General features: G+C 49.5%; 4 protein-coding genes, 1 long non-coding RNA gene and 1 pseudogene across 10 annotated transcripts; 3 read left to right on the top strand and 3 right to left on the bottom strand.

Annotated features, from left to right (window-relative positions):
* The first annotated feature begins 27,783 nt into the window (after positions 1-27,783).
* On the top strand, positions 27,784-44,186 carry HJURP (Holliday junction recognition protein). The gene is made up of 9 exons (XM_027056321.2): positions 27,784-27,959; positions 28,294-28,360; positions 31,389-31,444; positions 32,666-32,783; positions 35,201-35,262; positions 36,575-36,667; positions 37,499-37,577; positions 39,726-41,292; positions 43,906-44,186. The coding sequence occupies exons 1-9, from the start codon at positions 27,864-27,866 to the stop codon at positions 43,943-43,945; spliced, it is 2,178 nt and encodes a 725-aa protein (XP_026912122.2). The 5' UTR covers positions 27,784-27,863; the 3' UTR covers positions 43,946-44,186.
* A 3,350-nt stretch (positions 44,187-47,536) lies between these two features.
* On the bottom strand, positions 47,537-93,225 carry MROH2A (maestro heat like repeat family member 2A). 5 transcript variants are annotated; one of them, XM_053215988.1, is made up of 42 exons: positions 92,714-93,224; positions 92,063-92,161; positions 91,647-91,831; positions 86,796-86,927; positions 86,351-86,513; positions 84,113-84,211; positions 83,192-83,343; positions 82,576-82,719; positions 80,569-80,661; positions 80,256-80,334; positions 79,986-80,099; positions 77,223-77,299; positions 76,156-76,275; positions 75,744-75,854; positions 74,800-74,947; positions 73,975-74,015; positions 73,393-73,534; positions 73,155-73,207; positions 72,606-72,713; positions 69,189-69,308; positions 68,789-68,911; positions 67,629-67,781; positions 66,355-66,477; positions 65,336-65,415; positions 63,785-63,893; positions 62,892-62,981; positions 60,255-60,359; positions 59,453-59,576; positions 58,760-58,878; positions 57,758-57,910; positions 57,199-57,353; positions 55,068-55,227; positions 54,795-54,988; positions 54,311-54,448; positions 53,733-53,847; positions 52,283-52,429; positions 51,951-52,133; positions 51,341-51,496; positions 49,774-49,905; positions 49,026-49,128; positions 48,702-48,767; positions 47,537-48,119 (listed from the first exon to the last, which is right to left on the bottom strand). In XM_053215988.1, the coding sequence occupies exons 1-42, from the start codon at positions 92,754-92,756 to the stop codon at positions 47,998-48,000; spliced, it is 5,073 nt and encodes a 1,690-aa protein (XP_053071963.1). In that variant the 5' UTR covers positions 92,757-93,224; the 3' UTR covers positions 47,537-47,997. The 5 variants fall into 5 exon arrangements, with proteins under 5 accessions (XP_053071963.1, XP_026902981.2, XP_026902976.2 ...); XM_027047180.2 differs by having other exon boundaries at positions 62,886-62,981; positions 63,785-63,890; XM_027047175.2 differs by having other exon boundaries at positions 62,886-62,981; positions 92,714-93,223.
* On the top strand, positions 83,293-85,766 carry LOC113595891 (uncharacterized). Its single transcript, XR_008295649.1, has 3 exons — positions 83,293-83,448; positions 83,689-84,147; positions 84,563-85,766. It is a non-coding gene; the product is annotated as an uncharacterized LOC113595891 (long non-coding RNA).
* Positions 93,226-95,929: 2,704 nt separating the features above from the next.
* LOC106968403 (UDP-glucuronosyltransferase 1A1) lies at positions 95,930-121,441 on the bottom strand. Of its 2 annotated transcripts, none has more exons than XM_015064753.3 (5): positions 120,444-121,441; positions 100,709-100,840; positions 100,008-100,095; positions 99,500-99,719; positions 95,930-97,098 (listed from the first exon to the last, which is right to left on the bottom strand). In XM_015064753.3, the coding sequence occupies exons 1-5, from the start codon at positions 121,305-121,307 to the stop codon at positions 96,801-96,803; spliced, it is 1,602 nt and encodes a 533-aa protein (XP_014920239.2). In that variant the 5' UTR covers positions 121,308-121,441; the 3' UTR covers positions 95,930-96,800. The 2 variants fall into 2 exon arrangements, with proteins under 2 accessions (XP_014920239.2, XP_014920240.2); XM_015064754.3 differs by lacking the exon at positions 120,444-121,441 and adding an exon at positions 108,751-110,840.
* Positions 114,585-115,518, top strand: LOC113595908 (dnaJ homolog subfamily B member 3). Its single transcript, XM_027047238.2, has one exon. It carries the CDS (start codon positions 114,662-114,664, stop codon positions 115,382-115,384), a length of 723 nt encoding a protein of 240 aa, XP_026903039.1. The 5' UTR covers positions 114,585-114,661; the 3' UTR covers positions 115,385-115,518.
* A 9,440-nt stretch (positions 121,442-130,881) lies between the features above and the next one.
* Positions 130,882-134,237, bottom strand: LOC128314153 (UDP-glucuronosyltransferase 1-6-like; annotated as a pseudogene).
* Positions 134,238-141,530: the final 7,293 nt, after the last annotated feature.

Here is a 141,530-nt window from a genome sequence, read left to right as displayed (position 1 = left end):
GTGCCCAGTTTTCCCATTTGTAAAAGGGAGATCATAATTACACCCTCCTCATAGGTATGTTGTGAGGCTTTGTTAACACATGTAAGGCATGGGAAATGGCACTTGGCGCCCAGTAAGCATTCAGAAACCAGCCACTCATGCGAGAAACCCACCCTGATCTACGGCCCATCACTCTGTCACATCCCCTGTCTTGTTTTTCATCACTGTGTTGACCAGTACTTACATTAGCTTCTTTACCACGAAACACGGTAGAAGAAAGCCTCGAACTTCCCCTTGAATACATCATCCTTGATCAATTGCAGGCTGTGGATGGAGGTCAGCCCCCGTGTACCCATTTTCGGCCTTCACACAAAGAAGGTTACAACTCTGTCCATTAACATGGAGCCCCGGGAACCACGGGTGAATTGGTGGGTGGCCCCTGACTTTTGGCCCCTGACTAACTTTTCTTGATCCTAGAACGAGATAAAATAATTCAGACTCAAATATGATCAATGCCTTCTTGTTCATTTTCTTACAAACGACGAACAAATGGAAAATTAGTGACTGTGTGATGCTATATCTCAGGTTTAGAGAGGGTGACAACGTCACCATCCCCGTGCCTCCCGTGGCTCCTGGGACAGCCAGTGCCCCATACATAGTGGTCGACTGATTCATCAGGGACCGCCAGTGTTCCTCCCAATGGCATTTCTCTAAAGAGAAACTAAGGTCCAGTACGTCCCCTGCCTATGTTTCCACGTCCGCAGAACATGGGCTCCTTTCCGACTTCACTTGAATATAAGAAGTCTCCTTCATCGAGAGACTCTTGTTTGCAAACAACTCTGTTTCTGGGCTCAAATCACAGAAAGTCATCAGTTGTGGACTCACAACAAGTCCACGCTATTCAGGCTGCAAAATGGAACAGAAACGCATGCGAGGACTTTTCTTCCCGTTGTGATTCTTTTCCTGTGAAAGACATTTCCTTCTCTCTGTCTGCCTCCGTCTCTCTGTCTCTCTCTGCCTTTTCACTCCTCATTCTGTACGTTCTCTTTCACCAGTGTGTCGGGACTCTTGGCACTTCTAATAACACCTCTGAGCCCAACCACTGATGCTCAGACTTGAAAGTTACTAGATCTTTCTCCACCCTCTGGGGCAGATCTATCAGATTAAAGACTTGGAGAAACTTGACTCACCAGATCTTTTAAAGGGATCGGTGTATAGGTTTGACTCTCTACTGCAGATAAGTGAAAACCCAACCCAAACCTGAGTTAGTATAAGTAAATGTGGGATCTATTGGCTCAGGAAACTCAAAGTGACAGAGTCATACTGTCTTTTTTTTTTTTAACATTTATTTATTTTTGAGAGACAGAGAGAGATAGAGCACAAGTGGGGGAGGGGCAGAGAGAGGAGACACAGACTCTGAAGCAGGCTCCAGGCTCTGAGCCATCAGCACAGAGCCCGACGCAGGGCTCGAACCTGCAGACCGCGAGATCATGACCCGAGCCGAAGTCAGACACTCAACCGACTGAGCCACCCAGGCGCCCCTACAGGGTCATACCATCTTAAGGATCAGCTTGGTCAGGGGCTCAGATTACATCACCAGGATCCAGCCTCTGTCTATATGTTTCTCTATCTGGGCTTTGTTCTCAGATATGTTTTTCTACTCATGATTCTAGGATGGCCGTGCAGATAGGCCTACATCATCTCTTATGCAAAGAACACAGCGGGGAAAGTGTCCACTCCCCAGACCACGCAAACAGAAGTCTCAGAATTGAATCTATAGGCTTCTGATTGGCCTGACTGAAGTCATGTGTCAACCCTAACCAATTACTGTTCTCATCAGCTGCAATTCAATGATTGGCTTGTGCACAGATCACAAGCCCATCTTTGGGGGTGTTTTAGAGCAGCAGTCACCAGCTGGGGAGCAGGTGGGCTGAACCCAACCCAAACCCATTTTTCGTTAGGCCGGTACAGTATTTTAAGATCTTTCACTTGGGCACTTTTGGCTGATTCCCTCAATCTCTGGTTTCCTGCATCTGCTCAGCCTGACTACACATTGACATCACTGCCTGGTCTTGGCAGATGGTTGAGTTTGCACACTATCATAGATGGAACTCAAGAATTCAGTGTAGCTGAACCAATGATCTTTGAGCACCGATTCATCTGTCTTCAACAAGTAGCAGTGCCTCACACAAAGGCAGCACGTAAAAATGCTGATTTATACTCATCAATCTACCAATCAACAAACAGAAAGGACCTTCTCAATCAAGAGTCTACAGGACTTGGGGATTGGGTCCCACTGAATCATTGACCCAAAAAAAAGTTTATTTTTTAAACTTTTTTGTAAAGCTTATTTACTTATTTTGAGAGAGAGAGAGAGAGAGAGAGAGAGAGCAGAGAGGGGCAGAGAGAGAGGGAGAGAGAATCCCACACAGGCTCCGTGCTGTCAGTGCAGAGCCCAATGTGGGGCTCAAACCTACAAAGCCACGAGATCATGACCTGAGCCAAAATCAAGAGTCAGACACTCAACTGGCTGAGCCACCCAGCGCCCCCCCCCCTCAAAAAAAAAGATTTGAAAAATGTATTTCTTCCTGGGGCACCTGGGTGGCTCAGTCAGTTAAGTGTCCAACTTCAGCTCAGGTCATGATCTCATGGTTCATGAGTTCGAGCCCCATGTTGGGCTCTGTGCTGACAGCTTAGAGCCTGGAGCCTGCTTTGGATTCTGTGTCTCCCTCTCTCTCTGTCCCTCCCCCACTCGTGCTCTGTCCCTCTCTCAAAAATAAATAAATATTTTTTTTAAAAAGTTTTTAAATGCATTTCTTCCTCATGCCCAAGTGGAGTGTGGGTGTTCAGCAGACAGCTACCCACGTGGTGTTCAAGAACCAGACTCTGCTATTCTGTGGCTCTGCCATCCCCTGGGCCTTGAAGTCCTCTGTAAGGTCATCTGTGAAATTCAAGCAGACAAAAGGGAAGTGAGAAATTGTGAGGCCGGGCCTAGAAGTGACAAATACTGCTTGTAAGTACATCTCACTGACCAGAACCCAGTCCTTGGTCACAGCTACCTTCAAGAGGGGCTGGGAATGTGGTCTAGTTATGCGACCAGGAAGAAAAGAAAATAGGGTCTACGAACAACTAGCCAGAATCTACGAGAAACTATGACACAAATGGAGGGTCTCATTCACCTGGGTCATAATCTCCACATCCTTATCCCGGTGACCTCCGTATGACACTTAATGTTCCACATGCACGCTAGGAGACAGGTCTTCTCAAAATGACCCATTTCAATTGTCCTGATTGGCTGTGAAATACCAGCTTTTAGTCATTGTAGCAAAAGCTTTGGATATTCGAGTCCATTTGGTCTCTGAACCACCCCAGGGAGCAGGCGTCATTATTCCATTTCACCGATGAGGAAGTCGGGGCTCAAAAATAGGAGGTACCTTGCTCGTGTTTAGCTACAAGTGTCGGAGCCAGAAAGCAAACTGCGATCTGTCCAGTTCCAGAAACCATGCTCTTAATGACAAAAGTCAGTTTCCAGATCAGGACCAGGTTTGGGTTGTTGTTGTTTTGTCTGGATGATCGTTTTGGCGCAGTTAATTCAGAACCCAAGCTGAAATCTCAATCACCACTTCGGAGATTCATCTCACTGTGGAATCATACGTCTACGCCGTACCCAATGGAACCGTCAGTCAGCTGGACTGGAAACTTGCTGTCGTGCCAACCCTGGACTTGGCTCCTGCTTCCACAAACTTCTGAAGCAATAGACATCCCCCCTGAGCTTGGTGGGAGCCATGTTCAGAGTGGGAGGAAGCCGAAGTGTTCCACAGGTGTCCCTGGTCATCCCGATTTCCTTCTTGGGTATCCCAGGTGAGAGTCAGGAAGAATCAGAAGGTAAGAAAGGAGCGCCCAAACACAGGCTTCTCCGATGCCCATTTTGACGGAGAAGCACAGCCATTTGAAAGCAGTTGAAAGCATTTATTGAAAACAATTTAAATTCTGAATACACTGAATTTTAGAAAAAAAAAAAAGCTTCAACGAAACGACACGTTTATGAAAAATATATGAGGTTGCTTCCAGTAATTATAGATCAGTGCGGATATGTTTCTTTCATTGGCCATTAATTTATATCAATTATTTATCAAGTCCTGTGATGCTGTGTGCTTAAAACCACTTAGGACTGGGTGCTTTAATGTGTTCTTTAAAGGGACAGGTTATAGATTCCACTTCAAGGTTTTCTTTCTCTCCTGTGGCTGGTGTGGAAAGAAAGAATAAGCTGCTGGGATCAAAATCAACCTCATGCTTACAATGAAGTGACTTCCCCTGCCCTCCACCCTCTAAAGTTATGGCGACAATTTTTACAATTTTTTTTTTTTTTTTTTTTGCCATTAGCTTCCTTGATTACAGAAATGAGGCTATTCTTAAGAAGATTCTTGACAGTCCAACACAATGGGCATCTTAGTCATTGTCCTGGCTCAGATACATTCCCTATTAGATGGCTCATTGGATGTCCTGGCCACACCCACAACTAGAAGACCAGACATGGCCCAGGTTTCTTCACGACATCTGGTCAACCCCCCATGGGCAACATGAACTCGAAACTCAAGCCCAGGGGACGGTATTTAACATACAGCTGTTTTATTCCCTTTTTACATTTGCGGTCCTTTCTGTTCTTGAATTTTTAATGGTAACTATGGCGCCTACTCTACACAGAAAGGAAACTTCCTGAGTGTCAGGGATAAGAAGAGGGGATGGCAGTAAACATGTCATTGGTGGGGAAGACGCTGTCACTCCAAGACGGCTCAACTGCATGCACCCACTCATGGGGAAAACTATTGGCCAGCCTGGCTCAACCTACTGAATTCCAACCCACCTTCTGGCTGTGTTTAAATACCAGCGAGCTGGCTGGCCATGGCATCCCATCCCCTTGTTTCACGACCGCCTTTGGTCTCATGCTCCCGATGGCTGAACAACCACGGCCTGAGGCGTTATCTCCTCAGTGTTTTGCACGTCGGCTTGTTCTCTCACCAGGGCATTTTCTCCCCCACTTTCTCTGCCTGGCTAATGCCCACACTCAGCCTTGAAGGGCCCAACTCCAGCATTTCCTGTCTCAAGAACCTCTCTCTGCTCCCACCCTTAGCTCCCCTGAGTCATGCTTCGTGTGACCATAACAGCCACTACATTTGTCCCCCCACACTGTGTTGTGACTTCTGTGAGGACAGGGACGACGTCTTCTGGCATTCTCAAGGCATTCTGGCATGCCCAGAAAAGTCAGAGAGAGGGTGCTTGGCATAAGTGGTGGAATTGACGAACTTCGCCAAAACCCAGCCAACAAAGCAACCCTGGACGTACCTAGGGGAAAACTCTTCTTGTTGACAAGCTTAGAAGTGCCTCATCAGTTTCAAATCTCAGGATGTGAATTCCTTTCTCCTGTGTGATTCACACGCTAGATTCCTTCTATCCCTCGGTCAAATCATGGATTCCACTCAGTAAAAGAATAAGATTTCAAATGGGAAATCGTATCTCCAGAAATAATAATTTCTCGTAATTAAATAGTTCCTTATCAGTCACAAAGAACTTTTGAATATACCGTGTCTTTTTATTTGCCCGTATTTCGGTTACATGCTGGCCTGGATGAAATGAAACCCAGGTGTCTGGGTATTCAGCAGAGCATAGAGGCCATACAGAGCTTGCTTAAGAGGGTCGCGTTGAAGCCAGGCTGCCTGTGTTCCAACTATATTCGCATTCGTCACAGACAGCTGTGTGACCTTAGGCAAGTTGCGTAATCTCTCTATGCCTTAGTTCTTTCATTTATAAAATGAAGATAATAATTGAATCTTCCTTTGGGGGTTGTTGTGAGATATAAAATGAGTTAAGGCTGTGGTTCTCAACCTGGACTACATATTAGAGCCATCAGGAGGGTTTTTAAAAATGCTGATGCCCAGGCCAGGCCAGCCCAACTATAGCAGAATATCTGGGGTAGAGCCTGACCATCCAGATACCAGTATTTAAAAAATTCCACAGGTGGGACACCTGGGTGGCTCAGTCGGTTAAGCGTCCGACTCTTGATCTCGGCTCGGGTCATGATCTCACGGTTTCGTGAGTTCGAGCCCCACGTCGGGCTCTGTACTGACAGTGTGGAGCCTGCTTGGGATTCTCTCTTTCTCCTCTCTCTCTGGCCCTCCCCCACTCGTGCTGTGTGTGTGTGTGTGTGTGTCTCTCTCAACATAAACAAACATTTAAAAATGTGTAAAAAAAATAAAAAATTCGCCAGGTGATTCTGAAACATAGGCAGGATTGAGACACCCCACCCACCCACCTGAGTTAAATGAGGGAAATCACTTAGCACAGTACCCGTCACATATTATGTAATGTGTAGTATATGCAGCCATTCTTATTTGTGTGCAATCATCAGCGGGTGTAACGGCATCATCATAGCTGATGACTTTTGACTTTCACTTTGATCACTGAGTGTCCTTGCCTTTTAGCTAATCTTGCAGGAAAGCTCTTTAAAATATGCCGCATACTGGGGCACCTGGGTGGCTCAGTTCATTGAGCATCTGACTTCAGCTCAGGTCATGATCCCACAGTCCGTGGGTTCAAGCCCCGTGACGGGCTCTGCACTGACAGCTCAGAGCCTGGAACCTGCTTCAGATTCTGTGTCTCCCTCTCTCTCTGCCCCTCCCCCACTTATGCTCTGTCTCTCTCTGTCTCAGAAATAAATAAACATTAAAAAAATTAAAATATGCTGCATACTTTCCCGTATTCTTTTTTCTGTTGATAAAGTTTTTAAATTCACATAGGTAATTAGAAATTAGAAAAGATCAGTACATGAAAACACATGTAAAGCTCCAATAACCCCACACCAGAAAAAAAAAAAAAAAACCATTCACATGCCATTGGATAGTTGTCCAGATTTTAGTAACCAGGTGTATGTTCCAAAGTAGATCATTAGAGGTATACTGTTTTAAAATCTGCATTTTCCACTTTAACGGTTCAGAATATTTTCATGCTGATAAATATATTTCTTTTTTTTAATTTTTTTAATGTTTATTTCTTTTTGAGAGAGAGAGAGAGACAGAGCATGAGCAGGGGAGGGGCAGAGAGAGAGAGGGAGACCCAGAATCTGAAGCAGGCTTCAGGCTCCGAGCTGTCAGCACAGAGCCCGACGTGGGGCTTGAACCCATGAACTGTGACATCATGACCTGAGCCGAAGTTGGGCACTTAACCAACTGAGCCACCCAGGCATCCCTGATAAATATATTTCTAAGACATATTACTCTACTTTAGAAACTACCATAATAGGAGCACCTGGGTGGCTTAGTCGGATGAGCTTCTGACTCTTGATCTCAGGTCATGATTTCGCAGTTCGAGCCCTGAGTCAGGCTCCAGTGCTCGCAGAGCACAGAGCCTGCTTGGGATTCTTTCTCTCTGCCCCGTCCCCAACTCATGCTCTCTCTCTCTCTCTCTCTCTCTCTCTCTCTCTCTCTCTCTTAAATATTTTTAGAAACCACCATAATATATTTAGCCATGCCTCCTCTTTTTTTGAACCAATAAGCTGTCTCCGCTTTATGTATGTTATAAATAGCATTGCAATTAACATTCCTTCATAGGTTAATTCATTCTTTAAGAAATGTTACTGTCTACCTTATGCCAAGGACACAGCAAGGGGCCAGAAGAATCCCCTCCTTCCCTTTCAAAAGGGGAAGAATGACAGAAAACCAACAAACATATGATCTGTGGGATGGTGACAAAGGACTATAAGGAAAATCAAACGAGAGCAGCGGGGCGGTTGGTATGTTAATCGGGTGACCAGGTGAGAAGCTGACCCCTGAGCAGAGAAGTCCATGAGGTGAGGGAGTGAGCCAAGCGGACACCCAGGGGGAGAGCATCCAGACAGAAGGGGACGTTCAAGCGACAGCAAGAGGGCCCCTGTGCCTGGACAAGAGCAGACAAGGGGCAGAGTGATGGAGACGTAGATGACACAGGACGTTGGAGGACGCCGTCCGTACTTGGGATTTAGCCCAAGGAAGACAGGAGGCACAGAGGGTTCCAGAGGAGGGACAGGACCTGAGTTGTGTTCTTCACAACTGCTGCTTATGGAGAACGGGCCGTAGGAAGGCAAGAAGAGGAGCACAGTCACCAGTGGGAAGGCAATTGCAAAATCCAAATGGGAATGGTGGCTTAGCCGAGGTCAGCAAAGTGGTTGCTCCTGCAACCGAGCCTTCATTCCCATCTTTAACCTTCTGTTATGGGTTGAATTGTGCCCTGCCCCCACCAGGTTCATGTGCTGAAGTCCTCATTTCCACCAGGACCTTGATACGAGACCGGTTTTTCCTTCAGAGTCTCCAGAAGGAATCAACGCTGCTGACACCTTGACCTTGGCCTTTCTAACCTCCAGATCTGTGAGACAATACATTTCTGTTGTTCCAGCCACCTGGCACTTTGTCACAGCAGCCCTAGGATTGGGCTAACAATTGCCACTTCCTAGGAAACATCGTTACTGACTCATACACACACAAAGAAAACACTTTACCTTTTCATGTTTTCATCTGGCTCTTAATTTGTAATAGTCTATACTTGTGCTATCTTTTTTTTTTTAAGAGTTTATTATTTTTCTATTTTGTTAATGTTTATTTATTTTTGAGAGAGACAGAGTGTGAGCAGGGGAGGGGCAGAGAGAGAGGGAGACACAGAATCCGAAGCAGGCTCCAGGCTCTGAGCTGTCAGCACAGAGCCTGACGCGGGGCTCGAACCCACGAACCGCGAGATCATGACCTGAGCCGAAGTCGACGCTCAACCGACTGAGCCACCCAGGCGCCCCTAATTTATACTATCTATTACACCAACCTGTAGCCACGTGTGGCTTTTGAGACTTCAAATATGGCTGGTCCTACTTGAGACGTGTTATTAGTGTAAAATACACACCAGGTTTTGAATACTTAGCATGGAAACAAAGAATATATAATATTCCATTAGTGATTGAATATTGATTACATGTTGAAATGGTAATATGTTAGGTACATTGAATTAAATGAAATATGTCATTGAAATAATGTCACCTGCTTGTCACTTTCTCGATGTATCTACTAGTAAAGCTTACAGTTACATATGTGGCTCATACTTGTGGCTCACGTCCTATTTCTGTCAAACCATTCTACATCATAAAGATGTAGTGTTTTGTGTATGTAAGCTCTTAATTTTCTTCACTAAAGTAAAATCTATCTGGTATTTCCTTTATGGTTTTGGCTTTCAGTACCAGGCTTAGAAAGTTTTCCATGCCCCACAATCATATTAATGACTGCCTATAATTTGTCCTGATACCTTTTACATTTAAATATTTACTTACCTTGGGGCGCCTGGGTGGCTCAGTCGGTTGAGCGTCTGACTTCAGCTCAGGTCAGGATCTCACGGTTCATGAGTTCGAGCCCCGCGTCGGGCTCTGTGCTGACAGCTCAGAGCCTGGAGCCTGCTTCGGATTCTGTGTCTCCCTCTCTCTGCCCCTCCCTCACTCACACTCTCTCTATCAAAAAATGAATAAATGTTTAAAAAAATTTTAAATATTTACTCACTTTGAAATGTATCTTTTGCTCATGGTGAGAGATTAGAATCTAACTTCTACTTTTTTCTAAATGGTTATTTTGCTTTGTTTCTGAAACTTGGCTAGTCTATTCATATTCTAATCATTATGGCTGTAGAAAGTATTTTAATATCTTGTAGGACAAATAATCCACATTGTTCCGTCTCTTTCACATATTTCCTGCCTAATCTTGTACATTTATAATTCCAGATGCACTTTCTATCCCTTTTATAAATTAAAAAAATGTGTTAGAATATTTATTGGAATTATGATAAACATATTAACTATGTGGTATGTTCGCAGCATTTTTAATAACGGAAAAGAATGACAACAATGTCCAAGAATAGGGAACCGTTCATGTAAATCTTGGTGTATCCCAAGTGAATGCTGTGATGGTGTGGTTGTATATATATTTGACCTGGAAAGATGTCCATGATATATTGCCAAATGAAAAATACAAGTTCGGGGCGCCTGGGTGGCTCAGTCGGTTAAGTTGCTGACTTCCGCTCAGGTCATTACTTGACTAATTTTTTATGCTTAGCCATTTTGGAAAAAAACAGAAAGTTACATAGTTAAATATCTAATTGACCAATTCATCCATTAATCCTGAATTAACATTTCTACTATACCATATTTTGTCTAGCCATTCAAGAACATGGTATATCTCTCAATTATTTTTTTTAAATTTTTTGCCTCCTTCAAAAAATGTTGCTGTTACAATCATGTCGACTCTAGATATTTCTTATGATTTCTATTCCAATTGTTCTATTTTTCTACTATATATTATAGTTAGTAGTTGGTATGTGGGAAAACTAGAGAATATTATTTATATATGTCTTGTAATTTCGGTTACCTAGAAAGGGAGGGAGACAAGGGGAAAAAAATTCGGTCACTTAATGAAATCCCTACTTAATTCTACATGTTTGTCAGTTGGTTTATTCTTTTAAATTTTCTCAGCGGACAATCGCATCGTCGGCAAATCATCTTGTTTATTCTATCCCGGTGTCTAAACTCTTTCCTTTTTTACACGTGATACATTGGACAGCTCTTTATATTCATACTGATACAGTTATGACTGTATAGATACAATGTTATTAACATACATCCTTATCTTCTTTATCTGCACAGAAATACCCCTGTGATTTTGTCATAGTTACTGCTGTGGGCTCCTGGCTGCTTCTGGAACTTTCTGCCTTGGGGTTGCAGCCTGAGGCAGACCCAGTGCAGCCCCTGCCAGGTTTTGTTTTGACTTGTCCCAAGTTATTGCCACGGAGCTGGCAGGAGAGAGCACGTGCTGCTGTCTGGGGAGGGTGAAGCCGCTGCATCGTCTCCGAATGCAAGGGAGTGAGTGTTCGCCCATAAGGAGCAGTGAGCTCTTTCCAAAGGTTCTGGGAGGGCCCCGTTGCTGGAGACGCCAGCCTGATATTCCCGTTCTTTCCCAACCAGGACCTTGACCTGGGCACAGCAGACCTGCCTTGTTTGGGGATTTCACCTTTCCCTGAGCTCAGCCCCACTGAGCATTCAGTGTTGGGCCGGGACCTCCGCTCTCTCTGCCTCTCTTTTGCAGAAGATGAGTCTCTTCCTATGCTACCAAAGAGACCTCTTCTCTCGGCTTTCTGTTATCTATGCCCAGAACATCAGCGTAACACAAGCGTAACACAAGCATCCTATTCTGTTGAAGAACTTTCACTTTCCCCCTGTCCCAACTGCCTGAAACACCGCACCAGCTAACACAGTCCCTTCCAACACCAGCCCCATCCACCACTAGAGAAAGTGGCAACAATGAAACCTCTACCTGGTACCTGCCTCCCATCAGGACAGGGTCCAAAACCCCATCTTATCACCCGTGCAGCGGGTTGAGCAATAGTCCCTCAAAAAGCTATGTCTCCTGGAACCTGTAAATGTAACTGTATTGGAAAAAATGATCTTTGCAGTTGTAATTAAGGTGAAGATCTCAAAATGAGATTATCCTGGAATAGAGGGGACCCTAAATCCAATGACAAGTGTTTTTATAAGAGAAGAGGCAGGAAGACAGAGGAGAAGGTGATACGAAGAGGAGACAGAGACTGGAGCCAAGCCGAGCGTCGACAAGCCAAGAACACCAAAGATCGCCAGCAGCCGCCAGATTCTCCCTCGGAGCCTTGGGAAGGAGCCAACCCTGCGGACGCATTGATTTAGAGTTCTAGTCTCCAGACTACTGTTTTGAGTGATCATTTGTCAGGGCAGCCTTAGGAAACTATTTACAACCTTCTTTGTAGAACCTCCCTTGGAATCAACTGTCTCGTTGGGTTCCCCAGGAAGCAGACTTTGGGATGCAGTTTAGAACACAGAATATTCACTGAAGACTTCCCCTGGAACGAATATGTGTGCAGGGGAAAGTTGGGGGCAGAAGCAAGGGTGGACAGAGGGTTGAGCTGCAACTCAGGTCCAGTGACAGCCTTGGCTGACCGCTGGGTCCTCTGGAGTTGACTCAAATGGGGCCAAGATGGCCACGGTGATCAGTCACGGGTGTGGGCCATCCCAGTTGGGTGTCCCCCACTCCCTGCCCCTGACCACATCCATCCATTGTCGTCCTAACCCCCAGCACCTCAGAAGGCGGGGCCTGATCCAGTATGACTGGTGCCCGTATAGGAAGAGAAGATTGGGACACAGACACACACAGAGATGACCGTGTGAAGACAGGTCAGGAGGAAAACAGCCACCTCTAAACCAAGAAGAGAGGCCTCAAAGAAAATAACCCTCCCAACACCTTGAACTCAGACTTCCAGCCTCCAGAACTGTGAAAAAATAAATCTCTGTTGTCTAAGCCACCCTGTCCTGTGGTCCTTTGTCATGGCGGCCCTAGAAAATGAACGCAGGTTGATTCCAGTTTGGGGCTGTTACTAACATTCTCATAGGTATTCCTTGCCACACATACCCACTTCTCTAAGGGGACATAAGCTTTTTGGGGGTCTATACTCCTCAGGCATAGAAGGGTTGGTTGCAAATGTGTAGATAATGCCCAAGTGCTTTCCAACATAGTAGAACTGATTTACATTCCTGTCAGTAGGACGTTCAAATTCCAGGTGCCCCATATCCTCGCCAACACTTGGTATCATTACCAGACTTTTTTTTAAGTTTATTTATTTATTTATTCACTTACTTACTTACTTTTTTTTAAGTTTATTTATTTATTAAAATAAACTTTTAAATTTATTTATTTACTTAGTTAATATTTATTTATTTTTGAGAGACAGAGCATGAGTGAGGGAGGGGCAGAGAGAGAGGGAGACACAGAATGCAAAGCAGGCTCCAGGCTGTGAGCTGTCAGCACAGAGCCCGACGCGCGGCTCGAACTCACGGACCGCGAGATCATGACCTGAGCCGAAGTCGGATACTTAACCACCTGAGCCTCCCAGGCGCCCCTCATTACCAGACTTTTAAATTCTTACCAAACCAATAGTGCATGATGGTATCTTAGTGTGCTTTAATTCATATTCCCCTATTAATGATGCAGAGTGCTTTGTCCCATGTTTACTGGCCACTGAGAGTACTGCTGTCGAGAAGGGCATGTTCAAATCTTTGCCCCATGTTTCTACTGTGTTTCCTGTCTTGTTGATTGATTCATATTGATCTGGAATAAATATGCTGTGTATTACTGTATTAGTACATATTCTTTTGTTTTAGCTGCAAATGCCTTTCCCCTACTCTGTTTCTTTATATCTTTTGATGTATAGTTCTAAATTTTTAATTTGGTCAAGTGTATCCATTTCTTTTTACTGTTTATATATTTTTGTGCTTGGCTTCTGTCCTCACCCACTTCTTTCCCCCCTCAGCTTTGCTTCTCTGAGTGATGCCTTCGTTCTCCCCTACCGCGCACGGCTTCCTAGATGCCAGGGGGCGAAGCCTGGACACGTGTGAGCCACAGACAGCTTTTGGGGCCGGCAACTCTAGAAGGAAGAAGGCTTCTCTCAGCATCTTTCTATAAGGGAATCTCACTGGCCTATCCTAAGTCACACCCTCACCTCTGAGGAGGTAAGGCCAGATGATTCTCAGCCCCACCAGAATCACATTTCATTCTGGAAGAATGGATTGCTGAGCTCATCCACTAGGACCAGAGGGAGAAGCCAGACATTCAAGTACCTAGAAGAAGGTCAGTATTGCTGGAGCACTCTAGAAAGAGAAGAGAGGGTTGTGAGATTAGGCTCAATATATAGGCAGATCTAGATCACACAGTGTCTCATGAACCATGATAACAATTTTGGATTATTTATTTATTTATTTATTTGAGAGAGAGAGAGAGCATGAGTAGAGGAGAGGGACAGAGAGAGAGAGAGAGAGAGAGAGAGAGAGAGAATCCCAAGCAGGCGCCACTCTCAGCATGGAGCCCGAGATGGGGCTCAGTCCTACAACCACAAGATCATGACCTGAGCTGAAATCAAGAGTTGGACACTCAACCGACTGAGCCATCCAAGCACCCCCTGGATTTTTATCACTAAAGCAATCGGCTTTACCCTATGTGTATGAAAACTTGGACCATTTAATGCACATTAACAGAGCTGCTATTAAAACACTCATCAGGTAAAGCATTGTTTGAAGTTCTGCTGTGAGAGGTTGTCTCTGACTCAAATGAAATGACTTGTCTTTGTGAACTCGATCATCTTGAAAATTAATCATTAGGGTAACAAATTTCCATTACATGTGCAACCCTGGGATTAATACCATGGGCAAAAAGATGTGGGCCTTGTCTGTAAGCACTCAGTCTCCTAAGGAGATAAAATTAATCTTTAAGGAATTTAGAAAGCAAATCCTTACTGAATCTGAAACTGTCCACATCAAACATTGTTATGATATTGAAATCACGTCCTCCCTTACTGGATAAATAATGCTGCCTGCTTCTAGTTGGAAAGTTTATTTCAGAAAAGTGACATTAATTGAGACTAAAATATTAGTTAGAATATAAGACCATTAGTAGATAATCTTCCAAATTAAGTTATGAGTCCTGGTTTAAAACACAGACTCATCAGTTATCTGTCGTGATCAACTATCTGGAACAGCCTGTCCAACAAAACTTGATGATGATCCATTGGCCCCTAGCTGCTTGATCCAATATGGTAGCCACTGACCAGGACACCTTTGGCTATTGGGGGCTTGAAATGTGACTACTGTGACTGAGTCACTGAAATTTTAATTTAATTTTATTAATTTTAATTCCAATAGCCACATGGCTGTCTGTAAGCACACTGGACAGCTCGGGTCAAGAACATGGCCAAGAACCCAGGAAGATTTGATCACTCAGTAGCCAAAGTGGGTATTACCATTTTTATGTATAGAAACCACTTCATCCATGGAAAATTACCTCAGACTTTCATGGAGATCATAAAGAATCTGTGTATGATTAGTTCTGACATACTTCTAGTAAGTTTTGCTATATGGTTTCCAGTTCACCAAACAAAATTAAAGTGGCATAATGGAAATGTGAAGCAAAAGTTGGCCTGTTGACAACAAGGAGTAAAAATTAAAATTTCTAGCGAAGAGACAAAAAATGAACATACTTTAATATTCCTTAGATTGTGTTCTGCAGGACACGAGGGTCTTACAATTTTAAGAAGCGATAAAATGTGTTAGCACTTCTACAAGATGTAACTAGTATATTAATGCTCTGAGAATCTTGTAAAGAAGGTAGTTTAACCTAGCTTAAACCAGAGTTTTCAACGAGGGAAATATTTTTTTTGAGATCTTACAAAATAACTTTTCCACGAAGCACCTTTTGGGAAATGCCGAGGTAGACCTATAACGCAAAAGAATCAGGCAGGAGACATTTATTGCATGCTAAACATGTCTCAAATCTCACAGAGCTTTATCAGAATGTTTTGCCAGTTTTGCTAAACAAATAGTCCCCATGTTATTTACACCTTTTCAATGCACACACACACACGCACACACATACACACACGCACGCGCACACACACACACACACACACACACACACACACACAAGATGGAAAGTTTCCCAATGTACTCAACCCAACAAGCAGTTGCTAAGACAACAAAAACCTAAATAGGACAAAACAGAGAAAGAAAATTATGGATCCCACTCCTTACAATGATGGATGAAAATAAAGTCCAGCAGCAGGAGAAGGAACAAAGCTCTTTGACCAACTGGGGTTTATTCTGGGATTACTCAACATGGGGAAATTAATGAAGACAATTTACAATTGTAACTGTACTATTACAATTGTAATTGTATTGTACTATCTACAATAGTAGGTGGGCAAAGGTGAAAACCAACACCATCAGACTGAGAGATACCAAAATGGTGGTCAATAAAATTAAAGATGAAAATGTTTAGCAAAATTGGGGGATAAGGAAGTGAAGAGATTTCTTTTTTTTTTTCAACGTTTATTTATTTTTGGGACAGAGAGAGACAGAGCATGAACGGGGGAGGGGCAGAGAGAGAGGAAGACACAGAATCGGAAACAGGCTCCAGGCTCTGAGCTGTCAGCCCAGAGCCCGACGCGGGGCTCGAACTCATGGACCGCCAGATCGTGACCTGGCTGAAGTCGGACGCTTAACCGACTGCGCCACCCAGGCGCCCCTGAAGAGATTTCTTAATAGCATAAAAAAGAATTATCTTGTGCCACAAGCAAAGGCCGTGCTCATGGACTGTAGGGGATGCTGTGCTGTGCCACCCAGACCTTTGCAACCCAGGACTGAACAGGGCAGCACAGTGACTCTCATGAGCCTGGGTAATGTTCCATTCATGGATCTCTTCCTCCATAAAAAAAAAAAAAATGCATACATATATGTTAAAATTTGTATTTTCATGACTGCATTGGTATAAAGACTAATATAATCCAAGCTGGGCTATATCCATTTTTGTCTTCTGATTTTAAAAGTAATTCAAATTTTTTTGTGGCTCTTGGAAGTTGAATAACCCTTTGCACCATCCTCCGGTGCCAGTGGAAAAGCCGCCCCTTGAGCTGCTTGGTGTGCAGACAACTTCGGCAGCAGTCTCTTCTGGACTCGCCTCATCTGCAGAGGTACCTGCCCAAGGTGGTGCTCTAACTGGGTGGTCCAGATCCAACAACTGATAGTTGCAGCTGTTAAAAGGCCTGGCCATCTTGGTCCAACGAGGGGCAATCCAAAGAACCATCTAGCACCAGAACCACCAGGGGAGAGGCCGACTTCTCCCTCTGTCCACTCCCATTTCTATCCCTCCCTCCCACAGGGGTCCATCCCAAGTACCCTAAATACACCTCCTGCCTTAGACTCTACCTTAAAGCCTTCCTCCCAACCTGATATGGCAGTACATTACAAAGGAAACCACACCATGCCTTTTTAGCTCAGAAACAGGCCAAATAATAAATAATTTGGGGATGCACTCACATTCTGCAAAACTGCAGGAGAGTGAGGGTGCTGTCATCACAAAGACCAGAGGTCACCTCAGTGGGAGTGGGCACACAGGGAGTTTCTGGGGTGGCGTCCCATTTCTTGATCCTTGTGGGTTTCCAGTGGCGTTCGCTCTACGAGTGCTCTTTCCACCTGTACATGGGTGTTTTATGCAGTCCTCTATAATGATAGATCTCACATTAAAAAAAGAAAAGATTTCACCAAGAAAAAGTGTACTTATTGTCATCATTCTTTCACTGTTATCATTTAGTGGTGGCAGTGTCCATTGTTCTGGGTTCTGTCCCCTCCGATGTGCAGAAAGAAGGGAAGACCATTTATTTATTTGGGCTTCCCTGTAAATATGATGGATAGCTGTGGCTGTGTGACAGCTGTGTTCCCAAACATTGTCATCTAGGTTTCCTGATATAGAGGAATTCTAAGTAAGGGCAATGTAGGTGAGTAGCAATGAGGGCTTTTTCAGGTTGTCTGATAAAGTCATGCCTGCCCTTTTGACCTGTTTCTACGAATAATGAGATCAGGTCTCTTGTTATCTATTCTTCCTAGCAGTGGGATGTATGAGCCCAACTTCCAGGATGTGAGTTTTTCACATCAAATGACTCTCTCTGTGACATAAATGGACATTCTCTCCTTCCTGAGACTTGTATTCAATTAGAAAGCGAATAGAGACACCAAGAAGGATGTAATAATCCCCCACAAACGGAGTGGAGCCGAACCCCATCTTTCCAACAGATGAGCTGCTCCAGGGAATGCAGCCCAAGGAAACACCATGACTTAGAAATTTCCTTGCCGTAGTCTCAAAGCCTTCAGAAAAGTTAATAAAAGCCTCACGCTCCGGGAAGGAGGAAAGCCACAGCCTGAAAGGCCACATTGCCTGCTCACGGCCACTCAAGGCTGCGGCAAAGAACTGTGATATTGTCAGACCTTTCTAGGGCAAAGTGGTCCATTAGGCTCCATCAGCAACACGGTAGGTGTCCTGTAAAAGCCAAGAAAGCAAGCACAGAGCAGACACCTGGAAAACGCAAAAGGGCTGGCCTCCAGAAAGACACGAGGAAAGTAATTTAGCTCAAGCCCCTGTTCCAGAGCCATTTAGAAATCTGTCTTTATATTTGCATTAATACTTCTTTGGTTTCCATTTGGCTCTTTAAAACTTGGAAGCTAGATCCAAGAGCCATTCTCTAAAATAAGTTGGTAGTTCTTTCCAGGCCTTAGAAAAACCACGAGCTCTAAGACGCTAATTGGAAAATGGCGCCTCCACCCAGAGTCCTTTCCGACTACATGCTCCTGTCACTGCCTCTCAGGGCATCACAATGAGACTTAGAAGTAACCCCTCTCCTCTGCCTGTTCTCCAGCCTCACACCTGCAAATTACATTCCCTGGCAGCCATCACTGTTCAAGTCAAGCACTGGGTCAGCGGCACTTACAGAGCTGGTCTGATGAAACTTCCACAACTCTATGGGGTAAACACTATTCCCACTTTGCAGATGATGGAACTGAGGGTCAGATAAATCACCCAAGGTGGCCTTAGTTACAAGTTGCAGAGTTGGGACTTCATCATGGGTTGTCCCCTCCTTTGACAAGATGATTGCAAGATACAATATAAGTGGGTTGTCCCAGGATCCGACTCCCTTTCCCCTTACATGACCCTTTCAAAGATTCATTCAGTCAGGACCAGCCTTGAGGCCCAGGATCCCCTGGGCAGAGCCTGTGGCAAACAAAGGACAAAAAAAGGACAGTTTGCAGAAAGAAAAAAAAAAGCAGTGGCCATTTAACCTATAAAAACATGTTCAACACAATAACGAAAACTAAACTGAGCCAAGAATTTACCTAGATTAGCAGAGGAGAGGAGCGAAGGTCAAAGATTCTGATAAGAGTAGATGTGATGTTGAGGGGGACTTTTCTTGTCAGCTGTTGAGGGGTGGACCCCAAAGTAGGCAGTTTCGCCGTCTATCAAGTAGCACCTATGGTTACCCTTTGGCCCACTGGTTCGTTATCTCTGAATTAATGCTGCTCACCTCCACACACTTCTCTATCTGCTGCGTGTGGGTACAAGGAATTGCAGAGCTCTGGTTTTTGTTTGTTTGTTTGTTCTTTGGGGTTTTTTTTATAGTTCAAGATCCAAGATGAGAGCCATCTGCTCAGCGGTAGTAAGTCCGTTAGATAAAGGCGGGCATACACATGGAATGGCATCCTCAGCAGCTGTTAAAGAGTTAACTCAACAAACGCTTAAGGCCCATGCACTATGTAGCAGGAACCAAAGACTTTAAAAATACCATTGCATTTAATTTTCATCACAGCCCCATGAGGAGGGTGCTTTTCCTATCCACAGATGAGAAGGCAGAGGCACAAACGGGGTAAATATTTTCCCAAGGCCACACAACTAGGAGGTAGCAGAGGCAGGCTCCGAACTAGGCTGGCCCAGAGTCCCTCTCATGACCGCTACACTAGGCTGCAGACTCCGTCGAAATTATCTTTCACACGAAAGACCAAATAAAGAGCTCTTCAGACCCCCCAAAAAAAGGTTACTTTTTAAAGCCAAGAAATGCTATGGCCCGCAGACATACTATAAGAAAGGTTAGGGAAATTCTTCAGGGAGAAGGAATATGATAATGAATTTTAAAAAATGAAGATCTCCAGAAATGGTAAAAATGAAAGTGCATACAAAAAAATTTCATGGGTGTGTGGGTGGATCAGTTGGTAAAGTGTCCAACTCTTGATTGTGATTCAGGTCATGATCTCGCAGTCGTGAGATCAAGCCCCACATCAGGCTCTGTGTCGGGTGTGGAGCCTGCTTAAGATTCTCTCTCTCTGCCTCTCTCAAACAATAAATAAAATAAAATAAAATAAAATAAAATAAAATAAAATAAAATAAAATAAAATAATAATAATTTCATGTTTTTATTTGCTCTAAAAAATAATTAACTGTCTAAAGCAAAAATAGAAACCATGCACTACAGGGTGTAGAATGTGTAAAAATAACATGTATGACAATCATAGCACAGAGGACAGGATGGGGGAATCGGAAATACACTGATTTAAAGCTCTTATGCTATATTTGAAGTGATACGGTATTATTTGAAGGTAGACTGTGAGAAATCAAAAATTACGTTGTAAACTGTAGGACAACCATTTAAAAATGGTTAAGCCAACAGCTGGAGGTAAAATGGAATTGTAAACAATAATTAACCTAAACATAAACTGAGCTAGAGGACAGGAGAACAAATGAAGAGACAAGAGAAAACAACCAGGAAGAAGGTAGATTGCATTCCAACTATATCAGTAATTACACTAAATGTACATGATCTAAACTGACTAACTAATAAGCAGAGATATGAGATTGAATTTTTTAATGCAATACCCTACTACAGGCTGTCTGTAAGAAATCTATCTTTAACATAAAGACATAAATAAAAAGAAAATGAATGGAAAAGGTTATGCCATTCAAACACTAACCAAAACGAAGAAGGAATGGTTATATTAATAACACACAAATTAGACTTCAGGGCAAGAATGTGCCACAGATAAAGAAAGACAGTATAAAATGATAAAGCAATCAATTCACTGAGAAGACATAACTGCCCTAAATGTAGATAACAGCAGAGTTTTGAAATACACTGAGCAAAAACTGATAGAACTGAATGAAGGAATTGACAAATCCACAACTACAATCGAAAAATTCAAAACTCTCCGCTCCATAATTGATAAAACAAGTAGACAGAAGACCCGTAAGGATATGGAAGACTTGATTAACACAATCATACAACTTGACTTAATTGACATACAACGATTGACAATCACCAAGATTGACCATATTTTGGACCTTAAAAAATCCTCAGCCAATTTAAAAGAACTGAAATCATACAAAGTGTGCATTCTAGCCATAGCAGAATTACACTTGAAATCTATTAACGATAAGGCGGTGGCCAGGGCCTGGGGGTGGGTAAGAGTTTGACAACAAGAAACACAAGAGAGTTTTGGGGATTGATGAAACTCTTCCATATCTTGGTCATGACTTTGCATTTGTCAAAACTGATACACCCTACACCAAAACAATAAATGGCAGTATATATGAATTATACCTAACTAAAACTGACTAAAATTTTTCAAGTAACAATGAGAGAAAAAACTCTCTAAAGGCCTGATAGACAAAGGAAGTCAGTTTAGATTCTTTCTAAGTCGACATGTCTGTATGTAAACTTTGTTCAAACCCAAAGCCTGACTTATGGCCCGCCATAAGTCTGTGCATCTGCTTTGAGAATGAGCAGCCTGAAGGAAAATCATCTTGTCCATGGGATACGGATCAATGCTCCTACCCCGGGGCGCGCTCCTTGACGATGAAACTCGTGAGTCCTGCCTATGTGTTAATCTATAATCTTTTGAGATTTTACAAGATGCAAAAAGTATATAATCCTGTGAAAGCTATTCATCCTCCAGAGCACGTTCTTCCCCGCAAAGAGCCTGTTTCCTGGGCAGCTGTCCTAACCCGAGCTCGAATAAAACTCTCTGTCTCACTTTTAGAGATTCTAAAAGGTTTATTCATTTTTGCATCAATACCCTCAGGATATAAGGAGGTCATACAGTTCCTTCAGGGATGAACAGACTCAAGGACACTGCAAACAACTAAGGAATGTTCCAGATAAAGGACACATCGGTTTCTGTCATTTCTCCTCCTCTGACTACTAGCAAATTATATCATTAATTTCGGAGGAATGACTGCAAATGAACGTTTTCACAATAAATTCTATGTGTGCTATAAGCACTACTTATGAACCACAGAAAGGAGTGGGTTTTGAAATGGGAGTTATTACTTTTCCTGTCAGATCCTTCCAAAATGACAGAACTGAGAAAATTTGTAAAGAATTCTAAAACACACACCACACTCAGCAATAGTAAACCCGAGATATGAGCAAGACCTCAAAATTCAGAAGAGGAGAAAACAAAAGAGAATTCCTAAAAAGCCTACATTCTCTGCACTTTATAACAACATTAAGGAACAATCGTGATAAATGAGAGAGACACAGAAATAGTTCTTATCTCCTGCAAGAAAAAACCTTACAGGCAATGGTGAGGGTAGTTGAATATCAAAAGATAAAGAGAGTTGTGAGAAGAGTTCATGCAATGAACGTAAAGGTTCATTTTAAGTAAGGACCGGATGCACTGAAACTTTGCAAAGAAACAGAACAATGTCTTCTGTTCCTTTCAAACTCACCGCAGTTGATGGGGGCCAAGACAGAATTGCAAAGGCCTCTGAAAGGGGGAGGTAATCCTGGAACATTTCTAAGGTAAGTAGTTCTTTTTCAAGTAGCTAGCATATTATCAAGTAACCTGGTGCCTCCTGTTTTAAAACTATTCACACATAATAACAGAAGACCTGACCCTTGAATGCTTCAGAGAAAGATGTCCTGAGAGTTTTCAGATCCATAAATGGGGTTGATTAAAAATAGGTCACCCAAATCGATCTAATTGCCTTCTATTTTTAATACAAATTCTTTTCATTGATTTTTAAAATGGATAGTCCATTAAAACACATTAATCATGACCCTAAAAGTCTACTTGTATTGCAAAAAGCCTAAGGTGAAGAATAAAAAGCAATTTCCCACCACACAAAGCTGAGACGGGACCATCACCAAAGAGAGCTAGAGCCCTACTTTTCCTGGGGAAAAAACAAAAACACTTCTGGGTAAAAGCTGGGAGGTGAGGTATCATTTTGATAAAATGTTGTCCAGCTGTATGACAGCAGAATGTAGGCATGTTTGCAGCCATGCATGTCTTATTTGCCTAAGTGGTCTCTAATTTTGTGGCACCAAGGTAAAACGTATGACTGTGTTTTCTATTACATGAGTGATGTTCGCTCACAATGGCAGGATACCTGTTCAGTCTAGACAATGCAGCTAAGGAAAACTGATATTAAAAAGAACCCATAATACCATCATCTAGAAATAACACGGGAAACATTTTGATACAAAACATAGTCAAATTCTAAAAACATACAATGTATGTTTTAAGGGCAGATACATAATACAGGCTTATAACCTTTTATACTAAAAAATCATATACATTTTAGATGGCAATGAATACAGTGTCTCAAGATTGTTGTGAATGGAATACAGTGCATATGTATTGCCATTTATTCAACCACCCTTTTAGTATTGGACTTTGTAAACAGTGCTTCATTACGGGTCCTACACCTAAATCTTTGCCAAGAGGCTTAAGTACTTAAAAGAGATTTCAGGGGTGCCTGGGTGGCTTGGTCAATTAGGCGTCCCACTCTTGGTTTCGGCTCGGGTCAGGATCTCATGGTTCGTTAGTCTGAGCCCCACATAGGGCTCCGCGCTGATGATGTGGGGCCTGCTTGGGATTCTCTCCCCCTCTCTGCCCCTTCCCTGCTCACTCGCTCTCAAAATAAATAAACTTTAAAAAAATTGTAATAAATAAAATAAAATAGATTTCAAAAAGTAGACTCATTAAATCAAAGAATAAACGCCTTTTGTGAGCTTCGACGGACACCTTTTGGAAACCCAAATGGTCAGCTATGACAGTCTCTTTCCATCAGCTCTAGACCAATGGAAGGGAGTGACCCCTTTTCTTGGCAGCCTAACGGATGGGGCTTTGCTGCTTGTGGCTGATAATTCATCTCATAAAGACGTTTTCACTATGACATAGCAGTGGCTATGTCAACCCTGGGACCAGCCAAAGTTGTGTCTCCCCAACCACAGATGGTGGTGACATTTCCACACTTTTCCAACACATTATTCCATGGAAATGCTGCAGAATAAACACCTAACTATTGTATAAAAATTTTATAAAATTTAGGCATATTTTATGAGAGCAGTCATAAAATAATTACAGTGACAATTATTTCCTATGCCCATAATTTTATTTTGTCTATTTAAATTCAAGTTAGTGAACATACAGTGTGGTCCTGGTTTCAGGAGTAGAACCCAGTGATTCATCTCTTACATATGACACCCAGTACATATCCCAAAAAGTGACCTCCTTAATGCCCGTTCCCCATGTAGCCCATCCCCCACCCACCTCCCCTCAAGTGACCCTCAGCTTGTTCTCTATACTTAAGAGTCTCTTATGGTTTGCCTCCCTCTCTGTTTTCATCTGATTTTTCCTTCCTTTCCCCTATGTTCTTCTGCTGTGTTTCTTAAATTTCCACATGTAAGTGAGATCATATGATATTTGTCTTTCTATGACTGATTCTTTTGATTAGCATGATACACTCTAGTTCCATCCACATTGTTGCAAATGGCATGATTTCATCGAGGAGGAGGAGTCCATTGTATGTATATGTCATATCTTCTTTATCCACTCATCAGTTGATGGACATTTGGGCTCTTTCCATACTTTGACTATAGTCAAATAGACTATTGTCAATGTTTGTAGCACTGCAATAAACATTGGGGTGCATGTGCCCCCTTTGAATCAGCATTTTTTTATCCTTTGGATAAATACCTAGTCGTGTAATTGCTGGGTCGTAGGGTAGTTCTATTTTTAAGTTTTTGAGGAACTTCCATACCGTCTCCCAGAGTGGCTAAACCAGTTTGCATTCCCACCAACAGTGCAAAAGTGTTCCCCTTTCTCTGCATCCTCGCTAACATCTGTTGTTTCCTGAGTTGTTAATATTAGCCATTCTGATGGGTGTGAGGTGGTATCTCATCGTGATTTTGATTTGTATTTCCCTGATGCTGAGTGATGCTGAGCATCTTTTCATGTGTCTGTTAGCCATCTGGATGGCTTCTTTGGAAAAGCGTCTATTCATGTTTTCTGCCCATTTTCCCACAGGATTATTTGGTCTTGGGGTGTTGAGTTTGGTAAGTTTTTTTAATAGATTTTGGATACTAACCCTTTATCCAATATGCCATTTGCAAATATCTTCTCCCATTCTGTCAGTTGCCTTTTAACTTTGTTGATTGTTTCCTTCCCTGTCCTATGCCCATAATTTTAAACACTTCCAGGGTTGAAAATTCTGTCAAGGCCAGCAGAGGGCGCTGTGTAGGTGCAACCAGAGGCGGAAATAGGGCTGCAGGGCTGAGCATGCCTTCCTCTCTGCCGCTTTGGAAACTCTGTGAGACCCTGGGTGCTGTTCCCAGCCCCTTCCACTGCCAGAGAAATTGCAGACTGACGTTGCAAGCCTCCCTGTTATTTGGGAGCGGTTGCGATCCTCCCTGTTATTTGGGAGTGTTGTGGAAGGAGTTTGCACGGCAGCTCTGGGGTCCTGAGGTCACATGTATAGGCTGCTACAGTGGGGCAGGTTGTTTGTACAGAATGGTGTCAAATTAGAAGCATCTTGCAGGGCTCCTTCCTTAGTTGGGCCACCACTTTGGACCACAGGATGGGAAAAATTCAGTCAGAGAGGACTGGATGACCACGTGGCCAGAAGGATAAGAGTCAGGCATCGGCTTTGGCTGGGTCAGAGAGGATTGGCCAACGTGAGTCTGTTTGAGGAACTGAAACGCCCAGAGTCTAAGAGACCCCCAAAAACGAACCACCAGAGTCCAGAGTCAAAGCTAAGCAGCAAGGGTCATTTATTGCAGGTTCGAACCTGGACCTCTGCGCCCCCGTTGCCGGTGACACCAAGAGGCCCTGAGAGAGGTTTTTACAACCCTTTTATAGACAGGTACAAACAAGTCATGGGGAAATCAGGAATTTTCCACAGTTACAGAGCTGCGATTGGTTGGTGTTTAAAGTTGGACACTTAACAGTATTCGATTGGTTCCTGCCTTTAGGTCAGACCACAACCGGGGGTACGGGTATCACAATGATTGATCAGGAATACACGGATGTGCCAAGCAACAATGATTGATCAGGAGTACACGGATGTGCCAAGTAACAATGGTTGATCAAGAATATACGGATGTGCCAGGCAATAATGATTGATCAGGAATACATGGGCGCGCCAAGCAATTGTACAGAAGCGGAACAAGCTGGTTAAGCTTGGTTAGGTTTCAGTTTCCCGTAACTTAAGCTTTTAAGTTTCAATTTTCTCAGGCCTCTCAGAACTTCAGTTAAAGACATAAACTTGAGATTGAGAAATTGTTCCCCTGAAGCTGTCCAGGAACCCCTGGGTCGGAGGCAGATCCTTGGACAGTCAGTGAAGCGAGGGAGGGTAGCCCTGGAACCCGGGAGTGGTTTCCTAGGAGTGGGCACCAAGCTCTGGGAAAGCCCAATTTTGAGGTCTCAAATCTCTGCATGTGGTAAGTTAAATGTTTGAAAATAACTTGCGTGGAAACATAGAGTTGAGGGAACAGCATGTTAAATTTCTGAACACTCCCAAGGGAGGGAGAGGGAAAAAACGTAGCCTAGTTGTGAAAGTCAGAAAAGCGAGAAACTGAATGTGTAGATTCAGTGGCCACTTGCATCAAGGTCCTCCAGAGATCACACTGGAAGACCGAGTTAGGGTGCAGGGTGTTTGTTAGGAGGTGCCCTCACCATTGACACCTGTGGAAGGGAGGGGACAAATCAAGAGGGGACACGTTGCCTCCACTGATCCCATGCAGAGCTCAGGAGCTGGAATGAATCATCAGGGCCGCCCTCCACTTGACATGGAGGCCCAGCCCTCATATACCCCCCCTAGAGCTCTCAGTGGATTTAGGCCACCCTGGGGCTGCACACCATGGATCGTGGGCTCTCTGCAACCGAGGCGATTCCTGAAGAGGCTGCCAGCTGAAAGCACCTGTGGACAGCCCTCCAGCAGCCCGGGCATCTTGAAGGCAGATCCAGGCAGCACATCTCTGTGCCCTTCACGATATATTCCCTGGACGCTTACACTCCACGCGCCCCACTGTTCTCACCCCCTACTTCTCCCGTAATATCTACCCAATGGCCTGATAGGATTGGGGTGCGGGCTGAGAGGAGGTGAAGAGTCCATCCAAGGGACCTAATGGTGCTCAAAGTTATGAATGTTCCAGTGTTCTTCATGTGATCGATTACTAGCCTCAGTGATTAAGAAAAATGCTTGATGATTTCAATCTTCTTGAATTTATTAAGACTTGTTTTGTGCCCTAACACACCATCTGTCCTAGAGAATGTTCCAGGGGCACTTGAGAAGAATGTGTATTGGTGCTTTTGGACGGAATGTTTTGTTTGTATGTGTCCAAATCCATCTGATCTAACACTTCGCGCAGGCCAATGTTTCCTTATTGATTTGCGTCTGGATGGTATATGCATTGATGTGAGTGGAATATTAAAGTCCTCTATTATTGTACTGCTGTGTCTTTCTCCCTTCAGGTCTGTTAATATTTGCTTTATGTGTTCGGGTGCTCCAATAAAAATATTTTATTTTCTATATGGATTCTATAACATTTATGGCATTTTTTCCTAAACGTATGGTCATTTTCCTCCTCCTTTTGCATTGGTAATTTGGCGGTGTCTTTCTTGGGCACCCTCCCTCCCCCGCCCCGGGGTCGTAACTGCGTCGGGTCCGGGCCCAGAGGTGGGCCAGGGGAGGAAACTGGCCAGGTAACATCTGGGTGAGAGCGGTCCTCACACTGACGCGAGACCCCCGCCCCCCAGCAAGTCACCCAGTCATCTCAGGCGCACAACGGAGGAATCCCATAGTTCCACAGGGTTCTCGAGTGGCGCTGCCGATTAACGGGAACGCAACCGGTAGCCGGTTCCACCGGGCCATCGCCCTAAGCCATGCGCGGTGGCGGACACCTCCCGCTCTCGCCACTGCCTCCTCCCAGCGGCCGGGCCGGGCCCGGGTGGGGCGGGGGGCAGAAGCTCGGCCGCGGATTGGCCGGGAGTAAGATGCGCCACGCGTTTGAAAGGCCCAATCAGCGCCCGGCCTCTCCTCGCCAGCCAATAGAAAGCCGGAAGGGCAAGCAGAGGGGGCGGGAGTCGTTATTTGAACCGGGGCGCCGAAGGGGCCGCGGTACGTCTTGCCGCTGGAGTCGGGTGTGGGTCACTTCGAGCCATGGAGGGCGAGCCCCTGGGGGAGGACGCGCTGCTGTGGCAGCTCCGGGACAGCCGCCGCCGCTTCCAGACGCGCATGCAGCGGCTGATAGAAAAGGTAGGGCCCCGCCCCCCAACCGGCCCGCTGGAGTCGGGGAGGCCGGGCGCGATGGGGAAGGGGAAAAACGGGGCTGGGGTAAGGGTGGAGGCGGCCGAGCGCGGCGCCGAAGGTGGGGAAGCGGGGTGGGAAGGGGAGGGGAGAGGGGGTGGAGAGGAGGCAGCGGGATTGGGGGCGCTGGGGTAGACAGGGGAGGTGGTTTGGGGGCGAGAGGGAGGCGGGCGGGTTTGGGGGGGTCCTGTAGACTTCCAGCCTTGTTCTGGCGCCTCCTCAGCCGGGTCAGGGCCTCCTCGCGGCCCTCGGAGCTGAGGGGATGCCCCTTTCTCTCCCGCAGTACAACCAGCCCTTCGAGGATGCCCCGCTGGTGCAGATGTCCACGCTGACCTATGAGACACCCCAGGGTACGGAGTCATCCCCCCCTTCTGAATGTGTACAGTTCAGAGTGTGAACAGGATAGTTTCGTCCCGGAGTTTGAAATGCTATCCCCGCTCTCTTGTGAAAATTTGTCCGCCTAATAAGAACTAAAACATTCCTAGTTCCCTTGAGCCTATAAATTACTTATTTTTTAAATTACCTATTAAAAACAGAATTCTGCAGATCCATAGACACACGCTGGTTAAAAATACCCCCTGTCTGACCCTGTCGGTCTGGGCCGGTTGGGATGATTTTTGGTTTTTTTGGGGGGGGGGGGGTTGTAATTTTTTTCTAAGTTTATTTTTGAGAGAGAGAGAGACAGAGTGCCAGCAGGGGGAGGGACAGAGAGGGAGGGGAGACCCAGAATCCCAAGCAGGCTCCAGGCTCTGAGCCGTCAGCACAGAGCCCGACACGGGGCTCAGACTCACAAGCCGGGAGATCATGACCTGGGCCAAGGTCGGACACTTAACCAGCTGAGCCACCCGAGGCACCCTGTGGGCTGGTTGCTTTAACAGCCAAGGCTGTGTCTCTGTTTCTTCACCTGTCAAATGGGAAGATGGTAATAATCTACTTGATGGGGATGTTGTAAGTTACAGGAGCTCCTTGTGAAGCTCTTGGAACAAGGCCCGGCTCTTGTAATCACTCTTATTGAATACTTTTTGACCTGTTTGACTTGGAGTATTAGCTGTCCTCCTTGAGATTCTGAGTACTTGGAACTTGACCTGAATATAGGGAGAAGGAGCCATTCCGTTCAGTGGTTGATGTTGTAAGCTGACTTAAATCTCCTGGATTCTCTTTGGTAGCTGGGTGAAGAAAGGTTGCACTGGGTGACGTGAGTTCCTCCCCCTCTGTCTTATTACCAACTCATTAGGACCTGCTAATGAAGGCAGATCTCAGATCCAGTTCTGCCCTGCATTGGACAGACAGGCACTAAAAGCTTCATAAGATCTTCTTCTGAAGTTAAATAAAGTTTTAGCTCTCTGCATTTTTAGCTGACCCAGCCACACCTTGGGTGAAAAGTTTGTGAAGACAGAAGCTAAGATAGTCCAGCTCCAGGCCTCTGTTACTCTGTGGTCTCATCAGGCAATGACAAATCTAACCCGAAGGCAGGACCCAGGGCTGGGTAGGAATCATTCCCAGGGTGCCATCCACAGGCTTCATTCACTATGTTCTGATGCGCTGTTTATGCAAAGAGTGGTCTGGCCACTCCACGTATCTAGAATACCACTAACTTCGCTGCTGAAACTCACTTCTGACTCCGGTTTAATGAGAACAGCCTGTTAAAACGGATCCCTGAGGCCTCTGGCATCGGTGCTGGGTGCAGATTGAGTAGGTCTAACGAGCTCCCGGCTGCTGATAGTACAGTTCCTCTGTCCTGTTGCTCAGCCTGGAGAGGTACTCAGGGGAGCGCCACCGTGATTAGGGTTAGCTGACCACCCTTGTAGCATAAACTCCCGATTTAAGGCAACGCCGTAGGGTATAGATCGGAGCTAACACTCCCATACCGATTATGACGAGGACAGGAGGGGAGGAATAGTTGTTCGCATGTGTGGATAGCTAAGGTGTGCCCTTTGCTTCTGAGAGTCTTGTGTTTTTGATTCTCAACAGCCCTTTGGGGTAGGTGCTGTCCTTAGGATCATGGTTTCCTAGCAGAGGATGCAGCAAACAGGAAACAGCCCCATGTCACTTAGCCAAATTGGCAAAGCCTTGACCTGACGGAGCACATTTGCTCGGCGTCACTCTGTTCCAGAAAGGCCACAGGGCACAGTGGCCAGGAGCACAGAGAGTCACTCCCCTGGGTTCCCAGCCTGGCTCCACCACTTGGCTGAGCAGCCCGGGCTGGTTGCTGGACCCACTTCTTGCCTCTGTGTCTCCGTCTGGCCAGTGAACTTGGAAAGTAGGAGTTCTGTACAGGTGAGTTGTAGACACTGAATGAGGTGTACTTGGAAAGTGTTTAGAATAGAGCCTGGAGCATTGTTAGCACCGTGTGTGAACGTTTGCTAGTGTCCTCGTTGGCAACCATCTCAACCCAAGGATCCCTTCTTGTTCACTTGAATTTACCTGGGGGCAAATGGAGGTTTAGGGAGAGATTAAGTATTCTTGCCCCCATTCTGCTAACGAGTAAGGGGCAGGACTCCTAATCTCGTGTTTACCCTGCGTTTAGGCTTTGTTCTAGACATCTAGATTGCCCTCAGAAAGTGCTTCCAGTCTATACATAGTATATAGATTGCTCTCAATAAATATATTTTGAGTACAGCACTTGGCACATGTGTGTTCCTTGTTTCTGCTTAACTCTGTGGCTTAATGATGGAATTGGATAATCTGCCTCCTAGGTAGGAGATTTCCATTAATGACAGATTTCTGTCTAATCTTAATTTTTTTTTAATGTTTATTTACTATTGAAAGACAGAGAGAGTCAGAGCGTGAGCAGGGGAGGGGCAGAGGGAGAGAGAGAGACACAGAATCCGAAGCAGGCTCCAGGCTCTGAGCTGTCAGCACAAAGCCCGACGTGGGGCTCGAACTCACGGACCGCGAGATCATGGCCTGAGCCGAAACTGGATGCTTAACCGACTGAGCCACCCAGGAGCCCATCTAATCTTAATTTTAAAAAATTCTTTTAATGTTTATTTATTTTTTTGAGACAGAGACAGAGCACAAACGGGGAAGGGTCAGAGAGAGAGGGAGACACAGAATCCGAAACAGGCTCCAGGCTCCATGCCGTCAGCACAGAGTCCGACGCGGGGCTCAAACCTACAGACCGTGAGATCATGACCTGAGCCGAAGTCGGACGCTCAACCGACTGAGCCACCCAGGCGCCCCTAATCTTAATTTAAAAAAAAAGACTTCCAGCCTCACAAAGATGAGAAACAACAGGTATCAGGAGCGTGGCTTGGTTTCCGTAGATCACATCTTTCTCTGGCCCATCACGTTTGTTTTCTCTGAATGCAGACTGAACAGACACTCAGCAGTCAGGATTGTTTAAGCGGTAACTTTTCTCTCATTTCTTTTCTGAAGGATTGAGAATTTGGGGTGGAGGACTAGTAAAGGAGAAAAACAAAGAACAAATCCAGGTATTTAATGTCCGTTTTTATTGCTGCCATGTGCTGCTGTGTGGGAATATCGATGTGAATAAAGGCGTAGGTTAGCTGTGACTGCACCGAGGTCGCCACGGGGCTTCTGTTCTAGGTCTTTCTCACCTGAACTCCCCCCTTTTCCTCTAAGGATTTGCTGAGAAGTTTTTCTCCTGTTGCTCGTCAGGTAGCAGGAGGAGCTGCGTTGATATTTAAGCCTTTCTGCCCCGTTTCCTCTGCTGTAGGCCAAGGGGTTCTTGACAACAGCCCCACATGCAGGGCTGGCCAGTGGGAGAAAGCTGCCCCTGCCCCTGCCCCAGCCTTAGCTGCATCTGTGAGCTCAGTTTGTTGGGTCCTTTACAGAAAAGCCCCAACCCAGTTCCTTTGAGGAAAGAAACATGCCTCCTTTCTCTTCTGCAAGGGGAAGAGAGTAGGGAGAGGGTACAGGGTCACGCTTCTTTCCGCATGGAGCTGTTTTCCAAAACACTGTGTGGTTTCTCCCGGATGTACCCACTGATGCTGGGGCACCTCGGCCTGTTATGTTCACGGGAGGTGCCGATACAGCCTGCCCGCCTCCTGGGAGACCCACGGAGTCTTGCTACCGTCATTTTTTTGCAGAGATGTCTAGAATTCCCTTAACAACTGCCTCCCAGCCCAGAAGCCTGTACCCCAGAACGAAAACGTCAGGGTTAGGGTTCCAAAGCAAGGAACAGCAGTTCTGAAATAAAATTTCTTCCTGATTGTTTGAATCACACCCATAATACGTTTGGTCGTACAAACGTTAGAAATACATACAACCATTAAAATCAACCTGACTCCTATAGTCACTGATGATATTTTCGTATAATGTAATTCCCGCCTATAATACCCATATTTTTACCCCTTCTTCTTTACATACTATACACTGTGATCATTTCTTTTCATCATCCATTGTATAATTCAGTCACACTTATTTACTTATTTATTAGTTTTTAACCTTTAATTTTTGAGAGAGAGAATGAGAGGAGGGACAGGGAGAGAGGAGCTGGGACAGAGGATCCAAAGCAGGCCCTGCACTGACAGCCCGATGCAGGACTCAAACTCACAAACTGTACCAGAAGAGAGGCCTATGAGACCCCTGCTCTCTCATATGCTAAAGGAAGGAGTGTAGGTTTGTTACGGTGGCTTGAAATGTGTTCTCACTGAATCAAGCGTGTCTTTATCCACTTCCGTGCTTTCGAGGACTCCCCGGTGAAGACTTTCGAGGGTGCCCCAGACAGCAGGAGCGGCGGTGACCCCGCGGAAGCTGAAGCCCGAGGTCTGGCACTTCCTGAGCCCAGCACACGAGTCCTGGGAGTGGGTGAGTGTCCCTGCGCTAGGAATTGGGGTCGGCAGGGACATGCGTCCCTGTGATGGCATTTAAAGCCCAGATTCCTCACGATGACTTTTTCCAAGGCTTTTTTAAAAGTGGGAGCATCTTAAAGTGCCTGTCGCTACTGTCTGCACTCCCCAAAGGAGCTGTCTTGCTGTTACATCCGTGGCGCCTACACAGAAACAGTGCTCAAGCGTTCTTGAGTAGTGGACATACGCCCTCCCATCACTTTTTAACTTATTGCCCCCTCCGTAAAAAAATTAATGTCAAAAATATAATGAAACGCCAGATTTGCTGTGCAGGCCGTGTTTGAACTGCTGACTTTTTTTTTTTTACATTTATTTGTTTTTGGGAGACAGCACAAGTCAGAGAGGGGCAGAGAGAGAGGGAGACACAGAATCCGAAGCAGGCTCCAGGCTCTGAGCCGTCAGTGCAGAGCCTGACGCGGTGCTCAAATTCCCAAACTGTGAGATCATGACCTGAGCTGAAGTCGGAAGCTTAACCGACTGAGCCCCCCAGGTGCCCCTGAACTGCTGACTTCTACAGAACGTTTTGCTGCCCAAACCCCAACCCAGCCTGTTTTCCGGGGAGTCTGTCATCCCATCTTTCTCTCTCTGGTGTCTCTGTCTGCCCTGGATGCATCTGTTTGAACGTGCTCAGGTTCCACCTTAAGCACACGGAACAGACTTCACGGCTCTCCCGGTTCCGTGTCCCTCTGTAGCCACCTGCCATGGGTCACTTCCCTTCTCGAACAAACTTACAGACGATGCTCTGCTCCACTGCTACGCTCTCTTCCGCCAGTTCTGTGCAGGCTCTGGGCTCCATCGGGAAGGCGTAACTCTCCGTGGTCCCAGCCTCCCCCATTGGCGACTCCCACTGGCATTCTGTGGCTTCTATCCCATTGCCCTGTTGGTGGCATTTGAAGCTCCTGGAAATCCTGTAATTGGCCTGTGGCCCTGTGCCCGCTGGGTTTTCTTCCTTCCCAGCCCCTCTTAACTCCCCTCTCCACTGGATGCCCTTTCTTGAGATTGGTCTGAGCCCCTCACTCTGGCGGAACCCCCATCCCAGACCCAGTCTGCATGTGTTTACTGCCTGTCAGCCTCTCTTCTTGAAGACTTTGTCTAAACTCGGCAAATCTAAACTGGAAAGGTCAACCTAGCAGGATTCCTATTGGCTCAAGGCCTACCACCGTCTTCCCTGTACAATGAGCCAGACACCCAGCCCCTCCTGCCCTCCTCATACCCAAGACGTCCCCCTCCTGTGCCTTTGCCTCCCACCGTCCCTTGTGCGGCTTTGCCCCCGTGTCCCACCGCACCCCCCCGGTACCAGCCCCGCCCCTGCTGACACCTGCCATCAGAACAGACCCCCCCCCACTTTCACCCAAGCTGTCTACACCGGCTCTCCTCCTGGTAGCAGTTAGCCAGCTGGGTAGACAGGTTTGTAACTGGTCCTGAATCCCCATCTCCTGCCGGCCCTGACCTGCAGCCTCTGTCCGCTCTCCCCAGCCCTCGTCCGGCACCTTGCCTGCTCTAGCCGTCTGTAAAATGGGTTGAGTCCCACAGGGAAAACTGGCAGTCATTCAGGGTAGAATTAGACCTTAAGGAAGGTGTTTATTCACAGGTGTTATCTGTTGACTGGTGTTGATCGAGATTTTGGCCCCACAGATCCTTAGGTCCGTGAGTTTCTGGACCGCTCAAAATAACTAGAAATGTTTATCCTAGAGCTGCACTGTCCAGTGTGGTGTCTCCAGCCTCCTGTGGCGAGTCAGAGGAACTGAAAGTTAAATCAAATGGAAAATGTTATTTATGTGCCTCACGAGCCACACGTGGCCGGTGGCTGCCATACCGGGCGGCAGGTAGGGAACTTTCTGCCATCACAGACTGGGACGGTGCTGGGCTAGAGCGACCCAGCTCCGAGGACCAGAAGCCACCGAAGGAGCTCAACGTGACAGAAAGCTGCTTCTCTGGCCTCTACCCCCTGAGGCGTGTTCCTGTTCTGATGCATTTGTTGCATTACTGATAATCAGGACAGCGACAGATGGCTGTGTCCTTATTAAAGGGAGCGCCCTAGAACATACTCGAGGGGTGTAAAAACTATTCTTGAGAGGAAAACGCAAGCTTTCTTTAAAATTCTTGGGGTGCCTGGGGGTTTAGTTGGTTAAGCGTCCGACTTCAGCTCAGGTCATGATCTCACGGTTCGTGAGTTCGAGCCCCGCGTTGGGCTCTGTGTTAACAGCTCAGAGTCTGGAACCTGCTCCGGATTCTGTGTCTCCCTCTCTGCCCCTCCCCCCACTCACACTCTGTCTCTCTCTCTCTCTCTCTCTCTCTCTCAAAAATAAATAAAAATTTTAAAATATTTTAATAAATAAAATTCTGATTGAGATTTCCTTTTTTTTTTGCTTTTAGATTCAAAAAGCGGTGATGATGTGTCTTTGTGTCCGGAAGATGTAGCTGCTGGGGCCTTCATGGTAAGACCTGCCCTTTGTGACGAAGGGACCGAGCCAGAGCTTGGGGTGCGTGTGTGTGTGTCCTCATTTCCGGTGTCTTTTTTGAAATCCTCTTGGGAGGCTCACCCTTTGCTGACACCACCCCTCCCGTCTCTGGTCCTCCCTTCACATCCCTCAAGGCAGCAGGGGCCTCCTTCCATCTGGCGCGTGGCAGCCCTTACTGCCCCCGGTTCAAGCCGGATTTCCTGAACTCACATATATGTCGGGTGGTGTTCCCTGTGCAGACAATACAGTCACAGTTCACGGTGTGCCCAATACCCTTGATCGAGCACGCTGTGTTGAAAGTTAGGCTCTAAGTTGGTCTTTGCCCGAAGAGACAATGTCATAAGGAAGGTGTTTCTAGGAAGTATTTCCAGGTCAGCCCTTGGAAGCCCATTTAGTCCACGAGGTCACGAGATCAGGCCATTGTTCTGTGTCTCCCAGGGTGCCCCCCTGGTCCCGAGAACCACCTGTCTCCTCTTCCCCCGACGGGGTCTCATCTCCCCTTCCTTCCGGTGGGATGCACGGGAATACACAAAGAACGCAGTCTGCTGGGGGGTCTTTCCTGGCCCCAGAGTCAGACGCTAGAATGGCTGTTGTGTGTGGCTTTTCTCGAAAACTGCTCTTTTTGTGAAGAATTTGCCCAAACACCCAATGTGTGACCTGTGGCGTCTAACTAAATAAGGTAGTGACAGGGGTCCGGGGGGAAGGCTGTACGTTTTGGAGCATTACGGGGGGGCGGTGGTGCAGGGCTAGGTGGCCCCAGATGTAAAGAACTTCCTGAACAGTCTGCGTGTGTGTTATCCCTGGTCTGCAGCCACTGAGGTGCAGAGAGTGAGGGTCAAGACCCCCCCTGTCCCCAGCGCGTGGGCAGGAAGGGAATGGGGGGCCTGCCTCCTGAGCCAGAGTGCTGAATGTCCTTTCCTGTGAGCACACTGATTGGGACTAATTCTAATAGTTGAGTCCTGAACTCACCCAAGAATATTCAGATGGTTTTGAATTGTTCCCTAGCAATGCCATCACACACCTCCCAACAGACTTATGTGGGTGGTTTTTGTGTTTTGGGGGGGTTTTTGTCTTTTTACTTTGGGATTGTTGCCACTGGATGAATTATCTAAAGTTGGGTTTCTGGGTCAGGTGGATTTTCAGAGGGGCTAACAGCGAGGAGTGAAAAATGACTTCGAGGGGCTTCATTTACCCACGTGTAATTAATGAACTTGCCAGCTAGCTCGAGAATCTGAGAGCTCATCCGGACCCAAAAGCTCTCAAGAACACTGATTCTCTCTTGTGTCAGCCTGCAGAGCCCTGGAGCCCTTTGAAAAATGAGTTACGAAGGAAGTACTTGACCCAAGTGGATATATTGCTACAGGATGAAGGGTGTTTAGAGGTAATGTGTTTCCCAGGATGTGTCTTCAGATAATTGAATCATAACCTAGTGATATACCGAGGTGGGTTAATCAGGTTTTTGTTCGCTCTCCGTGGAGCCTGTAAGGAGCCTTTGGAGCAATTGCTTCCCAACTGTTTCCCTCCCAGGCTTGCAGACGGACGCTCACCTTGTGGGGGCGATCAGGGAAACCCGTGGGGTGCGCCCTCCGTCGCCCACTGTTCTGGGTGGGGGGCGCTCACAGAAACGTAGGGGGCCCCACCCCCTGGGGAAGGATTGCTCCCACCGCCCCACTTCTCCCCACTTCCACCCTGTCCACGGTCACCTTGCTGTGGAGCGCGTGGGGGCTCCCAGAGCGTGACCGACAGAGCAAGGGTGCCAACCCTAGTTTCTGTCACGTCTTCCCATAAAGAAAACCTCTTCATGTCACATAAGTAGGAGGTACTCGTTGTGGGATGACTGACTACTTTATCTCAAAGGCAGCAAACAGGAGCATAGGCGTTTCCTTACTGTGCTGCTGACCGGCGAGGATGCGGTGTCTGAGGCCCGCTGATTTGGTGGGGGTACCGGGAACGGCCTTTCCCTTTAACCTGGAGCAGCAGGAGGGCATCCTGGGGCGGGGGGGGGGGGGGGCCGGGGGGGGTAGCCTGGAGGTCACGTGGGCCAAGTTCCCAGAGGTTACTGACACCTCCCCCCACCATTGCCGGAGGCCTCGGCCGCTGCGTCGGGGAGGAGCAGCCGACCTCACCAACCCGCGGGGCTGGGCACTGCGGCGGGGGGCGTCTGAGGGCGCCCAGAGTCGACACATGTTCACATCGCCGGCTTCGTTTTCAGTGTACTGGTGACGGAGGTGGAGAGGACGCACGCGTGACACTGACCCCTCCCCTGGCCTCGCCTGCCGGGCCTGCCCCTGGTAAGTGCAACACAGAAACTGCGTGAACCACCTCCTGATCGCTGTTGGCAGAGTCGCGGCGCCCCTACCGCTGGGCACCCTCTCGTGTGCTTGACATAAACTGTTCGAGACACCAGCACCTAATAGGCGAAAGCCTCCTGTGTAGTCGGCAAACTGCTTGTTTCCTCTGGGACTCCAGCGCGCTAATTGCTGGTTAGCTCTTCAGCTCAACCTACTGCGGTGAAAGTTTTTGACTCTCCGGAAACACAGGATTCCTACACCCTCTGCTCGCGTTTATTTGACAATCAACCTGTTGTTGCAGTTGCTTCTCCGTCCCCTGCACACCCAGCGCCCACACACACGCACACAGCACCCCCGCATGTGCACACACGGACATACGCACACCATGCACGTCATCTGCAGTCACATACGTGTTCTCCTTAAGTGCTTGCAGGTCTCCTAGGCCCAGGGACGCGGCTGCGGCGGGCGGGGCACATGCCAGGGCCTAGTCGTTTCCCACACCGCAGTCCAGAAATCTCGCCAAGCTCTGTCTCTGTGGGCACCTTCCTATCACGACTTTCCTGAATAGTCCTGGCCACTGGTAGTGTTGCAGCACGTCCCTCAATTTACTTCTCTAGTGGTTTCCACTAAGGTTAAGTGCATGTTAAACACTTTTGGCAAAAATGCTGCCCAGGCGACGGTGTGTTCTCTCAGGACATCATGTCACTCTGTCCCGTTGTTGGTGACGCATGAGCCTGGCCACTTAGCTAAGGAAGGACCCGCTAGGTTTCTCACTACAGAAGTGCCCTTTCCTTGGCATCGTCTGCAGGTGCCCGTCGCCTGGGTCCCCGCAAACTCCACCCCGAGGCTTTGGCACCAGGCCACGACTCCCGCCTGCCTCCCCGCCCGCAAACCCTTCCCCGGCTTGGCCGTTCCTTCCGTGTGCGCCTGTTGGCATCCTTCCGTAAGCAAACGCCGAGTCCCTTCGTGCCCTAATTCTGTTCCTTCCTTTATTCCCACATGCTTTCACTTTTTAAAAACAATTTTTTTCTAGAATCAATAAGAACCCATGGGCTTTTTTTTTTTTTTTTTTAATTCACATATTAGTAGCCACTGATGCCCAGTTGTCCCAGATCAGCCTGCAGGAGCCCTTCATGCTGGCTTCCCTGACCTCTGGCCTGCCTGTCCTGTCTGTTTTTGAGCACTTTGTCCCCCCACCATGACCTTGACCCCACAGGTGTTGCCAGCACCAAAGTCCTGCACTCATTAGGTTCGTTGTGCAGTGCAGACTGATTTCGGAACCACGGCCCCTGCTGCCACATGCTTGCCAGTCTGCTGAAGAAGGTTCAGGAGTCCTGAGAAGCTCTTGGATGCTCAGACAGTATCCCACCAAGGGTGCACGTTCAGAGGATTGTGTTCAAAGTCACTCAGATCCTTTTTTCTCTTTCCGTTGTCATCACTTCGATACGCACTTGGGTTCTTTTTTTTTCTTTTTTCTTTTTTTTTTCTATTCACTTCTAGAGTTCTCCTTATCCTTGTTGGTTTAATTTAATTTATTTATTTAAATTTTTTTTTAACATTTATTAATTTTTGAGAGAAAGAGACAGAGCATGAGGGGGATAGGGACAGAGAGAGAGGCATACAAAATTGGAAGCAGGCTCCAGGCTCCGAGCTGTCAGCACAGAGCCCGACATGGGGCTTGAACTCACGAACCGTGAGATCATGACCTGAGCTGAAGCCGGACGCTCCATAGACTGAGCCACCCAGGCACCCTGGTTTAATTTTATTTTTTAAATCTATAAAACATTTAACATGATGTGAAGGTCAAAGCTGTACGAAGAGGCACATTCAGGAGTCCTCTGCCTCCGTCACCTGTCCTCACAGGTAATCGGCGTAATTGTTGGGTTTCTAATCAGACTTTGAAAGGGCATCCAACGTGTAAACCATCACATGGGGGAGGAAGACCCCTTTGGGGAAGCTGGGGTGGAAAGTAGGAATTAGAGTTTGATAACTAGAAAGAAATCTCAGAGGAGAATCTATTCTCACATTTTCGTGGAGTTTTTTCTCTTGTTCTTTGAATTGTCATCACGATCCACCCTTTTCGTTCTGTGGTCTCTGCAGATGGACCGTCTTGAACGGTAACACTTTACTCTGTGTGTTTCCCTCCAGGACGCCGTGGCCGTGTGTCCGGAGAGAGTCCTGGTGGCCCAGTGAAGCCGGCTTCACGCCCCTGCTCAGCAGACCTGGCCGTGGTGCCTAGAAGTGACAGTGTCTCGTTACAAGGGACCGGGGGGCACAGCTTCTCAAGCAGCCTGTCCTTCGAGCCCGATGACATCTGTGACGTGACCATCAGCGACCTGTACGCGGGCATGCTGCACTCAATGAGCCTGTTGCTGAGCGCAAAGCCGTCCTGTATCATCTCCACCAAAACCTCGTTTGTCCTTCACAACTGGAGCTTGAGGAGGAGATGCTCCAGGAGCAGAGTGAACAGGACTCATTGCCGAGGCGGCAGGCGCCCTCACAGGGCTTCCCAGGAGAGGCTCCCAGTCCGTGCCGGGCCAGGGAGGGACAGGGGCGCCTTAAGAGATTGCGAGAACATACTGGACGCTTCTGGCCAGAAGACGGGTTTAAAACTGGACAAAGCTTTTCTCGAAGTAAACAAACCCCAAGTCCTTAAATGGGGTCCCAGTTGGAAAGAGTTTAAGGAGTTAAGGAGTTTAACACCCCAGGGGCGTTCTTCATTGCCTTATGGAGACTCCCGTGCAGTGTGTCATCTGGATCAGAATAGATACAAGGCCTTAAAATGGTTAATTTCCCCTGTAAAAATCGTTTCCAGACCAAGAATACTCCCAGGCAAGCGAGGGAATCATTACAGGGAAATTGAAATCAGATTTGATAAGCTTCATCGGGAGTATTGCCCCAGTCCCCGGAAGCAGCCCGTCCTGACTTCCCTCCCGGAATCCTCGGCCGTGGATGTGTACAGGGATGGTCCAGCGAGCCCTCGTGGCCCCCAGGGCTTCGAAACCCACAGGCTCAGTGGAACTTTCGGCACAGCAGAAGCTAAGAGGTTAAATGAGGCCTTTGAAGAGCTGGGCGATCGAGCCAGGGGAGCAGGGAGATGCCTGCAGAGAAGGGGTTCCCCTCCCCCGCTTCCAGAGACCAGCCCCGTGCAGAGCCCACGCCGCTCTGAGCAGACACTCCTTTTTCAGGGAAACAATAGTCTTGGAATACTTAGAAAGTCTGCCTCACCCAACAGACCTACTTCAGTAGCAGGGGTGCAGCCTCTAAGCTGTGTTCGAGATCGTTACAAGGAAATAAAAGAAAAATTTGACAAGCTTCATCAAAAGTATTGCCAACAATCGCCTCCGCGGACGAAGGCACTTTTACGTGTTGGAGCATGTCCAGATAAAGCAAGTTTGGAAGTTCAGTATCAGAGAGGCACCTTAGGAAAATTAAACCCAGACTCTGGCTTCCAAAGTCCCCCAAAGCTGTCGGTGTCACCCCAGCAGAGCATAGAACGTCCACTGCGCTTAACCGCCACCGAGGCTCAGCCACTAACATGCCTTGTGCTCACTGCCGCTAGGGGCCATCGGTCCCCTCCAAAGAGACGCCGATTATCAGATTCTGTGCTGTGTGGACAGTGGGCCAGTTCCCAGGATTCCTCGAGAGTGGTGGGCCAGCCCATCCCAAGGCCGGGGGAGAGGTCGTCTCCTCACAGCCCAGCTGAGAAAAAAAGGTGCGTTTCCGTTCGTTGAACGTGGGTGTTTTACGACAGGATGCTTCTGTGTTCATTTTCCAAACCCTCTCCCAGATTCTTTTCCTTCTGCTGAAATCAGCTTGTATATCAAGCACATGTCCCTGTGTGAGATGCATCATGGTGGGGCTGGACATGTCCTTACAGGGAACATTTTACACGTTTTCCCCTGGGATGCATTTAGGGGACTTCTCCGAAAAGCCTCAGGAGGGCTCGGTCTGTCCTTGTCACACTGTCGTTCCCGACCTCTCCTGGTCTCACTCAGAAAACAGCTGTCATAGAGCAGAACTGATCTGGAGGCAGTGCCTTTCCTTGTACTTCTGGATTCCCTAGTGGGTCCGGAGCGGGGGCGGCCCACTGGGGCCACAGTATCCGTGCTGGGCTTTGAGGTGCACCTGGGCCGTCCCACCTCGGCCTACACTTGCGTTTGCACAGATCACTGAGGTCAGGTTTGCACGTACAAGCGCCACTCTGCTTTCTCCAGTGGCGGTGAGGTGGGACGGGTCACCGCGGGCTGTTAGACTTCATCTCGTGAGCTCCGGGCCTTCCAGCGCGCACTTGGTGGGTATACGTGCCGGGGTCCCGGATGATGCGGCTCTTCTGACGGGTGCACGTATGGGGTTTAATGCATTGGTGGTGAGGTTTCCTCTCCCCTCCTCTCCCCTCCTCTCCCCTCCTCTCCCTGTGCGGATAGCCGGCCCCCTCGGCGGTCGTTCAGATGGGCCTCCTCTGCCCTGAGTGTCCGTGTTCTCCTTTTCCACCTGTGCCTGTTTGTCCTGTGACCCATCCCAGGGGACAGTGCGTTCCTCTCCCAGATGAGCCCCGATGAGCCCTGAGTTGTCACTGTCCCCACCCCTCAGTGACCCCATTGCTCCTGCCCTGCCTTTGCCCACTCGCGCTTCTCAGCGTTCAGACCCACGTGGCTCCCCTCTCGGCAGGTATTTCCAAAAACCGCGGGTGCTTTGGCTACAAATGGGGCTGGGTGAGGAAGACGCCCCCCCGCCCGCCCCCGAATGAGCCCAGGAAGCCGGCATTGAAGCTGGCTGACCGCTTCATCAAGGTCAGAATCATGGTCCGGTCCTTTGTCCTCTTGCTTCCGCGATCTTCGGCTGCCCCTGTTTTCTCAGCCTGCAGTCTGGCTCCGCAGGCACCACACGTCCTGTGGCCCTAACCACGAGGTAGCCTTCATCAGGTGAAGCGGACCTGCCTTGTGATTGGTCTTTCTGGTCAAGGATTGAGGTCAGGGACCTCGGGTGAGGCCCGATGTGGAGCTGGAGCAAAGTGGGGGAGTCTCCCAGACCGGGAGAGTGGCCTGCACCCCAGGAGGCCCCGCCGAGGGCCGAGTCGTCTGTCTGCCGGGTGGCTGGCTCTTCCCCTTTAGTCCAGGCCTCCGACTCCTTGCCTGCGCCCGTCTCGGGCCAGGCCACCTGCAGGGCAGCGCGGAGCCACGTTCCGAGTCCTGTGGGATTGAGGCTTTCGGGGACCGTGGCAGGCACTTGGGGGACACCTGACCTTCCTTCTCATCTGAGAGGGGGTTGGTTTTCACCGAAGGCAGCTCCTCAAGTGAGAGCCGTGCCCAAGGTGGCCCAGCCCCGACCTGTCAGAGCGCCCTTGTCCCTCCGGCCCTGCTTGTCTAGGCCTGCACCCGCTCACACGCACCCTCCTGACCTGTTCTCTACGTGTCATGCCCCTCAGGCTCACCTCTGTGGCTTTCCCACGTTGTCCCCAGGTTTGCCGGCAGGTCAGGCCGCCCGCTGGCCCGGCCAGCGCAGAGGGGTCACTGCCCCCCGCCCTTTGTGCCTCAGCTGCACCCGACCCCTGCTTCCCACCTCGGGAACCTCCCTCCCCGCCCCCCCCGCCTCTCATTCACCTGCCCATCAAGGGCCACATGGAGCAGACACCAAGGTCACGGCCATGAGCCATGCCTTGTGTGCCCAGCAGTGAAGCACGGGGAGAACTCAGCCCTCCGTGGGGTCCTCCCGGCTCCCCTGGAATTTGATAAGTCGCGGTGGCTGCCCCCGGGGGCCTTTCGCAGTTCCGTCTGAACCCGTGATACAAACATACTTAACCATTTCCATATTTTTCTTCTCTCCCTACTTAAATCATAAATGTCTTAAGGGAAGGGACCAAATCTTCCCGAGCTGTGACTACAGAAGGAATTTGAATGGCTAACGTGAGTGCTTTCTGTGTGGAACCTTCTTTACACCCTTCTGCCTTAACCCGCACAGGACCCCTCTGATGAGATCGCTGTCATCCAGCAGGCAGGTTCTGTGTCTTAGGTTACAAATAAGCGAATGTAGCTGAAGCCTCAGGACTCCTGAGTCCACACTCGCATTCGAGGCTGGGCCAGGATTTGAAGCCAGTGGGCGTACCGACTGGCTCACCCGCCTGCCCGGGGGGATTGCCTTCGGGTGGGTCTTTACCTCCCTTACGCTCTTTGTTCAGTGTGGTGGCATTTTCTCTAGTGGACCCACCAATATTTACATATAGGCAGTGGAATAAATATAAAACAGTCCAGCTTTCGGTGGCTTGGGAATTCTAGTGGAATTGTACTGAAATCATTTCCCTTGTCACTTTTTTTTTCTTTTTCTAAAGGAAAGAACAACACGTCTTTCAAGATGGAAGAGAAAAGTGATTTTGTATTAGAAAAATTCAAAGCTGGAGAAGTATATAGCCAACTTCTTTTAGACTTTTGTCCCTCTTCTCCTTTACTCTACGTGTGTGAGTTTTTTGTTTTTTGTTTTAATCCTCAAGAATATGTGACACTTGGATTCACTTCCCTGCCCTTCAAAGCAAATTTCCGTGAAATTGGTCCCATTGAAATGACTCTGAGTTCTCGGTATCAAAATTATTTGAATAAAGTTGCTCAATTAAAAGTTTTCGTGTGATCCTTTATAGACCTGTTTTTCTCCTGTGTTCTTTTTAAACTGTAGACATGTCCTGAGAATGCTCTTTATTCCCTGTAGGTAGAGAGCAGCATTTGCCCCGATACCTGTGTGAGCCCTGGAGACGATGGCCCTCGCGGAAAGAGCTGCCACGGTTTAGGTTCAGAACCAGGGACCTGCTCTCTCCCGTATTAGGAGGGAGCAAGTTGAAAGTAGCTCACCCATGACAGGCCATTCCTAACCTCTTCATGTTTTTAGCCGAAAACGTGCTGTTCTCAGTCCCGGGATTCTTGCCGCCACAGGGCTCCCCTCGTGGCTAGTGGTTCTCGTTGCCACTGCTTATAATAGGGTACCATGGTGACTTTTTAAATAAAATATTTCACACATTCAGAACACAGTGACAGCCAGTGTGCCAGCCCACATATTGCCGTGTGTTGTGGATTTCTTGCTTTAAATATGAAGTCAGAGGGGCGCCTGGGGGGCTCAGTCAGTGAAGCGTCCCACTTCGGCTCAGGTCATGATCTCACAGTCTGAGTTCGAGCCCTGCATCGGGCTCTGTGCTGACGGCTCAGAGCCCGGAGCCCGCTTTAGATCCTGTGTCTCCCTCTCTCTCTGCCCCTCCCCCCCCCACACTCTGCCTCTCTCTGTCTCTGAAAAATGAATAAGCCTTAAAAAAATTTTTTTAAATAGAAAGTCAGAAATGTTGAATTTTGCACACCTTTCCTTCCCGTCCCCTTCTCCTGATACTGATATGTGCCCCTTTCCACCTACACCTTCATGCTGGGACCACATTACCCGAGTGTAGGAATTAGCTCAGGCCGCCCTAACAGAATCCCACTGACCAGGGACCTTACACAGCAGAAACTTACTTCCCACGGTTCTGGAGGCTGGGAGTCAGAGATCCGGGTCCCCGGACAGTCTGCTCTGCTGAGGGCCCTCGGCCTGGTGTCTCTTCTTAAAAGGGCACTAATCCCTTCGTGCAGGCCCCACCCTGGTGACCTCATCTAAACCGAATCACCTCCCGGAGGCCCTACCTCAGATTCCATCACACTGGGGTTAGGACCTCCATATGTGGATTTGGGGGTTCATGTTCGGTCCAGAGCCGTGGGAACAAGAAGGGCTGTGCCGCTCGCAGCAGAGAACATGCCGAGAGCCTTACCCCTCACGGGCAGCTCACTCTTCCTCGGCACAAGCTGGCAAGGGGCTGCTGGCCCAGGCACCAACAAGGCTGGGGTGGCCCCTGCAGTTCCAGACCTTTCCCTTGTGTTCCTAAGAAGAGCACAACCCACTCTCTGCTCTTTGTCGGGAAAAAATACCCTTAGCCAAAACGTGCCTTGCCCGCACCACCACCCGCTCCAAGCCCCGCCCCCCCACGCCTCCTGCCTCATGCCTAGTAGGCCTGTGCTGTTGTCTCTGGCCAGGCCAGGCCCGGCTGCTGCAGAGACTGGGAAACCGGGGGTTTATCATCTACAGGAAGAAGGCAAGGGGGAAGAGATTGGGCATGGGTCTTAGCTAATTATTATTTTTTTTTTTTTGAGAGAGAGAATCTCAAGCAGGTTCCATGCCCAGCACAGAGCCCGACACAGGGCTCGATCTCACGAACCATGAGATCACGACCTAAGCCGAAGTCAAGAGTTGGACGCTTAATCGACTGAGCCACCCGGGTGCCAGGGGTCTTAGCTAATTTATGGGATCCGCCAATGAAGGACCCCATAGGCTATATGTGGGGTGGTCTGTGTCTTCAATGTGCACATAGTACTGCTCACATTCTGCAATTTGGTTTCACAAGAGGTGTTTGCACTTGACGGGAGGTGATGGGCGCGGGTGTCTCGTATCTCAAGAGTTCAGGTGGCTGGTTCCCCGCCCCCCCTTCCTGCTGGATGTCTGCTGCTAAGGACACACGCACAGCCATGATGCGTGCGTGCGTGGGCTCACCTGTGGCTTACGTCTAGAGGGGCCGGTCGTGGACAGGTGTCTTCAGCTTCCCTAATTATTGCCAAATCGCTTTGCGCTCTGGCGATAGGGGAGGTCCCACCTCCCACATTATTGCCACCAGTCAGTGCCACTTGTGGGGTGTGAGATGTATTGCAGTTTGCATTTCAGGGGTCCTGGCTTTTCAAGTGTCCCCTCAGGCCTCTCTTGTTAACTGGCTTTGTTTCTTACCGATGTAGGATATGTTCTGGATGCCCGTCCAATTATATGAACCAATCTCGTTTTATATAAACCGCAAGTGACGTCTATCTGTGATTTGTCATTTAACTTTATGGCATTTTATTGCCCAGAAGTTACATGTTAACAGAATCAGATAGCTTAATCCTTTATTTTTTTCTGGCCTTTGCTGTTACCTTTTAAAGAAAACCTACTCTCAGAATAAAAAATACTCTATCGGTGGGGCACCTGGCTGGTGCAGTCAGTGGAGCATGTGACTCTTGATCTCAGGGTTGTGAGTTCGAGCCCCACATTGGGTGTAGAGTTTACTTAAAAATAAAATCCTTTGGGGGCACCTGGGTGGCTCAGTCGGTTAAGCGTCCGACTTCGGCTCAGGTCATGATCTCGCGGTTCGTGAGTTCGAGCCCCGCGTCGGGCTCTGTGCTGACAGCTCGGAGCCTGGAGCCTGCTTCTAATTCTGCGTCTCCTCTCTCTGCTCCTCCCCCACTCACACTCTGTCTCTCTCAAAAATAAAACATTAAAAAAAAAATTTTTTTAAGAAAATATTTTTAAAAAACACTCTATTGTCTTGCGTCTTTGCTTTCCAAATTTAGGCCTATAAGCCATCTGGAAATGTTCTGCACAGGCATGAAGGGGATTGAAGACTGTTGTCCACACCTGTGGCCCTTTCCTCCGTGCCTGTAGTGAATGGCTTGTCTGCTCCCGCCTGTGTCTGAAAGTACCCTCACTATCTATCCCACGGGAGCCACAAAACAGTGGGGAAACCAGTGGGGTCCCGGGAAGCCTGTGGCGCACCGACGATGATGCTTTGCGCTGTCCAGCAGCCCCCTCCCACCGAGGGGCCCGGGGTGGCGACTGCCTTTGAGAGTCCCACCATTACCTGCTCAGGAGGCAACCACAGACTACTCTGTTGACGGCCTAAGTGCAGGGAACCTTCCCTGCCCGCCTCCCCTTTCCCCTGCCTGTTGCTTGGACATGACCTTCATTTATTTCCCCTTCTGGCCCCTCAACCGGGTTCTGTTCCAGGCTTTGCCGGGTCCCTGCCCCAGCCTGTCCCATCCGGCCCCACGATGGGAAGAGTGAGGACAGGCCTGGTGTTGTGTCGCTTCCTGGAGACATCCCCCATCGTCCCCAGGCTGGTGGGCACTCCCCCCTCCCACCCACCCCTGCGCCACTGGGGCACTTCCACCCTCCTTCTTTGGATGTGTATCACAGTCCCCGGCAGAGATGCCTCTTTTCCCTTCAAGGGTGGGGTCCTGGGGGGCAGGGGCCAGACGGCCGCCTACCTCCCCTCACTTCCCGGCACAGCGCCTGGCAGGGGACACACCATCAGCGTGGGGGCACAAACGTGGATTCAGACCCTCACACGATCCGGGGAAAGCGGACGTAAAACGACCCCATTGGAAATAAATCCTCCCTTTGCCCCACTGCCTGGGCTCGGGGATGTTGTCCCCTTCCAAGTCAGGAGTCCGTACTCCAAACGGCAATGGAGGCTTATTTTCCAAGGGAAGGAAAGAAAGGGACACTGATTATTTTACAACGATGCTTTTCGTACAAACTAAATTAAAAAGTGGCTTGCACGGCTGTGGTTTGGCACTCTGAAGAGGCAGCCTGTGCTTTACGTTCGGACCATCTAGCAAATTCCTTCGGGAGAAGCCAAAAGCTGGTGCTGACAGCAAGTATCCAAGACTTTGAGGGTCTCCAGGGCTGCCCTCCGGACCCCAGGATCCAAGTCCAACTGCAGCTCCTGGAGAGCTGAGAGTGGGCACAAACAGGAGAGTCGGGACCCCACTCGGCCGTGCCCTCTGCCACGGGCAGTGGAGCTGGTAGGAGGTCCCGAAGCCACTTGTGCGGCTAGGGGCTCACACGGGCTGCAGAAGCAGAACCCCATGTACTTGAAATCAGAAGATGGTGGGGGAGCTGCATCTACACACACACACACACACACACACACACCATCTCAGCCTTCTGTTACTTCTCTGGGACAGAAAGATCGCCCACAGAACTCGCATGCGGTGTAGACCAGTTGAGGGATTCAGGGTGGAAACATCTCGTAGACATTCGTGATGGGGAGGCGGGCAGAAGGCCCAGCGAACGAGCGAAAGGCCTCCCGGGTCAAATCGTTTTCTTCCAGAAGGCCCCCTGCAGGCTCGTCCGTCTGTGCACCCTGATTACACGCCCCGTCCCTCAACCCCGCCAAAAACAAAAACAAAAAAAAGAAAAGAAAAGAAAAAAACAAAACGACAACAAAGGGTGCGCTGGCTCTTCCCCAGGCGCTTTCTCTAAATTCTCCGAATGAGGTTGAGGACTCCGCATAATTGAGTCTTCTCTACTTACAATTCCGTAGTGCCGGAAAGTCCAGTTTCTTCAGGTGATGCGCAGGCATCTGCTGCATAATAATTCCTAAAATGAGAGCCAGCGAGATGCTCATCACACAAATATTAGGCCAGTGGGAGATTCCGTTTGACCTTAGGAGGTGTCTGTTTAGGATTCCGCTGAAGATGCCTAGCTGAGAATCAGGCAGGTGTGCAGCTGGGTGTGATAGGACACGTGCCGGGGGACTTCCGCCTGAGTCTGGCCCCTCCTCGGCCACCTCCCCGCTCCAGGCCTGGGTGTGGCCCTCAAGGTCCCTCCTGCATCCCGAGACATCTGCTCGCTCACCTGCCAGGTCGCACGCAGCAATTCTGATCCTTGGCAAGTTACTATTAACGTAGGTCATTGTTTCTAGCAAGAAGCTATAGAGAACAGCAGGCTTTTTCTGAGTCTGCAAATAGACACAGGATGGACAGAGCCATGGAGGATGAGGCCTTAGAGATGGGCTGCTCACAGAGTGGGTTCCCATCTGTCTGATGCGGGAGGGTCTGCCCAGAGAGGGCAAGTGCACATCCCAGCATCGCATAGCGAATTATTAGCTGGGCAACTTAGGGACTTTCAGCCCCCTGTTACCTTCTGTCTGACCCAGAGAAGAGATCACATTGGCCTTTAGACTCTGTGGCTGTCCCATACCATAGCCACTGGCCACACGTGGCCCTTGAGCACTTGAAACGTGACTGGTCTGAATTAAGTGTCAGGTGCCTCCTGCATTTTGAAGACCGTACCCCAAACTGGAACATACCCCGTTAATAATTGGCACATTGATTGCATGTTGACATGACAATGGTTTGGATCTACTGGGTCAGATAAAATCTATGATTGTTTGGTTTCCCCTCTTTCTCTTCTCTTAACATGGCTACTAGAAAACGTGGGGGTATGCGGCTTGCGTTATCTCTCTGTTGGACCGTGCTGGCCTGGACGCTTCACGCCTGGAAGGTGAGCACATGGTCGCGGGAGAGAGGTCTATGGCAGCCGTGACCCAGAGCCCCAGGCCCCGGGCGGCCCTCCAACAGGCCCACGCCCTCAGCCTCCTCACCGGGATGGAGCACAGCATCATCTGGAAAACAGTCATCTCCTCGGCCGCACTGGTGTTACTTTGGCCCGGGCTGTTCTCCAGGGCCTTCCAGCCCCAGAAGTGCACACACTGAAACATGGTGGTCATGCAGGCCTGGAGGGGCACAGGGCGGGGGATGGCAGGGAGGGCGCCAGGCAGACCGAGGGCATTCCCACGGTCTGGGGGTAGGGGTGGGGATGGCAGGGCTGGCGTTCCGTCGAGAAGCCCAGGGGCAGCCCCGGGGAAGTGTACCTGCGACCGGAGCCCCGCCAGCTACGCAGCCCTCTTGTCCCTCAGTCAGCAACCTCCGTGCCCTCAGCAGCCCTGCCCAGGACCTGCCCCTCTGGGAGATTGGGGTCAGGGGCCTGGCAGGGACAGATAGGACCGGGGTGAGCTTTCTCATTCCCAGACCTTCCCTGAGCACTGCAGCAACGGGGCCCCCCGGACTCTGGCCTCCGGCCTCTGACGGGGTTAGTTCACGGGAGGATAGGCTAGGAGACTGGGCAGGGGGTTGTGGAGAGGGGTTGGGGTACCTATTCGCCAGGGACACGCAGGGCAACCGTGTGCCTGGAACCAGCCAGGCCTTTGCCTCCCTTGTGGCCTCCCCAGCCCCCACCCCTCTTTGCCGTTCCTTCATTAGACCCTCTCGGCCGCCTTCCCAGGTGTTCCTTCCCTGAGGCTCACCCCGCAGGACAGCTGCTGATACAAGGTGAAAGACCAGTGGGAGCCACTGATAGATTTGTGAGGAGAGAGTCTCTGAGGGCTGAGAACTCATGGGCTGGGTCACCAGAGTCCCCGAGGCCGAGCAGGAGTCAGGAGTGCCCCGCAGGATGCCCCTCAGCAACCCACAGGTGCCGCCAGCCCACCCCACCCCGCGTGGACACCCGCAACCCTCACCAGGGTGGGACTCCCGGGACCCCGGAACTGGAGACTGAGGCAGGAGTGGAGCGTGAGCCACTGAGTGCCCCACAGCTCTCGGGGAGGGGACAGAACTGCCCCTAATCTCAGCCCCCTCTCCCCGGCCCCCTGCCCCAGTCCACACAGGAAGACGTGTGGAGAGAGAAGACAGAGGTCAGGGTCACGGGCCTGCACAGGGTGAGGGGAGGCGGTCGGACAGGCAGGGGCTGTGGGTCTCCCCTGCCCTTCCCACGCCCAAACTGGCGGAAGAACCGGGCCCCCCGAGAGGGAGGGGAAACGGGCCACTGAGGAGGGATTTAAGGCAAGTCTGGAGCGTGAGCGGGTCATAACACCCAAGGGTGATGATGGCAAGCTGTGGAATCTGCTGGAAGGAAAAGGAGGCTGGGCAGAGGGTGCCTGCAGGCCGTGACTGGGGGAGAAGACCGCCATGCCGTGTTCCCCACAGCGCCGAGATGCCTCAGCAGGCTGGTTGGTGGGTCAGCCGGCCGGACCCCCTCCCCAGCCCCATGTGAGGAACGGGGCCGACCAAGAGGGACGTGGGGAGAGGCTGAGCCCACAGACCCGCCTACGTTCTCCTTTGGGGACCAGAGGTCCCCACACTCTGGGCCACAAAGAGGAGGGCGCGTCTCACCTGGGCTGCCTCGGAGCAGGGGTCCTGGCAGTGCAGCATGAGGGGAATCCAGGCTTTTTTCACTTCCTCCTTGAAGAAGTGTTTCTTAGAGATCCTGACCAACTTTGCCAGCTTCCCAAACAGGACAAAGGCTTTCAAACGCAGCAGCTCCCTCTCCTGTGGTCGACATGTACAGACGAGTCCTGAAATTCAGGACACAAGAAGCCCAACGAAACCCCAGCCACCTGCCTCTCCGTGGACCCTTTGGGCTGCCTCGGCCCCCGCAGAGGCTTCTGGATCATTCCCTCAGGATGGCGGCCCTCCGCCCGCCACCACCCAGGTGCCCAGAGAGCTTCTGCAGGCTGCGAGGCATTAAGAGGAGAGGCTCACACCCTACGAGCAGGGGAGGGGTCCCACGAGTCCTAGAACAAGAGGTTTTGTTTTTCTTTTGCGGGATCCCAGGATCGGCTAACGGATACGTGGGCACCAAGTCAGACCTGAGGCCCCTCCTGTCCCAGAGCACGTCTTTTGTCCTTTCTTACGGGGATAAGAGGTGCTCGCCCGTGTGTGTGGGCACGTGGGAAGCCCCCAGCGAGGGCCGGGACCGAGTAAGGCCACGATCTAGACTCACGTTGTCGAAGAAGGCCCTGCACCGCTCGGAGATGATGCCGAACGAAGACCCCACGTCGCCCTCCCGGAGCTCAGCCAGGATCTTGGCCAGGGCCTCCATGCCCTCGGAGGTCACGCTGGTGACCACGGGCTCCCGCAGGGGGCCTAGGCACTTCTCCAGTAACAGCTTCCGGTACTGCCTCACCTGGGGTGCGGGTGGGGGAGGGGGCCACGAGGAGCTTCAGTCCCCACCTGGTTCACCTCCCCCATCGGCCAGAACACGCCAGCCCCGGGCCCTCAGCCCCCCCCAGGCCCTGCACCCTGGGCCCCTGAGCTCAGGGTCGGGCGCAGGACCTTCTTGGGGGCACCCAGGGCCATGTTGCCCAGGGCACGCAGGGAGAGCACCCTCAAGGCCTCGTCCTCCTGGTCCACGCCCTTCTCCAGCATCAACACCGTGGGCTTCAGCAGCTTCTCCTGGTACAGAACTGGGTCGCTCATGAACTAGAAGAGAGAACTTTTTACAGTCACCGCCCATATAGGCCCCTTTCTCAGCCTCAGGATGGGACGTGTGATGAGACGCAATGCACAGAATGGTCTCTGTGAAGAGGAGAGGATTCGGAGCCCCAGCTCCCCGGGACCAGCTCTGGGCTCCTCCGCCGGCCGGCTGAGGCCCCGGCAAGTCTAACTCCTCTGAGCCTCCGTGGCCTCGCCTGTAAGAAGGGGCTGACACCAGTACCTGCCTCACAGGGTGGTCGGGGGGCTTCATGGAGAAATACACGGGAAAAACCTTGTACGTTGTGACCTTACGTTCATTCAGTTACCCTGACAAAGCAGCCACCGTGTCCAAGAGCCGTGCCTGCTGGGCCTGGACAGGAGTGCACGAGGAGCGTGAACTTCACTCATCTGGGACTCCGAGAGTCACAAGGGGCCCAGCGCTCAAAATGCCAGGACTTCGGCCAACGGGGACCCCTCTGACGTGTGTGTGTGCACGCACACATGTACGCACACATGAATGTGTTTTCGATAAACCTAAAGAGGGGCTCCTGGGTGGTTTAGTCGGTTTAGCGTCCAACTGCGGCTCAGGTCATGATCTCAGGGTTCGTGAGGTCAAGCCCCGCGTCGGGCTCCGTGCTGACGGCTCGGAGCCCGGAGCCTGCTTCGGGTTCTGTGTCTCCCTCTCGCTCTGCCCCTCCCCCACCTCTCAAAAATAAACACTAAAAAAATTTTTAAAAATAAACCTAAAGAAAACGAAACACCAAATTGGTGACTCCAAAATGGGAAATGTACTATCCAGCCTTTTACAGAAAAAGGTTGCCAATGCTGCCCTAGGTGATGTTGGGCTCCTAAAGCATGTTGGGCATCATGCAGCCAACACAATTTCTCCTAAAAGTTTTCTGGCCAATTCCCTCAGGACCCTGAAAGTGCCCCGACTGCACAGAAGGGGAACTGGACCCCAGCGGCCATCACACCCTCCCCCGGTCTTCCTGCCTGGCAAAGCCCCTCTGACCCCTCAAAACCTTCCTGGGAGGCCTCCCCCAGCACCACCGACCCCGGCGAGAGCCAAGGTGCCCTCATCCAGGCCCCTGGGTGTTGCTGGCACTCAGCACAGCACGCCTCACTTAGATGCACACCCCGGATCGTGTGACGAACCAGTGAATGAACACGTCCCCTGCAGGGTGGGACAGTCTCCGCCCCCTGACTCAGATGCCCCTCAGAGCCTGGGCTCTTGCCCCAGAGAGGAGCTGGGGGGGCACCCCCCAGCCCCCACCCCAGCCCACCCAGCCCTCCGCGCCCTGAGCCTCACTTCCACGCAGACCGCCGTGCTGCTGATGCGACAGCAGAGGACATCCGAGTCCATGCCCCTGAGCACCAGCTCTGACAGCCGCTGCCTGTAGCCCTCCATGTTCCGCATGCAGAACCTGCAGGGGGGACAAGGCCAGGGGGCTGGGAGGGCTGCTCAGCCACTGCCCTGTGGAGCTGCTCTGGGGCTGGGCGCCCGGGGGCCATGTCTTAACCTCTCTGGGCCTCTCCCTCCTCACCAGAGGGCTTTGGTCAGGGTTTCACTGGAGTACCCACTTTTCGTTTCCTTTTTATAAAAAGGGACTCGAATGAGGGCCACTCGTGAGTGACCTGGACCCAGGAAGAGCTCTCCGCCTGCCCCCTGTGGCCTCGAGCGAGCCCCACCCTGCCTCTGACCTCACGTTTCCTGCCTTGGAGGGGGAAGGGTTGGAATAAAAGATTCCCTCTGCCCTATACGTTGCCATCCCAGAGTCTGGGACATGGGTCGCCTCGGGAGCGAGGCGTGCAGCCGTGACCTAGACCTCCAGCAAGGAGACGGCCCCGCAGGTCCCACTGCCCGGCACAGGGAGCCCGGACGCCCACCTGGCCAGCAGGCCCGCGCCTTGCAGGAACGTGGAGCTAGTCTGCAGGAGGCTCCACACGCCCTGCTCCTCCAGCGTGCGAACCAGCTGCTCGCTGCTGAGTCTTCTGAACAGAAGCTTCATGGACTTGATCGTGATCCTGGAGGAAGGTGGGGCTATGTCTCGACGAAGCTTCCCCCGGGCGCCCCCAGGCACTGAATCCGGCTCAGAGAAGAGGGGGTCCCCCTGTCCGCCGGGCCGAGCTCAAGGGGCTAAGGGCGATCACGTGGCAGAGTGGGTCCTCGAACAGCAAAAACCACACCGTGCTGGACTCATGTGAGGGAGGGTTGTGGGATCTGCTTCCAGAAGCTTCTCCCCATCAGGAGAGGACAACAAGGCCTCTTGGTGGAGGTGACTCTTGGGATCCGTGACTTCCCAGAGGCGACGTCCAGCTCGGGCCCACTGCTTTGCCCGCCATACCCACCCACCCCCGCCCTTGAGAGCACCTCTGCAGATTGATCTCCTTGGGCAGGGTCCCCATGTGGACGAGTCTCCACGTCTTGAGGACAGGCGACACAGCCTCTGGCCCCTGGCTGCCGCTGAGCTGCAGCAGGAGGGTGTAGATGAGGTCGGGGAAGAGGTCCAGGACCTTGTCGTCCATATCCATCTTCTGGATGAGGAGGTGAATGGTGCACAGGGTCTGCAGAGACAAGGGCTGAGGCATCAGGGCTCCTACTCTGAGCCCCCAAGGAGCCCCGGGGCCCACCCCTGTGACTTACCATCAGAGGGTCCACCGCAGCCAGGCGCCAGATGTCAGCTTTGGAGGTGGCATTGGCCCTGGGGGTGAACCTCGCCTGCAGCCGGCCCATCAGCCCATGGAGCATCGTTCGGGCAAAGGGCACGTTCTCGGCCACGGCCAGCCACACCTCCGTCAGGTGGCTAACCAAAGACAAGAGACAAGGACTGTGGGTCACCCGCCTCGTACCCTGGCAGGTAAGAGCCCCTTTGGACCCCCAGGCGAGCCCCTGAGTAGGGGTTAGACTCCGGAGGCTGAACATCAGGGAGGTGGAGTGAGCTGCCTAAAGGTTGCATAACTAGAACCCAGGTCCGTGACTCCACATGCTGCTTTCTCTGCCACGCCCTCCCCCTCCCCCCCGGGAAACTGCGGCTCCACCACTAGGTGACCTTAGAGGCACCTGCCAGGCCTCCTGTCCGATGATTTTATAGGTACGTCAAGCAACAGCTGCCAAGGACCCAATCTGTCGGGTCCTAAGCAGCTTGCAGATAGCACAGCGCCTCCTGCTCCCAACATGCCTTTGAGGACAATGTTTTCATCTCCGTAGCGCGCGAAGGGGGCAGGAGGCCTGCAGAGGCCAGGTAGCCTGCCAGACTGCATTTGAAGCAGCTCCCCGCCCCCCAAGTCCAAGCCTGTGGCTCTGCCGAGAAGGGAAGGTCCCCAGGATAGGTTAACGGGCCGGGTGTGCACAGGTGCAGGGGAGCGGGGGCCTGGGGGGGGCTCTAAAAGGGCTAAAGCGGCAAGTCCGCCAAGATCCAACGGAACAAGGAGAGGCGGACACGGCCCGTGCGAATCCACAAAGCCAATCACACGCATGCGGGAGGTGGGCTTGGGAGGGCACATGACCCGGTGCCCGGTGGCGGGAACCGAACGGAGGCGTGGGCACGTGGGCTCATCAGCAACCACTTCTCATAAAGGAGACGTCGGGGTGTAAGGAGACAAGAAAGCAGGACCTCAGCCTGCGACGGCAAGAAACAACCGCGTGAGCCTGAGGGACGACCTGGGTTCCGGAAAATCTCAGCCTGGCCGCCACCCCGTGAGACCCTGAACACAGTCCCCAGCTCTGCCGTCCCCAGATTCTTGGCCGTGGAAACTGAGATAATAACAGGGGTTGTTCTGAGCTTTCAAGGTGGGGACAGTTTGTTACACAGTGATAGCTCACCAGTATAGCGAAAGCCAGCGTGACCCGGGCCGCCGAGATCGCCAGCCCGACGGAGGCCACACAGGGGCCTGCACTGCACGCCCCACCCCCCCCCCCAGGTCGGCACTGCTCCAAAAGCCACCATCCCCCATCAAATCAAGCAATCCGCACTGCCCTCTGCCCACAGCACAGCCAGGCCTGCCTTTTGCCCGGGCCAGCCCTTGAGGTTCTGGATCTGAGGCCTCTCTGTTCATGTGACAGCTTGCTGGGTGACACCTGTCCCCTCTCCCTCCACCAACGGTCTCCAGGCCTGTCTTTGCTCCACAGCCTTGGCTGCTCTGGGGGCAGCGCCCACCCCTTTCCGGATTGTGCCCAGGGAACCCCGGTACCATTGCAAACACACGCCCCCGGTCGGGTGAGACGCTGCCAGCTGCCTGTGTGACACGGTGACAGAGACGCGGGGACTCAGCAGTCCATGAGGATAACACCGGGAAGCAGGGGGTCACGAGGCCACCTGAGGGGCATGAGGTCCTGCCAGGTCATCCGTTGGGCACCTGGACATGCCCTCTCAGGGCAGCACTTGGAAGGACAGAGGGACAGGGTGGAGCCCCTCTGAGGCCCGCCCGGGCCTTGGTGGCCATGTCCTCAGGCGTGTCCTAGAGTGGCCCAAACTCAGAGGGCGCCCAGAGTTCTGTTCTCCACAGGGAAGGAAAGGGCTGCCGTGGGCAGGGTCCAGAGGGGACGCCTGAGAAACTGCGGGGTCTGGACTCCAGCTCCGTAGGACGGACCTGTAACCCTGGGGCTCTAAGTCCATGGTCCTCAGGGGCCACGCCTCCCGCAGGAGGGGCAGGGAGAGCGTCTGAGCCAGCCCAGGGTCAGACGTGGCACCACTCAAGGCCCCGTCCTGAGATACGTCGGTGGTGGCGAGGCGGGCATGGCCCGGGGGCTGTGGCTCCCTGTCCGGGGCGCCCACCTCTCCATGGGCAGGGGCTGCCTCAGGAGCAATGTGAGGACCGTCTCCTGGTGGTAGTGCGCCAGCAGGAGGATGCCTTCGATGAGGAGACGCCGCACTTCCGGGTGGTCCGCCACGGGCAGGTGGACCAAGATGGCACCCAGGATCTCAGCCACCTGGGGAGGGGCGGGGCATCACCGGCACAGCCTGGGCCCCCACGGCATCTGACCTCCCCCAACGCACACCCCTCCTCCAGGGACTCTCGCCCAACTGGACAGCGGGCAGGTTAAACCACCAGCTCATCTTTTGGTCTCTTCCCGGATTTTATCATGTCTTCTATGTAGGGGGCAGTATGCTCGGGGAGAGAGAGCCATGGGCGTCTGGCCCACTGGCCACTTACTAACCGGGCTACCTTCAGCGTGTCTCTTTCTCGTTCCAGAACTCTACTTTCTCCTCCTCTTTACAACCAAGGGTTTGGGGAGGCTTTCTCGGAGAGTGCAGCCAGGCCCTTACGTGTCCCTCTAGCCTAGGCGCCCCGGGCAGCCCCAGGCCTCAGGTGGCCCAGCCACAGCTCTGCTACCTTGTCCTCCAGCTCCTTGGTCCGCCTCTGGAGGAAGGTGCCTATCCAGGTGACGGAGGCCTTGTCATGCCACAGGTCCATGGCCCCGATGTTCTCACAAAGCTTCTGGATAAGCGAGACCACCTCATCACAGTTAAACTGCATGCAAACCACCTAGGACCAGAGCACAGCCCTCCTGAGGTTCAACAACCAAGTTTCAGGCTAACTCCCTGCCCCCACTTGTCATCGCTGACGCCCCCCTCTTCAGCCCGACACCGCAGCCCCAGCCCGGGCCCCTGCCATCTCTCAAAACATCGCCAGGGCCTCCTACCCGTCTCCCTGCCCGGCATCTCACCGGCCCCCTCACTAGCCTGCTCGGGGTGTTACTCCCCCACCTCAAAGACTCACAGCTCAGTCCAGCTTTCACAGGCTTCTTCTGGAAGGTTCCCCAACCTCTCCCACACCTCACCTACCCAACGCCGCCCACCCCACCTGAACTCTGCTCAGGAAGCTTCACCCGAACGTTGCCCATGTTTCCTTCCCTCAAGCTGTGCCCTGAGCCCTGGCGCCCCGTGACTTCATCCTGCCTCCCCCCATAGGCCCCCTGCTCCAGAAAGCCACCTCGGCCCCCTGAGGTGGAAGTGACCCCGCCCCTCTGCAGCTCTGAGAGTTTGGGGGTCTAGTGTGCCCATGGGCCAACACCGCTGTGCAGAATCCCGAGTTTAATTCTTCCTGGGGCCCCTCCACCCTCAGTGCAGCACATCATAGGCATGGAGACAAGGTAGGTGGGGACTGTGGGACCGTTAAGTACCTATTACGTGCCAGGCATCACAGTGGGGAACTTACATATCGCACACCGTTTAGATACAGAGGGCGTGGGTTGGACCAAAAGCCATGGGGACTGTGATCCCCTGGAGGAGGATGAAGCCTGTGTGGCCAGGCTGAGCAAGGTCCCAGGCCTCAGACATGGTCCAGGCACTGGAGTCCAGCCCAGGAGCCGACACGACCCTCCCAGCGTGTCACCTTGGCGATTCTGGAAGACACACTGAAAACCTCCTCCATGTTCAAGCCCTGGAGATCCTCCTTACATTTTGCAAGCTCCAATTTCTCGGAAGGGCCCCACAAAGAGCAGGTCTGGCTTGCTGCGGGGAACACAATTTTAGACACGATCAGAAGGACAAAGGACCCACCCACAGGCCACGTCAAAATGGCTTCCTGCCCTGGCCCATGGGGTTGGGGTTAGGGGCTCCCTGGCTCTGAGGGCCTGGACCACTGTCCAGCATCTGAACATCCCATCTCTTCTTGCCTTTGCTTTCATTGCCCTGTCTCCCCACACCACCTCTGCACACAGCTCAAATGCCTGCTTTCTGGGAGGCCACCAGCTAGTGAGCCAGAGGCAGAGTCTTCCCTTCTGTAGGTCACCACCCCGCATGTGCCCCTGAGGTCATGTCTGGCCGCTTCTGCTGTGTCCTTGGTATCTTTGAGCTGTTGTTTTCCCAGTGAGGCCCCTTAATACCCAGGACATGCCCTCGGTGAGTTGTGCCAAACCAGGGAGGCTCTCCCTCCAGAAACTTCCATGGCCTCTCAGCAAGCTCTGCATCCCCTCCATTACCTCTGCTGGTCACCCTTGTTTGTCTATACAGAGAGGCCATGCTCCCCTAGGATAGCCCCACAGCTGACACCCCTCCCAGCCTCAATGTCCTCATGTCTCTGTACCATGAAGATCCAGCAGGCTGGACAGGACATCCATCGAGGCCATGCGGGTTCTTGTGTGTGAGTCACAGGTGCGAGGGGCAATGAGTCCAACCAGCGTGCCAAACTGCCCCAGCTTCAGGGGGATCTGAGGGACAGGAGACCTCAAGGCTCACACCCTCTGTCCATCCATGCACACCAGGGGCTGCCCAGGGGTGGCATAACGGGCAACCAGAGAGGGTGAGCCTTGCTCAAAGGTACCCCAGCGGGACCCCTGGAGGCAGAACAGCCAGGATCCGACGGTTCTGGCTCAGGACCTGCCCCTCCGGCTGCAGGCCCAGGCTCTATATCAGGCACCTGCCTTGTTCCTGTAACTGAAACCTGGGTTCAAATGTGAACTCCCCCGCCCCCCCGGCCCCGCCAACCTAGCTGTGTGGCCTGGGCAGGCTGCTTAGCCTGGTGCCCTCATGTTCCTCATCTAACGGAGCCTCCTGTTTCAGGGGATGTTGTGAGAATTATGTCAGAAAATCCAAGCGATGCCTTCTGCACAGCATCTGGCCTCAAACCTAGCATGAGGGTAGGCCCCGGCCTTGCTTTCGCAAGTTCGAGCCCAGCGTCGGGCTCCATGCTGGAGTGCAGAGCCCGCTTGGGATTCTCCCTCTCCCTCTCTCTCTCTCTCTCTCTCTGCCCCTCCTGCACTCTCTCTCTCTCAAAATAAATAAATAAGCTTAAAAAATAAAGTGTTCCCTCTCCTCAGGGATCGAGACGGGAACTTTGCTGTGGGTGTCAGAGCAGCAGGCTGGGGGATCAGTGCCCCGGGACTCACGCAGACACCAACGTTCTGCACGTGGATCTGCAGGAGGTGGAGATGGAGGTTCATGGCCTTCTCCCGCTCCCCTTCTCTCTCCGACAAGATCCACTTTTCCAGGAGCTGTGGGTAGAGCCCAGAACACAGAAGGGGACATTAAAATCCCAAGGCCAGCCTTTCCCAGCTGGCTATTGCCCGCCTCGTCTCTCCCACTCAAGACTCTGACTTCCAGAGGTGTTGGGTGGTTCTGGATACTTCTGCCTCTCCTTCCGGGCACCCCTGCAAGGGAGATGCGGCTGTGGACAGAGAGTCCACAGTCCCCAGCTATCCTCACCAAGATGGCGCCTGGCTGATGTGTTCGGCCTCGTTCCAAATGTTTGCCTGCAGGTGAAGGAGGCAGGATCGTCGCCCACCTTGCACCCCAGGGCCTTAATGTTCACACAGGCAGTAGCAGTAGCAGTGCATGAGGCCAAACTACTACAACTCAGAGGAGAAATACATCGATGGTGAGATTCCGAGACCTCAGTACCTCTTTCTTAGAAACTGAGGAACAAGAAGATGGAAAATCAGGAAGGATAGAGAAAACTTGAACAACACTACCAACCAGCTTGGTCTAACTGATGTTTAGGAACACTCCGCCTAACACAATATACAGGTGCACACAGAGCCCTCACCAAGATAGACCATACTGTGCAACAAAATAAGTCTCGGTTGATTTAAAAGGATTTGGGGCACCTGGATGACTCCGTGGGTTGAGCAACTGACTTCCACTCAGGTCATGATCTCGCAGTCAGTGGGTTCGAGTCCCGCCTCTGGCTCTGTGCTGACAGCTCAGAGCCTGGAGCCTGCCTTGGATTCTGTGTCTCCCTCTGTCTCTGACCCTGCCCCACTCACTCTCTCTCTCTCTCTCTCTCTCTCTCAAAAATAAACATTAAAAAAATTTTTTAAAGGATTCAAATTATACAAAGTATGTCTTCAGACCACAACGGATTTAAATTAGGAATCAAAAACAGGAAGATCTCTGGAAAGTCTTCCAACATTTGGGAAGTTCTAAATAACCCACGGGTCAAAGAAAAAATTAAAAGAGAAATTAAAATGTATTTTTAACTGAAACAAATGGGAACACAATGTATGAATATTTGTAAAATGCAGCAACAAAGAACAAAATCAGTGCCTCATACTATCTGATCTTGGTCATAAGACTTATTATAACTAACATTACAGTAATCAAGATAGGATGACATTGGTGTAAAGACAGACAAATATATCAATGGAGCAGAACAGGTACCAGATACAGACCCACACATACATGGCCAATTGATTTTTGACAAAGATGCAAAGATAATTCAATGGACAAAAGTCTTTCCAACAAATGGTTCTGGAACAACTGGTTATCTGTGTGTAAGCAAGCAAACAAACAATTTTTTTAATGTTTATTTACTTGTTTTTAGAAAGAGCATGCATGCACGTGAGCACAAGCAGGGGAGGGACAGAGAGAGACGGGGGGAGAGAGAGAGAGAGAGACAGAGAGAGGAGAGAATCCCAAGCAGGCTCCATGCAGAGTTTGACTTGGGGCTTGATCTCACAATGCCATGAGATCATGACCTGAGCTGAAATCAAGAGTCAGACACTTAGCCAACTGAGCCACCCAGAGGCCCCCAAACAAATTTTGATCCATACCTCACACCATATACAAAACCTAACTCAAAATGTTTCATAGACTTAATTATAAAACTGGAAACTACAAACTTCTAACAGAAAATCTTTGTGAGCTTAGGTTAGCCACAGACTTCTTAGATATAACACCAAAACCATGATCCATTAAAGAAAACAAATGACAAATTAGATTTCATCAACATTTTAAAGCTTCTGTTCTTCAAAAGACACTATGAAATCAATGAAAAATACATCACAGACTGGGGGGAAATATGTGTAAATCACATATCTTATAAGGACTTGCTTTCAGAATATATAAAATCTCTGAAAACTCAATAATAAGAAAGCAAACAACCCAATTAAAAAAAACTAGCCAATGCCCTTCAAAAATGCCAATATTATGAAAGATAAAGAAAGACTGAGGAATTTTTCCAGATTAAAGCAGATTAAAGAGACGTGGCAGTTAAACACATTGGGTAATCCTGCTTAGAGCCTAGATGGGGGAAACACCTATTGGGGATACTATTGGGACAATTTGTGAAATTTCAGTATTGGCCATCAATCAGAATACAGCATGGTATCATCAACATGAAACCTCATGATTTTTATCATTGTACCATTGTTATACAAGAGGGCATTCTTGTCCTTGATGTTTGCAAGTAACTCTCCATGGTTCAAAAAGTGCGTGTGTGTGTGTGTGTGTGTGTGTGTGTACATGTGTGTTTGTGTGTACAACAAGAAAGATAAGGGAAGAGAAAGAGAGATAAAGAAAATGTGACAACTGGTAAGAACTGTGAATCAAGGTGTGAAGGGTATACAGGAGTTCTTTGTACTGTTTTTGCAACTTTTCAGCAAATACGAAATTTTATCAAAATACAGTTACCGAAACAATTTTTAACACATACCCCTGTTTTCCATAGAATCTGGCCCTCAGACCAGCTTTCTGGGGGGCGTGGCCATCCCTGGCTCTTGGCCCTCCACCAAGGAACTCACGTGTACCATTTCCTGCAGCCCTTTGGGGTCCAGCTGCCTCTGCATGAGGCCCTCCATCAGGTGTTCCAGGGCCTGAAGCGCATTTGCGTACAGGGTCTATGGCCAAGAGAGGAGAGCACTGGGCAGCAATGAGGGAGTGTGCACAGCCACCCACCAGGACTCTGCAAGGACCCGTGCCAGGGCTGGGAAGTATGAAATGATCTGAAAACCACCCCTTTACCTCTACTTAGACTGGGTTCTTTACACCCAAATTCTCATGTGACACACAAGACCACCTCTGAAGAGGAACCCATTTTCCAAAGGAGGAAACTGAACTCCCAGAATCCAGTTCTTCTGACTCCCCATCCAGGACCAGGACTTTGAGGCAGAAATGGCTACCTGTCCACAAAAGATTTGTCCTCCTTCTCCACCTTGTTGCTGGGAAACAGCCATCCAGTCAGGAACTACATTTCCCAGCACCCCTTGCATCTAAGCATAGCCATGTGACTGAGTTCTGGCCAATGAGAAGCGGGCAGAGTGGCTCATACATCCTCGACACCCTTTCTCGTTCTCTCTTCCTCTACCGGATGTCAGTACCCACGGAGACCTTGGGCCACGCATGGAAGATAGTGGGGCCTCTGCCAGCCTCGGTTCCTGAATAACTGCACACAGCAGCTCCCTCTCCACCCCCACTGCCAGCTGGACTTGACTTGAGTGTGAAATAAATCTTCTTATTAAATCATGGATATTTCAGGGTTTACCTGTTACAGCAGCTAGCATTACTTTATACTAACTAATAGAGCCTACTGCACTTTGCTGCACTCACAGGTGGTTGAGGATGGTGGGCTCTCAGCCCTGCCCAAGTTATTGGAAACTTCTAAGACCTGACCCAGAAAATGAGGTGGCCCAGAGGGACCTACCTGAATGGACTCATTGTCCTCTAGTGGGGGTTGAAGAGAAATGACAGAGTGAATACTGATATCCATCAGTTCATTGTTTTCCTCTGTGGAGTAGAAAGGCTTCAGACTGCTAAGGGAAGAAGAAGTGGACAAGAGGGGTGGTCAGAGGGGGACTGAGACCCAGCCACCCCACTGCTCAGTCCAGGGTGCAGAGGCATGTCACAGAATGAGGGAGAGATCAGCTTCCTCGGTTGAGGGTGCAGGCATGCATCCCTCCCCAGGTGCCCTGGCTTCACCCGGTCGCCAGTATCCAGTGACTGTGTCTGCGATCGATGGGGAAACCCAGGGACCCAAGGCCAGCTCTCTTTCTTGTTGCCTGCTCTCAGCCTCTCCCTCTCCTGCTCAGAAATATTCCACTGCTACTCCCTGGCCTTGACCATGGACTCTGCCTCAGAGGCTGGCCCTGGCCCAAGGGCTTTCAAGCGTAATACCTGCACCGGCAGCAGAAACATCACCTTGGTGCTTCTTAGAAATGCAAATTCTCTGGCCCTACCCCAGAGCTACTGAATCAAAAACTCTGGAGAGGAGCCCAGCCGGCCGAGCTTTAGTGAATTCTCAGGGGTGGTAGCTGGCTGCCCGATGGGCACCCTTCTCCTACCCCTTTATCAATAGTTCCCAAGCCTAGGTGCTCACTAGCATTACTTGGAGAAGCTCTGAGGTACCCAAGGGCCACAACCAGGCTCTAGGGATCCTTATTTAAAGGTCTGAGGTGGGGCCAGGATATTGGTATTGTTCACAGGTCCCCAGCTGGCTCTATTGTGCCTCCCAGGTTGGGAGCCGCCATGCCATTTTAACTTTAAACTACTGCCCCCCAAAGGGGTCCTATATTTCACCCTGCCGGGACCTCCAGCTCCTACCCAGATCGTCTTCTTTTGTGTAAGCCCAGGTCAAAAGCCAGATGCCAATGCCTTCTGATCTCCCCTGTTGTATCAACAGAATTGCATCTTGTTCATAGCCCTTTCTTCTTCTGGCCTCAGATATTTTTTGTTGTTGTTGTTATTGCTGTTCACCCACAAATACTCAGCTCTGACCCATGATTCCTTCTGCATGTGTTCATCTTACCTCCGAGTCCCCGAAGACATGTGTGTGAAATTTATTTCAAATCTGCCTACGTGCTGCCTCTTCAGGCAACAGGTGGTTATGAGACTAAACACTGCATCCGCCCCGACGGGTGCGGAATTCCCAGAGACCACCCGGCCACTCTAACCACTGATGTTCCATAACTTCTTCCTCTTCCCTACTTCCCCACCAGTGAATGGACAGCTCCAGGAGGGCAAATCTGAGGTATTGTATTACTTTGTATTAACTGCATCAGTACCATATCAATAAATGAATTCCTTGACCCACCCAACCCAACTAGATGGCCCAGCGCCCCAGGGCTGCTGCCCGAGACCCCTGCTGCAGAGGCAGGGAGGCAAAGTGGGTGTGGCCCCCCAAGGAACACGGAGGGGTGGTCTTGGACTTTGCCTCTCCCCACGGAGACACCCGGGCCGGAACAGGGGCCCAGCTCACCTCAGGTGCGAGAGGGCCTCTATCGCCATGGTCCGCACAGGAGAAACCAGGCTGTCGGTGGGTTCCGCCTTGATGGTGGCCTGCCCGGCACAGCAGGGCGGTGAATGAGCCACCCAGAGCCCACCAGAGAGGACAGTGAGTTGGGGGGGGGGGGGCTAGTGTCCAAGGCCTGGCACTTTGTGGGGTGCGGACACCCATACCACGTTCGCTCTTTTCAGGATCACGTGGCCTTTTAGCATTTTCGGGGAGGCAGCAAAATCTGGTGTGAGAAGGAGGGGGGCTCCAGACAGACCGGAGCTTCTCGCTCAGGCCCGCCACCTGCTTGCCGTGCGTCCCTGGGCAAACTGCCTCCCCCGCCTGAGCCGTCACGTGTAAAACAGTGCCCGGCTAGCGTGAAATGACACACGGATCGCTGCCGGCCCAGAGCGGGAGCAGGCGTGCTCATTTCCTTCTCGGGGCCTCCTGTTCCACCCCACGTCATTTCCCTCGGGCACAGCTTCCAAAGCAGCTGCGGTGCTTTCCAGGGGCCCAGGGCATCGTGAGGGAGTGGGGAGGTCTGGGGATGAAGGGCTGTGGCTCCCACAACTCTATCAGCCTCTGTCGTGGCTTCTTGCCTTTAGGCAGTTGACATTTTCTAGATCTTACTGAAGTTCTGTGCAAAACAAAGAGCTTTAAGACCTGCCTGCGGCCGAATCTAGGTCCCCCCTGTGGAGAAACACACGGGGCCACCACGGGGCAGACCCGGGGGCCCTCTGTCTCCCAGCCTGGAACCAGCTGCTTCCGGGCACCACAGGCTCCCTGGCCATCAAACCCTTTGTCAGATAGACAGATATTGTACTCGGAACTCCTTCAGTTGGCTGGAAGCAGAACTGAGACAGGGAGGGGCTTCAGTGACCCCCGCGGCCCCCTTGTCCCTCAGATGCCCTCAGGGACTCTGAAAACCTCTGAGCGAGGGGAAGCCGGTCAGCAGTCAGACCCCAAAACCACCCGGGAGCAAGGACGCCTCTCACCCGACTTACTATTATAATGCCAGTGAGGCTCATCTTTTGGGCAAATTCAAAGTCCTCCAGGTCCTTGATGTTCCCGATGGCATCGGTGACCTGCACCACACTCTTCAGGAAGGCCATTTTGAGACAGATGTCCTGCGCCCAGACCAAGAAGAGGGAAAGGAGGTAGCACGTCGGGAGTGAGCCCCAAGACTCAGGCTGCCGAAGCCACAGCTCTCATAAGGACCCCACCACGGCATGAGGACACTCCTTCCTCTGCGCCAAGGAAGAGGCAGAGTCAAGGGCACCCTGAGAGATGGCAGGCCTCGTTCTGTCCCTCGGTCACCTTGCCCGAGCTTCTGCCACAAGGCCAGGGTGCCAGCCAGGTGCCGGACAAGGCACAGCGTTCTGAAAACGCCACCTCCCTCAACCCCCCTAAGAACAGCAAAGCCGGTCAGCTCACACCATTCACCCGCCAGGGGCACCATGCCCTGTGTGTCGCCCAAGAGACACGTTGAGATAAAAATCTAAGTGAGATAAAAATCGTTTTCTCCTTTACGGCATGGGCGAGCCTTGAGGACCTGAGGCCAAGTGAGATAAGCCAGCCACAAAAAGGCAACCCGTGTGTGATCCCAGTTAAACGCGACGCTTGTGGGTGTCACTTCAGAGAGACGGAGAGTAGGACGGGCGTTGCCAGGGGCTGGGGAGAGGGGGCGTGGGCATGTGTTCAGCGGGCCCAGAGTGGCCGTTTTATGGGACAAAGAACTCTGGAGAGGGCTGGTGGACTCGGCTGCACAATGATGTGAGTGTACTTAACGCCCCCCAACTGCGCACCTTAAAAATGATGACGATGGCAAATTGTGTTATGCATATCTTGCCACAACTTCAGAAACAATAACGAAATAGCTTTTGCTCCCTTCTGTGCTTCCCCCTCCTTGCCATTCCAAGAAAGTAGCGAGCCTCTCTACATCCCTGAAGACCCCACTCCTTGTCTTGGGTCAGATGCCGGGAGGGGAGGGGGCAGAGGCGAGGGCTGAGGGAGAGAGCGAGGCCGGGAAGAGGGGGCACCTGTCCCGTGACTTCCGGGACCCATAACCGCCCACTTGGCACTGCGGTGGGGAAGGCTGTCCCCTACCTCCCCCTGGAGCTGAGAACACCCAGTTTGAAAAAATGGGCTTCCCCAAAGCTGGGTGTCAGGTGGGACTCCTGGTGCCTACTTGGGGTGGGGGGCGGGGTGCTCGGATTCCAAGGCAGGTGGCTCTCAGGCAGCCCGGCTCTGGGTGGGGGGTGCAGCCTCCCGGGGTTACCTGGCAGCTGCTGGAGAAGTGGTGAATGATCTTAGCGGTGATGGGGGTGTCCACGTGGGTGAGGAGGATCTGGGGGTGGCAGTACGAGGCCACGCAGCTGTACATGACCATGAGGGCGCCCTTGACCGTCTCCCGCCTCCAGGGATGGTCCTTCTGCAAGCCCAGCCAGAAGAGGAAGAACCACCGGCGGGGGGGGGGGGGGGGCGGGGAGGAGAGGGGGTGTCAGGGTTCAGCTGGCCACCCCAGCTGCATGTGAACAGTCTCCGGTCACATGACCAAAGGAGCCACTGAGTCAGCAGAAGGCGCTTCCACTGATATCTTGAAACGCTCATTCATTCACTCATCCCTTCAACACACCTTACTGAGCTCCTACTCCTTGCCAGGCCCTGCTCTGGGCCAGGGGTTGTCGTGATGCCGGAATGAGGTGCTACAGGCCACCGAACCCACCACGGAGGGCGCACAGGGCTGCCCGTGCCCTGCCAGGCCTCAGATACGAATCCACGTCTCAGATCCCGCTTTGTGGAGAAGCTGGGGCAGGAGCCTGGGACGCTCCTGTTTCTCTCCATCCAAACTACCAGACGCCCAGGGCGAGGGTCCTGGGTCAAGGCCAAAGCCTGAGGCATCGGTGACTCTGGATGGTTGCCTACTGGGGCCTCAGCCAACCTGTGACCCTGCGGCAGAGGGGCCCCCTCGAGCGGTCGGCCCACGGGCTGCCTTGGCCTGGCTCCTGGCTTCTCGGCTCAGTGGCCGTCTGCATGCTTTTGGACAAGCTTCAGTGCTCTCTTCTATATGACGGCGGGCATGATCGCCCTGCACCCCAGTGCCATTGACCCGTGGAAATACCTACACTGAGTGCTACCTGAGCAGCCTCTTCAGATCCAGTGAGTATGGGTGAGGCCTGGGACTCTGAATTCCCATCAGCACCCAGTGCTGCTCTGCAGAGCCCACGGTGGGCTAGCGCTCCTTTGTAATATCTGGGCCCTGAAAGGACGCACCCTGAAAAGCTTTGTTGGGGGGAGGCCTCCGGATGTCAGTCATTTTGGGGACAGGTGATACTGGGGGGAGTTTGCTACTGAGATCTAGCAGGTACCTTGGCTGGTGCTGAAAGCACTGGTCTATGCGACCCCCAGAGACTTGACTGTGGAGCGAGGGTGCCTTACCCGCCAAGCCCCGATCTGCCAGGACTGTTCTGACTCCTGGATCCTCTCCTCAAAGTCATGGAGCACATTCAGCACTGTCTTCACCTGGCCACGGGCACACAGGCCAAAGCACAGAATCACGCCCTGCGGGCAGACACAGCCAGCGGGGGTGAGGGAAGCGGGCAGCGGCCAGAGGAGGAGCCCCCCACACGTACACACACACACAAGCACATGCATGGATGCCCCTATGCACACACAGGTCCACACACAGAGACACACACACACACACACACACGCATACACACACCAGTACACATATGCATGCATGCTCATGCACACACAAGCTTTCACGCATGTGCCCATATCCCCGAGGGACCAGAGGGGTCTGGTGGATGGGGGTGGGGCCGCAGGGCACCCTCACCTCCCGGTCAAAGTCGTTGCCATAGTCTGTCTTGTACAGCAGCTCCAGCAGCAATGTCTCTACCTTGTCGGCCTCCAGGCCTGTGGCCAGTGTGAAACCCAGGGCCCGATACAGAAAGCCCTGGAAAGGCACAGGAACAGAGGGAGCTTCGAGCCTCTCTACTCCACCCTCCAGGGGTTGCTGCCATGGAGAGTTCCCTACGTAACACTCTAGATTTCTTTCTCTAATGCACAGATATCTCTGCATTTCGTACATTCTTTGAAATAAACATCGAGGTTATTCTGGAGCGTCGGACTGTTTGCGGGCAAGCGTATTATAAATAGTGGGGACCAAATTTCCCTCCTATGGAAGTCGAACCAGTTTCAACTCACACTAACCAATCTAAGAACACCGATTTCCCCACATTCCTCTGTCACATAAGATGTTACCAGTGAGAGACAGACCATCCACGTTTTCTTGCATTTCTTTGATTTTTAGCCATGCTGATCACCTTTGCACATTCTCATGATCCAGTCCCTGAATCCCTGTCTGTATTCTTTCCCCATTTCCTATTGGCTCATTTCTCCTGTTTTCTCTTTTATTTGTAAGAGTTTTGTGTGTGTATTTGGAAAAATAACAAAAACAAACATGCATTATTTCATTTAACCCACACAGCATCTCTAGACTGTAAATGCAGTTGCTGTTTGGGGAGATGAAAAACCAGGTGGGGAGGGGTACAACCAGGATATAAAATCAAGCCTGGTCTGGGGCGTCTGGGGCGCTCAGCCAGTTAAGCATCTGACTTTGGCTCAGGTCATGATCTCGCAGTCCGTGGGTTTGAGCCCCGTCTTGGGCTCTGTGCTGACAGCTCAGAGCCTGGAGCCTGCTTCGGATTCTGTGTCTCCTTCTTGCTCTGCCCCTCCCCTACTCATGCTCTGTCTATCTCTCTCAAAAATAAACATTAAAAAAAATTTTTAATAAAAAGGATATCTGTCCTTGAATTGACATCAGATAAGATCTTACACCTGCAAATTTATGTTTAGCTATAGAAGACTATCTGTAAGATACACTTGTTTTTTGTTATTTTACATACTCCCCTACAAAGGCTATCTATTTGGATAAACATAATTTTTGGCTGACACCTGTAAAACCTTTTCTCAGACATCTTCATTGAGCTATAATCCACATACCATAAAATCAACCCATTTAAGGTTTACAAATTTAACGGTATATTCACAGAGTTGGGTAACTATCATCACAATCTAAATTTAGAACATTTTTGTCACCCCCCCCCCCAAAGGAAATCCCTTGCCCGTTAGCATCGCTGGACATTCCCTGCAGCTTCTGGAAACCACAGATCTACTTTCCATCCCTAAAAAGATGCCTATTCTGGACATTTCAAGTAAACAGGATCATATAATATGTGGTCACTTGCATTCCTTTGCATCTGGCTTCTGTCACTTAGCATAATGTCTTCAAGGGTCATCCTTTCTGTACCATAAATCAGTACTTCATTCCTTTTAATGGATGAACAATATTCCATTGTATGGATAGACCATGTTTTGTTTTTTCTTTCATCCACTAGTGGACATTTGGGTTGCTTCTGTGGTTGGCTGTATGAATCACGCTATGAACATTTATGTATAAGTTTTTGTGCGGATGTATGTTTCCACTTCTCCTGAGCATGTACAACTAGGAGTAGAATTCCTAGGTCATATGGTAACCCTATATTTAACATTTCAAGGAAATGACAGACAGATTTTCAGAGCCGCTGCCCCATTTTCCATTCACACCAACAATATTTGAGTGTTCAAATCTCTCCACATTCTTACCAATGCTTCTTGTTGTCTGTCTTTTTTCTTATAGTCATCCTAGTGGGTGTGAAGTAGTATGTCCTTATGGTTTTGACTTGTGTTTTCCCTAATGGGAATAATCTCGAGCATTTTTTCACGTACTTATTCACTCTGCATGTACCTTCTTTGAAGATGTCTGTTCATATCATTCGCCCATTTCTAAACTGGCCTGTCTTTTTGTTATTGAGTTATAAGAGTTCTTTATATATCCTAGATACAAATCCCTTTTTAAGAACTTAATCTGAAAATATTTTCTTTCATTCTTGGGGCTGTCTTTGCACTTTCTTGATGGTTTGATTTTCAACATAAGAGTTTTTAGTTCTGATGATGTCCAACTTAATCTATTTTTCTGTCATCACTTGGGCGTTTAGTGTATCTATCTAAGAAGGCCTTGCTCAAAATCAGTTGACAGTAAATGTGAGGTTTATTTCTACACTCTCGATTCTATTACCTCACTCTGTCTGCCCATCCTTATGCCAGCACTGCATTGTCTTGTTCACTGCAGCGGTGTGTAAGAAGTGTTGAAATTGCAACATTTGAGCCCTCCAGCTTTTGTCTTTCTTTTAATCATAATTATTTTGGCTATTCTGGGCCCCCTGTATTCCCACATGACTTTTAGGAGTAGCTTGTCAATCTCTGAAGAAAGAAAGAAGAAGGAGAGAAGGAAAGAAAGAAAGAATGAATGAAAGAAAGAAAGAAAGAAAGAAAGAAAAGAAAAAAAGAAAAAGAAAGAAAGAAATAAAAGAGAAAAGAAAAGAAGAGAAGAGAAGAGAAGAGAAGAGAAGAGAAGAGAAAAGAAAAGAAAAGAAAAGAAAAGAAAAGAAAAGAAAAGAAAAGAAAAGAAAAGAAAAGAAAAGAAAAAAAGCCAGCTGGGTTTGTGACAGGAATCACAATGAACATGTAGATAGATTTGGGGAGCGTGCCATCTTGACTATCTCATCTTCCAGGCCATGAACATGGGATCCTTTCTGTTGATTGAGACCTTCTCTGATTTCTCTCAACTATGTTCACAGTTTTGTAAAAACCTTTTTACAACAAAATACACATACGTGGTCATGAGCCAGTAGCTGGATGAGTCGGATGTGTGGAATAACATCTGGCAATCTACCGGTGGGGGTGGGGACAGTTGGGAGTCCAGCTCTAAACCCAGCCTGCCCACTCTTTCTTCCTTTGTCCCCCTCCCAGCCTCATCTTCTTCACAGCCGAGTTAGAACTCAGCCACCCCTTTAGCCTTCCATGGCTCAATGCCACCCTCACCATTTTCACTATTTCCCAAAACCTGCTCACACATCTCAGCCCTTGCCTGTTGGACTCTGCTAGGAGACCACTTCAGGTGGAAAGTGAGATGAAGGGTGGGGAAGATGGCGACTGGAGAGGAGGCCCCAGCTTCAGCAAAGCAGGCTTTTAAAGAAAAACAACACAAAGCAAGAAACAAAAACCCACTGACTTAAGCCACCCACCTCTCCTCCCAGAACCCTGTGGACAGCTGCAGGTACAGCTGAGCTCACCCACAGTGTGGAACTCCATCCCACTGTCCCTGGTGTCCCCTCCCTGTCTGAACTGTCTTGACACTGTGAGGACAAACCTTCTCCAGGGAGGGGCTGTCAAAGCTTTCGATCTGGTTGTTCAGCTCTTTGCTCAGACGCAAGCTCCAGTTGGAACCTCGAGTCTTCTTAAGGGAGTTTCTCAGAAACTGAGGAGACAGAAGATGTAGGTGGGCAGTGCCCAAGGACCCCAGTCCTGTTCTCTCCCAGGCTGCGGGAGGGCTGTGTGACCTTGAGTCACGGTGACTCACCCTCTCTGGCCCCCTTCCCCAACCTCCAGACTGCTCGACCCATCGAACCCTGATCCCGTGAGGCTGGGGAACAGCTGTGGCTTTGATGCTGGAGGGAGGAGGGTCACCCCGTGCTGCTTTCCTGAACACACGGTTCCCCAAGTTGGAAGGCTCTCTGTTCTCCCCTGCTGGCAGACACAGCCGTGGACGTGCCTGGTGCTCCCCAAGTCTTCTCGGACAGAAGGAGAATGTGTCCTCCAAGGACTCCTAAACTCCCCATGCCGACCCCGCCGAGGGCCCTCCCGTGCACCCTTCCCCTTTCTCCCGGCCCGACCTCAGCAAGCTGGATCATGTCCTCACCTGAATTAGCTTGTCCTCCCAGGTCTTCTGATTCCAAGTAAACTCAGTATGTTCTGCAGAAAGAAGGCCCACATGTGCTACTTTCTCCCGCTGCTCCCTTCTGGGGACCCTTTCGTGGGTCAGGCACTCAAAGCCCTCCACGGATGGGCTCAGCACATGCTGTCATCTCCTCCCCACTTCAAGCCAGGTGATTAGTACACCAGCAGGCACGCGGGGAGGGGGCCCCCGGGCGCCTCACCTTCCAGGTACTTGACCAGCAGCGGGATCTCCAGCTCCCACACGTCAGCCATGGCGGGCGCGATGCTCTGGCTCAGGGTCCTTAGGAGGTTGAGCATGGCTATCCCACGGCCCTCCCCCTTGTAGGGGGATGACATCAGCACCTGGGTGGGGGACGCCCAGATGCCAGTGGGGCAGGGCAGCCCCCCACCCAGGCACTTTGTTCCCAGAAAGAAGAGGGGCAAGATCATGGGCTTTCTCCCCACCCCAGGCTTCTGCAGAGCGTGGATTAATGCCCAGAGTCAACATAAGGAGCAGAACGCGTGCGTGCAAGGCCCCCAGGGGCAGGCGGGCCCTTGGCAGTGTCCTGGGGATGCGCTGGGGCTGCTCAGAGGCTGAGCAGAGGAATGTGGGAGCACGTTCCCACCAGGTTCCTGGGCATCCGAGCACAGAGCCCCTGCCACAGGTACCCAAGAGGAATCAAAGGGACCGGGAAAGCTCTGTCCTGCCAAGAATCTAGCTCCCTCCTCCCTTGGGGGGGCTTTCAAGAGAGAGATGCCACGGGCCCTGATGCCACAGGGCACAGCCTGGGTGAGCCACTCACCAGGAGACGGGCTAGCAGTTTCTGGGGCGCGGGCAGATCCACTGAGGAAGAAGGAGATGTGACCCTGCTGAAGCTGCCCGGCTGATACTGGGAGACACCCCATGCTCCCATGCCCCTGTGCCCCTGAGAAGGGCTTGCCCTAGAAGGTACTTTCCTGAAGCCTCCCATTGCCCCCAGAACAGAGGATGGGTTGGCACAGGGACCAGTGATAGGTCCATAAAGAACATCATTTTAATTGGTTGATCCTAGGAAGAAGGGAGAATTGTGCTTTGCGCTGGTGCTTAGAAGACATCGGCGGCGGGGCGGGGCGGGGGGGGGGGGGTGGTGCTAGTCCAGAGCCCGGGGGAGGTCATGAAGAAGACCCTTCACCATTTGCCGTCCCTGGGTCCTAAAGGGCTCCTAAAATCACACCCACCACCAGCAACGCCCATCCAGCAAAGCCCCAGCCCCACGAGAACAGCCCCCTTGGAAGAGCAGTGTCACTCCACCCTTAGGTGGGGCCAGTCACTTCTTGGAGAGTCTGACATGGACAGTGCTGCACTGGGATTACAGACGACTCCCATGGGACCCAGACAAGTCACATGTGGAGAAAGCCTGAGCCTCCATGGGTGAGGTCCTGGGAGGGGTGCAGGGGGAAGGGATGTGAGGAATGACCCGCCAAAGGAAGCTGGCTCCATTTCAACCCCTCCTCAGGTATGCTAAGGGCCTCCGGCCTGGCTGTTTGGACTCCTAGACGCTTCCTGGAAAACGGGGAGAGGACACACTCGGAGACACGGAGTGACCGGCCCGCCCAAGCCCCCCAGCCAGCACAGGGACGCTGCCCACCGTGCCTGCTCTTGCTGGCCACGCTGGCCTCCACATCCTTGGTGCGCGGCTGGTGTTCCACCAGGTTTGTGAGACTGATGCAGATGGGAGTCAAGGCCTCGGTGTGATCTGTCTCCATGATGTAGCACAGGAGCCGCAGCCAGAACTCCTGGGTTGGGGGCAGGGGGGCAGGATCGGTGGGGGCATCCATGGCCACACAAGATCCGTCAGGCCCGCCCCATGGTGCCGGCCTGTGAGTCCAGGACTGGCTCTAAGCAGGTGCCCCCTGGGCTATAGCCACCATGAATCTTCTCAGTCTCTCTGTTATTCAGATAAGCTGCCCCCGGCCAGGGAGCGTCCAGCCCAGAGTCTCACGGAGTAGACAAGGATTCCCTCCTGATGCTATCATGGTACATTTTTTCCTACTTTTGGCCAAATCACACTGTATCGCAATGAAAAGTTGACACCCTTGTTTCCCTCTTAAGCTTGTGACCTCCTTGGGGTTACACGGAGCCCTCGCAGTATAAGCCTTCATGTCTTCACGTGCTAGGAACTCACTGGATGCTTGTGCAATTAAACAATTAAAATCATATCTACACACACACACACACACACACACACACACACACACACGAACACCAGGGCTGCAGCGGCTTTAAGGTAATAGACACATTTCTGGCAGTAAGTCAATGGATACCTATTGAGGCCCTCTGCATGCCAAGCACTGCCTTAGTGTCTGGGGCACTAAGCTCCCATCAAGGACCCAGCTCTGGAACTGGACCTTCAAGGACAAGAGCTCGGGTGGTGGGAAGATGGAGGCCCTCCGGGGCCCCCAGGCAGCGAGACTGGGAGAAGAAACAACACAGAGCTCTGGGCATGCGCCATTGCCCTGTCCGCCCCCTCCACTCCGAGCCTGGTGTGGGACCCACACAAGTCAAGCTGTCGGCTGCAGGGTGACCACTCACATTGGTCATCCCACTGACGGAAGAGGTTATGATCCGCACGGTGTCCATGGTGACTTTGTGGACCATCTTCTCCTCCAGGTCCCTCTGATAAAAGCTCTCCCGGCGATTTGTCTGGAAGGCAGAACCGAGGGGTCCCTGCTCGCGGGCGGGTGCCCTGCAGCCTTCGGTGTGGCCTCCTCACCCCCGTGAGGCTCCATGCCCCGGAGCCGGGTCTCCAGGGTTTTCTGGATTCCCTGCCTGGCGTGACTGCGCCCACCCTTACCTACAGCTCACTGCGTCTCTGTGCCTGTGTCATGAACGCAGACTCACGCAGGTTCGAGCACAGATACACCAGGCGGATTCTTGCCTCAGTGCTTCAGAAACCGCTTCCAAGGCCCGGCTGCGCCATGGTCTGCATATCAGGGCCACTCACCAGTTTGTAGGTGGAGAGAGTCAGCTGCACAGACACGTACTTCAGGCCCCAGCCTTTGATCCTGTCCTGGTAGCCAGACAGAGCCAACTGGCCGATGATGCGGAGAATAGCCATCCTTACCTGTGGGGACGGGCAGCAGACAAGCCGGGGACTGGGATGGGCTCCGGGGGAGAAGGGCTCAGCATCTAACGCCGAATCCCATGACCTGAGACGGCCAGGAATTGGGGGTGCTCTGGGCGGGAAGGAGCCTCAGGGGCTACCACCCACTCTGCCCCCCACCCCCTGCCTCGTCCAGGGGCGCCCACTCTGCAGCAGGCCCACCCAGGAGCCCTATCTGAGCCTTCCAGAGACAGGGAGCACACTCCCTTCTAGACAGGCTACTCCCTTCTCAGGCAGCCCTGGAGGGGACAGCCTGACTCTTATCCTGGGCCCGCCCAGGCTTGGGCTCATGTTTGCAAAACCCTACGTGGGGGCAGCACAGAACAAACCTGTTCTCTCTTCCCTTGACGGCCTCCACATTTTGAGAACAGCGCAGCCTAAATCTCCAGCCCAAATCCCACCCCACCCCCCCAGGCCCTCTAGACCCTCGCCCTCCTGGACCTACGACCAGAACTGAAGCTACATTCCAAGGTGGCCGTGGCTACAGTGGAGACTGGACTGTGGGTTTTGGGGGCCTTTATTTGGAGGGCGCAAGGTGTGCGTCTTTCGAATTTCAAGTTGCTTTCTTCAAATGCAGTAAAGGCTACACAAAACCCTCAGGCAGCCACGCAGCTCTGGAGGACTCCGGATTCACCCAGCCTCTCCTCTGTCCAGGGTGCTGGCTGGGCCCCTTCATCGGGCAACTCCAGGTCCTTGAGGAGAGCTGTGGTCCTGCTCCCGTGGGCCTCACACTCCTCCAGTCCTACTCAGTGCTGGCCAGGAAGCTAGGTTTTCCATCAAAGAGCCTCCAGCAGGCCGCCCTCCCCACAGAGCTGGAGAGGAGTGAAGGCCGCCCACCGGACTTCCCTCCGCCGCCCCCCTCAGAGTGCCCCGAGCCCCATCCCCTTCCGGGTGTCTGCCCCCGTTACCTTGAAGCGGGTGTCAGAGAGGGTGGTCTTGACCACCCGGATGGCCAGGTAGATGGTCCTGACATTCATTCTGGGCTCTGAAAGAGGAACACCAGCCTGGAGGGCCACCGGCCTCAGAGCTGGGCTCTGAAGAGATGCCCGGGACTCCCAGCGAGACCCCCAGAGCAGCAGGCCTGCCCCCCACCTTCTACCAGGAGCCAGGCATCAGCTGGCTCGTCCACGTCACGCCTCCTGAGAGCCTCCGACTCCCACCGCGGCTCGGGGCCGCCTCCCTCAGAGGCCTCGCTGGCCACCTCCCTGTCCTCTCAATGTCTGTCCCACCCCACCTGGTGCCAGGGGAGAGCATGGCTTTTATGCCTCACAGCTTGGCCTCTGCTTTGTGATTCTCATGGAACCCAGCCGGACCCTCCTTGAGGTGAGAGCCCCACCTACTATCACTTTAGCACCTTTAGGTGGGCACATGGTGGGCTGGGCACACGGTGGGCATGCATAGACCGTTAAGCACAGCAGGGCAGAGCCTGGGCTCTGGTACCAGGCTGCCTGGGTTCAGACCCTGTGTCTGCCACAACGTAGCTATGTGACCACAGGTGAATTCCTCAGCCCCCTGTGCCTCAGTTTCCCTACCTTTAAAATGGGGATAACAACAGTACCTCTCTCACAGAGCTTCTGTGAGCAGTAATGACAGCGCTTGGCACACAAGAAGTGCTTTGTAAGCGTTTGTTAGTCATAGAATTGTGGACAGCCGATTGGGGGAGAAGGAAGATTGACAGAGGTAAGACAGAGGGGCGCCTGGGTGCCTCAGTTGGTTAAGCATCTGACTCTTCACATCGGCTCAGGCCGTGATCTCGCTGTCGTGGGATCGAGCCCCGCAGTGAGCTCTGTGTGGACACCATGGAGCCTGCTTGGGATTCTCTCTCTCCCTCTCTCTCTGCCCCTCCCCCTGCCAAAATAAATAAATCAACTTAAACAAAAGAGAGAGAGAGAGAGAGAGGTAAGAGAGAGCCATGAGAAGATTCCGGAGAGGTCCAGTGTGGACAGAATTGTAGTCGGGTGCTCGGGCTCACAGTACACTCAAGGCTACATGTTACTACAAGTCAATGCTGGTGGAAAAGTAGCGGGCAACCAAGCACTGAGAGAGCAGGTTCCGATTTTGAGTTTTTATCTGCAAAATAGAAACTTCTTTTCTGATTTTAAAAATAATGTGTGTTCATTGCAAAATTAAAATAAAAGGTAACCACTCAACAGTTTGTGTCCTTCTACACTCACTCAGGCAAAACTAAGCATATAGATTTCTTGCAAGTAATCAAGATCATGTAACACCCTACCCCCCACACCATACTATCACCCTCAATACAGAGAGGGCTTCTTTCCCATGAAAAAATACAGATTGACTATATCCTTTAAGGTTGAGTAATATTCCACTATGTGTATATACTATTCTTCATTCCAGAAATTCCCTGTAGAAAAACATTTAGGTTGTTTCTAACGTTTTGCTTGTATGCACGATGTGGTAATGAACATCATTGTCCAGTTACCTTCGGGCAATTATATCCTTCAGACAATTGTCAAGAAGCTGGACTGTTGAGCCCAAGTTTTGGTCCCTATCCAACTGAACATCCAGAATGCTTTATCAACTTACACAAGAAGCTAGTTTCTTTTTTTTTTTTTTTCTAGCACAAGGATTAGCAAAGTATAACCCGCAGGCTAAATCCAGATCAAAGCCCATTTGTGTAAATAAAGTTTTATTGGAACATAGCCCCACTGTGCAGTTTATGACTGCTTTTACACAGCCGAGTAACTGTCACAGAGACTATATGGCCTATAAAGCCGAAAGTATTTTTACTCTCAGGCCTTTCACAGAAAAATGGTGAGGCCAACTCTAGTCATTATTATCTCTGTCCATCAGATAAATCTGCATTTTTTTTTTTTAAGAGAAAGGTTCACTGTCAGCAGAACGTGCTTCATATAAAGTTGCCCAGTCTGTGCACTGCACAGGGCACTCAGCTGAAGGACTGAACAGGAGCGGCCATGCTCTCCTCACCAAATCATGAACCTGCCAGGCCACGTGCTCCCATCGAGGGATGTCTTGTCCCAGTTCACACAGAGGCACTGTCTGAGCTGCTGCCTCAGCTGGGGAGAGTATTTCCCTTTTGATAACAGGGCCAGGGTTCTAGTTTGGGCTTAGGGATTCAGAATCAGGAGTTTCGACTATGATTGGGCATTGGGACAGTGGAGCTCTAGGGCTATGCCTACATGATATAACTAGGCCTTACATAAAGCCTTTGATTTAGTTTTGGGCGGGGGGGGTAGTTCTAAGATTCAGATTAAAAGTTGGAGGGTTGCCTGGGTGGCTCAGTCAGTTGGTTAAGCGTCCGACTTCGGCTCAGGTCATGATCTCACGGTCCGTGAGTTCGAGCCCCGTGTCGAGCTCTGTGCTGTGCTGACAGCTCAGAGCCCAGAGCCTGCTTCTCTCTGCCCCTCCCCCACTCACGCTCTGTCTCTCTATCAAGAAATGAATAAACGTTAAGAAAAAAAAGTTGGAAATTCAGACTGAGGTGGAAGCCGGGATTCAGGGTTTGCGGACACAGCTGGGGGTGGGGGTCACAGTGCTGGTTAGGTTCAAGCACAGAAAATGCGAGGCAACAGACAGCCATGACCCCTTGGCCCAGCCAGTGATGTCAACAAAAGAGGAAATGACCGAGTTCCAGATATGTGTGAGACCCGCTTCCCCTGACTCCCGCCCCACCTCCTGGTCCTGCTCACCAGCTGCGCTCACTATCGTCCTAATCAGGGTCAATGTCCCCACGCGGATGGCCTCTTGGCTCATCTCCATCTGACCGAGGAAGAATTTCATCAGCTCCTTGGGGTAGGACCGGGCTGCAGGGGGGAAGGCTGCCTTAGTCATATGCCCCCTGGGCCAGACAGATGGAGCCAGAGGAGGCAGCCCTGGGGGACGGGGACTCCGGGGGGGGGGGGGGGGAGCAGGGACTCTCCCCCCCCGCCAGGCTCACAGGGGACCTGGGGGAGCCTCACCGAGGGCTATGAAGCAGTGTACGATCTCCGCCAGGTTTTGGCTGCTGTACTGCTGCTGGGCAGGAGCCTTGGCACACACCTGGGGAGGGGGCATGCAGGGAGGGTGGTGAGACGACAAGCAGAGACGGGATGCAAGCACGGGGGCGGCCTGGCCGTGGCAGAGCTGCGTGGGCAGCCAACGCCTCCCAGCCCCCGTGGGATACAGGAGCCAGATGAACGAGATGGGGGCTCCACAGCCACGCCACCTGCCACCGCCCACTCCCCACGGCAGCACCCCGAGAATGCTGGTGCCCCGCCAAGCTCGTGGCCTCACCTGGACATGCAGTTCCGTGAAAATGGTGTGTAGTTGCATTTGGGGGACAGGGGTGTTGGTGGTGACGGACGTTTCCAGGATCTGCCTCAAGACCTGCAATGAACGGGCCGATGATTCACGGTCAGTAAACTCTGGACTCTTGTGGCTCAGAGGGGCCCATCAGCTGGAGGTATCAGCATCCCCCCTGGGAGCTGGCGGGAAACGCAGAGGATGTGGAGAAACGGGGACCCTCTTGTACCATTGGTGGGAATGCAAACTGGTGCAGCCGCTCTGGAAAACAGTGTGGAGGTTCCTCAAAAAATTAAAAATAGATCTATCCTATGACCCAGCAATAGCACTGCTAGGAATTTACCCAAGGGATACAGGAATGCTGATGCACAGGGGCATCTGTACCCCAATGTCTATAGCAGCACTTTCAACAATAGCCAAACTATGGAAAGAGCCTAAATGTCCATCAACTGATGAATGGATAAAGAAATTGTGGTTTATATACACAGTGGAATACTACGTGGCAATGAGAAAGAATGAAATATGGCCCTTTGTAGCAACGTGGACGGAACTGGACAGTGTGATGCTAAGTGAAATAAGCCATACAGAGAAAGACAGATACTATATGTTTTCACTCTTATGTGGATCCTGAGAAACTTAACAGAAGATCATGGGGGAGGGGAAAGGCGAAAAAAAGTTACAGAGGGGGAAGGAGGCAAACCATAAGAGACTCTTAAATACTGAGAACAAACTGAGGGTTGATGGGGGGCGGGTGATGGGTATTGAGGAAGGCACCTGTTGGGATGAGCACTGGGTGTTGTATGGAAACCAATTCGACAATAAATTTCATAAAAAGAAAAAAGAAAAAGAAAGAAATGCAGTCTATCAGGCTCTTCTCCAGACCTGATGAATCCGATCCTGCATTGTCAACAAGCCCCCAAGCTATTCCCAGGCACAGTGATGCTTGGAAAGTGCTGTGCTAAGCCACTGAGCATGGCATTCAAGGCCCTCTTCCCCTTTCTCCCCTATCCACCTGGCAGCGAATCTCATTCTTTAGCCAGAGTGATCGAAGGACGGCCCCCTAAATCTATCGTATTAATTTCTGCTCTTTGCTTTTGTAGCTGAGGACCACGCCTCTGCTGTAGGTGAGTGACACAGCCCAGGTCACATCTTCACTCAGAACCCTGCCAAGGCTCCATCCCACACAGGTTACGGGCTATCGTGGGTTAAAGGGTCTCCCGAAAATTCATGTGCACCCAGAGCCTCAGAATGTGACTTTATTTGAAAACGGGGCTTTCCAGCAGCAGCTGGGTGGCTCAGGCGGTCAAGGGTCCAACTTCGGCTCAGGTCATGATCTCACGGTTTGTGAGTTCGAGCCCCGCGTCGGGCTCCTGTGCCGACAGCTGGGAACCCGGAGCCTGCTTCAGATTCTGTGTCTCCCTCTCTCTCTCTCTGTCTGTCCCCCACTCGTGCTCTGTCTCTGTCTCCCAAAAATAAACATTAACAAAATTAAAAGAAAAAAGAAAATGAGGCTTTCCAGATGTCATGAGGTAAGGGCCTCAGATGAAATGAACCATCCTGGATTTAAGAAGGGTCCGAAGTCCAACAACTGGCGTCCTTATAAGAAGAGGGGAGGACACGGAGAAGAGACCACGTGAAGAGAGGGGGACGACGGAAGGCTGCAGCCACCAGCCAAGCAACGCGTGGGGCCACCGGCAGCTGGAAGAGGCAACCAAAGGATTCCTCTCCAGGGCCTTCAGAAGGAGCGCCCCTGGAACCGTGAGGCTACATTTCTGTTACTTGGAGCCGCCCACCCTGTGGTTCTCTTACGGCAGCCCCAGGAAACTAACACGCAACCTCACCGCAGCCTCCAAGACCCTTTGGGATCTCGTCCCTTCCACCTGGAACAGCAGTGTTTGTTTCTCAAAAATCCAGTGAGTGCGGAGCCCCAGCTTCTACTCAGGTGACACTGCCCCTCCCGACGTGGGACCCAGAGGAGCCAAGCCTGCAGCCTCTCACCTGCGTGATGAACAGGGCCTCCAGGCCGCCCCGGTATTCCGCCAGCAGCAGGGGGATGTAGTCGTACAACTGATTCCGAAGGTCGTCGTTGAGCAGGAGGAGGGTCAGCATGGGCTTCAGGGACTTGATGACCCCCAGCTTCACCTACCACAGGAGCCCGGGAGCCCCAGCGAGGCCCAGTGAGGTCACCCCATCCAGAGAGTCCAGGGCACGTGACAGAGAGGGCCTTGGGAGTAGGCGGGGCCCCGCCCGAGACCCCACAGGCAGGCGACGAGGCCGGACTGTCCCTGCAAGTCCCGGCTCTGTCACTTGGGAGAACCTGTCTGAGCGCCTGAGTTTCCTCATTTGTAAAACGGTCCTACGGCACAGCTCCTCTAGGTAAAACGCACCGTAACAGGGACCCTCCTCCAGCAACTCCTGGGGTCTTTCTCAAGCCAGGCCCCCCGGGGCCCCAGGGCCCAGGCAGGTCAGCTCCTCCATTGATCAGGTCACCGTCTCTCCGGGTTCTGAGAACGAGGCTGGACCCAGTGGTCTCTCAGCCCTCCTTAGCCACACAGGCTGGGGAGCCATGACCTGGGGGGGACCACAGGACCCCCTTGAGAAGGGTGCTTCTCACCTCAGGGTTGTGGTTCCTTAGCCACACGGTCACGAAATAGCGATACATCGGGAACAGCTTCATGGCAAACTGATCTTCCGTCATCACAGGATACACACTGTCCTCCAGATGCCACAGGTAAAACTGGACCGTCTCACAGAAGGTCTCCATGGCTACGGAGCAGGGTGGAGGCGGTGAGCCCCGAGGGGCAGCAGCCGGACGAGGTCTCCCCGGGCCACCTCCCTCCAGAAGCGTTGGCACACTTCTGTAACCAGCAGGTGAGCGAGATGGCCTCAGACAGCCTAGAAAATGCCTCTCTTCAGCCCGTGCTCTCTGCCTTCCAATTTTTATCAGCTTTCTACCCGTGTGGGAGGGGGGCTGTTAAGCCTACGGGTGTGTCCAGACCCCAGTCCTTGAGATTCACATACAGGGGTCAAGGGTAGGATATGACTCCTTACTCACAGCCCGAGGATTGTCCCACAGAGGGCAGTGAGCACATTTTGTCTTATTCTTCTCAGGTATCAGGGATTTGGGACCCCCCCGAAACACTTAAGAAATCAAAACCTGGGGCAAGGAGATCAGACCATAAAGAGCATCCGAGACCAGCCCTGGTCGGGCCCAACATAGAGCCATGTTCCCTGGTTCCCTCTCCTGTGAAATCCCGTCGTCCTCCTGAAACGCTCGAAACAGAGTCGGGTAAACCGAGTCACAGAGACAACTTCCTCCCGCTAAGCCGTGTTCCCTTGAAAGCACCAGCCACAGTTCCACCGCCTGTGCCCCCCCGAGAGCCGATTGGGGCCACACAAAGCAGGAGATTGGACAAATGCTCGGGAATAAATGGACAACCTACCTCCTATTCAGCAAACCCCTCCACCTGCTTGCCCCGGGCCCTCGTCCAGCCCCCTGGCCGGGCCTCACCGGCGGGCCCCACCAGACACGTACCACTGCAGATCACCTGGCACATCTTGGCTTCATTGGTGAGTCTCAGCATCGTGAATATGGTGGCCAGGGTGATGCCCATGTATGGCATGAATTCAAACACTGTGCAGGGGGACGAGAGGGGGCAGGGAGTTGGGGGCGGGTCAGCAGGCACAGGGCAGAGGACAAGCCCGCTTCCTGCCACCTCCCACCCCCACGGGGCCCAGCATGTGGCTGAGGCCACAGGATAAAGTGTGGAAGTCAGTGGGAGGTGAAAGGAACAGACCGGAAACAAGTGAAGGGGGAGGAAGCAGGAAAGGAAGGAGACCGGGGACAGGGAGACAGAAGGAGGAGGAGGAGGGGGAGGAGGGGGAGATAGAACCATAGGGAGGAGCTGGCAGAGCAGAAAGTCAGGGAGGGGAGACTGAGCCTGGCTCCTGGATAGATGCCTGGCTCTTTACGTGTCCCACCAAGGTCCTTGGATGAACAAAGACACAGCAAAGAACAAAGAGACAGGCAGCAAGAAAGAGAGACCAGAAGAAGGCAACAGGCGGGCAGAGAAAGGAAGGAAACCGAGGGACGCTGGGGGCAGAGAAGAGGCGTTGGTGGGGGAAAGGGAACAGGTGACAGAGCCACCCTCCCCTCCCAGCCTGGCCCCTCCAGCGGCCGTCTCAGAGCAGCTAGTCCCCTGCCCCCCGCCCCACTCTCTCCACCCACCCGGCCCCATCTGACCAGAGCCCCTGCAAAACGGGACACGCTGGCCCCCGGGCCCTTCCTGAGCCACCGCCCTTCTCGCAGCTTCCACACCACCGCCACCCTGTCCCCGTCTCCCTGCCAACTCTCTTCCTGACGTCAGGTTTCTCTGAGCTGGGTTCTGCCCGCCTCCTCTCCTCTGTCTGCATCTGTGGGCGTGGACGGCTTTGAGCACCACCCACACGCCAAAGACCCTGGAAGGAAGGCCCCCCACACCTGCCCTCGGACTCGACTCCGCATCCACCCATCAGCTGGCCACCTGACCCCGCCCCTCGAAAGTCCCGCAGGAATGTGAACTCAGTGCACCTGCCCGGCAGCCAGCTGCTCACGCCTGAAGCTGGGAGTCTTCCTTGGCTCCTCTTTTTTTTCCTTCACCTCCAGCACAGAACTCATCAGCAAGTCCCATCAGTCGGAGCCTCATTCATCTCTCCCGTCTGCGCACCCCTCACCAGCCTGGCCCCAGCCTGAGCCACCATCGCCTCTCATGTACACACCTCTCATCCCTTCTCCACCCACACAACAGCTAGAATGTTCTTCCTGGAACCTGCGTGTCACAAGGCAACCCTGCAGCTTTCTGGGGCTCTCAAGTAAGGTCCAGACTCTACCACACCCACCAGGCCCTGCCAGCCTCTCCAACCCCACTTTCTACCATCTGCCCTCACCCTAACGACAGCCACAGTGACCTCTCAGTCCTTCAGAGAAGCCGAGCCTTTCCCTGCCTCAGGGCCTTTGCACATAACGTTCTCCATGCAGAACGCCCTCCCGCATCTGGTTCTTCACCATCGTCTCGTCCTTTCGGGTCACAGCTGAAATGTCACTACCCCAGTGAGGGCCCCACAGAGGTGAGGTCCCCTCCCTCCTGATCTCAAACAGCCACCAGGCTGTTCTCGTCACACCACATGTCATCTCATATGATGATGGCCGATTTTCTCGTTTACTTGTTTACCGTCCTTTACGGAGGCGGGACCGAGCGCATTGTACTCACTGCCACTGTGCAGCGGGAGCTCAGCACCCGCTTGTGGAATGGGGGAGGGGGGAGGGGAGGGGTAAGAAGGAAAAGAGATGAGAACACAAGAGAACGGGGCCCGAGAGGGAGAGCGGTCTGGAGAAAGAATGGCAGAGGAATGAAGAGACAGAAATGAGAGGCAGGAACACGGAATCTTGACAGCTGAGGGAGACGCGGAGACGGAAAGAAGGAATGCCAGAGGAAGGTAAGGTAAGAGGGGGGATGGTTGAAGCGGGAGACAGGGAGGAAGGAGAGCTTGTGTCGGGGTGAGCACTGGGCGATGTATGGAATCGTCAGGTGACTGGATGACCCTCCTGAAACTGATATTACGCTGGACTCAAAAGAAAAACTTAATAAAAATTTAAAAACTAGAAAAGAGAGAAATGGGGCTGGTCAGAGAAGAGAGAGGCAGTGACCGGGAGGGAGCGCCAGGCCGGCCTGCGGGGCCAGACCCGCCCCCCCCCCCCCCCACCGCCCCAGGCCGAGGACCCGCGTGCGCCTACCGTTGCCATTGGCCAGTTTCGCCAAGGTGACGATGACGAATTCGTCCGTGAGGTTGAGAGGCTTGAGGTGGTGCTGCAGCTCATACATGACCAAGTTGAAGTGGTTGCGGGACAAAGCCACCAGGGTGTCGCTGGCCACCTCTGCCTTCACGTAGCCCTCCACCTGCAGGGGACGGGGGAGGGACGTGTGTCTCCACCACCCGCTGGGCTGCCATGAAAACCCTCCTGCCCCACACCTGCTCCAGCTCAGGCTACGCCTCTTCTTGCCCCCCTCCTCACCGGTCACTGGACCAGAGAAGCCAAGCCTCTCCCTGCCTCAGGGCCTTTGCACATGATGTTCTCAGTGCAGAACTAAATCCTGCATCCACCCCAGGCCACCAACATCTCAGCCCCTGGGCTGGCAGGGGAGGGGGGCAGGGCGCCGATGGACCCAGGGCTTTACTACCTCCAGGCTCTCCCTCATCTCCTTGGAGGCGATGGCGACCAGCCTCTGGACGCCCTGATCCTCTAGCTCCCCCTCCTGCTGGATGATCTCCTGGAGGATGTTGTAAATGTTGACTTTGCGCTGGGTGGAAATCTGGGAAATGATTACGGGCGGGCGGGAAGATCCTGGACTAGGTGGTGGCACCTGGGATGGACCCAGCCCTGCCCCCAACACAGCCCACCATCTTCTCCCTCCACTGGCCCTCCTCCCATATACCCGTGACTCGCAAGATACGTGTATTTGATCTTTGTCCCCTTTCTGGTTTCTGGCACAGAGCTCCTAAAACCCTTGGGAGTTTCCTTAGTGATGAGAGCCCTGAAAGAGTCCTTTGTTACCTTAATGAGGTGACTCGGAAAGCACCCAAGGATGGGGGCTGGCTGCCAGGAGAACCATCCCTTTCATTAGAGGGTCGTAACTTTCAGTCTTGGAGTGGGGGAGGGGCCGGAATCCGAATGCATTGACCATAGCCAATGATTCAATCGGCGGTGCCTCTGTAATGAGGCCTCCGTAGATCGATCGCAGATCAGGGCTCAGCGAGCTTCCGGGCTGCCAAACACGTGGGGATTCTGGGAGAGCGGTGCACCCCAAGAAAGCACAGAACCTCCGCACCTGTTCCCCGTGGCTTCCCCTCTGCATCTCCTCCATCTGGCCATTCCTGAGTTCGATCCTTTTATAATAGACTAGTAATCCAGCGAGCGGTCTGTTCCTCTGAGTTGTGTGACCCACACTAGCAAATCAATCAAACCCAGGGAGGGAGTTCGACAGCCAGTCGGTCAGAGGCACCGGGGGACAAGCGGGGGCGGGGGCAGCTTTGTGGGACTGAGCCCTTAGCCTATGGGATCCGATGCTGTCTCCAGGTGGGTAGGTCAGAACTGAGCTGAACTGTGAGACGCCCCGCTGGTGTTTGAGAACCGCTCGGTGGCGGAGGGGGGTGGGGAACCCCACACGCATTGCAACTGGTTCCAGAACGAGTCATACCCCACCTGGGGGTTGTCCTCAAGCCGCCCAAGAGGCATGCCCTACCGGGTTCCACCCCCGACACCTTTCTCCGCCCTCCCCCCATCCGACTCATCCAACTGGCCCTGGCGGTGTGGCCCGCAAATCTGTTCTTTCTTCCCTGTTCTCGGTCCGGCAGAGTCAGCAAGACAAGAGTCGCATGGTCAGCGCCCCAGATTCTCCACACACTTGTCACTGGCCCACTTGAAAGCCCAAGAACGCAGTCCACCCTGGTGGGGAAGCAGTCGATACCAGGAAATGTGCCTCTCACTCCCTTTTGATTCCCAGATAGCCTTATCGCCATCTTAAATGACCCCGTTTAAGGTAGAATTGGACAAAGAGACCGTATTCCCAGACCACACCTGGAGACTGGCGATTAAAATAACCCTTATTGAATCAGGCTTGACCAGCTGCTCTTACAGAATGAGTGTGGGCCGTTGACATGGAGGCCATGGCCCTCAAAGCCCTTGGAAAGGGGCCTCCTCTCTGTTGGGAGGGCGGCCACTTCCCAGCAGCCCCAGAGGCCTCGGAAAAGGCACCTCAAGAAGGAAGAAAGTCACTCAAACTTATATGTTCACTAGTGAAATCTGCTCCAGAGAGTCGTGGCCTTGTTTGCCTGGTGTCGCCCTAGCGATTAACCGAGGCTTCTAAACTCCAACCAGAGATTCCTCATGAAAATCCCTGGAAGTAAGAAAACTGGGGGGCCTTGGCCGTTCGGTACTGCCTGGCCCTGACCAGTGTCCCTCAGTCTTTTTTTTTAGATTGTTCCCTAAAGAGCCTTCTTAGACATTTTTTCCTGATTGCACCCCTACCCATGAAGCCTTAATTCCCCGAGTATATGACGTATCTGTTTATGTGCATCTCTGTACTTGATACATAAAAAAGTAAGGTTTTCTTCAGCGAATCCATTTTACCCAGGGGTGGGGGGAACAGTATCACCCCCGTGGAGAATGCATGCTCTCGATTTTCAAAGAGACCTCAAGGACACCTGTAGGCTTCATTAACACTCCTGCAGGACCTGTGTAAACAGCCAGGTAAATTTTAATAAGACCAGCCTCCTCTGTGATCAAGAGGCATCTCTGGAGAATATTTATGGTCGCAAGGCAAAAACTGTCAAAGACTTGGAAACTGACCTAAAGACAGGCACCAGAGGAGGTCTTGGGGCTGTCTGCAGCCGCTCAAAGATTATGGGGCCTCAAGCGGGGGGCACCCTTGACCCCCCGTGATTGTCTAGGCTACGTTATCTGGGGACAGAAGCTCAGTCCTAGGAAACTGATACGAATGCAAATCTTCCTCCCTAGCAACAAAAATCATTGCTGTTCCTGGCAATGTCGATGACTTTTGTCTGGTTTAACAGATTTTGACATTCTGCTGGCTCCTTCACTATTCAATGAAGAACGGAAATCTCCGAAACAGGTTAATTTCAAATGTGCCCACGTGTTTAGTGTCTATGTATTGCCACTGATTATTGACGAGGGAGCATGGGGCGAGCTGAGGACAAAGTACAGGCTGACAGCACCCTCCCCCCACCCCCAGCAGGTGGGATACGTGTGATATTCCCCAGACACTCCTGGCTGCCCAAGAAGAGGGGAAAGGAAAGAAAGCAAATGGTTGACTGATGGAGATCGAGGTCACGTAGGACGGGAGTCTCCTTCAGTTTACGGATGACTTAGTAATGGCAAGAAAAAGGCAACCTTATCCAGAACCTAATCTCCAGAAACCTATAGACTCCGTTTCCTGGAGCCCTCATAGGACCCTCATCGAGATGTAAGGGGGTTTAAGTGCTTGCCGTGGTGATGTGGGAAACAAAGGCAAATGAAAAATTAGATTCCCGTACTGCCTACAGCCCAGTGACGAGTCCTTGAAACAGACAGAGTGACCTCCCTCTAGGAGCTCGGCTGCCTCGATGATGACACTTTGTTAAGGGTAAAAGGGAATCTTGGCTTCACATTATCCTGACCCCCCAGGATCCCGTAAGTCTGTTTTAACATATAAAAATTCCTTTACCTCAACTCCCCAAGATACATGCAGGCAATCATACTCCAAGCTTATGGCCCCCTGATATACATCTGAAGGGTCTCATGACTGAGGTTTTACTCAACAGTTTTTCTAACAGCAGCCAGCCCCTCAAGGACCTGGAAACCTTGCTTCAAAATTCCTTAGAGACTTACGCTGTCCCTAACCCCCTCCCAACCTGAGGTATATAATGAGTTATCTGTCACAACCCAACGCAGCTCTTTCTGCCCACAGGTCCTGTCCCTGTGCTTTAATAAAATCACCTTTCTGCACCAAAGACGTCTTAAAGAATTCTTTCTTGACCATCGGCTCTGAACCCCCCATCACCCCAAAACCCCATCAATTATGGCCTGGGTGTTAATCATGTTCTTAAATGTTTTATATTTCCCGACACCTCGGGGTCGATGACCCTGGAGAGCCCACCCCTCCCAGGCTTAGCCAGTTACTACCAAGAGCAAACATCTCCCCAGGGAGCATGCTTTTCAAATGCAAACCAGCCAGTCCAAAGCCGGTACCATCCACCTGCTCTCCCACTGGGAGCCACTGTCCACCTGCCCCTAATGACCCCAGGGCCACATGCCAGACAACCAGGGATAGCCCCGATACCCAGAGCCCGCTGAAATTGTTCACACTAGCCCATCTTCAGCCTGCTCACCCTGCCTGTCCCATCCCCCCTCCCCCCACCAGAGACCACAATATAGACTCTTGCCCCCCGTTCCCTCCTCGCTCCCTCTGTTTCCTGGCCAACCCTGGTGCTGGCTCATGTGGCCCTGCATGATATGGCCTGTCCCCTCCCCCCCCTGCACCTCCTAATAAACCCACATTTTAGGGGCGCCTGGGTGGCGCAGTCGGTTAAGCGTCTGACTTCAGCCAGGTCACGATCTCGCGGTCCGTGAGTTCGAGCCCCGCGTCGGGCTCTGGGCTGATGGCTCAGAGCCTGGAGCCTGTTTCCGATTCTGTGTCTCCCTCTCTCTCTGCCCCTCCCCCGTTCATGCTCTGTCTCTCTCTGTCCCAAAAATAAATAAACGTTGAAAAAAAAAATACAAAAAAATAAATAAACCCACATTTTAAAAGTCTGTTACAAAACCGTTTGCCTGTCTTTGCTCCTCACAGCTGCCACCCATCTTTCTACAAAATCAAGCTTTCTCTAAAGAATTCCTACAAAGATCTCCCCCACTTCCCAGCCCCAAAGGCTACAGGACAGTCTACACTCCAGCAGTTCTCAAAGTGTGGTCTCCAGACCAGCAGCCTCAGCATCACCTGGGAAGGTGTTAGAAATGCTGATTCTCAGGCCAGCCCCACAGACCTACTGAATCAGTAACTCTCAGGGCGGGGCCCAACAATCTGGGTCTTAACGAGCTCTCCAGGGGACCCTGATGCTCTGCCCCAAACTCTGCCCTGTCTTGCCCACCGCGATTTCCCGTCACACCGCCCATCACTCCCTCCTACGCCCTCCACCCCACTCTTGACCCCGGCTAAGCAGTCTCCGGGCTGGCCCAGCACTTTGCACCCGGTTCTGCTACGTCTTGGCTGCCCCAGGTCTACCTGCTTCACTCCTTCAACATCTTTGTGACTACGTTCGTGAGCCTTAGGACAAGGGCTCCCCAACCCACCGTGTCAGAATAAGGCAGCTTTTTAAAAATTACCAAAGCCCCAGTCTCCCATGGGTCCTGTGAGCCTCACGGTCTTGCCCGTGTCTGTGCCCCAGCACCCAGCCCTGTGCCTGCGATGGTCGATAATGTGTGCTGACCCAACGGGTGGCTGGGCTCCGAGGCGGGGCCGGGGGCCAGCGGGCCCTACCTCGGGCACCTGCAGGCAACGGATGAGAGCGTTGATCACCGCAGAGGGCTCCGTGGTGGCCTTCTCCGTGATTATCACCGAGGCCAGCATCTTCCGCATGTCAGGACCTGCCCCCCCAGCAGCGTCCGTCTTTGCTGACCCGCTGTCCATGATGTTGAGGAGGTTTGTGACTTGTTGGAAAGTACCTGAGACAAGGTGGTGCAGGGGTGGCGCTGAGGTGGCCGTCGCGGGAAGTGCTCCCGCGCCCAGGCCCTCCTGACGCGGCCGGGGAAGCCATGCTCTTGCCACGATTGGGCGGGGCCTCCCTGTCCTCGTGCAGACAGAGAAACGGAGACCTAGGCTGGGACACGCCCTCAAGGAGTCAATGGCCAGGACTGGACAGGACAGGAATGCAGGGGTGAGGCCGACTTTCTTACCTCCGTTGTCGTCTGGCTCCAGGGGTTCCAGGTCCTCCGTTTCCTCTGCCGGGCCCTCGTTTGAGCCTACCAGTGCTTCTGTCATCTCCTCCACAAGCTCTTCGGAGACAAGATTTGTATAAAATCGTTAGTGTATCAACACAACCCAAGAGACCACCGCTCCCCCAAGAGTCACACCCTGCATAACCCTCTCCCCTTCGGTGTGGGCAGAACCGGGACTTGGCTAGACCCGTGTTCTAACCAGTAGGCCGAGGCCAAGGTGACAGGAAGCCACTCGCAGGGTCATGTGCTCTCATAGCAGCCTCTGTGTCCTAGGGATGGGAGAGGGAGTCTCACGCTAGCCTTGAAGTTAACGGCGTGGCCTAAACTGCCTGTGGAAGGGACCCTGTGGCAAGAAGCTGAGGACATCAGTCCTCCAACCCCATAAGCTTGGAAGAGAACTAAGCTCCGGAAAGGATGTGTCTGCACCAACATGAAGGCAGCCTGTGAGACCCCCTGACTCCGGATCCCCGGAAACTGTGCGATGATAGACGGGTGTTGTTTTAAGCCACTGAGTTGATGTCATTTATCACACAGCAGTGGCTAACTTGGTTAAGAAGGGCCCTTCCTCTCCTCTCCACACCGAACACTAACGATTAATGAGAAACCCACCTCCGCCGTCCACGTTGCTCCTCTCAAGGAGCTCTCGTAACATCAGCAGCTTCTCAAGGGTTGACCAACAACACAGATGTCAAAATGGAGGACTGAATGCTCCCAGATCCGTTCGCCCCCTGACCAGAGTTCTCCAAGCCTGAAACTCCACGGGCTCTTCACCGTCCTGAGCTCTTTCCCTCCTGGGAATCTGTTGAAGAGCTACTCTGGGACTTAACTACTGACCTTTCCTCGGAGTCCCCTCCTGGTTGGGACAAAAATACACGACAAGGAGAGGATGCCTAATACACATCAAAGGTAATGTGGACATGGGCAGGTGGGTCGTCAAGGAAGTGGGACGGTTGGCTTCTCAGCCGTAATGTGGATGAGGATGAGGTCTCCTGGCAGGGTGGGAGGGTTTCACTAGAACCATCACCGTTAGGTCACAGACCCTTGGAACTCTGAGATCTAACTGCCTTCCTGAGTCTTGATCAACTGAGGGCTTCAAGGAGTGCGCAGGGCCCTGTGTTAAAACGCCACATTATGTTGTCATTAGACGTTTCTTTTATACATATGTGCGGTGGAATACGGTGGCCTGTTTGGGAAAGGGGCATAGCGGGAGTGGGCGTTATCAACTACCACATCCCCTGGGGATGCCCTGTTGGTTTGCAAGCTCCACAGAAGCTTCCGGGGTGAAATCTGAAACTGGCCTCTGTACTCAGAGGGCGGGGAGAGACTGAAGAAGCCACTCCATGTTGGCAGGTGGCAGTTTTCATAAGCAGGAGAACTTACACAGGAGTTTCATCTTGGGTAGCATCAGGACAAGTGTATCTCTGCATCTGCCAACCACATCTTACAAGTTTATACAGAGGTCTTAACCAGGTTCAGTCACCTGTACCGTCAAGGTGGTCTCTACACCATCTCAGTATCCCAAAACGATCTCCTTGGATCATCCTCTGGGAGTGGGAAAGGCAAGCAGAACCCACATTCCAAGGACAGGAGAGAGGATGCGAAGCCTCTGATTTCCCAGGTCCAGCTCACAGGTCAGCTGGCAGTCATGTCTTCTCATTGACCTCTTCGCCTCCACCCTGTGGTCATAGGACCTCCGGGTGGGAAGATGCGGTCAGGACAGCTGGGGTGGGATGGGTGACAGAGGGGTCCTGGGAAGAGGACTCTTCCTCCCCAAGGACTGGGTGGCTTACAGGATGGGGCAGGGGGTTCCCCCTGACAGGTAAGAGAGCAGGTACCCCATTTCCTGAACCAAAAGTGGAGCCCAAGATTTTCTCGTCAGTTGTAGCTATAACAGGCCAGATCAAAAGTTTGAGCAACGAAATATTGGCCTTTGGAAACTTGCTATGCATTACAGAGCAATAGAACAAGACTCAGAGCCACGTAGGTCCACGAAGGCTTAGTGAAAATTCCCACTCAAAGTTTGCCCATGCGGCCAAGAGGCCTGCTCCTCAGTCTCTGATAGCGGGATGCTTTTTGCCCTTTGCAGCCCATTTCTACTTCATTGAATCCAGATGGTTGGAAAATGAGCTTCGCAGGCATGGTGCTAAACCCTTCTTCCCTGTAAAATTCCTGCGTTGTTCCTCACTCTGCCCTTTGGAGACATACTGGCCAATATGGAAGAGACACAAGAAGATAGTTATCACATGCCTCGCTTTTGTGGCTACCTCTCCCACTCTCCTCTGGGCCTGCTCTTTTCCTTCAAAGATCATTCAAATGACACGGCTCCCATTCCATTCCGCAGACCCTACCTGCCTGCCCGCTGCGTGCAGCTAAGCACAGCTCTCCGTGTAGAAGTGGATATAGAAGTGGGTAGGATGTGCCTGCATCCTCTGACAGTCTAAAGACCCAACCCATGGAAGATCGTGGGTTTAGGGCCAGCACTGAATGTATCAGTTAGCCATTGCTGTGTAACAAACCACCTCAAAGCTTAAGGACAGAAAACAACCATTTACTGTTGTTCATAAATCTGTGGGTCAGCTGGGTAGTTCTGTTGCTCTGGGCCATCTCTAGCCATGGAGTTGCTCATACATCTGCAGTCCGCTGGTGGGCTGGGTGAGGGCTGGCTGGTCTAGGACAGCCTTCCACAGGCACCTGGCAGTTGGCTAGCTATTGGCTGAAGAGGCTAGAGTGATTGGGACACATGTCTGTCACACAGTAGGGCTCACCCAGGCTGTTTTTACAGTAGGTAAGTGGGCTTCAGGAACAGGAAGGCCTCCTGACGCCTAGACCCAGAAGTGGTACCCACCCACTCTGTCACATGCCACCAAAGCAGGTCACAGGCCAGCCGGGACTTGAGGGGTGGGGAAATAGATCCTCCTCTCGATGGGAAGAGCTGCAAAGCCACATTGTGAAGGGCCTGGCTATCAGGAGGGGTGCAGAAAGGGGCCGCTTTTTTGTCGCACATACAATGAGTACAGAAGCCATGGAAAAAGTGAGATGCCCCTGCACATACTATCCAGAGAAGACACTAAAGTGATGAGATCAAGGACAAAGAAGAGGGCTGTACTTGGTTTTCTGAAATAAAAATGCTTTTTGGGTTTCTTTTTCAGGGTAGGGCAATAACATTTGACTCCCGTATAATCCATTCATGAAATCGGCCACTCTCGTGTGCTGTCACTCTACCGGGCTTCCTACCTCTGCTTCCACAGGAACTAAGTTGAAAATAAGTATCTGTAGAAACCCGTGACTTTAAATGCACGAGAAGCGCCAAGGCAGGATGTGGGGAAAACGGACACAACATAAACGTGTAGTGGACACATCCGGGAGCCTGTCCCCGGCTCACTAGCTCCCTCTCCCCTGACCACCGGGGTCAGTCATGGCTTCTGGTGGCCATGTTTTCCCTGTGCAACCCCTCCCTCCACATTCCTGATTGGACGACCAAAAGTTCTGTCATACTGGTGTATTATTTGCGGAATTAGCACGGGTAGCGTAACAGCAAATAAATGCAACAACAACGAAGAGAAGAACACCTAAGAGATAGAATTTCTATGAATTTATTTATGTCTTTAGTTGTGGAAAACATCAGAGAAAATACACTTGTGAGACACTGTGCTTTGGGCTTCCACACAAGCCACGATGATACCCTTGAGCCCACCACTCATCAATTTTATACATCATTCTTTTCCCTAAAGCCAGAAATCAGACACTGTTCTCAAAAGAACCTGTGCCAATGATTTATTTTGTTAAGTTTATTTTTCTTTATTTTGTTAGAGAGAGAGAGAGAGAGAGAGAGAGAGAATGGGAGAGAGAGAATCCCAAGTAGGTTCCGTGTTATCAGCACAGAGCTGGATGCGGGGCCTGATCTCACGAACGCAAGATCTCACGACCTGAGCCAAAATCAAGAGTCAGACGCTTAACTGAATGAGCCACCCAGGAGCCCCTAGGTCATTCATTTATTTCAAGTACAAGGCACTATGCCCTAAAGGAACCAATGTTTCCTTCTTTGTATACACAAAGTGACATCTGTGAAGCATGAATGCAAGTTAGGACCTGCCATTACTGGTGACAGAATTGATCGCAACAGTCTACAGAAGCCAGACGACGATGTTAGAGCTGTCCTCCCAGGTAGAGGGGGTAAGACCACCTGGAACCTGTGCCCCCAAACAAGCCTCATTTGCTGAGTAAGAAAAGTAATGGGAAGTGCAGGAGGCACCTGCCCAACCCCCCTGGAAAGTCATCTGAAGTGACGAACGTAGTCCAAATTAAAGATCCTAAAGGGGGCAGAAAACATATTCAAGTATCTCTACCTCTAGGTGTGACTAGCAGTTAGATTGCTTTTATTTTAAAGTTTGTTTATCTGTTTATTTTTGAGGGGGGGAGGGGAGGGGCGGAGAGAGAATCCCAAGCAGGCTCCACGCTCAGTGCAGAGCCCAACTCGGAGCTTGACCTCACAACCGTGAGACCATGACCTGAGCCAAAATCAAGAGTCAAATGCTTAACTGACTGAACCACCCAGGCGCCCCTAGATTGTTTCTATTTAAAAAAAAAAACCACGGGGGTATCTCCCTTAGGGCTAAGTATTTCTTGAATAAGCATAACATAAATTTAACGTTGCCTCTGGTTGCAACTTTGGGTCACTTCACTTCCCACCCACCTCTCAGTGTGTCTTAGACTTGTGAGATTTCTTAACTCGTCCTTTTTTCCCAAAGCACTTCCGGCAGCCGAAGGCGCAGCATTTGTACGTGATGAAGACAACACCCAGCACAATGGCCAGGAGGAAGCCGATCACGTCCACAGAGTGGTACTGGTACCAGGTGAGATCGTGGGCTGCAGGGCGCAGGTGCGGGGCCCCCTTGTGCCTCATCACGAACTCAACCCAGAACACAGCCAGGTCCAGGGGCTCGATGGGGCGGTCCTTGTGCAGGCTGGACAGGCGCATGATGTTCTCCTTGTAGCTAAACACAAAGACAGTGACGTGAATTCTGGAACACCAACCATACCGACCATCCTCCCTCTAGGCTTGCTGTGGTTGGGAAGGCTCCCAGATTTTACAAACTTGGTAGAGGAAATGTGTTTCTATTATGGCCAAAAAGAACACACACACACACCATACATCTCTCTCTCTCTCTCTCTCTCTCACACACACACACACACACACACACACACACACTAACTGGTCTTTATCTCTGAAATTAAAAAAAAAAAAAAACGTAGAAAGAAAACAAGAAGCCAAAATTATAATATTAAATTATTTGAACCTAGCTTCCTGTTTTCTTCTCTTCTTTTTCATGATATTTTTGTAGGAAATTAGATGACTCTTTATAATAAGTGAAAGAAATAAAGGAAAAGGTCATGTCAGAAATTATGAGCAGTTTCCCTCTCACAGTTTTAAACAATCACATCTACTCAAAGTCAAAGCCATTTGTAAGTGCCCTCGCAAGGTGGCGGCATACTTTCCATTGGTGAAGCATCACACCGTCCAAGTGCTAACTGTAGCATGAGGCTGTGTCTATGCAGCCTGGGAAACAAAATGGGTTTTTGTTTATTTTAGACAGCGTTGGTAGCTGAATCGGAACATCCACATCCAAACTGGGTTAGATGTTTCACCCTTAGTGTGGATGCACTGCGAGAAGAAAGAGAAGGTAGGGGAGGAAAAAAGGAAAGGAAAGGGAGAAGAAAGAGAAAAACGGAAGACACTTTTATTCAGGAGTAATTATGATAATTGCCGCCTTTAAACAGGTCTGCCATTTTATTTGGATACATTATTGTATTGTGATAACAATATTTGACCATAAGGCCTGTTAAACATCTTCTTTTGTATAAATCTTCTCTTAAACCAGATAGATTTTCTATAACTTTCATTCACTCATTATTTATTGAGCACCTGTTATGGCCTGGCTGCATCGTCTGATGTCTTTATTTTATGTCCCCGTGTAGAGTGTTGGGAACAGGGAGATTCACAATTAGGTAGCGAGAACTCACAAACAAATGCAGTTAGCTAAACTCTCAGGCTGATTGATGAACGTTTTTAAAAAATAAGAGAACTTTTACCAAGTCATTTTTAGGTTCCAGATAGTCATCTGTATCACGGAACAAAAGATCAAAATTGCATTACGAATGTGAACCTCAGGAACGAGTTTTGTCAGCACGTGGAGAGAAGTCGGGGTTCCGTGGCGCCAATGTGTGAGCAGCACATCCTGACCCCAACAAGCTGGGCGGCCGGAAGGCGCCATTCAGAAGAGAGGGATGGCACCCACCGGGCACTCTGGGCATTTACCCCTGGGTTATGTGGGCTTTTCTTCTCCATCCATTGGCACCACACATGTGGGCACCCCACCTCTCCCCCATTTTTCCTTGCCCAGCCTCACTGTGTCACCCTGTGCAATGTCTCCTCCCATCTGAACACACTCCAGTTTTCCACATCTGTCCTTCTAACTGATGTCTTTTTCAAGATGAAGCAACTATGGGTGAAGACTCCACTGTCATGGAGACACACACATGCACACGCACTCATACATGCACATGCACACACGCGCTGTTAATTGTTGGACGAAGTCCACCCTGGCTATCACTTCTTCCCACAAGGTTTTGACCAAGCTGTTACTAGTGAACTTGACATCAATACAATAAATTCCACACAAAGACCATTTGATCTGATGGCTTTTGCCTCTTGAATTCTTTCAGAGCCGTATTTGAATAAACTCACCTTTGCTTTATCACAAGCCTTTGGGATATCACATGACACCCCCCCCCCCATTTATAAATCCCCATGAACAAAATTTCTCATGGGTTTCAGTGCTAGGGAGAACTATGCTTCTAAGCTCTTTGTTTTTATCTTATGGACACTAGGTTCATTACAGAATATTTCTCTCTTTGTAGAATCTCGTAGAGTAGACATCTACTTGGTGACAATATTTTTTAACAAATTGAAGTTTTAAGCCTACCAAGGGAAATAATATTTAAAATCAGTTTTGGGGCGGCTGGATGGCTCAGTTAAACGTCTGATTCTTGATCTTGATCTCAGCTCAGATCATGAGCTCTAAGTTTGTGAGATCAAGCCCCACATCACGCTCTGCACTGACAGCCTGCTTGGGATTCTCTCTCTCTCTACCCCTCCCCCACTCGTGCTCTCCCTCCCTTCCTCTCTCTCTCTCTCTCTCAAAATAAATAAATAAAATCATTTCTATGAGAAGTTCTCTAGGAATTAAAGCATCCTTTAATGAAATGCATAATAATAATCCCAAAGTCATCTTACTTATTAATTAGGTTTTTATGTATTTGTTTTCACATTTGAATATTTATTGTGAATGAGATGGCCAAGATACAAGTAGTATTCCTCTGTACATTTTCTCTTACCTTTTGTCATTGATGACAGCTTTTAGGGCATTTGCTAAATCTTCAGACGTCATTTCCAGGACGTTCAAGGTCAATCCAGCCCCCCGGGTCTCCATGCGCTTCGAGTTGTCCATCTGATCACCAAATAAGGGCAGCATCACCATGGGAACGCCGTTGCATATCCCCTCGTATATGCCATGGGAGCCAGAATGTGTGATGAAGGCACGAGCCTTCGGGTGACCTGAGAAGCAAAACAGGGAAGGATGCCAGCAGTCAGGTCACCGAGTTGCATGGTCTGACACCATCTATGCTCTGCAGGCATGCTAAGGACTCAGTGCCATCCACATGTGGCTTTTGCAGAAGTCTGCAGAGGAAAACGTGGGGTGAGATACCCCACGAGGTAAAAAGCAACGTGGAATACGTTGGCCATGATATGTTCCAGCTAAATAATCCTTTAGAACAGCCACACGCAAGCCACTTTCGTAATTGCACTTGGGTTTGACCTACACGCCAGAGCCTGCTCACATACCAAGCAGATCATTTTGGGGAAGCCACTTGACAAGTATTGTGTTCTTCGCAAGATTTGGTGGTGGACTGCCAGTATACCGCCACAGGACCTTGCAGAGACAGGAACAGAGTTTAAAAACACAATGATTCCGAAACATCTGCCACAGTAGCTAGAATGTAGAGTCCACTGAATGAACATAACCTTGGCAGGGGAGGGAGGTGTAGCAACTGGGAAGGCTCCTGGGGACTGGTAACAAGCTGTGAATTTGTGCAAATCCACCAAGCTGTACACTTATGACTTTTGCACATTTCTGCACTTCAGGGGAAGGTTTACTTAATAAAACGAGTGGGTGTAGAATTATAGGCGCAACAATATAAGAAATGAATCCTGTGTCCTGACCAGCAGCTTTTTTTGTAGAAATACTCCTTATGTAACATGAAGAAACACTGTCCTGTTCATTTTGTCGATAAAATAAATTCTCCTTAATACGCTGTTGACTTTCTTAGAGAAAATGAGACCTCCAAGGAAAGCAGACCGCGGTTTAACAGAACAGTTGAGAGTGACATGGTAAAAAGACCTTTGGATTAGTAATCAGGAAGTCGCAGGGAACCCCAAGCCTAAAGTCCAACTGATAGGATTAACTCCGATACTAGAAGTCTGGGGTTCCAACTCTTGTGAAGATACAGATACAGAAGGTACAGAATTGTATGGCATGTTCTTACTGTCTGAGGTATTTTGCCCAAAGCATCAGCAATTTCCATAGCTTTCTCCTTGGGAATCTCTGAGACCATGGAGCCCAAAGAGAAAACCACAATTCCATGTTCTCCAGAAGCATTAACATAGGCTTCAAATTCCTAGAACCAGAAGAGAAATTTACAGTTAATTTTCTTCTCACGTTCTTTGGGAACTGCATCCATTCAGCTATAAATCCTATCTCTTCATGTTAAGAATACGCGTGTCTCTGTGTGTGTGTTAGAGACACAAAATATTAGTGCATGTTATAGACTTCCTTCCCCCGTTATTCCTTCCACAGGAGGAAGGCTTCTTGCTTATCTGGTTGGTTATCTTCTGGGTTCTTCTTTGAGATGTAGAATCCAGGTAGTGTGCTAATTTCCCAAAGGAAAAGCAATCAGAGGTAAGACCAGATCCACTTCCCAGGGGCTTCAAGCATCTGAGAGCATCTTGGGAGAAAGCAGGCTTTCAGGAAAGGGATTGATGGAGAGAGCAGCAGGCAGTGTGGAAGGAGGGAGGAAAGGTGGATGAGTGTCACAGAGAGGGGAGAGAACCGTTTAGCAGATTGCTGAAGGGAGACATTGGGAGAGAGGAAAGCTGCCCAAAGAGAATTTCAGAAAGCTTTCTGCAGACTCTAAAACTCCTGCACAGCCCCTTTAAGAAAATCCACAGTAAAGATGTATATTACTTTTCAAGGCTTCTGGAATATTCCTTTTATGTTGAAAGAACGAATGAGTCAAGGCACGAAGCCGCAAATAGTGTTGAGGATGAGGCTCACAATTAAGGAAAACCCTCAAATAGCCAAGACAACCTTTAACAATTCTTGCTTTCCCACAGCCAATACACGGGGGTGATTGGGGATCATATTCATGTCAACTCAGTGCTGAAATTTAACCAGTCAACCTGGCATTTCCCCACCTTTCCTGGAGAAGAGCTTTCTGAAGAATGGAAGTCAACTTTCCTGCCTTAGCAAGAACATACAGAAAGACACCTGAATCTCTCTTTGCTGGTTTCATAAAGTACTGTCGAAAGCAGAAAAATCTCCCTAAGCGTGAAAGATACAAAAGCAGAAGAGAAAACCTTGCTAAGTGTGCATCAGGATCTGAGCCCCCTCTGTGGAGTTCAGAGAAGGTCAGGGGCATGTGAGAAAACCCTGAGTACCCAAGCCACCGGGGGGGAAGGATAAACAGGCAGTGAGTCTCAACCCACCCAGCACATGACCCCCCTGGAGTGTTCATGTCCCGTTCCAGAGATGCTTCCGTGTCCTGATTCCTTCGAGCAGTATATCCTTCGCCGCCATCTAAGGAAGATTGCAGCTGCAAGGCCGCTCCACTCCTCCAACCGTGACCGCCATCGGGCATTGCAGCCTTGGCTGTTAGGACAAAGCTCAAGACAAAGCAGTGGGGCTTGTTTCTGAAGAAACTTCTGGACCAGATGACCCAAGGAACAAGGAATGAAGAGCAGAGAGGGGCTGTGTGACAAGCCCTCCACCTGGGCCTTGCGTGCAAGACCACGTCATTAGAAAACGGCGGGGTCTAAGTCAGCCTTTCCCATTGCAGATACTGCTCTATTGCGACGAAATCATCTTCTTTTTCGAGGAGCGACTTTTTTTAATGGAGTGAGTTTTGGTGTATTTGAACTGCGAGTGGTTTTCTAGTGAATAATGAACCTGACAACTACTGGAAGATGAACGATCTGTCGTTCCCGTGGATGAAGCAGGGGGATGGGATCTTAGAAGTGTCTGTGTGTATAAGAGTGAGAGACAGTGATGGTGGGGACCCCACTAGTAAGTGCAGATCACAGATTATGACCTATCGAGGCCCTACCCCTGAAGTAATAAGGAATCGACTTTAGAGACGGATGTCAAACAAAAGCTCTGAGAGGTAGCAACCAAAAATTAATCCGATCAGAATAGCAGTATTAGCTGCATTGAGTCATGAGTGGTGGCTGTGACCCCCGGAAGAGAGTAAGGAAACCCCCAGACTCAACCCTCAGCGATAATCACAGCTCAGTCTGCTCTGACCCCAACCTTCAAAGCCAACTCCAGAGTACTTGGTCATCAGGCAAAGTACAGACACACTCAGGCATGCACACATGCACGTGCACAGGCACACACACACACGTGCACACACACAGCGTGGCAATTCCACATAGAGGAAATAGAGCAAGGTGTGAGTATGGCAATTTCCCCCCAACTGTAGGTTATCAATGATCTAATTAACTCCCTTAGAATCTCCCAAATGGTTTTCTATGTCTCCCAAGAATGCCACGGATATTGAGACTGTGTGATGCGGTAGGGTTTGCCCAGAACTGAGGGGTTTCCTGGGATATGACACTTTCAGTCCCGGACAGACCAGAACACTGGCCACCCCGGAGTGACACGTAGAAGACTTCTGACAGGCCTCAGCACACATGATTTTAAGGGACTTTTTTTCAAATTTGGTTCAGAGCATGGCCAGGGAAGCCCCAACATCTCCTCAGGGGTGAGCCTCCTGCCTGGTCCTCACCCCCATCCCATCCCAGCAGCTCTCTTCAAGGTTTCTAGCTCCTAGTGGCTGTGTCCTGGGCCTTCTCCATGGGGCTCATCTGAAAGGTTGGGGAGGCCAGCATCATCCTCCCCACTGCCATGCTGCATTTTTGGTTTGTGGCAAAGACCTCCTAAGGATGGCTTTTCTGAAGTCCTTCCTCCCCAGGATGCACTACATCCTTCTTTCCTGGGGAAAGATGGCTCCTCTCCAAGGACCTTTTGAGCTCTTTCTCCTGAGTGAAGGTACATGGCTTACCTCACTTCCCAGGACCTTCCCTCCTGCATGAAACCCATTCTTCCTCTAACTTTGTCTACAAAGGGCCATATCTGGTTTCACCTCCTTGCACACTCCTCCACACCCACTCAGCACCCAGCCAGACGTGATTACCGTAAAAAGGAATCCACAGGTCCATAAACACCCAAAGTTAAATAGCAAGACTAAAGTTTAAATGTCACAGAATTTCATCTACAGATCACGGAAGAGCAAACTGCAGAGCTGGTGTTGTCATGAGCAACGTCCACTCTCGGCAAGCTCTTCTGGGATTTAATAACGGTGAGGTCCACACCCTACTGGCAAAACTTCCCATGAACCTGGCCCTAACTCCACAGACTCTGGTATGGTCAAAGAGTGAGGCGGTGTGTTAACTGAAGATAATCCTCGATTCCTCCACCTCTTATCCCCTTCCAAAATGCACGAGGCCACCTCTGAAGTGAAAACACCTGCCCACCTCATTGAAGTCTTTAACAGAGATGCTAGCTTCTGCTGAGAGTTTAGTATTTTGAGTTCCAGGCCTTTATTAGATTTTCTCTTCCCAAATGGCTTCTGTTTCTCAAAACCCTTGGTAAACATTTGGCATGTTGGAAACCAGTTGGTTTATCACTACGCATGCAGAGCCACTGACAAAGACCACAAGCTTCCTTGCTCACCACTCTCTCTTCTCTCCACCTCTAAGTCTCTGTTCTCACCCACCTTCTCTTTGGGTGTTTTCCTCAGACCCAACATGTCTGGGTGGACATCATCTCTGAATCGCTGCTGTCCACAATGATGGTCTTTCACTCTGAGCGGGGAACGATATCTTGGAATTCTTGAGCTTCATTCCTTTGCTCTCAATGCTGTTCTACTATCTTTTGTCCATCAGGCATCCCACACATGTCTGATGCCAGGTGTGCTTTCCCTATGGAGTAGGGACTTCCCAGAGTCCCTATGGACTCTTCTTATCAACTAAATATTGCATCTTTATTCTTGAAGATCAGGACTTTGACCAAGAGCATTGGGACCAGCACGATCTCTGCTAAAGGAATGGGAGCATGGAGTAAGATTCTTTAATTAACAAAGGGGATGTGGGGTGCCTGGGTGGCTCAGTTGGTTGAGCGTCCAACTCTTGATTCTGGTTCAGTTCATGATCTTAGGGTTGTGAGATCAAGCCCTACATCAGGCTCTGCACTAGCATGGAGCCTGCTTGGGATTTTCTCTTTCCCCTCCTCTCCCTCTGCCCCTCTCCCCCACTTGCACTCCCTCCCTCTCTCTCTCTAAAATAAAAAATAAACAAAAGGGAAAAAAGAAAATGAATAGCAACTTGACAAACCAGCAAAAATCAGGAAAAGGAAAAATGACCACATAAAATAAAAATAAAGTAAATTGGGAAAGTTAGAATCCAATCTATCAATTTTTAAATGAACTGCAAACTGGCAAAATTCTCTCAACCAGGCTAAAAATATCAGCTCCATGTTATTTAAAAAGAAAAAAAAAAAGAAAGCTTGAAGACAAAGGGGTGCCAAAAAGACACTAGGGAAATAGCAAGATAGTGCAGGAGTGGTGATATTAATATCAAAAAAGTGGAATTTCAAATTAAAAATATTAAGTAGGACAAAGAGGGCTTCTGCCAGGTACAGTTTACAAAGACATTCTCACACTGAGGCTTGTTTGCACCAAACAAGGCAGCAACTAACACTCAGTCAACACAACTCACCACTTAGAGAAATTTACAGGGGAAAAAATATATGGAGGGGCACCTGGGTGACTCAGTCGGATGAGTCTTGACTCTTGATTTCGGCTCAGGTCATGATCTCATCATGATCTCATGGTTCGTGACATTGAGTCCTGCATCAGGCTCTGGGCTGACAGTGCAGAGCCTGCTTGAGATTCTATCTCTCTCTACCCCTCCCTCCTCTGACTCTCTTTCTCTCTCTCTCAAGATAAATAAACTTTAAAATATATATATATATATATATATATATATATATATATATATATATATCAATAAATGATGCTAAAAACTATGATACTGAGAAAGACAGTTGATAAAATTCTGTAGCCACTCCTGTTAAACATCCTAAAGAAGAAAATCATTTAAATAAATAAAGGCTATTTGCCAAAGAACAATGGCAAACATAATACAAAATGATGAAATGAAAATCAATCTTCAGGGGGCACCTGGGTGACTCAGTCGGTTAAGTGTCTTGACTCTTGGTTTCGGCTCAAGTCATGAGCTCACAATTCATGGGTTCGAGCCCCACATCAGGCTCCACGCTGATAGTGTGGAGCCTACTTGGAATTCTCTCTCTCTCGCCTCTCTCTCTGACCCTATCCTGCTTGCATTCTTGGTCCCTCACTCTCTCTCAAAATAAATAAACCTTAAAAGAAAAAAAAGAAAATCAATCTTCATTACAATCAGGAGCAAGAATCCTCGTGATTGCCAACATTACTCAATTATTTTGAAAGATTCTAGTGAATTCAATAAGACCAATATTTGAGGGGCACCTGGATGGCTCAGTCGGTTGAACGCCTGACTTCAGCTCAGGCCATGATCTCATGGTTTGTGGATTCAAGCCCCACATTGGGCTCCATGCTGACAGCTCAGAGCCTGGAGCCTGCTTTGGATTCTGCCTCCTTCTCTCTCTGCCCCTCTCCCTCTCACACTCTGTCTCTCTCTCTCTCAAAAATAAATAAACATTAAAAAAAATTTTTTTAAATAAGACCAATAGTTGGCATGGAATTTACAACAGAAGAAATCACATTTTCTTTATTGATGAAAGCCAGCCTACTGGTTTTTTAAATGACAGAATCAATATTTTGAGTTGGCTGAATTTTTATTTTTATATGGGGCTGAATTTTATTTGAGTTGGCTGAATAGTGAGTAGATAACCAGCTACAGGCAGAAATGGAAAAACTATCACATTCACAGTAATGACCAAAAAAAAAAAAAAAAAAAAGGTAAAATATTTAAGAAAATCTGACCCAGAAAGGAACAGAAAAATATGAAGAAAACTACAAACGACTTGATCTTTGGTTAAGGTAATATTTGAAGTAGCACCAGGAAGAGCAAGTCTCTGGAGTATAAATTTCCTTGCTAATATATATTAGGTGACAAACAGAATGACCTGCGGCCCATAGATACCATGAAACATGGAACGGTTTTAAAAACTAGATATAATATTTAGAACCAAAACGACATTCAGGACATACTGATAGGTGAGCAGTGGGGATATATTGTTACCTTATTCGTAAAACGAAGAACAAAAACTTACCTACAGGTACCTATATTTGTATGTAATTGTAGGAGTCCAGAAAACTGGTGGAGATCACTGCCTATCTGGTGACTAGTCCTCAGTTCACGCCCTTTGTTGGTTTTCATTCATTCCTTTAACAAACATTTGGTAAGCGCCTATTAGACTCTGATATTTACGCTGATACTTACACCAATCACGGGCAGACCTTTTGCCAAGTGTTAAGGATGCAGTGACGGGCAGAAGTAGTCCCCGCACCCACATGTATGGAAGAGATGGTCAATAAACAATTATCTAAATGAAATGACTGCGGTATTTAATGGGCTATGAAGGAAATAGCACAGGACGCTATCTTGGAGAGAAGGACTCCCTGAGGAAGTGATATCGCAGCTCATCTGAAAAATAAAAAGACAGCCACCTCACAAACTCAGGCACAGCATCCCAGAAGGACAGACCGTCAAGTTCAAGGGTCCTGAACCGGGAAAGATTTTGGAATGTCCCAGGAGTAGAAAGAAGGCCAGTGTAACGGGGGACATTCCATGCAGGTTTATAAACAAACCCTTCTATTTCAAATGGAGTTTCTATTATGCATGCACATCTCCAAAGTTTTAAATTTCAAAGTAAATGTCAAACAATCATTTTCACTTGGATCCTATATAATGATGCCAAAAATGTTTCTCTTTAATTTCACTCTTAACTTGGCCAGGCTGACTAGCTCTCTTTCCTTTGATCTATGATGTGCCCACTGGTTTGGTAATATTTCACCTTTTCCTATATATGAAAGAGAATTATGACTGGTTTTCTATTAACATGAGGTTTTGTCATTTTGCTTTCTAAAAACTCAACACCATCTCCTTTCTTAAGCAGATAACCTCGTCAGGCACATACTTCTCCAACAGGCCTGCTGGTCTGTTGGGGTATCAGAATCTTATTGGTAGGAGTCACCAGATGTTGCTTCACATTATGGGGGAGGAATCAGAGCCTCACAGAGGTGATCTGGTCATGCGGCAACGGAGTGGAGGCATCCACACAGCACTGGAATTCTCCCGCAGGGTTCTTTCTGCTGTCTAGAGTTTCTCCTTGCCGTGACATTAACATGATCGTTTAAAATGTGAATCACAATGGAGTCACCCCGGAAATAAGATTCAGTGCTGTCTGAGGGTGAGTAGAGTCCCTTTAGTAGAAGCCAGACTCAGAATCTGCAAAGTGCCTAGGTTACCAATGGATCCTCAACCAATACTTGTGAAATAAATGAACAAATGCCCACTGAAATGTGACCTTCTTGGAGAATCCTTCCCAACCTCCCAACTGACAGAGACTCTCCTGCTATTCTCTATCACCTCCATTGAGATGTGGGAAGAAGATTGTGAATGCTACGTTTTTGCATCCCTCACATCTCTATGGGAAAAAAATTAACTTAGCAGCATTGCAGAGGATGAGACTCAGGACCTTTCTGCCAAATGCCAGGATCGGACTGTCTCATGTTTACTTATTAGAAGACAGGGGACTGCAGGACCCAGCTTCCTAGCAGACTATCGAGTAACTGGAGCTTCAACACCAGAAACATAAAGGCAACTTGTGCCACCATGGTCCATAGATGTCAAAGAATTATTCTAGCAGTCTTGAACCTTGGGTGTCTAACCCAGTCAAGGGCAGGAAGGTGCATGCTGCAGATTTTTGTGCTCTGCAAGGATCCCCGAACTCACTGCTCTGTGCTTACGGCAATTAACCTTTGTTGCATCTAATTGATTACTCTCCACTGGAGCCCAAAGTATGCTTTCTTAAAGTGTCCCATACAAAGAAATAACCCAGAAGATGATTCCCAAGACAGATACAAATTACGACCCCAGACCCGGGAGATTTGTACAGCAGAAACTAACGAAAGAGGGCATGTGACACTACCTCAGCGTGCTCATTCAGCATATGTCAGGGGCAAGTTCATCCATCCAAAGTACTTGCAAGGAGACAGGCTTGTAAAGCTCCCCCTCAAATACACACCTGGGACAGTGGCTTTTTGCTGGCACAGTTGATCCCACCAATAAAAACCATGTTGGGCATGATGGGCCTGGAGTAATCCTTTACAAAGTCACTTTTGAAAAGCCAGACCGATGCGGAGCCCATAAGGTCCTGGACAGTCACATCTTTCTGAAGGACTTCCGAAGCAAGTGACGCATATGGGGAATAAACCACATTGCACAGGAAGCCCTCTGACACAAGAATGAGCATGTTCTTCACCCGCTGTAGGAAAGTCATGTGATCTGAGTTAAGGGACAGAACCCTGGGCACATAGGATGGTGGGCTGGGGCAGCGGGTACCTTGAAAATCTAGGCCGCATGGCAGTGAGTGCAAGAAGAACACGACAGGCAGTGCCAGGCGCAGGGCCACGATGGGGCCACAAGGAAGGAAAGGGTCTGTCAACATGGCATCGAAGCCGCTTTCCACCAGGGAGGCCATCAGCTCCTCGTTGTACAGTAAGTGGGAGCAGGCAGACAAAAGCAGAGCAGAGTCCTTCTTGACCCTCTTGTATGTCTCGACCACACGCTGCAGGAAAGGCTTCTTCTCAAAAACCCCGAGCCCGAGACCAGTAAAAGACGCTTCCACGTCCTCCCTCCGGAATGGGACGGGGTAGCTCTTCAAGGTGTAAAACGCTCCTTCTTTAATGTACACGGAGGCCTCAGGAGCTATGACCACTACGTCGTGTCCCCGCTGGTGCAGCCGCTGGATGACCCCGAACAAGCTCAGCCAGTGGCTGCCGTCCACTGGGACCAACAACAGCTTCCCGCCCTGGGACAGAAGGGGATGCAGGGCACACAGCAGCAGGCTCAGCACAAGTGGACGTGGCCCCCGGGACCTCGCTGCCATGGTTCTCCTGTATCGGCTACCAAGCCTCTCACCTGCCAAAAGTTTGCCCTCCTCTACTTATATGTCGCAAGAACCAATCTACACTCAAAGTTAATGTTTGATTGTATCACATGACTGTCGCTGTCAGTCAGCTAAAGATCGTGCCACTAACGAGGGCTAAGAGCTTTTCTAGGTCTCTTTCCCCACCCCCCAAGTATTTTTATTTTGTATTTATTTACTTTCAAGTTCTTATTTTCATTCCAGTTAGCAAACCTACAGTGTAATTTCAGTTCAGTTCATTTCAGGTGTACAATACGGTGATTCAACACTTCCCTACATCACCGGGTGCTGATCAGGACAAGCGTACTAGGTTCTCATTAGACAACAACCGTTTGACTGGCTGGAATCCTTTTCCAACCACTCAGGTCCCGTTCTTGAGGGGCCAGAGAAGGGAATGCAGCACCAGCACCTTTGAATGGATTAGATGAGTATTTCCACGGACCAAGAGAGTGTCACCAGAGAGGGAGAAAAAGGCTATGGGGTGACAAATTAGACTTCCTTTTCAGGAATGAAACAGAAAGCAGAATATGTCTTTTTAGAAAGGAAAGAACACGGGGTAGCTGGGTGGCTCAGTCGGTTGAGCATCCGACTTCAACTCAGGTCATGATCTCTCAGTTTGTGAGTTCGAGCCCCGCGTCAGGCTCTGTGCTGACAGCTTGGAGCCCACTTGGGATTCTCTGTCCCTCTCTCTCTCTCTTTCTCTGCCCCTCTCCCCCTTCTCTCTCTCTCAAAAATAAATAAGCATTAAAAAAATAAAATGGAAAGGAAAGAACGAGACACTGCAAGCCTACTTTGGGCCCGTGGTAACCTTGAAGAACGTTCCCCACAGGTGACTCAGGGCTCTCTGCCCAATCACTGCCTCATTTTTTGATTCATTCACCCAGCAAAATACCTATTGAGTCCAGCGTGCACAGCGCTGGGCCTGGGGCTGGGGCTGGGGTACCAGCAGAGATGAGTCCAGATGAGTCCCCCACCTCCCCAGAACTCCGGTTCCACCGGAAGGGACAGACTGACGACGCAAACAGGTGAGCAGATGCATGAGAGGCACTCCAGGAAGGAAATGAACGCCGCTGGCTAGTGAATGGCGGGAAGGGAAAGCCACCTGAGTGTGCCACATACAGAAGGCCTTTCCAGGGCAGATCCGCATTCCCTCAGAGAGGCAGTGAGAGAGCACTCTGTCAGTCAGAAACGAAAATCGGTAAGTGAGCAAAAGTAAGTGAAACCGTGCTTGTCACACAGCCCCAAGGCCCAAGGAGGACCCCATTGAAGCAAAGGGGAAAGATGAACAGAAACAGTAAGAATGTATACTTACTGAGCACGCACTAGGTGCCAAGTGTGGTGTTTAGCACTTTACAACACATCTTATGTAATCCCCAGAAGTATCCCCTTAAAGCAGGTACTATTATTCCCATTTTACAAAGGAAGACACTGAGGCTCAGAGAGACAAGGTGATTTGCCAGAGTCCTGAATTTACTAAGCGGCAGACTGAGATCCGGGCCCCAAGCGTCAGAGCGTAGAGACCTTGCTCTTACCTACAGCTCCCCATGGCTTCTAGCAGGTCCCAGATCTTACAGCCGGGTTCAAAATTTACAGCCAACTAGGAGTCAGAAGTAAAGCTGTGATTCCCAAGGTCATTACTCAATTGAAATAAATGGAGAGAAGGCAGAGGGCAGGATTTGGGGACCAAGTAGAATGTGCTCCCACAGCAACACCCAGCACTAGCTGGAGCCCCAAAAGATCAAGTGAAGGGTCAGAGAGCAAGTATGGGAGTCGCGAATAGAAATGCCCCTCCCTGGGGCACTTGGATGGTTCAGTTAGTTGAGCGTTGGACTTCAGCTCAATGATCTCACAATTTATGAGTTCAAGCTCCACGTCGGGCTCTCCGCTGCCAATGCAGAGCCCACTTGGGATCCTCTGTCTCCCTTTCTCTCTCTCTGCCCCTCCCCCACTTGCTCGCTGGCTCTCTCTCAAAAATAAAATAAACATTTTTTAAAAATGCCCCTCTTGGGGCGCCTGGGTGGCGCAGTCGGTTAAGCGTCCGACTTCAGCCAGGTCACGATCTCGCGGTCCGTGAGTTCGAGCCCCACGCCAGGCTCTGGGCTGATGGCTCAGAGCCTGGAGCCTGTTTCCGATTCTGTGTCTCCCTCTCTCTCTGCCCCTCCCCCGTTCATGCTCTGTCTCTCTCTGTCCCAAAAATAAATAAAAACGTTGAGAAAAAAAAAATGCCCCTCTCTAAGAAATGGCAAATCCAAGTGCAGACAGAACTGATCACCTTGCCCTTTCTTTTGGAGATCACTGCTGTTCTCTACAATCCCAGGATGAGAGCACAGACCCCGGCATTTTGACCATGGACGTCACTGGCCACCCATATTCAGGGGCCTGTTAGAAGGTCATGGAGAAAATGCTAACTTTAAAGTTGTGATGTCCTGTGGGCATATTCACAGGGCCTCCCTCATTCTGGTGCACAGAATAGGTACTCAAGATTTCCCTTCCCACCATCCTTCCTGCACAGACATCCAGTCTGGTACTTACTTGTATATAGGTGCCCTCCTACACATGGGAGCTCCGAAGCTCCCCACCCACACCCACCCCACCCCGAGCACTAGTCCATTCTCCAGGACTAAGATTCCGGGTGGGCAGCAAAGAGGTAGCAATGTTTTGGCTCCTTGGGTGTACCCCTATCTGCCATTCTGAAATTCACACTCCAATTTAAACATTAAGGGCAATCGTTCTTCCGAACTCTCAGTGTCATAAGAGTTCATCTGTAGATTGCCCAGAGCAAAAGGGCTGTAAACCCACACGGTCACCACTGTGATGATTTTATGACTTTCCCTGCATCACTCAAAGCCTCAGAACTTTTTGAGGCCTCTGTTGCACCTGCATGGTTTGGGGCCATGACTCCACCCTTACAAGCAGGGTTTCGGCTTTGGAATCACTCACTCAGGTGGTTTTGCAGGCAGTAAATACTCAGTAAATGTTTTTTGTACAGAGGTGTCTTCCCTTCTTCCCTTCTCCTTTGCTCAAGGCCCCATATCCATGCAAGCAACTGCTGGATCCACTGTCTCAGAGATGCCATAGTCCTGTTTCAGGGCCTCAGACCCCAAGGCTCCCAACCCCCGTCTACCCTCCATCAGCTGCCCCCTGCACTGCCCTATCCCACCACCATCCCTGAAACCTTGGTCAACAATCTCCTAGGACCCAGAATAAAATTCAGAGTCTTTGGGCTTGCCCTCAGAATTCACTGGAATGGACCTTGAGCTCACCTGTCCAAGCTCATTCCTCCTCTCCAGCCCTTTCACTAGACCCCTCCCTCTGCCCCTTTCCCTCCAGTCATTCTGGAGCACTTGACCTTTCCCAATCATGCTTTTCCCACATTGCTTGGTTCACCCTAGACTCTACTCCAAATCTGCTTCCTAATACTGTTTATTCCTTGATTATAAAATGTCAAATCCACGATTATAGGATTGTATTCGGTCCCTCAAAGTGACCTAAAGTCAGCAGTTTGTTCTGGGGACATAAAGTCAGCAGTTTGTTCTGGTGACAGAGTGTGCCTTATTGGGTCTACTACCCTTTATGATGAAATATTACAGAGTTCATTGGTTAATCATTTTCCTATTAGAGCTTAGTGACCTTTATCAGTGTTGACTTACCATTTATTAAAGCAAAAAATACAGTGTCAGAGAATAAGGAGAAAATAGAGAGAAGTCAGAGGTCCAAAAATGCCAAAAAGAAAATCACAGTCAAGGTAGAGCAGTTTTAGTGGAAATAATTACTGCACCCAAGTTGACCAGCACTGTAAACACAGCAGCAACTTTTTTTTAATGTTTATTATTGAGAGAGATAGACAGACAGAAACAGAGTGCAAGCCGGGGAGTGTTAGAGAGGGAGACACAGAATCTGAAGCAGGCTCCAGGCTCCAAGCTGTTAGCATAGAGCCCCATGTGGGGCTCAAAGTCACAAACCTTAAGATACAACCTGAGGTGAAGTCACACCTTTAACTGACTGAGCCACCCAGGTGTCCCTATTGCCAGCAAATTTTACTAGTTTTGATATACTAGACCAGGAGTTCTCAAACTGTGGGCCAAAGCCCCAAAGGAATACCCAAGAATTTTTTAGGGGAATTTTGCAAAGTCGAAACTATTTCCATAATACTATCTGGCTTTTTCACTCACATGATCTCTTTTATGTATAGTGGAGTCTCTCTCTGGCCACATCACCTGTAGTATAGCAATAGATTGCGCAACTGCAGAAGCAGAAGAATCCAGTTCTCTTCTTTTAAACCAGAGAGACACAAAAAATGTAACATGATGCCCTTCTTCAGTAATTGTTTTGTTTTGAAAAAGTTGCTTTCCCATAGAAATATGATTTATCTTAGCGTGTAATGGTTTTATTGCTATTAAATTGACTATTGAGGGTTTTTTTAGTGCCTTAATTTCTAACGGTGTTAGTATTGATTGTTACAACCTATATAAACTAAAGCAAAAGGGTCCTGGGGCCAAAACACAAGAGAACTGCTGTCCTGGACAAACGATGTGGGTGACCTTCAGCACAAGGTCAGACTAAACGCACCGCCATCAGTCTACGCCCACCGGGCGAAGGGCGGGGGGGGGGGGGGGGGGGTGTCTGACAGAAAACCTGCTTTAAAAATACCACTCTGCCCCACCGCCAGAACGTGGGCCCCCACTTCCACCCGCTAACTTCCTCTTTTTCCAGCGGGATTTGTAGGTCACCGGCCCCCAGCCGGAAGGCGGGTGGGTGGGGCCAGGTGGTGGGCGGGGCCTCGGTAGGCGGGGCGTCCGCGCCCGAGCGAACCACGCCACAGAGAGCCTCATCGGAAGCGCGGCAGGTCCCGCCCCCCGGCGCTGCATTCTGGGATGCGGCCTCGGCCAATGAGGCACGGGCTACGTCACAAGGGCTCCCCTTCCCTGCTGCCTGGCGTCGCGGGGCACTCGGGCCCGCGTCCCCTCGTCGTGCCCGTGGCCAGCGGGGCCGTGCCGCGCCGTCCACCATGGTGGACTACTACGAGGTGCTGGGCGTGCCCCGCCAGGCCTCGTCCGAGGCCATCAAGAGGGCGTACCGCAAGCTGGCGCTCAAGTGGCACCCCGACAAAAACCCCGAGAACAAGGAGGAGGCGGAGAGGCGGTTCAAGCAGGTGGCCCAGGCCTACGAGGTGTTGTCAGACGCCACGAAGAGGGACGTCTACGACCGCTACGGCGAGGCCGGAGTGGAGGACTGCGGCGGGGGCGGTGGGCTTTTCCGCGACCCCTTCGAGCACGTCTTCACCTTCCGCGACCCGGCCGAGGTTTTCAGGGAGTTCTTCGGCGGCCGGGACCCATTTTCCTTTGACTTCTTTGGAGACCCGCTGGGGAACCTTGTGGGCGGTCGGAGGAGCTCCCGGAGAAGCAGAAGCAGGGGGACCGCGCCCTTCTTCACCGCCTTCAGTGGATTTCCAGCATTTGGGGGTGGTGTTTCTTCTTTTGATACAGGATTTAGCTCCTTTGGTTCCCTGGGGAATGGAGGCCTTTCTTCCTTCGCCATGTCTTATGGTAGTGGTGGGACCGGCAACTTCAAATCCATGTCGACTTCCACCGAAATCGTCAGTGGCAAAAAAATCACCACCAAGAGAATCATTGAGAATGGCCAAGAAAGGGTGGAGGTGGAAGAAGACGGAGAGTTAAAGTCCCTGGTCATAAACGGCAGAGAGCAGTTGCTACACATTGACGCCAAATAATTCCAGTCCAAGTTGAATCCAAAAAACATTGTGAGGAGCAGCAGGACTTTTTTTTTTTTTTTTTTTTTAAGATTGCAAGTGCACTCTACTTTCAGAACAACTGTACTCGAGAATTTATAAACAGTTCATGCCGATGCCTATTTGTTGTTATTGGGACCATACAAGTTAGACCTCCATTTGTCTTTAGAACTTGTTGTAAATACCTGTATGCACTTTGCTATTTATTAAACATAATCCCGAGGCAGATGCTGATTATTTCGTAGTATTGGGACAAAATGTTTACAGCACCTTGAACCTTGCCTTTCCATTTTGTTTGAAATGTGAGCCAGGTAGTTTGCTCTGAAGTTAACGTTGCCAAGATAACTCGTTTTACTTCCAATTTTTCAACACATGGTAGTAAAGGACGTGAGTATATTAATCCTTCTGGCTTAAAGATGCTTTTTAGTCCCACATAAATGCCAGTGACTAGTAAGAGTTTTCCGGTTAAATATAGTATTCAGTGTAGCCTTTTTAAAAAACAGGTTAACCTGACAAAGTGGTGTATTCGGTTCCAATGGCTATTGGAACAAATTACCACAAATTTGGTGGCTTAAAACAAGGCACATTTATTCTCTTAAAGATCTGGAGGTCGGAAGTCTAAAGTGAGTTTCATGGACTGACATCAGTGTTAGCAGGAACATGTTCCCTCCAAAGGCTTGAGCAGAATGCTTCAGTGAATTCTTCACGGTTACATGATTAGTTAACAACATCCTTAGGATGCTGTTCAGGTCACGTAAGCAGTAAACCAGTGGTAGTGATTACTCAAAACCCAACACAAATAGGATTACTAGCCTGTACCCAGCGTGGTTCTACAACTGTGATTTATGGAAATGTGGAAAGTATTTCCATAAAACTACACAAAACTATCCCATTGCCATGTGCAGAATGTATCTATTTTAAAATAGGTTGACAAAAGCCAGGAATATTGGAGAGCCTGGGATACTGATTGGGTGAGGCAGCATATGCATATTGGAGAGAATACATTTCTGTTGCCACGGTTTATCCCCGTAGTGAAAACTGTTTTGGGCATGGCTACCTTGGGATAGCCCATCACAAAATGTGCCATCCATCCCCTTTGGTTGTGTCTAAGGAAAAGTGTGCGTAAGACATGGGAACAAAAAGGCAACCGAACTGGATAGACTAAAAGTGCAGCATTATTTGTAATTCTTTACAGGAAGTTCATGTGGCCTGAGCACACTTAATTAAGAACATGTGAAGTTGAGTTAAGCCCAGTCCCCATAGAATGGTGTGCATACGAGACCTAGCAGGAACATAGGATTCAGCCATTACTATCCCACAAGGGCACACAGTCTGTTAAAACCACGTCAAGTGGTCACTGAGGTATCCTGGGTAGTGCTTCTTAGCCACTAATCGTACAAGAAGTATTATAATAAAGAAGACTGCCAGAGCTTTTAAAAAAATGAGTTCATTTGCCTGCCAGGCAAGGGGACTCACCAGTGAAGATATTCATCGTTGTTGGTGGGGAGGGGAGGGGAGGAGGAGCAGGGGGAGAAGGGATGTCAGGAGTTTTGAAATGATAGGAAAGTGCACACTTCCATGGTGGTTATGCTAATTAAGGGTTAACAACTACTCAGGAAAGTCTTCAGTTGGGTGGCATACTGGGGTCACTCAGAGGTCATGGATCTCAACAGCTCTGGTGGAAGCAACCTACAATGGATGAGTCAATGGATGAATATAAAAGCAAAATGTGTATCCATACGATGGACTATTATAGCCTTAAAAAGTAAGGATATTCTGACCTAATGCTACAATATGCATGAACCTTGAGGACATTAGTCTTAGTGAAGTAAGTCAGTTACGAAAGAGGCAAATAGTGTATGCTTCCATTTCTATGAGATGCCTGGAGTGGCCAAATTCGTGAAGACAAAGTAGAAGGGTGGCTAGTTATAACAGTTGAGGGCGAACAGCATCCAGTTTTGATATATCTGAATTAGTGCTGCTAAGTGGAAAGTTGCCTTTTACAGAAAAAGAAACCATTTTATTTAAAGAATTTTCCAAATTGAAAACCTCTTTTAAAAAATGTCTTGGCCCCAGAATCACAGTCCTGTATATCAATATTCCTCTTTTATGGAAAGGCTTGAGTGGGCTTTCAGAGTAGAGAAAATGGCATTTCCCTTGGTGCAAAAGATGACCATCTCAAAGACCCTGCAGTGGACTCTCCATGGACTCACTAGCACTTTCCCACAGAGCAACCCGTTAAATAAGGAAGTAGTTTAAGACACCATTTTCAGAATTGGGGATGTCACGGTTTTTTAAATAGAAAAAACTTAAATATACATTTTTAGGTGTATCTATGGAACATTTGCAAATGTTAATAATAAGTTACCAATCATAGAAGCCACTAGCTACACGTGACTACCAAGCATTTGAAATGCAGCCAGTCCAAATTGAAATATGCTGTAAGTGTAAAATACATACCAGATTTTGAAGATTTAGTATGAAAGCAAAAGAATGTAAAATATCTCAGAGCACTTGGGTGGCTCAGTTGGTTAAGCATCCAACTCTTGATTTTGGCTCAGGTCATGATCTCACCATTAGTGAGATTAAGCCCCACTTTGGGCCCCATGCTGGCAGCACAGAGCCTGCTTAGGACTCTCTCCCTCTCTCTCTGCCCCTCCCCGGCTCACGCACTCATGCTCTCTCAAGCACACGCATGCACTCTCTCAACATAAACTTTTTAAAAAATAATGTGAAATATCTCATTAATAATTTTATGTTGAGTATATGTTGAAGGTATAATGTTTTAGATATATTTGATTGAATAAAATACATCAAAATTAGTTTTAACCCTCTTCATGCCTTTTTTAAACATGCCTACTAAAATTTTTTAAACATTCTCTGATTAAAATATAAAATGATTAGAAAAATAAGAGAAATATAGCTAATATAAACCTTAACTATATGGGAATAAAGAAACAGCTTTGAAGATAGCCATGAGCTTAAAGAGAAAATCCAAACCATTGAGTTACCAAAAACAAAAAGGAAAAATATATGAGCAATTTATGCGAAAACCTAGGAAACACAGGAAAAGTTTTGTGACCTTCAGTGTTTCATTATTAAGAAAACTCTAACAGGAACTTAATGCTTACCAAAGGAAAATTAGAAAAATAACTATAACTATAAAATAAACCAAAAGATACAAGAATGACAATCACTAATAAAAAGAAAACTGGAATTCATGAAATAGAAAATAAAAATAGTAAAAAGAATAAGCAATTCCAAAAATTATTTCTATGAGAAAACCAATAAAAGAACTCCACCCATCAGAAATCTTAAGAAAGAAAAGGAGCAAAAATATGAAAGACTTAGACTCTGATCTTTCATATTTGGAGAAAATTTCCATCAAGTACCGAAAGAAGTCACATCTAAGGGTAAACCAAAGTAAGGGAGACAAAATCTCAAAGTAAAAAAGAATTTAGTGGAACAAAAGTGATAATGGTGTGCCTAGCACGTATAATACTTGAGAATTTCAGTGTAAATGATCTTTCGCATACCAAATAAATTGGCACAAACATCTAACGGTCTCCAGATGACATACATTGTCCTGCTGGGCACTTTTTAAATAATGATAATAGATAATATTTATTGTATGCTCGTTGTGACAATAGTCAGGCCAGAATAGTTGGGTCACCTGCCCACCTGCCCGTTCAGCTAGAAAAACGGGAGTGAGAATTTGAACCAGTGCAGTTAACTCCAGAGGATATATTTACATAGGAACACTAAAAGAAAAGAGTACCAGTTACTTTTTAAATGCCTTCCTATTTTTCAATTTTTACAAGCCTAATAAATATTTTTTTAAGTGACTAAATGCATTGCACAAAGGAAAAAGCCAGATAGTATAGCTCCCTTGTGGTCTGAAGCAAAAAGAGAAATGGCATTAGAGTCCTGTGCAATAATATGTACATAAATAAAAAGAGATACAGAAGTAAGAATGCAAAAACTATAAAAGATCTAAAGTCATGGAAGTTAATATAAAGTAAGTGAATATGGCATAAATGGGGGGAAAAAGATGGCTAACTCAGTGGATTAAGAAATAAAATAGCTCCCATGAGTCCTATTTCAATTAAACCCAAATATCCAGGATTAATGTCAGATGCCTCTGAAAGTATTAGTAAAGCAATAATTTCTACCATGGAAACCTGGGCTGGGAGGGTGGGCCTGGTGATGCGGTCAGCCCTCCCAACAACCCTTTCCCCTTTTAGACTCCCATTATTTTCATCACCGTCCTCCGCTTCACTGGGTTTATAGGCTCCTAGTTTTATCTCTTCCTTAGTCCCTCCGACCAGCCTTTGATGACTTCAGCATCCCAAGCCATTCAACCGACCTGCCATGCAATTCCGCTAGCCCCGAGTTATATACCAGATATCAGCACCTGGTCGGGAAACTTGTCAGCACAGCTCCCTCTCTGAAAACTTGAACTCGGTTACTTTCTCGGGTCACAGAGACCCCACCTTCTCTCTTCTGCATTGTCTCACTTCCCCTTAATTTACTCAAGCTCTTAGACACTCCTGCTCCCTTTTGGTGTTTAGGTCTCCTATGATCACACTTTAGTCCCTTCCAAGACGAAGCCACTAAAAACGACCGTGTCAACAAACACAATGCGATAGTTCCTTTGTCCTCCAGGATGAGCAAACACCCACAAGCAAAACCTCCTGATGGATCGGCCCACAACTCGGTTTCTCTGCTCCTACACAGCTGGAGAAAATTGCACAAGTATGAAGACGGCGCCTGCCTGGAAGACAGTCTTGGTTGACTCAAAGCAGCATTTGCCAGTCCTATCACAGACGCTCACCCCTGCCTCTCATTTTTCTCAGTGACCCTGGCAAACCTTTCTTGCATTAGTGGAGGCACTTCAACATTCATCTTGCCAAACTGTCAGGAGAACGAGAGATAGACATCTTTAGAAAGACTAGTAGATAAGTAAACACCTGGAAGTAAATTAAGAAAAAAAAAAACAAACACGTGTTCCACTTGGAACATTGTAGGCACCCATACAGACCTGTGACAATGGCTTCCTGTGGACACAGTTTATGCCCCCGATGAAGACCATGCTGGGCATCACTGGCCTGGGGTAGTCCAGTACAAAGTCTCCTCTGAACAGCCACATGGATGCAGAGCTGAAAACATCCACCACCGACACCTCTCTCTGCAGGAGCTCAGAGGCGAGGCTCGCGTAAGGAGTGAAAACAACGTGGCAAATGTACTTCAGGGACAGAGGGTAGAGCATGTTCTTGACCCTTTGCAGGAATGTCATGTGGTCTGAATTCATTGTTAATAGCCTAGGAATATATGAGGAAGGGTTTGGGCACTGCGTGCCCTCAAAATCTAAGTCGCATGGAACAGAGCGCAAAAAAAACACGGCAGGCAGTGACAGGTACTTAGCCAGGACTGCCCCACAGGGGTAAACAGGATCTGTTAAAACCACATCAAAGGAACTGGAGTTCAGGTGCCCGATCAGGTCCTTGTTGTACATCAGCTCCTTGCAAGACCTTTGATAAATGAAAGAAGCAGTTTTCAAATTTTCCGTGATTTTCAAAAACATCTTTAGAAAATGTACTTTTTCAAAAACCAGATAAGAGTGGCCCCGTACGAGGTCATTAAATTCATCCTGGGTGTACGGAATGGCGTAGGTCATCAGGGTGAAAAAGTCCTCTTTTTTGATATGCAGATTCACCTCTGGCGAAACGACCACTATTTCGTGGCCTCTGGCATGGAGCTCCTGCAGGGCCTCCTTCATGCTGAGCCAGTGGCTGCCATCCATGGGCAAGACCAGCACCTTCCCACCTTCAGCCCGGGGCCCGACACACAGGAACAGCAACAGCCCCGTGAGCACCGGCAGGGGAACCAGGAATCCTGCAGCCATGTCCGTAGAAGCTCAAAGCAGCTGACTTTTCCAATCAGGCTGTGTCTCCTGCATTTATTTCCATCATCTTTATCTTATCATTGAGTCACTCAGAAGGGCAAGTAACTGGCAGGCAGCGTGCCTCCCTTATGTTAATCATTACAAACTAAATCTATCCCAGTCTTTCACCACTGGCCCCACCCTTCTGCTTGCACACAGGGAGAGATCAATTCCCTGTACGTAGGGAAAACTCACCTGCCTTCGCTGCTCTCTCCAAGGATCATTCTAACTCACTCTCTTGCTTTTTATCCAATTCTCAGAACAAGACTGTGGATACCCGTTTCATTGGCTCTCCTCCTATTTCTCTGTTAATGGCATCCTAAAGGGCTGTGACCAAGCTCTGAGGAGTCCCCAATGCCCCAGTCTTCAAGCATAACTAACCTCTCTGGTGGATGTGCCCTTAACTGACAACTCTTAATGCTCTTTCCTCCCATGCACAGGTAACATGGAGCACACCCAGAAAGATCTATAACGTTGCTAAGGCAGCTTTCTCTAAACAGGGAGTGCAACACTAGCTCTTTGGTTTTGTCCTTTTTTTTTTTTTTTTTTTTTTTTTTTTCCCATATCAGGACGTCTCTTGCAATGGTCAGGGAAGACTTGAGGTGGCTGTCAAATATGGAAGTATCTTGAAGGATCCTGCGTTGGAGACTTGAAGACAGCACAAGTGTTTGTTGAGCATTCTATATTTACTCCACGAAATAAGAGTTGCTGTTATCTACAGCATAAATGGGCAAGGTGACCCTTAGTGATGACCTAGTGGGGGCAGAGAGCACCCTCGTGCAGGGCATGCTCACCTTGGAACAAGTGGACACCATGACCCAGCCTCGACTCAGGCTCTGTCTCAACTCCTCTTCTCCAATCTTCTGCTATTCTGTTTAGGGATGGGGGTCGTTTGCTAATAACTTCCTTGCCCCACCCTCCTTCCTTTGAAAACCATCCATTTTGTACAATGCCTCAGAGCTCCCCTCTGCTTGCTACATGAGATGCTGCTGATTCATGAGTCCTTAATAAAGCCAGTGGATCTTCAAGTGTACTCAATTGGATTTTTTTCTTTAGCAACTCCAAGATATAAATCTGGCTAGAATAAATAAAGGAGACATATACCATGCTGGATGGTTAGATTTAACATTGAAATGCTCCTGGTTTTGTCCCAAATTAAGCTATAGATTTACAGATGGGAATTTTTAACATGACCAAAAACTATTTTTCAATTCACTGAGAAGCATTTCTGGCTTCTGGTAAGAGGAGTCACTCCTATCAGTCCAGTGGCCCCACGGAAAATGATGATAAACTCCTGTAAAATGTTAGGCAGCAAGCAGAAGCGTGCAGAAACTAAAGGGGAAAGGGGGGATGGGATGGCATAAGGGTGGCCAGGAGCCAGGGTAGAGCTTCCCACTCTTCTGAGCACTCACTTCTCCTACTTCTGCCCTCACCCATTACATTGCTAGCTCCTCCCTGTTAACAGGGGATTAAGATCCCATTTGTAGCCACATAGCAGAAGATGGCCAGCACCTCAGTCAACCCACTACCCACCATCGGGTCTCTGCCCCCTTCCAGAGCTTGGACCAAAGTTCTAGAGGTCATCTCTTCCTGCGGTCTCTGTCGTAGTGCCCAACCCATGCCTTGTCTGCCAGCCCCGAAGCCAGCAGAGCAGCAGGCACCGCACATCCTTCTCCAACCTCAGCTCTTCTTCCAACCTTCTAACTAGACCTTCAGCCTCTAGTTAAGCTATGGAGGCCCACCAAGCCTCCCACAGTAGCAGCCCACCCATCCTGCAGTCATTTGTTTCTCTTCTCTGCCACAGAGCGCTCTGCACAGTGGCTCCAACGAGTGCACCAAACCAGCCAGTGTTTTCCTGTGTCCCCATACTCATCTGGGGGTCCATAAGCATCTGACATACATGCCACCTCCCACAGAAAGGCTGATGGCCAACTCGGGATTTCTCCTGTGACACCTCTTTCCCAAAGCCCGTTTCTTCAGTTTCCTGGCTAGTTCACCAATTGTTGGCTCACAAATTGGTCACTGTACATGGAGGGCAAGGAGAGACCAAAGACAGAGGCAGACCACTCTAGATTGATGGGTGTTGGGGTTAATAAGCAAGGGAACTTACTCACAAGGCTTGTCTTGAGTGGCTGCAAGGTCAAGTGATCTTCGCCCCTGCCTGCCAAATCTTAAGAGAGCCCTTAACTGGGTTCAGTCATGTATACCATCCACATGGTCTACCATCAACAATATCTTCCTCTCTCAAGGCTACATCCTCGGAAACAGCTCCCACTGTGATAACAGTGGGCAGAGCATGCATTCCGGGGACAATGGAGGAGCAGAGAAGCCTGGATTCAGCCCCCAGATGTAACCCAGCATGGACATCCTCCCAACTGCTTCCTCCGACACTCAATAAAAACAACAACAACAAAAACCAATTTTTTAATTTGCAAAGGATTTCAATAGATTGTCCAAAGGTCAACAAGCATATGAAACTATGCTCCACATCAATAGTCATCAAGGAACTGCAAATAAAAACGAGATATCAATTCTCTACCACTAGGATAGCTGTAATAAAAAAACTTTTAAATGCAAAATAACAACTGTTGGCAAAGATGTGGGGAAACTGGAATATCCATACATTGCTGGTGGGAATATAAAATGGTGTAGCCACTGTAGAAAACAGTTTGACAGTTCCTCAACAAGTTACACATAAAATTACCATCTGACCCAGCGATTCCACGCCTGGGTGTATTCTCAAAAGAACGGAAAACAACTGTTTTTTTTAGTTATTATTTTAATTTACATCCAAGTTAGTTGGCATATAGTGCAATAATGATTTCAGGAGTAGAATCCAGTGATTCATCCCCTACATATAGCACCCAATGTTCATCCCATCAAGTGCCCTCATTAATGCCCCTTGCCCATTTAGCCCATCACTCCCCACCCAAAACCCCTCCAGCAACCCTCAGTTAGTTCTCTGTATTTAAGAGTCTCTTATATTTTGTCCCCCCTCCTTGTTTTTGTACTATTTTTGCTTCCCTTCCCTTATGTTCATCTGTTTTGTATCTTAAATTCCACATGAGTGAAGTCATATGATATTCATCTTTCTCTGACTGACCAATTTCACCTAGCATAATACATTCTAATTCTATCCACGTTGTTGCAAATGGCAAAATTTCATTTTTTTGATTGCCAAGTAATATTCCATTGTGAATATGTACCACATCTTTATCTATTCATCAGTTGATGGGCATTTGGGCTCTTTCCATACTTTGGCTATTGTCGATAGTGCTGCTATAAACACTGGAGTGCATGTGCCCCTTTGAAACAACATATCTGTGTCCTTTGGATAAATACCTAGTAGGGCAGTTCCTGGGTCGTAGGGTAGTTCTATTTTTAATTTTTTGAGGAACCTCCATACTGTTTTCCAGAGTGGCTGCACCAGTTTGCATTCCCACCAACAGTGCAACAGGGTTCGTCTTTCTCTGCAGCCTCACCAACATCTGGTGTTGCCTGAGATGTTAATTTTAGACATTCTGACAGGTGTGGGGTGGTATCTCATCATGATTTTGATTTGTATTTCCCTGATAATGAGTAACATTGAACATCTTTTCATGCATCTGTTAGCCATCTGGATGTCTTCTTTGGAGAAATGTCTACTCATGTCTTTTGCCCATTTCTTCACTGTGTTATTCATTTTTTGGGTGTTGAGTTTGATAAGTTCTTTATAGGTTTTGGATACTAACCCTTTATCTGATATGTCATTTGCAAATATCTTCTCCCATCAGTTGCCTTTTAGTTTTGCTGATAAAAACAACAGTTAAACAAAAATGTGTACACAGATGCTCATAGAAGCACTATTCACAACAGCAAAGAGTAGAAACCCATCAACTGATGACAGAAATGTCCATCAACTGATAAATGTATAAATAAACAGTGGTCCATCCACACAATGGAAAATTATTCAGCCACAAAAAGAAATGAAATAATGGGGCGCCTGGGTGGCTCAGTTGGTTGAGCATCTGACTCTTGATCTCGGCTCAGGTCATGATCTCACGGTTGGTGGGATCATGCCCCGTGCTGCTGAGCTCTGTGCTGACAGTACAGAGCCTGCTTGGGATGCTTCTCTCTTTCCATCTCTCTCTGGCTCCCCCGCCCCCGCTCACACTCTCTCTCTTTCCCTCTCTCAAAAAAATAAATATTTAAAAAAGAAGTGAATTACCAATAGATGCAACAACATGGATGAACCTTGAAACATTAAGCTAAGAAGCCAGATATAAAAGTCCACTTTTGTACGATTTCATTTCTTTCTCTTTTTTTAAGTTTATTTATTTATTTTGAGAGAGAGAGAGAAAGCAGGGGAGGGGCAGAGAGAGATGGAGAGAGAGAATCCCAAGCAGGTTCCACAGAGTGCAGACAGACACAGGGCTCGAACCCACAAACACGAGATCACGACCTGAGCCAAAATCAAGAGTCAGACGCTAAACAGATTGGGCCACCTAGATGCCCTTTTACAGTTTCATTTCTATAAAATATACAGAAGAGGCAAATCTATAGATGGAAAGCAGATTGGTGGTTGCCGGGGGCCGGGGAGGGCAGAATGCAGAGTGACTACTTACAAAGGTATGTGCGCGTCTTTTGGGTGTGATAAAAATGTTCTGGAACTAGGTAGTAGTGATAGTGTACAACACTGGGGGGATACTAAATACCACTGAACCGCACACTTTAAAATGGTGAAATTTGGGGCACCTGGGTGGCTCAGTCGGTTAAGCTTCCCACTCTTGGTTTCGGCTCGGGTCGTGAACTCACAGTTTTGTGAGTTCAAGCCCTGCATTGGGCTCGGTGCTGGTGGTGCAGAGGCTGCTTGGGATTCTCTCTTTCACTCGCATGGTCTCTGTCTCTCCAAAACAAGCAAGCAAACAAACAAAAACCCTTAAAATGGTGACATTTATTTTATGGGTATTTTACCACAATAAAACAAATGGAGCAGGCACCTTGAAAGATAGTCTGGCAGTGCCTCAAAGATAAAAAATAGCCTTACCACACAGCCCAGTTATTCCACTGCTAGGCATGTACCGGAGAGAATTGAAAACACATGTCCACACAAAACTTGTACGTGAATGTTCACAGAAGCAGCATTCATAATGGCCAAAAAGTAGAAAGAACCCAGAAGTCCATCAACTGATTGGTAGATACACAAAGTGTGGTATACCCACAGAAGGAAATATTATTCACCAATCAAAATAATGCTACACCATGGATGAACCCTGAAAACATTCTGTTAAAAAAAGAAACAAAAACCCAGTCACATATTCTGTGATTCCATTTGTATGAGGTGATGAGAATAGGCAAATCCGTAAAGACAGAGTGCCAGGGGCTGAAGAGTGACTACTAATGGGGCCAGGGTTTCTTTTAGGGGTGATTGAAAATATTCCCAAATGGATTGTGGTCATAGTTGCACAAATCTACAAATATGCTAAAAAAAAAAACCCGAATTATAAACTTGCCACGAATGAATTGTATGCTCTATGAATTATATCTCGGTAAAGTTGTTTGCTTTTGTTTTAAACCCACTTAATCTCATTCTCTTAGAATTACACGAATTAGGAATCAAACAAGGTTCGAGTTTTTCAGATACTCATGTTGAATACTTTTTTAAAAAATACTGACTCATTAGCTATTCTGGATAATTACTTATTAACAGAAACAATACTGTCAAAATGCTCTGCACGTCTAATCAGTCATAAAGATAAACACATTTCAAAACCCTTTTTGAGAGGAAAACAAACCATGAAACGCATTGTAGACATTGGCGTAAGTCGTGTATTTCTAAAAGTGCATATTAAGAATGACTTGGCATTTTGAGGTTTTCTTCCCCTGACTTGCCTAGAATTCAATCCTCAGCTGCCCAATAAATGTGGACACTGCAGCCCGAGTGACTATTACTTGTAGAGACCCCTGAACGGAGACAAGATGGCTCAGAGAGTGGGCCCTGCAGGGTAGAAGTTACTGATATTCACGTGGAATTGATTTAAATCAGTATTTCTCCACGTTAGCGCTAGTGCCTTTTGGGGAAAGAAAATTCTTTGTTGGGAGAGGGTGGGTGGGTATTTCTTGGCTTCCTAGATAGGGTTTTTAATAGCATCCGTGGTCTCTATCTACTAAGTGACACTGTCATCCCCTAATTGTGACACCAAAAATGTCTTTAGACGTTGCCCCCCAGGGGACAAAAATTGCCCCTGTTTGAGAACCACCATCTAGATGATTCCAGAACCCAAGAGGGGGAAACCTGGGAACGCAAGAATTGGTCCTGAGGAATCGGGAGCTAGCTTTCTGAGAAAATGCTCCCCAAAGCGTACTGCGAGGAAGCAATGTTTACATCACCTCACAGAAATTCTCAGCCTGCGTTGAGCTAAGGTCCAGAGAAGAGAAGGACAGGGACCATAGCTTCCCCCGATAGTCCACAAAGCACCTTCACACGCTGCCCATGTGATCCTCAAACAACCCTGTGAGGAGCGAGGCACATGCTCTCAGCCCCATTCTAAGATGAGAAGGCTGAAGTCCAAGGCCACAGGGCAAAGACGAGGCACCTGAGATCGGCTGAATCGTTGTTCAGTCTCCTTTCCTCCCTTCAGGAGGCTGCTACTCTCCAGGTCTTGTATCCCTGGAAAAACAGGCCAACAGTGTGGTCTCAGGGTGAGAGAGGGACAAGGGAGTGGGTTCTCACTGCAGCCTGTGACCTTGGGCACCACACTTGGTTTGCCTGGAAGCTTCGGTTTGCTCGTTCGTGTGAGAATTGGACTGTCTCCTATCTGAGGGGTCTCCGTCCTGTTACTCCAGCCTAAAGCAGCCTGTCCTGCATATGTTGTGTGTATGGTTTTCAAAGTTCTCCCGCAAACACCATCATACCTGCCCCCAACCCCACAGTGTCCCCATTCCGCAGATGGAGAAATGAACACCCGGAGAGAAGCCACCTGCCTTGGCCACACAGCTGGGCTTGACTGCAAGGCTTGTAGCTCTTACTTGACTAATGTAATGGGGGCGAAGGAGGGATCCCAGGAGCCAGGAGGGGAAGGAAAGTTGCCCCTTTCCCACCCTGGCTCAGGCTAGGGCTGGGCTTTGGTTCATTCCCTCCCATGGAGCAGGCTGTGCAGAGAGGATGTGCTGGTCCGGGAGCCTGAGCTCCCTGGGTTTGTGTGGCCCCAAAAGGGAGAGTGGAAACCTGTCCTTGAAGCTTTGAGCAGTTCTCTGCTTTGCGAGTGGAAGAGACTAGAATTTTTCTCTGAATTCCTTTGTTCTAAGAAAAACACTTCAATGCCCCTTCTAATAGTGACACCAAACTCTCTTCTAAAATGGGGATATTGGAAACCTAAGGAAAAGAGGTTAGCCATGGGAAGGATGGGTATCAGTTAAGAAGCAAGGACAACAGAGAGACTGTTCCAGCATCTGACCTGGATTGGAGCCCCTCTTGGCACAGGGAAAGGCACCTTTGAGAATGTGGCCTGAGAAGAACTGCTCTGGGGGCAGGTGACAAGGTGTATGGGGCTGGAGAGGGGGCCCTGGGTAGGGCTGGGATAAGCCTCAGGACATCTGAGGCTGCCCCAAGGTCCAGCCTCTGAAGGTCTCCCAGTGGAAACCATCAACCAGGCAGACAAGAAACCAGGGAGCTGAGTTGGCTGAGTCCCTCCCTGGGCAGAGGACCCAAGAGAGTCTGTAGTCAGTCACTCTAACATGGGCACTAGGAAGTGATCTCTTGCTGTTCCACACAAGCAAGAGTGGGAGCACACAGGTTACCCTGAGAATAATCACACTTCCCCAAACTGTGAATCATAGCATTACGCATGGACCGTTCTCCAAGCTCTGGCTTTCAAAAGGCTCTGCACATTAGCAAGAGCGTAACAAGTAATTTACTATCCCTGTTTTAGAGGTAAGCCAAGAGTTACCTATAAAACATGCTTGCTGATTTCATAAGCAAAATTGAATCTCGTTGTTTATTAATTTGAATTTCTTGGATTATTTCTGAAGTCAAATATGCTTCCAAACTTTTCGTGGCCACTTGTATTGTGGTTACGGATTACCCAACCAAGTTATTTGCCTACTAAGGAATGTTTGGTTTTGGGGGTTTTATTTTCAGCTATAAATCAGGACTTTATTTTTCCTGATCTATGATGTATCTTCTTTTTCAAGTACTTTTTTATATGAGGTTACATAAGCGAATTAACTATTTTGAAGTGAACAATTCAGTGGCATTTAGTACATTCACCATATCATGCAACCACCACCTCTACACGATCCTAAAATATTTCCATCACAGCGAAGTACAAATTTTTTTTCACAGTGTTGACCTGGTTTGATCATTTAATGAAAAAACTCTGACTCTGATCCCTTTAATTCCTGATTTAAAAGTACAAGTTGACAATTACATGTTGCATAATTACATGTTGCATAATATGGTGACATATGATGTCACATCATAATATGTTGGGATGACAACTGAGATTCCAGACTAAGTTCATGATGTTCAAAAAACACATTCACCACCATCTGGTTTTTCAATACGACTAAATACATTTCTGTTTTTACAAAAATAGAATGGTCGGTAACAAAGGTAACAAAAGTGCTATTTTTTTCTTCTTATGCCAAATTCTTCTTATATTTTTGCTTATGAACTAACTACTTGGTTCAATTTTCCTGGCATATGGTATTTCTATTTCGTGCCCCATGCCTTATAGAACCAGTCCAATTATGTTCATTTATTCCACATTCCTGCCAGCTCTCATAGGTATGTCCAACTATCCCATGTGTCAGCAAAGAAATCACCCGATGTTAAAGAAGAGGGATAAGGGTCTTTGGGACCTACTTGAGGATTTCTTTCTGACGAAAAAATGCACTGAAAAGGAGAATTCTGGTGTGAAAGAGTGATCTGAAGCCTTTCGAAGGTGTAAATATTAAAACAAAAACAAAAACAAAAAACTCACAGGCTTTTACTTTCCAAATAGCTCTGGGCTCTCTTCCCATACGTCAGGAAGGCATCTGAAAAGACTTACTTGCCTTAGGTCAGAAGTCAACATGCTTTTTCTATAAAGGGTCAGGTGGCAAATATGTAAGCTTAGTGGGTCACTTACATCTCCCTCCCGTATTCTTTGCTGTTGCTGTTTTTAATATTCCTTTGAAATTCTTAGCTCTGGGCCATATAAAAAACAGGCCTCTGGGCAAATTTGGTCCACTGGCTGTTGTTTGCGGATCTCTGGTTCAGAGTTGTGGGAAAGAGTGAGGCACAGAAGTGGAAAAATAGTTTCCACACGGACTGTCCTTTCAGATCTGTGTCCCCCTTTTTTTTTTTTAATGTTTATTTATTTGTGAGAGAGAGACACACACAGAACACAACTGGGGGAGGGACAGAGAGAGGGAGACACAGAATCCGAAGCGGGCTCCAGGCTCTGAGCTGTCAGCTTAGAGCCCAACATGACCCTTGAACTTACAGACCATGAGATCATGACCTGAGCCAAAGTCAGTCGCTTAACCGACTGAGCCACCCAGGCACCCTCCCTTTTTTTTTAAGTTTATTCATTTATTTTGAAAGAGGGGGAAAAAGAAAGAGCTTGAGCAGGGGAAAGGCAGAGAGAGAGAGAGGGAGAGAGAGAGAATCCCAAGCAGGTTCCACTCTGTCAGTGCAGAGCCCTACCCAAGGCTTTACCTCACAAACCATGAGATCGTGGCCTGAGCTGAAATCAAGAGTCAGATACTTAACCAACTGAGCCACCCAGGCACCCCTCAGCTCTGTGTCCTCTTGGTCAAGGCTTCACCTGTTTCTTCGGCAGGTAGGTGTAGGGTTTGGACTGGAAATTTCCAAGACTCGTTCTATGATTCTATGACTGTCCCCAGACAACCTCACTAAAGATACCGCCTGTTATTGCCACGCATGTACCCTGTCTTCATTCAAAGCCTCTCCATCGTTCAGAACCTCAGCCTCTGACCCCCTCCATGCCAGTCCACTCTGAGCCTGGCATCCCCTTCCTCAGGAAGCCCTCCCAGGTTGGCTTAAAGAGCCAAATGCATGAGGGAAGATTGTGCACGTGAGAACGATGCCTGCCCATGAACACACAGAGCGATCAAAGAGAAACAAAGCCACTGATCTGAGACAGGACTCCCTTTTCCTTGCAGTTGGTCCCTCCAATAAAAACCATGTTGGGCATGACTGGTCTGAGATACTCGAACACAAAGTCGTATCGTAACAGCCAGACGGAGCCCTTCCGATACAAGGCACATCTCTCTTGAGGATATTGGATGCAAGGTCTTCATACTTTGAATACAAAGGTAGGTCTCCAAGTAACGAACGAGGTAGTTGGCCACCCGTTGGGGGAAGGTCATCCGGTCTGAGAACTGAGTGTAGCATCTGGGAATGTAGGATGCGGGGTTTGGGCTCTGGCTGATTGCGTGCCCCAAGGAGCGTGGGAAGCCCCTGAAGAGATACATGGAGGGCAGGCCTAGGTACTCTGCCAAGATCACCCCACAGGGCAGGGCTGGGTCTGTGAAGAGGGTGTCGAACTTGCTCTCCCTGAGGAAGCTCAAGGTGGCGAGTCCTCCAGGAGGCTCTAGCAGTTGGCGAAGTACGTGTCGGTAACAATCATGGTATTCCTGTCCTCCCTCACAGCAGGGTTCAGGAGCCACCTCTCAGCGAAGTGACTGTTTCCAAAAGATCAGAAACGGTGCTCCGGCTCTTCCCGGTCCAATGGCACTAGATAGATTTTTCTCGTGTAGTGTTTGGATTCCTTCAGAAGCAGATTGACCTCTGACACCAGCACTACCACGTCATGTCCCTTCTCGCTGAGAAGCTCAACTGCGTCCTTCAGACTGAGCCCGTGGCTTCCATCCTGAGGAACCACCAGCAGCTTGTCACCTACCACCTCACTCCAAAGCGCTAAGAGGAAAACCCCTGCGGAAACTTTCTGAAACGCATGGGGGAGGCAGGCCATCGCGGGGGGCGGGGGGGGGGCAAGATACAGGCAGCAACAAGGATAAATAGTTTACGACCTCTCAGCTTCAGGGCTGCCGGCTACTTTCCCTCAACTAACCACTGCTCTTCACAGCCCTTGCCTACCTCTCCTGGCTCTGAATTTTGCCCTTTGTTTTAAAAGAACCTAAATTAATATTAACCATTTTCATACACACGGCAAACTTGAGCCAATGGGGCCCCTTACCAGCTTTCACCTGAACCCTAGGTTTATTTTTCTCTTTCTCTCCACCATTGTGCCTCTCCTTCCCAAACTCAGTCACACTTTGAGGACAGCTTGGGAGGCCCCTGGAGGCTGGTGGCAGTCCTCCGTCCTGAGCTGGCTGGATTCCACAGCAAGGCGACGATGTCCGTGCATGAATAGCTATTAGTAGTTCTCTACTTCCTCAGCTTTTCTCAGAAGGGGCATGTCAACAGATGCCAAACTCACGATTTGACACACCACACAGCTGCCCAGTCCCCATCCTGGTGGCCCGGTTACCTCAGCAACAGCTGGATTAGAAGGTGGGCCACAGGAAGCCGAGCGGGCACAGAAGAGTCTGATACAACTGCCCCCCACACTCTGGGTAAACCACCATTGTTTGGAGTTTTCTGTTCTATCAGAAGACAGAATCTAATGCTAAAGATATGTGCTCTTGGGGCCCCTGGGTGGCTCAGTCGGTTAAGCGTCTGACTTTGGCTCAGGTCACGATCTCACAGTTCTTGGGTTTGAGCCCCGCGTCAGGCTCTGTGCCGACAGCTCAGAGTCTGGAGCCTACTTCGGATTTTGTGTCTCCCTCTCCCTCTCTCTCTGCCCCTCCCCCATTCACCCTGTGTCTCTCTCTGTCTCTCAAAAAATAAATAAACGTAAAAAAAAAAAAAAAGAATTACCATTCTAGATCAGGGGATGGCAGGGACATCCCCTGAGGGCAGGGACAATATTTCTTTTGTTCTCTGCTGTATGCCAGCGTCTAGAAGAATGCCAAGCATACAGTAGACTCTCAATAAATGTTTGCTGATTAATGAACTAGGCTTTGGTTTGCCTACCTGTTTTATTGTTACGTTTCATTTTTGTTTTTCAAGTGGTGAGAATTCACACATGAAATTTAAAGAACCATCGCTCTTTTTTGAGAAGAAACTGGTCAACGACAATGTGAGCAGGTAACCGGTCACTTGCCTTTAGGAAACTCAGATTCTCAGTGGAGCCAGCACGTGGTGAGGGCCCTGGGGCAGGAGTCAGACTACCTGGAGTCTGCTTCCAGCCCTGCCACCTGTCAGCCCCAGGCATGACCCACCTCTTGACGGTCAGGTTTCTCAACGGAGATCCAGAGAGAAAGGGTCATGTTTATCCTGCGTGATATATCACATGGCTGAGGGAGGTCCAAGAGGATGATGGATGTGGAAACCAGGCTTTCCAAGTGAAAGGTGAATCCTAGCCTGGCTAGAACAGATGCACGCAGAGCTAGTCACGCACAGCTAGACTGACACACAAGTGCTTGTCATAACCCATGCCTGTGGGCTCAGGAGGCATGTTGGGACCTAGGAAAGGAGAAGAAGCCTGAGGAGTGGCGTGCCAGGACTGGCCCCAAGAACGCGGCCAAGACACAAATTAATTGCAACCTCGCAGGGGGAGGGACGCCAGCAGGGTTTCCCACTTACAATGATCAGAGGCAGGAGGGTGACAGCAATCAGACCTCAAGATGGTTACAAAGCGAGCACAGAGCAGGTGCACCGCTCCAGGCAGGCAGGGGCTGAGCAGGTCCTCTGTAAGAGCAGTACATCCCGAGGGGGAGAGGCTTATGCAAATATGCGGAGGTGGGAGGGGAGAAGCAAAATGTGCTACAAACCTCAGATGCTTCACACCAGACCCCCCACTTCTGCCGAGGACCTTGGCCTGGGCCCTTCCTAGCAGAGCCCTGCTCTGGTCTTTGTGTTGCTAAACAAGAAGTGGGTGGAAAAGCACATGGCTTGTCTGGGAGGCCGTTCTCTTTCCCATCAGGTCCACAGGGACGTTCACTGGAGGCAGGAGACAAAGGAAAGGAACTAACCCCACTTTGCAAAAATCACCAGAGAGCCGTCTCGCAAATTACGAAAGATTTAGGGGCACCTGGGTGGCTCAGTCGGTTGAGTGTCCAACTTCGGCTCAGGTCATGATCTCGCAGTCGGTGAGTTCGAGCCCCACGTCGGCTCACTGCTGTCAGCTCAGAGCCTGCCTCAGATCCTCTGTCCCCACCCCCTCTTTGCCCCTCCCCGGCTCGCTCTTGCTCACGCTCTCTCTCTCTCAAAAATAAATAAAAAATTTTTAAAAAAGAAAGCTTTAGAAAGCATTTCTCTTCCTCCTTCCGAGAGCTGACTATTTCTAAGAATGTGTGTGCACACAGGGCAATGGGAAGAAGAATCCGGTATGTCTAACAGTCCCAATGGTGTGGAGACCCTAAAGGTGAGCTACCCTGGAGACCAGGCCTGCCCTGGGCGGTGCTGTGGAGCTCGATGTGTCCTCAGGCATCACGGAGTATCCAGGAGAAGGCCAATCTCTTCTCAGGGATTCCTGCAGACCCAACAACTAAGCGTGGGTCATGTATCAGTGGAGACAAAGAGGCAGATCTTGGGATGAAACCTCAGGTTTCCCAGAGGACAGCAGAGGACACCGGGCATTTTGAGTAGAGGGGAGTCGTAAAGGCGAGCATGGAGGGAATGACAGGATAGGAGCAGGGGAATGTTAGAAAGGCTGCCCTTTGAATTACCCACAAGCCTGGACCTACCAGATTTAAAAGCCCCTGCAAAGTGCCTGAGACCTGAAAAAAGACATTTGCTGAACGCAGAACACAAAAATGGCAAAATCAAATGAATAAATGTTTTATTAAACAACTACACAAATATATCTCCATGCGAGTGGTCCACGGTGGTTCAGCTTATCGAGTGACATGGACAGTGTGTGTGATGTGGGATCCTGGGGCAGATTAATCCATTGAATAGGGTGTGGGGACAGAGCTGCAGAAATCAGTGGTCTTTGCCCAGGTCCCGGTGCACATCCAAAATGGTCAAGTCTGAGTCTCCATGGGTGGGACAGGACCGTCTAGAGAGGTATGGCTTGCTCAGCTGGACATCTCCAGTGGACACTTATCCTACTGTAAGGGCTGTGTCTGTGACGGCCCTGGGAGGTCCCCATTGATGTGGGTGGTGGTCCCAGAAGCCAGGAGCAGAGAGGAGGGGCACGGGCCACTAATTAGTCATGACGAAGGGACTACTCAGAGGGTACAGACAATAAGACTTTCACCTGCCTGCATTTACGAGATTAAGAGCCCCTCGAACACGGGGAGAAAGAGGACGAACATGCCTGGGTCCCAAACATTAAAGACCTCGTGATATGTGGTTTCATGCCACACCAGCTTCTCTTCTTGGCACGCTCTTCCCCAACTCCTCCCGAAACTGCTCCTCCTCAGCCTGCAAGGCCCCCTATTACCAGTTCTCTTTAAACCCTTTACTTTTCTCCCAAAGTATGGTTCAAGATTTGTAATTGATCAATGCCTGCCCGCCCTACTGGGCAGCAAGCCACGCACACAGAAGGAGCTTCTGTGTTAGTTAAATCACTAAAAAAAAGGAGGAAGGGGGCATACGATTCTGTAACACCACAAAACCAACAAAAGTCATGCCCACTGAGTGATTAGAAGACATGGGGTGTATTGGGATGCCTGGCTGTCTCAGTCGATGGAGCGTCTGACTTCAGCTCAGGTCATGATCTCACCGCTCATGAGTTCGAGCCTGGAGCCTGCTTGGGATTCTGTGTCCCCTGTCTCTTTGCCCCACCCCCGCTTGCACTCTGTCTCTCAAAAATGAATAAACGTTAAAACAATTTTTTTTTTTTAATTTGGAAGCCATGGGGTGTAAGTCAAGCCTGCCCTCGGCAAATTTCACCACATGTAACATTCCCCAAAGACATTTTCTGAGATGTTTCCAGTCTGCACAGGGAGGGACTCAAGCATAAAGGTTAGGCACATGGGCTCTAACATCAGAACGTCTGGGCTCGGATTCAGTGTACATGAATGTTCACAGCAACATTACTCACGGGAGCCATCAAGTGGAAACCACCAAGTGCCCATCGGCTTGTAAATGGACAAACGGAATGTGATGTCCATACAATGGAATATTATTCAGCCGTAAAAAGGAATGAAGTACTGACTCGTGCTACAAAACAGATGAATCTTGAGAACTAAGCGAAAGAAGCCAGTCACGAAGGACCATGTGTTGTGTGATTCCACTTCTATGAAACGTCAGAACAGTCAAATCCACAGAGGCGGAAGGTAGGTGAGTGGTTGCCAGGGGCTGTGGGATGGGAATGACTGCCAAGGGGGACAGGGGGTTCCCTTTGGGGGCGAGCAACTGACCTGGAATTAGACAGTGGTGATGGTTGCTCGTATCTGTGAAAATACTAAAGACCACTAAAATCCACATTTTTAAAGAGCAAACTTTACGATGCATGAATCGTATCTCAATTAAAAAAAGAAAAAAAGAATGTCTGTGTTCAAATCCCCGCTTCCTCACTTCCTACTGGTGTGACCACAGGCAGACCACTCAACCTCTCTGCGCCTCAGTTTCATTATCTGCATAATAGGACTAATAATAATATCAATGTTCACTGGCTTTGTAATATTTAATTTGGAACCTCTCCCTAAGGGTACAGTCCACCCATCTGAGGCTTAAGTAATTCATGGGAGGCTCCCAAGAAGAGGGGATTATTGACATCTGATCGTGTGCTTGATCATACGACTGATGTTAATATTGTGGAGGTAGGAAATAATCTGTGCTGGGAAATGCATGTGACCCACCCAACTATGGCTATCACTGGTTCCTTACTGCATACCAGGCGATCTACATGCATTGTTGCATTTAATCTGGAAAAGAGCTCTGGACAGTGGTACTACCTTGTTCCTGTTTTACCTATTTAGAAACTACGGTTCTTCCCCAAGCTTACGTCGCTGCTCAGTGAAAGAGCTGGAGTATGTATGAACCCAGGCTGGGATGGTTCCAGAACCCACATGCAAAGCCTGTATACGGTACCTCCTCCTGAAGTCCTCCGGTGCCTGAACCATGGTGGGGGATTCAAGCCTCACTGCCTCACTTATTAACTACCCACGGCCACCAGGCATGAGTCAGCCAGTACACGTCCCTCTTTGCAGAGCCCTAGTGGCAGGGCTCAAAGTGAGAAGGTGACACAGACAGGAAAGACATGGGTGGGAAAGGAGATACAGAAGGGGAACAGAATAGCGAGGCAAAGAGGGGTGGGGGAGATGGGAAAGGAGAAGGGTCTGCAGAGGGATTTTGTGAAATCCGAAGGCAGTTCCGTGTGCCTATCAGCTGGGGTCCTCTGGCCCCTTACAAGCTAGAGAAGATTGAGTTGAACACCCATTTAACACCGAGTCAAGAGCTCCAGCCCTTCCCCATCAGAGTATAACCTTCTGAGTCCTGTGTGCAGCTTCCGATGATTCCAGGTCTTCCCTTCTCTATCTTCTGTATATTCTTTTATTTCAAATCAAACGTAGGACCCAGCCCCTTCATACCATCCCCGAAGCAACTGTAAATGCCAGGCTGTTTCATGCTCCTAAGGAAGGAGCACAGAGAAACCTACTTAAAAGCACAAGTAGAGGAGCGCCTGGGTGGCTCAGTCAGTTAAGCGTCCAGCTCTTGGTTTCATATTAGGTCATGATCATATTAGGTTCATGAGTTCGAGCCCCGCATCAGGCTCCACGCTGACAGTGCGGAACCTGCTTGGGATTCTCTCTTTCTCCCTGTCTGCCCCTCCCCTGCCCACTCTTTCTCTCTCTCTCTCTCTCTCAAAATAAATAAATAAACTTTAAAAAAAAAACTTTTTAAAGCACAAGTAGATACTCTTGTTCCTAAAAACCCTCTTAGCCACCAGCGATCTCACTTATGTGACCCCTGATGGTGACCAGTCTGCTCTGCTCCATTCCCTAACACTGGGAGGTCTCAGAGAGTAGAAGTGAATTTTTGGAAAGTGGTTTGACTGAAACATAGGGCACACACAAGCATTTGCCCCTAGCCCATCCTGCAAGGTGCTTTGTGTTCATAATGGGAGGGTAAGAGTCCACAGCCTAAGGAGTCTGACATGGGACACCTGCCATTCGTCCTCGTTAAGCAATCTTCTGAGGCCCAAGATCCTCAGGCACACCTCTGTCCTCCAACTTCTTCGTTCATCTAACAGATGTGTTATGGGCATCAGGCTGAGTGCTGGGGACAGGGCAATGGAAAAGCCAGATGTGGTTCCTGCCCTTGTGAAGGTTACAGCACAGAGAGGTGTAACAGACACTATACAGAGTTGTCAAAGAGTTCGTTAATTGCCACTGTGATAAAAAAAGTAAAGGTGATAGGGGCGCCTGGGTGGATCAGTCGGTGAAGCGTCCGACTTCGGCTCAGGTCATGATCTCATGGCTTGTGAATTCGAGCCCCGCGTCGGGCCCTGTGCTGACAGCTCGGAGCCTGGAGCCTGTTTCGGATTCTGTGTCTCCCTCTCTCTCTACCCCTCCCCTGCTTGAGCTCTGTCACTCCCTCTCCAAAATAAATAAAACATTAAAAAAAAAAAAAAAAGATGATCTAAGGGGCGCCTGGGTGGCTCAGTTGGTTCAGCATCCGACTTCAGCTCAGGTCATGATCTCGTGGCTTGTGAGTTCGAGCCCTGCGTCGGGCTCTGGGCTGACAGCTCGGAGCCCGGAGCCTGGAGCCTGTTTCGGATTCTGTGTCTCCCTCTCTCTGCCCCTCCCCTGTTCACACTGTATCTGTCTCTCTCAAAAATAAATAAACATTAAAAAAAATTTTTTAATAAAAAAAAGTAAAGGCCTCAGGTAAGGTGGAACATGGGGGTGTGAGAGAGTGGAAGCAGGCAGTATGGCAGGAACATGAAGAAGGAAAGGGCTACAGGGAGAAGCAGGCAGAGGCTAGATGACACAGAGTCTGGTCAACTGCGCCAACCATGCCTGGGATCCCCAAGTCCGCACCAAAAGATCACTGGCTAACGCTCGTCCAATCTAACCCGTGCTTGGTCACTGGGTCTTGAGTCCCTCAGGACTGCTGGGAAGCCAAAGCAGACACATGACAATGTGACTCTCCACCTGAAGAGTCAGATATATGGTGCCTTCCAATGTGATACAATACAAAGTGCACAGCGCTGGGGATGAAGCTTGCCTGTCAAACAGTGGAACATGGACCCATCAAAGCCACGCCACACCGACTTCCAGTTTCCAGGAACGGCTTCCCCACCACTGCCAGGGAGCAATCAGACAAACTGGAAGAGGGGTCGTCCTCCAGGACACTGACCCAGTTACCACAAAAAGTCACAGGAGTTTTGAAAAGGGAGGGAATGGTTACAGATTAACAGAGTGTTAGAAGAAATGATGCAAGGTGGGAAGCTGTTTGTATTTGTTTGTTCAAACAAATCAACCTTTGAAAGATACGGTTTCTCTTTTTAAAAACATTTTGGTCAGGGACACCTGGGTGGCTCAGTCCGTTGAGCCTCTGACTTCAGCTCATGTCATGATCTCACAGTTCATGAGTTCAAGCCCCACGTGGGGCTCTGTGCTGACAGCTCGGAGCCTGGAGCCTGCTTCGGATTCTGTGTCTCCCTCTCTCTCTGCCCATCTGCTAGAACTCTGTCTCTCTCTCTCTCTCTAAAAAAAATAAACCTTAAAAAAAATTTTTTTTAATTAAAAAAAAAGAACATTTTGGTCAAATTCACATGACCTAAAATTCTTCATAATCATCCTGAAGCTTACAATTTGGTAGCATTTGGTACAGTTGCAGTGCTGTGAAACCACCACCAAGATCTAGTTCTAGGACATTTTCATCGCCCCAAAAGGAAACCTCTTCTCATTCAATGGCCATTCCCCATCCCTCCTCCCTTGAGCCTTTGGCAACCCCACATTTGTTTTCTATCTCTACAGACTTGCCTATTCTGGATCTTTCACACAAATGGAATCAGTACATATGGCCTTTTGTGTCTGGGTTCCTTCATTTAGCATTATGTTTTCAGCGTCTAACTGCATGATAGCACGTCTCAGGTCCTCGTCTGTTGTTACAGCTGAATAACATTCCACTGGATAAATAGACCACATTTTGTTTATCCATTCACCAGTCGAAGGGCATTTGGGTTGTTTCCGCCTTTTGGCTGTGATGAACAGTGCTGCTATGAACAGAAACCTTTTCTGTTTCTGTACCTGTTTTCAATTCTTTAGGTACATCCCCAGGAGCAGAATTACTGGGTCACATGGTAATCCCCTGTTTCACTTATAGCAGAGCCTCCAAACTGCTTTCCACAGCAGCTACACCATTTTACATTCCCACCAATAACCTATGAGGGTTCCAGTTTCTCCACATTCTTGCCAATACTTGTTTTCCCCTTTTTTTTTTAAGTATAGTCATATCAGATATGAACTGGTATCTCTTTGTGACACTGATTTGCATTTCTCTAGCATGTAAAGATGAGCATCTTCTCATGTGTTTGTTGGCCATTTAAATATCTTCTTTGGAGAAATGTCTGTTCAAGCTGTTTCTCCATTTTTTAATTGGGTTGTTTGTGAGTTCTTTGTCTATTTTGGATACCAGAATCTTATCAGATACATGATTTGCAAATATTTTCTCCCATTCTGTGGGTTGCCTTTTCGCTCTCTTGATAGTGTCCTTCAGTGTATAAAAGTTTTTTCAGGTTCATGAAGTCCAGTTTATCACTTTGTTTGTTTCTTGTACTGGTGGTGTTTCACTTAAGAAACCATTGCCAAATCTAAGGTCGTGAAGATTTAGTCCAATAGTTTCTTCTAAGAGTTTTATAGTTTTACTTTTATATTTAGGTATTTGATCCATCTTACTTTTTATATATAGTGTGAGGTAAGGGTCCACTTAATTTTTTGTCTGTGGATACCCAGCTGTCCCAGCAACATTTTGAAGAGACTATTCTTCCACCATTGTACAATTTTGAGACCCTTTATCCAAAGTCAATTGGCCACAGATATGTAGGTTTATTTCAAAATCTGTAATTCTATTCCATTTATCTATATCTAGGAAACATTTTTTTGAGACAACTGGGGAAATTTAATCATAGCCTGGAAATTAGATAATATTAAAGAACTGTTGATTTTGTTAGGTGTAATAATGATATTGCAGTTACAGAATAAAAAATTTTTCCTTATTTTTTATATTGA

The sequence above is a fragment of the Acinonyx jubatus genome, chromosome C1 (assembly GCF_027475565.1).
Source record: "Acinonyx jubatus isolate Ajub_Pintada_27869175 chromosome C1, VMU_Ajub_asm_v1.0, whole genome shotgun sequence".
NCBI classification, from domain to species: Eukaryota; Metazoa; Chordata; class Mammalia; order Carnivora; family Felidae; genus Acinonyx; species Acinonyx jubatus.
This window is presented reverse-complemented; position numbering and strand designations above follow the sequence as displayed.

What these genes read in the sequence shown, in the direction of transcription:
- MROH2A (XM_027047175.2), bottom strand. Translation starts at nt 92,756, where the DNA reads ATGTTACGAGAGCTCCTTGAGAGGAGCAACGTGGACGGCGGAG. An exon ending in GGAGCCAGACGACAACGGAG is followed by an intron (nt 91,832 to 92,062) that starts GTAAGAAAGTCG and finishes ACCTTGTCTCAG; the next exon opens with GTACTTTCCAACAAGTCACA. An exon ending in TCTCTGACACCCGCTTCAAG is followed by an intron (nt 76,276 to 77,222) that starts GTAACGGGGGCA and finishes CCGTCCCCACAG; the next exon opens with GTAAGGATGGCTATTCTCCG.
- LOC106968403 (XM_015064753.3), bottom strand. Translation starts at nt 121,307, where the DNA reads ATGGCTGCAGGATTCCTGGTTCCCCTGCCGGTGCTCACGGGGCTGTTG. An exon ending in TGGGCAAAATACCTCAGACA is followed by an intron (nt 100,096 to 100,708) that starts GTAAGAACATGC and finishes TGTCTCTGCAAG; the next exon opens with GTCCTGTGGCGGTATACTGG. An exon ending in GCTGTCATCAATGACAAAAG is followed by an intron (nt 97,099 to 99,499) that starts GTAAGAGAAAAT and finishes CTTTGTGTTTAG; the next exon opens with CTACAAGGAGAACATCATGC.
- LOC113595908 (XM_027047238.2), top strand. Translation starts at nt 114,662, where the DNA reads ATGGTGGACTACTACGAGGTGCTGGGCGTGCCCCGCCAGGCCTCGTCC.
- HJURP (XM_027056321.2), top strand. Translation starts at nt 27,864, where the DNA reads ATGGAGGGCGAGCCCCTGGGGGAGGACGCGCTGCTGTGGCAGCTCCGG. An exon ending in TGCAGCGGCTGATAGAAAAG is followed by an intron (nt 27,960 to 28,293) that starts GTAGGGCCCCGC and finishes TCTCTCCCGCAG; the next exon opens with TACAACCAGCCCTTCGAGGA. An exon ending in TAGCTGCTGGGGCCTTCATG is followed by an intron (nt 35,263 to 36,574) that starts GTAAGACCTGCC and finishes CTCTTGTGTCAG; the next exon opens with CCTGCAGAGCCCTGGAGCCC.